Source organism: Amia ocellicauda, chromosome 5, assembly GCF_036373705.1.
Source record: "Amia ocellicauda isolate fAmiCal2 chromosome 5, fAmiCal2.hap1, whole genome shotgun sequence".
Classification (NCBI taxonomy): Eukaryota; Metazoa; Chordata; class Actinopteri; order Amiiformes; family Amiidae; genus Amia; species Amia ocellicauda.
The window spans coordinates 377,501-502,500 of record NC_089854.1 but is presented as its reverse complement, the minus strand read 5'-3'; the positions used below and the strand labels follow the sequence as shown (position 1 = coordinate 502,500).

The 125,000-nt window shown below is 51.2% G+C and overlaps 11 protein-coding genes across 22 annotated transcripts in view; 6 read left to right on the top strand and 5 right to left on the bottom strand.

The window, feature by feature from the left end:
- pth4 (parathyroid hormone 4) overlaps positions 1-1,135 on the bottom strand; it is a 4,170-nt gene extending 3,035 nt beyond the window's left edge. Inside the window, exons 1-2 of one of the 2 annotated variants that reach the window (XM_066703058.1) lie at positions 748-1,135; positions 86-187 (exon numbers count right to left, since the gene is read on the bottom strand). In XM_066703058.1, the coding sequence (XP_066559155.1) occupies positions 86-165 (80 nt within the window). In that variant the 5' untranslated portion in view covers positions 166-187; positions 748-1,135. Of the gene's footprint in view, positions 1-85; positions 376-747 lie in introns of those variants that run through there. The other variant, XM_066703057.1, reaches the window with a different exon arrangement.
- Positions 1,136-4,123: 2,988 nt separating this feature from the next.
- On the top strand, positions 4,124-10,429 carry srsf3b (serine and arginine rich splicing factor 3b). 2 transcript variants are annotated; one of them, XM_066703055.1, is made up of 7 exons: positions 4,124-4,207; positions 6,070-6,102; positions 6,566-6,776; positions 6,882-7,016; positions 9,175-9,213; positions 9,320-9,406; positions 9,606-10,429. In XM_066703055.1, exons 2-7 carry the CDS (start codon positions 6,096-6,098, stop codon positions 9,631-9,633), a joined length of 507 nt encoding a protein of 168 aa, XP_066559152.1. In that variant the 5' UTR covers positions 4,124-4,207; positions 6,070-6,095; the 3' UTR covers positions 9,634-10,429. The 2 variants fall into 2 exon arrangements, with proteins under 2 accessions (XP_066559152.1, XP_066559153.1); XM_066703056.1 differs by lacking the exon at positions 6,070-6,102.
- A 7,043-nt stretch (positions 10,430-17,472) lies between these two features.
- cdkn1a (cyclin dependent kinase inhibitor 1A) lies at positions 17,473-22,049 on the top strand. Of its 3 annotated transcripts, none has more exons than XM_066703053.1 (3): positions 17,473-17,659; positions 20,515-20,944; positions 21,193-22,049. In XM_066703053.1, exons 2-3 carry the CDS (start codon positions 20,524-20,526, stop codon positions 21,246-21,248), a joined length of 477 nt encoding a protein of 158 aa, XP_066559150.1. In that variant the 5' UTR covers positions 17,473-17,659; positions 20,515-20,523; the 3' UTR covers positions 21,249-22,049. The 3 variants fall into 3 exon arrangements, with proteins under 3 accessions (XP_066559150.1, XP_066559149.1, XP_066559151.1); XM_066703052.1 differs by lacking the exon at positions 17,473-17,659 and adding an exon at positions 19,515-19,972; XM_066703054.1 differs by lacking the exon at positions 17,473-17,659 and adding an exon at positions 19,982-20,112.
- An 8,032-nt stretch (positions 22,050-30,081) lies between these two features.
- Positions 30,082-61,424, top strand: LOC136749100 (uncharacterized). 3 transcript variants are annotated; one of them, XM_066703051.1, is made up of 17 exons: positions 30,082-30,197; positions 33,246-37,856; positions 37,997-38,108; positions 38,553-38,694; positions 39,360-39,506; positions 40,004-40,094; positions 40,473-40,568; positions 40,668-40,855; positions 41,177-41,225; positions 42,494-42,570; positions 42,760-42,926; positions 53,553-53,690; positions 53,837-53,918; positions 54,178-54,292; positions 54,412-54,513; positions 60,789-60,865; positions 61,059-61,424. In XM_066703051.1, exons 2-17 carry the CDS (start codon positions 33,267-33,269, stop codon positions 61,141-61,143), a joined length of 6,258 nt encoding a protein of 2,085 aa, XP_066559148.1. In that variant the 5' UTR covers positions 30,082-30,197; positions 33,246-33,266; the 3' UTR covers positions 61,144-61,424. The 3 variants fall into 3 exon arrangements, with proteins under 3 accessions (XP_066559148.1, XP_066559147.1, XP_066559146.1); XM_066703050.1 differs by having other exon boundaries at positions 42,757-42,926; XM_066703049.1 differs by lacking the exons at positions 30,082-30,197; positions 33,246-37,856; positions 37,997-38,108; ... (6 more) ...; positions 42,494-42,570; positions 42,760-42,926 and having other exon boundaries at positions 43,905-53,690.
- A 1,434-nt stretch (positions 61,425-62,858) lies between these two features.
- Positions 62,859-69,483, top strand: LOC136749099 (leukocyte surface antigen CD53). Of its 2 annotated transcripts, none has more exons than XM_066703048.1 (8): positions 62,859-63,013; positions 64,684-64,767; positions 65,269-65,457; positions 65,935-66,009; positions 66,440-66,529; positions 66,924-67,040; positions 67,568-67,651; positions 67,885-69,483. In XM_066703048.1, exons 2-8 carry the CDS (start codon positions 64,705-64,707, stop codon positions 67,951-67,953), a joined length of 687 nt encoding a protein of 228 aa, XP_066559145.1. In that variant the 5' UTR covers positions 62,859-63,013; positions 64,684-64,704; the 3' UTR covers positions 67,954-69,483. The 2 variants fall into 2 exon arrangements, with proteins under 2 accessions (XP_066559145.1, XP_066559143.1); XM_066703046.1 differs by lacking the exon at positions 62,859-63,013 and adding an exon at positions 64,169-64,306.
- An 884-nt stretch (positions 69,484-70,367) lies between these two features.
- Positions 70,368-83,188, bottom strand: LOC136749098 (ankyrin repeat and BTB/POZ domain-containing protein 2). Its single transcript, XM_066703045.1, has 18 exons — positions 82,670-83,188; positions 80,899-81,832; positions 78,634-78,780; positions 77,271-77,475; positions 76,481-76,633; positions 75,548-75,713; positions 75,282-75,371; positions 75,049-75,150; positions 74,385-74,472; positions 73,963-74,098; positions 73,597-73,808; positions 73,285-73,463; positions 72,945-73,050; positions 72,528-72,630; positions 72,090-72,165; positions 71,860-71,928; positions 71,622-71,735; positions 70,368-71,496 (listed from the first exon to the last, which is right to left on the bottom strand). The coding sequence occupies exons 2-18, from the start codon at positions 81,779-81,781 to the stop codon at positions 71,287-71,289; spliced, it is 3,039 nt and encodes a 1,012-aa protein (XP_066559142.1). The 5' UTR covers positions 81,782-81,832; positions 82,670-83,188; the 3' UTR covers positions 70,368-71,286.
- An 8,166-nt stretch (positions 83,189-91,354) lies between these two features.
- LOC136750519 (CMRF35-like molecule 8) lies at positions 91,355-93,476 on the bottom strand. Of its 2 annotated transcripts, none has more exons than XM_066705677.1 (4): positions 93,184-93,476; positions 92,535-92,630; positions 91,997-92,016; positions 91,355-91,754 (listed from the first exon to the last, which is right to left on the bottom strand). In XM_066705677.1, exons 1-4 carry the CDS (start codon positions 93,446-93,448, stop codon positions 91,668-91,670), a joined length of 468 nt encoding a protein of 155 aa, XP_066561774.1. In that variant the 5' UTR covers positions 93,449-93,476; the 3' UTR covers positions 91,355-91,667. The 2 variants fall into 2 exon arrangements, with proteins under 2 accessions (XP_066561774.1, XP_066561775.1); XM_066705678.1 differs by having other exon boundaries at positions 91,679-91,766.
- A 619-nt stretch (positions 93,477-94,095) lies between these two features.
- LOC136749096 (CMRF35-like molecule 6) lies at positions 94,096-98,256 on the bottom strand. 2 transcript variants are annotated; one of them, XM_066703043.1, is made up of 5 exons: positions 97,891-98,253; positions 96,386-96,679; positions 95,740-95,835; positions 94,741-94,760; positions 94,096-94,495 (listed from the first exon to the last, which is right to left on the bottom strand). In XM_066703043.1, the coding sequence occupies exons 1-5, from the start codon at positions 97,934-97,936 to the stop codon at positions 94,409-94,411; spliced, it is 543 nt and encodes a 180-aa protein (XP_066559140.1). In that variant the 5' UTR covers positions 97,937-98,253; the 3' UTR covers positions 94,096-94,408. The 2 variants fall into 2 exon arrangements, with proteins under 2 accessions (XP_066559140.1, XP_066559141.1); XM_066703044.1 differs by having other exon boundaries at positions 94,420-94,507; positions 97,891-98,256.
- A 527-nt stretch (positions 98,257-98,783) lies between these two features.
- LOC136749095 (CMRF35-like molecule 8) lies at positions 98,784-101,685 on the bottom strand. 3 transcript variants are annotated; one of them, XM_066703040.1, is made up of 6 exons: positions 101,177-101,685; positions 100,586-100,912; positions 100,160-100,178; positions 99,860-100,005; positions 99,482-99,549; positions 98,784-99,026 (listed from the first exon to the last, which is right to left on the bottom strand). In XM_066703040.1, exons 1-6 carry the CDS (start codon positions 101,262-101,264, stop codon positions 98,877-98,879), a joined length of 798 nt encoding a protein of 265 aa, XP_066559137.1. In that variant the 5' UTR covers positions 101,265-101,685; the 3' UTR covers positions 98,784-98,876. The 3 variants fall into 3 exon arrangements, with proteins under 3 accessions (XP_066559137.1, XP_066559139.1, XP_066559138.1); XM_066703042.1 differs by having other exon boundaries at positions 99,860-99,978; positions 101,177-101,683; XM_066703041.1 differs by having other exon boundaries at positions 99,860-99,981; positions 101,177-101,678.
- Positions 101,686-104,517: 2,832 nt separating this feature from the next.
- On the top strand, positions 104,518-112,530 carry sars1 (seryl-tRNA synthetase 1). Its single transcript, XM_066703039.1, has 11 exons — positions 104,518-104,769; positions 105,878-105,948; positions 106,626-106,706; positions 107,512-107,670; positions 107,799-107,942; positions 108,196-108,351; positions 108,589-108,810; positions 108,942-109,071; positions 109,362-109,519; positions 109,635-109,764; positions 112,210-112,530. The coding sequence occupies exons 1-11, from the start codon at positions 104,634-104,636 to the stop codon at positions 112,368-112,370; spliced, it is 1,548 nt and encodes a 515-aa protein (XP_066559136.1). The 5' UTR covers positions 104,518-104,633; the 3' UTR covers positions 112,371-112,530.
- A 1,870-nt stretch (positions 112,531-114,400) lies between these two features.
- celsr2 (cadherin, EGF LAG seven-pass G-type receptor 2) overlaps positions 114,401-125,000 on the top strand; it is a 48,668-nt gene continuing 38,068 nt past the window's right edge. Inside the window, exon 1 of the mRNA XM_066703037.1 lies at positions 114,401-118,628. Within this exon, the coding sequence (XP_066559134.1) occupies positions 114,629-118,628 (4,000 nt within the window). The 5' untranslated portion in view covers positions 114,401-114,628. The remainder of the gene's footprint in view (positions 118,629-125,000) is intronic.

Here is a 125,000-nt window from a genome sequence, read left to right as displayed (position 1 = left end):
TCGGTCGTCCACGTCTTCAGCTCCTGGGCTCATTGTGTCAGTCCGTTTGTGTGGGCACGGTGGCCCCCGAGAGCCCCGCTCTCACCTCTCACTGTCCTGGGAGTCCGCCGCGGCCAAGAGGATGCCGATCACCACGGCCAGCACCAGGACCTGTCTCTGGGTCATCGCCTGGGGGGTGCGGGGCAGCCTGCGAGCGACACGGGAGAAGCGGCGGTCAGAAACATCCCGGGAGCCGCTGCTGGACACGCCGTCCCTGCGGGCTGCGGGCGGGAGTGTTCGCATCGCCGGACCCCAGAGGAGCACACATCTCACACCATCAGAGCTGTCAGAGCTGCGACCACAGGGACCTAAACCGGCTCATTGAACTTTACATGCATACATAAAAATACGTGAAAAAAGCTCAAACAAAATACTAAACCTCACAGTGCAATACTTGTATTGAAAAATACACAATTGTACTAAAGACAGACAGACAGGCAGGCAGACAGACACCTAGAATATCTACACACACATTATTGCACACACATTCATGTCATGCATTCTCTCCAGTGTCATAACTGCTGTCTAATCTCTATTAAAGCACAGTTCTTGTAACTTTTTGGTTGAATTGCTCTCTGTCTCTGGACTGTATGGAAGTGTATCAGCCTCCTGCACTCTCACCACTCTACGCAGCAGCGGACCCTGACCCATGACCCCGGAGTGGACGCAGGCAGAGAGTCCCTGCGTGTGTCGGACTCATGTACTCACGCGTGCAGAGCAGGTGCAGGGCAGTGCGTGGGGTCCTCACAGCTGGGCACAGAGAGCAGCGTAGGCAGGCAGGTCCTCTGAGCAGCTGGCGGCTGGTCCCCTGGGCTGTGGGCTTTGACTTTTGTGGAGACAGACTCCCCACTGGAGTTTTATACCCGGCGGCAAGTGGAGGGACGGTGACTGATAACCACCCCCCCATCACCTCACTTGAGCACCTGTCTCTGCACCTGACGAGCCCCTTGTTCTTCCTTTGTTTGCCCCTAATCTCTCTGTGGGCTCAGGAGCATCTCCGCAGCGCCGAGGGGAGCTGGGAGACGAGACAAAGGCTGCTGCCACCCGCTGATTGTCTTCCATTCCCCCTCCATCGCAATGCTGTGGCGTCACAGGCCACATTGTCAAGTGCTGCACCCCCCCCCCCATACACACTTAGGCACTCAAACGGTCATACAATGACACACACACACTCCCTCTACCACACCTTCCGTTACACACACTCACGTCCTAGGATAATCCGTCAGCAGAAAATAAACAAACGAACAAATGGAAGTGTTTAGCACAGCGCCCCGATCGCTGTCGCTCTCCCCTGCCGGGTCTGAGCCGAGACTACGCAGATTCATAAGAGGATTTCTGAGAGGATCTTCTTACACTTTTCAATTAGGCTTCTCTTTGGGAGAAATGGGAAACAGATTTGAAAAAGAAAAGGTTGAGTCAGTAGTTTATTTGTACTGTTGATATAAACACACACACACACTGCACATCTTGAGGTACAGAGAGAGCAAGAGAGAGGGATTACACTGAAATACTATCTCCTCTTTCTCAACTGTTCCTCAGCCCTTTCAAATGTAAATCATCCCACTTAACTATTGTGAAGCACACTGCCCCCCCACTCCTGTGTAAACTCTCACAACCTTGATCTTCGGTGACAAACGCTTCACTTAAAAAAATCAGAAGTTTAATCCGTTTATTGCTTTACGTGTGACGCTTCCCAGAATCCTGTGGCACAGTGGCCGGGTCGGGTAGCACATGGCTGTCTGCCAGGCCGGGTCCGACTCGTGTCCGGGATCACAGCACAGAATAAACATCCCCAGTTTGTTACTCCCATATTGAGTGAAGATTTGGATGTTTAAGTGATTCAAAGAAAACTGAAAATACAAAAGTAGGATAGGGCACAGGGTTACATTTGTGTGGTTTGGAGAGCATTAAGTTGTGTAATTTTGCTACATTTTGCATTTGAGTTAAGTGATGGAATGAGGGTTAGGGTTCGAGCCCCCAGTGAACCCAGGCTGTCGTTCGGGTTAAATGACCCAGGTGTACGTGTGCAGGGGCCAAGCTGTTGGGTCTTAAAATGGGGCAGACCCTCTGATGTCACACACTGGCCCAACCTGAACAGAGAGGTGACTTACTGGGTGTGAGTTGCTGGGCAGCTGCCCCCCCACAGCCTTAAACGCCTCTTCAGCTCAGTCACACACCAGCGGCCTGAAGGCACAATGAGGTGAAGACATAGAAGAGATGGAAGAGATGTTTTTTCTTCTCTTCACTGTTTGGAAAAGGAACAGAGAAACGGCAGGCCTGCTCTGTGTGCGCACTCTGCCTGTGCCCCTGTGATCGGCGGCCATGTGCCCCTGTGATCCGTGTGCCCCTGTGATCGGCGGCCATGTGCCCCTGTGAACCGTGTGCCCCTGTGATCCGTGCCCCTGTGATCCGTGTGCCCCTGTGATCGGCGCTGCCGCAGCTGCCCCTTGGCACGTTTCCATGGAGCTGCAGACAAGCTCCCGAGCCGCCCTGAGCCCGAGCTCCCTGCCTGGCAACCGCGCCGCGCTAATGGACTCGGTTTCCCACCAACAGGCATCCGCGGCTGTGGAGAGCACCAACTGTCCTCTCTCTCTCTCACACACACACACACACACACACACACACACACACACACTTACACACACACACACGCACTCACTCTCTTTCTCACACACACACACTCAAACACACTGAAGACTAAACAAGTTTCAAATCAGTCACTGCGGCCGAGAAACAGACAGGTCCCCCCAGGGGAAAAGTGCGTCTGTAAAGCAGTACTGCTGCCCCACAGCACACCCCGTCTCCCAGTACAACCAGCCTGCCGAGCCCCGCTGTCTCCTCCCGCCACAGACAATGGGAACCTGAAGGATTCCTGCCAGCTCTCTCTGCCTGGCTGGCAACCAGGGGGCGGTCAATACACCCCATTCGCAGGTCCATTGCAGCAGCAATTAGGGTGGCCAGAAAACAAATGGCTTTTAAATTTACTTTAACCTATTTTTCTCATTTTATAAAAGACACCTAGAACCAAAAGCATCATTAGTGCCAAGACGTGTGGAGTGCTGACCCCTACTGCCCCCCCCACCACCTCCGCATTCTCTCATTCAGGTTTAATTGCCCCCTACCTGCCTCCGCATTCTCTCATTCAGGTTTAATTGCCACACTAAGAAAAAGAGAAAAATAATTAAAGGAGGAGTCTCTGCCACATTCATACAGCTCCTCTTTACATTCTTCTTTAGTGACAGTGTTTGTTTGTTTCACTCGATTTTAGAGAGAGAGAGAGAGAGAGAGAGAGAGAGAGAGAGAGAGAGAGAGAGAGAGAGAGAGAGAGAGAGAGAGAGCAGAGGCTGGCAGAGTCGAGCCCTGCTGTGTGTGTCCTGTGAGTTCAGGGTTTAACCATCTCCTCTTGTTTATTGACGAAACACAGTCGGGTTAGTTTTTATTTTGTTAATTTGCAATAACAAGGCTGATTACAAAGTTGAAACTAACATATTCCATGTATACAATAGTACACAGATCCCAATGCCACACACACACACACACACCACAGAGGAATGCATGAGACTGAGGATGGGCAGAGCCTCCAGGTGGAAGGAGTGTGTGTGCCATTGGAAACGGGATCTACCAGAAAGGGCCGCAGGCAGACAGGTTTTTATTCGGCAAGCCGTGGAATTCAGTTTAAATGATCGAGATCTGTACATTGCCCTGTCAAAGGCTGGTCAAAACATGATATTAACACTGCATGCTTTTTCTAGCACCCACTGTGTCTTCAGGGCAACAATCAAGTAACCTAATCATACACCATGTAATTAGTTTGATTTTAAAGTACAGAAAAGGCTACTGCAAGTACAGAAGTGGCCTCCAATGTTTACCATTACATGTGGAAGAGAGCTTTAATAACCTCTGTGCTGTATCTTAGAATTAACGTCAATTTATTTCTCGCCCAGCTCTATAAAGCAACCAGACCAGTTTCCCCAATTAATCAATGAAGCGTGGCAACAACCACCAAGAAACTACACGCGTACGTGCAGGACGTAGCGCGATGACGCAATGCACCGCATAAAAGCGGATTTCCGGCCGGCCGCCATTTCGTGCTTCCCGTGAGTAGAGCAGCGCAGACGAGCGGGAGGCAGAGCAGCGCGCAGCGGAGCACACGTCTTCAACGACATCGGTAAGAAACGGCGCTTTTCTAACTCCACACAGCGCGCTTCGATCGGCGGGCCGGCCGGGGAGTCTTCCCCAGCACAGTGCAGGGTCTCGCCGGTGTTATTCTCCGATTAAAGCGGCAGTTCGGTGGCCCGGTGTAGGAGGAGGAGGAGGCGGCTGGCGCATTGTTGTAGGATCGTGGCGGCCATCTTTTATCCGCTGCATGCGAGGTCGCCACTAAAAGCTTTGTTTTAAGTCGCTGTTAATCCACGACTACAACCCCTCTCTATCTCTCTGTCTCTCTCTCTCTCTCTCTCTCTCTCTCGACTCACCCGGCGTCCCCCGCAGGCTGGCCCGGCCCGGCGGCGCGGATAGGCGGCGGCCTGTGTCTGTGGTGTCGTGCGCAGCGGGCGCCATTTTAATGACGAACAAAGGCGCCGTCCTCAGCGCAGGGGTGTGAGGCCGAGTGCCCCCGAGACTCGTGTGCGATGTTTGTGGGGAGGCAACTCCTTTTCTCATTTGTTTTAAGTTATTACTGCATTGTATTTTAAACTGTCCTAGTTGAAGATAAAATTACCCGGATGTCGCAACTGACAAGCTTCCCTATTCGCGCGCACACGCCACGCACTTGTAACCGCCGTCTCCGGGCTTGTGCGGGTTTAAACCGCCGTCTCCGGGCTTGTGCGGGTTTAAACCGCCGTCTCCGGGCTTGTGCACGGTTGCATTATTGCCGAGGCGCCGGGCGGGAAGCCTGTTCCCCCCTCCTGCACGTAGCGCTAGACTGAATGTGCCCCGAGGCCGCATTGTACTCAACATGTACCGGTTAGAAGTGCACACCCGTCTGTGAAACTGTACACTAACTTTGGTCACTGATGCATGCATTGTAAATGTTCTTGCAAGTCTTCTGATGTGCATGTGTAATCCTCGCCCCCCCCCCCCGCTCTGCTTCCTTGTGCACTTGCAGAGTGGGGGGGCGGGTGTTGGGATTGTAGGGCCTTAGTGCTGGGGGGGGGGGGGGGGGGTCTAGACCTGGTCCTGCAGAGCTGCCATCGCTCTGGATCTACAGGTCATGTTCAGCATCGTGTGAGGAGGAGGAGGGGCTCATCTGGAGAGCCAGATGCCCTGACCGGGTCCCATCGAGGGGCTGCCTCCTGTATTCCAGATAACCAGAAGTGTCCGGGCCGATCCTGGCGAAGCTGCTGCTGTGCCCTCTCCCCACACTGGGGCTTCAGCTCTCCTCTCCTCCTCCCCCGCACTCCCAGTGCTTCCATCGGGTGGTGCTCAGGGCTGTGCCAGGCTGGGTGCCCTGGGGATTTTACAGCTTGCTCTGCTAATGTTGGCACCGCCAGGCATGCTGGAGTCCCACAGCCCTGTCCCCTGGCTTTCCCTCTAGCTTGAGAGCAGCCTGGAGCTCCTCTGACTGCTAAGCAATGGGGGTCTACCTATCCTGGTCCAGTCCTGAGACCCCTGCTGCTTCCTGTTACGGGTGTAGGGGGGTGGGAGGTAACCCATGGAAACCTATATATGCATTTCCATGTGCTGCGCATTTCCTCATGAGACATCTGCCTGAACACACGGGCCACTTTGTGGAGTTGCTAATGGTAATATTAAATTTTTTTAAAAAATCTGCTTTTAATCTGTTTGCTCTCCAGATTGCTCCTGGCTTTGTGTGCAAAATGTAGACTGAACAAAAGCATAAGTGTGAAAGAGGTTGACCGCTGTGACTTCGCAGGACCGCGCTGCCTCTGTATCCGTCAGTGGAATCTGTTTGCTTTTCTCCTTTAACGCACTTTTCTTGTTATAACCATTTTCTTTAAGTTCAGCAATGTTGTAATGTGATGGAAATGTGTGATACATGAAAATTAAACTAGACAATTCTTCTTGCAGTGGTTAGAGAATTGAGGCCAGTTGAAATGGGAGGTAATTACAAGGCTTTATTTATACCTTGCATGCTGCAGACTTTTTCTTTATCAATGTGCCCCTTAGACTAAACTAGTTTGCTTTGAAGTAAATGCTTAGTCATGTGCCCACAGTCCTGGCCTGGACCTGCTTGCTGTAGCTCTTTCAGGCTGTTCTGCAGTGGGAAAAGCAGCTCTTGCCATACTGGGAATTAGATGGGATCTCCTGGTGCTCTTCCTGGCACAGTTGCATGTTTTTGAAACATTTTAAAGGGTTAAAATGCTGCTTATCTCCCCCCCCCCCCCAACCTTATGCTTAGACACATTAAATTATGCCCCTTTCTCAACATTAGATATAAAGCTTTGAAGAATACTGTAAACGTTATAATCCCACCCCCTTTGTAACTAACTAGCTGAAGCTCTCGTGTGCTTAATGTGTTGAGTCTGCTTTGGCCCAAAACGCACTGACCCGGCATCTCTTGCAGACCCCGCCATGCACAGAGACTGTCCGCTCGACTGCAAGGTCTACGTCGGGAACCTGGGCAACAATGGCAACAAGACTGAGCTGGAGCGCGCCTTCGGCTACTACGGGCCCCTGCGCAGCGTGTGGGTCGCCCGCAACCCACCCGGCTTCGCCTTTGTGGAGTTCGAGGACCCCCGCGATGCCGCTGACGCCGTCAGGGAGCTGGACGGGAGGTGAGGCCTCTTTCGTCAGCCCAAAACTCTCCCTCTGTAATTGTTTGCTCCCGATAGTTCTCTGGGCTTATTTTGTGGTGTAATGAGTGAAACGCGCCCCCACAGGAATCTGTGCGCATGCCGCGTGCGTGTAGAGCTGTCCAACGGGGAGAAGCGCACCCGCAACCGAGGGCCCCCGCCATCCTGGAGCCGCCGCCCCCGGGACGACTACAGACGCCGCAGCCCGCCGCCCCGGCGCAGGTACGAACCCTTTAGACAGCGGGGCTTCGGCCTCTAGTGGGGGAAACTAACTTCAGCTAGGAGAGTGTCAACTCCACCCAGTTTTACTGAAAAGTTTTGAGTCTGATTTACAGATTTATTCCCCCCCCCCCCTCCATTTCAGATTCCTAGTTCCTCCAGCTTCCTGTTTTGTCTTCATACGAAAGCTAAGCCCATGAATACATTGACTCGGGTAGCCTGTAGTGTTTTGGGTTGAGGGAGTTGTCGGCCCCTCTCTCTGAGGCGCTGACCGCTGGGGCATGCGATGACCAACTGTCTTAATCTAGTCTCATCTTCATTGTCATCTGTTAGTCTAACATTGCAGCCAGGTTTGTTAGAGGGGTGAGGTGGGGTTCAGGGCTTGGGTTCGGGTGGGGGGGGGCGGATACTGTACTCTGTTTAAAGTGGGTGCAGTCTAGGGCAGTAAATAGGGCTGGGCTCTGTGATGCTCTGAACTGATGTGCTGGATGTAACGGTCGCTGCAAATTTGAAGCTGATTAATGTACCCAAACCCCAAACCTGGTCCAGCTGTCCGACGACTTGACGCTGGTCTGGTGATCAGCTGGGTCATCGGCCCAGTTGTGCTTAGTGTCCCGGTGAGAGCCCAGTCCTATTTCTAGTTGAGTTGCAGAAGATTTAAAATACATTTTAGTTAAAAAGTGATGCTAGATTTGGTTGTAATAGCCTTTTATTTTTTTGAAGGTTGCTTACTTTTGTTTTTACCATCTCTATATTAATAAAAATGAACCCCCGTTGCAGAGTCACCATCATGCCTCTTCTCACCACCCTCTGAGTCAGTCAACTAGCCCTCTTTCAGCGTCATGTGACCACTGACCAGCGTGCCCCACTCAGCTTGGCTGGGGTCGTATCACATGACCCAGGCATGGCCGGTCGTCAGGTTGCACCGCCCTTTGGTTCCTGAGCATGCTGTGTTCTCTCAGCCTCCTCTCCAACCTAAACCCAATCAGCAGCGGCCTACCTCACATCCCTGACCAATCAGCTGTTTACTTTTCCAAATGTCTACACAACAACCTACAGCAACAGGCCCTCGGCTAAGCCATAAAAGCAGGAAAAATCCACAAGCAGCCCCCATCCGCCAACCAGCTAAACAGCTCGCAACTTCTGGCAAATCCTATTCAGCAAATTCTGCCTTCTCCTGCCCACCAGTCTGGCATCCCTCGCCATTTCTAGCTTGTTGAAAACCAAAAGACTAGTAAGTTTTTCCTGCTTAATACAGTTTACTGCTGGTTACAGTTTAAACGAGTAAGCTGCTTCATTTTAGACCTTTTCTTTTATCGTTTTTTATTGAATTTTTATTTTAAAAAATTCAATGGTTGGCTTTTTTAATTTGACTAAGATTGTCCGTTGTCTTGCAGGGTTAGCCTAGTCTCATGTAGACCAAGTAGTTTAATGAGTTTATCTTGGGGATGGGTGGGTTGGGGTGGGGGGGGGGGGGGTTTGAAGTGCCCTGGTGTGTTCTGGAGAGGTCACCTTTTTAACCGAAGGACAAATTTAAACCCCACGGGGAAGAAAAAATGAGCTTCCCTAGAGTATTTGCCTCTTAACTTCTCGCAGTGTGGCTTTGAATTGCTTCAGTCTGAGGCTGCAGTTAAACCTGCAGTGTCTTGGTCTCCTGGAAGCGGTGCTGTCTGTTGACTTCCTGGTTGAGTAGCTGGAGTTTGTAGTTCACTCCTGGATGTGGTGTGACAGACCTGAGTAGAGCATGGTCTTTATAAGCGACCCCCCCCAGTGGCAGAGGCGAGGGCGGGGTTTTTAGACGCTCTTTGGGTCAGTGCTCTAGTGGGCGCTCAGTTCATGGGACAGATTCCCTGACCCTGCAATAGTCCCCCCGTTCCCATCTAGTGCCCTGGTTAAGAGACGGTAATTGCCCTCGTCCCTCTGATTGATCCTACCCTCCCTATGTAGGGGTTGTGGTGCCCGAGCAGCACAGTGGAGGCCTTGGTGGCACTGCCCCCGCGCTCACGCCTTGTCGGTGTTTAGGGGGCCGTAGCAGGGAGGCCCCATCGTTGCTGTGCTAGGGGCAGGTGTTGAGGGGCCCGGGCGAGTGTGCAGTGTGGGGTTGGTGCAGTGGCCAGGCTGCGCATGGGCCTCAATGTGACGCTGCGTTTCTCGTTTCCAGATCGCCACGCAGGAGGAGCTTCAGTCGCAGCCGCAGCAGGTGAGATGCTGGTGGTTTTTACAAACGTTCGTGTGTGTGTGTGTGAGGTGCAGGTGGTGAAGGAAACTGCCAGACTGCCTGCTAAACACTCCTTCTCCCCCTACAGATCTCTGTCCAGAGACCGAAGAAGGGAGAGGTCCCTCTCCCGTGACAGGACCCGTAAGCCTTCGCGTTCCTTCTCCAGATCTCGCAGGTAGGCGTGGCCCCGGCCCCCTGGGGTACTGCTCTATCCAGTCCCTTCAGTCGCTGTCCTTGTTCTGATCTGAAACTACCTTTGAGGCTGTGGACCTGTATCTCGGTGAAATTGGAGTAATGAGGACTTGGTCTTCTCTCCAGCAGGTAAAGGCCAGCCTGTCAGTCTGATTTCTCTCTCTCTCTCTCTCTCTCCCCAGCCGTTCCAGGTCAAATGAACGGAAGTGAAGTGATGCTACAGTGGAGGAGAGATGTGGAGAAAGTTCAACCCCTGAAAGCCCACCCTTCCCCTGGTAGCATCCCCTTAAGGACTATGAGCTCTGTAGAGATGTGCTATTCTTTTCCATTTTTTTTTTTTTTTTTTATATATAAATTCTACGTTTTAGCGGTTATGCCTTTATTTCCCTCCCCCCCCTTTTTTTTTTTTTTTTTAAATCTGTGTGAAATGCAAGATTAACAGTTGGTGTATAGTAGATCTGTATATACGAGTGGCTGTGTGCAGGAGAGGGCCGTCCTGCCCGGGTCCCTCCGGCAGTGCCACGCTCACCGTCGCACAATTAAACTTGATCCTTTTCCAAAGCGTTTGTGCGTTGTTCTGAACCCGAGTGCTGCCCTGCGCTCGGCCGGTGGGGGGGGCGGGTGGCTGGGGCTCTTCAGTTGGGTTTGAGCTGGGTGGGTCTGTGGCTTCAGTCCATTTAAGCATCCAAATTCTGCCCTTGCAGGGGTGGGAGTAGTGGCTCAATGGGCCGGGGGCTGTGCAGGCAGTTTTGGCAAGTTCTGGTTCTGTCCCGGCCGGTCTGTTCCAAGGGAGGCCTCTCTGGCATCTTGTGCCGCAAATCAAGTTTATTTTCGCCCCCCTGTATGTTTGTGTATAAAGGCCTTTCGAGAGCTTGGGAAGGGTGTCTGAAGAGTCCTGTGAGTAATGAAGAAATCTTTGTAACAATCTAGTCCTTTTATTTTAAACTTTTGTTTTGGCTGTTTGTAAGATTTGTAATGTTCTCTGAATTAAACTTTGGTTATGGAACGGTCGAGTCTGGTCTCGGGTCCCTGGCTGCTCCAGTTAGCAGGTTTTTAATCCTGGGGTGCGGGGGGGACTGTAGTCAAATATTCCCAGGGAGCATCTCTCCAGAGCCATGGTCCTGTCTTGGGTCTATGATGCTCTCCTTCTGCCACAGGGGTGTGCCATTTCCACAGGCCTTCACGGACCCTGCTTGGTGGTTGGAGTGCAGGAGTGTTTAATCACACAGGCAGTCCGAGCCCCTAGGGTCTCCTTCACTAGGTTTAGACCAGCCTTTCACAGGCTTCTACACTTGCAGAAAAGTGGGTCCCTGTCAGCAACATGAACACAGATTTAGTCTACATTCTGCTTTGTGTTCAGTCCTGTGTCTGGGACCGGAATAGTAATCCCAGATCCCAAGGTGCCAGTGTGGAATAAGTGATCGCTGTGGGCGGTGAGTCTGAGGAGCTCTTGGATTGTGTTGGTTAAGCAGAGACCCCAGCCATCCTGAACTGATCAGTTTAAAGTAAAACCTTATCATGGGAAAGACTTGGTGTCTGTGTTTTCAGGAGAAATCCCTCCAGTTTCAGGGCTTCCCTCTGCTTACCCAATGAACTTGAATGGCATGGTCATGTGGGCACAGGGGTGGGCAGGTGTCCAGTGTGGGGAACATCTTCATTTAATGCTTTTCATTACCTCTACTCCTCTGGCAGGGCAGTTTGCAGCTCTGCTGCATATATAGATTATCAACCTTTCAGTGCAGTGTGACATTCCTCATATGGACACTAATTGGAAAACCAGTCTAATGTCCTGTGGTTAGTCTTGGGGGTATGTTGTGAAGCCTCCCACCACGGTGGTGGAATCCACTAGGAGCCTGCTCCCTCACATGACTGTCCTCTGTCAATAATGTCAGTGAGAACCCAGACAGGCAGAGTCTTTATCTAAGGATTACAACCTTAAGACCCGCAGGAGCCTCTTCAACTGTCCATACACTTTAAGAATGTGTGAAATGCCTACTTGGATACCGGCATGCGCTGGTCTAAGGCCCTGTACCTTGTCCTCTGTCCCACCAGCTGAATTTACACCCTGAGCTGGAGGTGTTACAGTAATCACATTAATGACATCAGAGTGCAGTGGAAACGAACACTGACCAGCCAGTCAGGTTCAGAAGCATGGATTTGCACAGGCTTTATTCACCAGCCCAGCCCTGCTCTCTCCATTCACCATCAGAGCCCTGCAGGGAGAGGAGGTCACGCCTTGAAGCCACGGAAACTCCAGGAGCGGTTGTGTGTGTGTGTGTGTGTGTGAGAGAGAGAGAGAGAATCGGGGTGTGTGTGTGTGTGTGTGTCAGTGTGTGTTCATTGTGGATGTGCTGTCAGACTTGGACCTCACAATTCCAGAACACCTGGGGATTTCTGTCGGAAGCAGCTCTTGAATCACCCAGCTGAAGACACGCACACGCACTGCCCGTCACAGGGAACTGTGAACATGACGGGTTCACATCTGTGTCTCTGTCTCGTTAACCCTGCCTGCTGCTGCCCACAGCTGTGTGTATCCAGTAGGCGCCCCCCCGCGTCTCTCCTTCCATGGGACATAGCCAGGCCCCTGCCACCAGTGTCCGTGCTCAGGGGAGAGCCACAGCCCAGCAGCTGTTCTAGACAGAAGGCCAGATCCCCGATTAAACCTCATGTCACAGTCAGTCAATATAGCACCCTTCACAGGGTGTATAGGTGCAGCACAGCACTGAGCCCTTAGGCTGGAAGAGGAGAGAAATCCTCAGACTCCCAAGACACTGAATCAAGCTCCGGGGGTCTGAGTTTGGCCCCCAGGCCCCCCTGACTGAGCTGTGGTGTGGCGTGTTTTAAAAAGTTTGCACCCTGTGCAGAACAGCAAAATTGACACCCTTTACTATTCATTTATTATTGATTATTATTAGTATTAGAACATGAGAAAGTTTACAATCGAGAGGAGGCCATTCGATCCATCATGCTCATTTGGTTTCCATTAATAACTAAGTGATCTATAACTTAGACTAAGTGATATTATTGGTCTTCCAAGAGATTATATTTTTGTCCTCATTTATTAATTGATTAATTGACTTTCCCCTGTGTGGATGCCCGGCCCTGCCCGAGGTGCAGGTTCAGCAGAAAGAGAAGACAACAGGCTCCACTCCTCTTCCTCTCCCACCCCACTCGGAGTGACTCACCGGCCCCCGGTTACAGCCAGGCGGGAGGATATTGAGTGTTTATTATTCGGTTTAGATTCCCTGCATTCCTGTGAACTCTGCCCAACACCAGAGTGTCTGACACACTGTTACATAACAGCCTGGGAGGTGATGACACGGCAGTAGTAGTAATAGTAGTAGTAGTAGTACTGTAGTAGTATTTTATTATGAATTAATTGTTTACATTTTAGAACATTATATACATATGAGTTCAAGTCAAACAGTCCCAGAGTGGAGAGGAGTGGAGTGAGCAGGAGTGAAGTGTGAATGAAATGGAGTGGGGTGAGCAGTGAAGTGCAGTGGGGGTGCAGTGTGTCTCCTGCTGTTCTGCTCCCGAGTTGCTGCAGTAGCAGATGACCCCCCACCCTCCCCTTGAACCCCCCCACATCAGCTGCTCTCCAGCCAGCCAATAACAGAGCCCCTGCCCTGACCCCACCCCACTCCGACTCCATGTGCTCCACGTGTGTGAGAAACTCAAACCAGTGCGTGGGTTTCCCCTCCTCTACTCAGCGCTGATTACATCACTGGGCATGACTCAGGGTCTCCACTCACCCAGCCTATAGAATACACAGACACACACATGCACACACACACACGCACACACACACTGACACAGACACACACTGACACGGACACACAAGCACTCACACGCACGCAGGGTGATGTAACACATGAGGGTTCGCTCACTGTAGGCGCTGTCTGGCAGCGGGGCCCTGCGTCTGTCCTTCCTATAGCGTGAGGCAACACGAGAGGGAGGGAGAGAGAGATATTTAATTTATTTACTTATATATAAACATATATATTCTTGTTGTTTGTATCACCTATATCATACATCATATACACATCTTCAACTCCCTCTTTCTTTCCCTCTCCCTCTCCATCCCTCTCATTCTTTCTTCAACTTCCTCTCTGTCTCCCTCTTCAACTCCCTCCCTCTCTCTAACTCCCTCTCTTTCTCTCTCCATCCCTCTCCCTCTCTCCCTCCATTTTGTGTTAGTAGTAGTAGTTGGTCAGGTCAGGAGCAGTGTGCATCAGTGATAGCGTGTGATGGTGTAGTGCAGTATAATAGCAGGCAGGTTAGTTAGTGTGATGATGGTCTAGAAGTGTGAAATGTACAGTGTGTGAAATGGACACTGTGTGATATGGACAGTGTTTGATATAAACACTGTGAAATGTACAGTGTGTGAAATAGACACTGTGTGATATGGACACTGTGTGAAATGTACAATGTGTGATATGTACAGTGTGTGAAATGGACACTGTGTGATATGGACACTGTGTGAAATGTACAGTGTGTAAAATGGACACTGTGTGATATGGACACTGTGTTAAATGTATAATGTGTGATAAGTACAGTGTGTGAAATGGACACTGTGTGATATGGACAGTGTGTGAAATGGACACTGTGTGATATGGACACTGTGTGAAATGTACAGTGTGTAAAATGGACACTGTGTGATATGGACACTGTGTTAAATGTATAATGTGTGATAAGTACAGTGTGTGAAATGGACACTGTGTGATATGGACAGTGTGTGATATAAACACTGTGAAATGTACTGTGTGTGAAATGGACACTGTGATATGTACAGTGTTTAATATACAGTATACAGTAAACCCCCCACCCACCCGCGTCTGGGATAGAGGAAACTGAGACGAAATTAGTCACCATCATTATTCCTGTCACTGCGCCACACCAGTGTGTAATGCATGGGATATGATTTAACACATTTATTATTAATAATAATATGTACAATAATAATAATATACACTATATTTTCTCCAGCCAGCACTGATGCACAGCTGGCCTCTGTGCACACACTCAACACTGTGAGAATCGATTAATTAAACCCACTCGGGGACAAAGCAAGGGGGTCTCCTGGCACAGACCACAAACCTTCGCATTCACGACTCAGAGAGAGAGAGAGAGAGAGAGAGAGAGAGAGAGAGAGAGAGAGAGAGAGAGAGAGAGAGAGAGAGAGAGAGAGAGAGAGAGAGAGAGAGAGAGAGAGAGCCGCCCCGCCTCCCCTCACATAAACATGGCGCTCTGCCAACATGTGGCTGGGTGGAGCCGTGGTTTCGGCGCGCTCTTTGGAAAGGGGGCGTGGGGGGCACTGCAGCGTGCTCGAACAACACGTGTCCGCAGAGCAGACGGGGGCAGGACTGTTATTGCACTTGGCCTTGACTCTCTCCCCCCCACCACTTTCACACACTTCATCAAGGACATGTAGCACAAAAACAACTCAGCCCAGTCCAAACCGCAGCAGGGCTGGACCAGCGGGTCTGGAGCACCAGAACACAATCAGACTGGGCCTGGGGGAGCCAGGCTGAGCGTGGATGGGTCGGCTTACACACTGACCTCTCAGATAGAGAGTGTGCCCTCCAGTGCCCAGAGAGAGCAGAGCCCAGGGAGCAGTGTGACTACTGTCAACAACAACAACAACAACAACAATACAGTACATAGTATTAATACTGCTATTAGTAATAATAATAATAATAATAATAATAACAGCAGGCTGGAAGACCAGGTTATATCTCACATAATATAGGTCAGGGACTCAGTGAGTGAGGAGACACTGCTGACCTACTTACAGACTCCTCAAAAGTCACTGGGGGAGGGGTTACTGAAAGTCTCTTACTGCTCTACAAACACAGTACAACAAGTGTGACTGTGTGTGAGAGTGTGTGTGTGTGTGTCTGAGTGTATGTGTATGTGAAAGTGTGTGTCTGTGTGTATGTGTATGTGAAAGTGTGTGTGTGTGTGTGTGTGTGAGTGTGTGTCTGTGTGTGTATGTGTGTGTGTGAGAGAGAGTGGTTTGTGTGAGAGAGTGTGTCTGTGTGTCTGAGTGTGTGTATGTAAAAAGTGTGTGTGTATGTGTGTGAGTGTGAGTGTGTGAGAGTATGCGTGTGTGTGTGAGAGAGTGTGTGTGAGAGTGTGAGTGTGTGTGTCTGAGTGTATGTGTATGTGAAAGTGTGAGTGTATGTGTGTGAAAGAGAGAGTGTGTGTGTGTTTGTGAGAGTGTGAGTGTGTGTCTGTGTGTGTGTGTGTGTGAGAGAGTGTGTCTGTGTGTATGTGTGTGTGTGAGAGAGAGTGTGTCTGTGTGTGTGAGAGAGTGTGTGAGAGAGTGTATGTGTGTATGTGTGTGAGAGAGAGAGTGTGTTTGTGTGAGAGTGTGTCTGTGTGTCTGAGTGTGTGTATGTGAAAGTGTGTGTGTGTGTGAGTGTATGTGTGTGTGACAAGTGTGTGTGACAAGTGAAAGTGAGAGTGTATGTGTCTGAGTGTGAGTGTGTGAGAGTATGAGTGTGTGTGAGAGTGTGTGAGTGTGTGTGTGTGTCTGAGTGTATGTGTATGTGAAAGTGTGTGTGTGTGAGTGTATGTGTGTGTGACAAAGAGTGTGAGTGTGAGTGTGTGAGAGTATGAGTGTGTCTGTGTGTATGTGTGTGAGAGAGTGTGTTTGTGTGAGAGAGTGTGTCTGTGTGTCTGAGTGTGTGTATGTGAAAGTGTGTGAGTGTATGTGTGTGAAAGTGAGAGTGTATGTGTCTGAGTGTCTGTGTGTGTGACAGAGAGTGTGAGTGTGTGAGAGTATGAGTGTGTGTGTGAGTGTGTGTGTGTGTGAGAGAGTGTGAATGTGTGTGAGTGTATGTGTATGTGAAAGTGTGTGTGTGTGAGAGTGTGTGTGTGAGAGTGTGAATGTGTGTGTGTCTGAGTGTATGTGTATGTGAAAGTGTCTGTGTGTGTGACAGAGAGTGTGAGAGTATGAGTGTGTGTGTGTGTCTGAGTGTATGTGTATGTGAAAGTGTGTGTGTGTGTGAGTGTATGTGTGTGTGACAAAGTGTGTGAGAGTATGAGTGTGTGTGTGTGAGAGAGAGTGTGTCTGTGTGTCTGTGTGTGAGAGAGTGTGTCTGTGTGTATGTGTGTGAGAGAGAGAGTGTGTGTGTGAGAGTATGAGTGTGTGTGTCTGAGTGTATGTGTATGTGAAAGTGTGTGTGTGAGAGTGTGAGTGTGTGTCTGTGTGTGTGTGAGAGAGAGTGTGAGTGTGTGTGTGTGAGAGAGTGTGTCTGAGTGAATGTGTGTGTGTGAGTGTATGTTTATGTGAAAGTGTGTGTGTGTGTGTGTGTGAAAGTGAGAGTGTATGTGTCTGAGTGTCTGTGTGTGACAGAGAGTGTGAGTGTGTGAGAGTATGAGTGTGTTTGTGTGTATGTGTGTGTGTGAGAGAGAGTGTGAGTGTGTGTGTGTGTGTGAGTGTGTTTGTGTGTATGTGTGTGTGTGAGAGAGAGTGTGAGTGTGTGTGTGTGTTGTTGTGGAATGCCTTTACAACAAAGAAAACAGACATCAGAACGAATTAATGCATTTATTTGACAATCTTTTTACTAAACACAATATGTCATATATCCTCACAGACAAAATTATATTATACGTCTATAAACAAATGTTTAGCATTAAAACACAATAAAGTCAAATAACGTATTTCCAATGTGGTCCAGAACAGCGGTTTACTGCAGAGCACAGTGTTGCAGTGTGTTTACTCTGGGGTCAGTATTTTATAGGTGACATTCTCTCTGCGCATTGTCCTGCTCTTCTGCACTGGAGGGGATGCAGTGGCGCTGCGGGTAGAGTCCTCACAGCCAGCGTGCAGCCACGGCGGTGCTGGTGGGACGAGCTGGGAGCGCTCATGGACAGGGACAGGGACAGGTTCAGGCTCAGGGACAGGGACAGGGACACGGCGCTGCCCTCGCTGTGCTGTCCCGGAAGCGTCTCACGTGTGTCTGTGTGTTTATGGCCGTGGAAACACGTGCCTGCGCCCGCCCCCCGGCCCGGCCCGCCCCCCGGATATTACAGCCCGCAGCGGCCCGGCTGCGCACACGCTGCTATCGCTGTGTTATAACGCAGGAAGACTCAGAGTTACACACTGCGGTGTTACTACTGAGAGCACAGGCAGAGGAAGTGCGTGTTTCCTCTCCACCATCGCCGACACGTCCATTCATTCTCACTGCAGCCCTGCGGAGCTACTACAGACTTCATCCTCCACCCTGTGAGTACCGTGTGCGTAGTGCCGGGGCAGATCCACGCCCTGCGGACCTGGCTGGGCATTTCCCCACCGGAGCTGTTGTGTGTGGAGGCTGGAGTGGGTTTGCCGTGGCGTGCGGTGCTGTGGATTGACATTGGGCTGGTGTGGTCTCTTGTGTGTTGCAATAGGATTATTACAGTCTGGGAGGGACACGATTCAGGGTCTGTTTATATCTCTGAGTGGATATGGTTGGATTTGCCTTTGACTAACTGGTGTGTAACGCCTTCGTGTACCGTGTCTGTTGAGTTAGTAACTGTATTGTGGTGATGATCAAGTTTTTAGTGTATCAAATGTGTCGCTTTTTAAAAGACTTTAAAAGCTATCTCGGGTGGCAGCGGGGTTGCTGTGCTTCACCCCTGTCTGTCCTGTTGTCCGGGCCGGGTCACACGGGTCCGCTCCTCACGTGTAGCCCCGCGAAAGGGGCGTGGGCAGCACGATTGTGACGTCAGCGCGACGTGCTCCAATCACAGCCCGCCTGCCTCTCCCGCCGCGCGGTTCAACTTTCCCCCCACACTCGGAGAGGCGGTGACGTCACGCTCGTTATCGCGGGCACGATTGGGAAACTGCCAAACAAGAGGCGGAATAACTGCAGCCCTTAACCCATGCACTGCACATGCTGATAGACACGTGTGTTTAACTGGAAATGCTTTTCCACAGTGGCCTGGAACATGTTAGTAATGTTGAGCTGTAGTACAGTGCAGTTCCCTGTAGTATTGTTTACTGTATATTCCATACACTTGTGTAAGTTGGAATGGCACTGCATTATTGCACTTTGTTTTGCTCTTATATTTGGATAATTGCGTCTGCTAAGAAATAAATAATAGTAGTACAGAACAGTGTAGTTTACTGTATAGTGTGCTGCAGTGTCATGTTATGCGTGCTGGGAAGGAGGAAGCAGTTCATTGGGCTGTCTCTCTCTGGGTCCCTCTCTCTGGGTCTGTGTGTCTGTAAAACACGCCAGGCCACTGGTTCTGGTGGACCAGCCCCAGAGAGCGCAGGGTACTGATCAGACCGTGAGAATCACATCCCACCCACAGCCCTGGGCCACCGCTGGCTCTGCCACGCTGTGATTCCTGTACACAAACCCTGAGCCCGACATGGCCTCAGACACGCAGACATGCCCCAGACTGCACCCCCCAGCTGCCGAGTCACCCTTGCTCAGGGCGGGGCGGTGGTGAGTCGGCCCGGTGTAGTGTGTCTCCTACCTATCGCCGGCACGCCGCTCCCAGCGCCACAGGTATGACTGTGCGGAAAATGCGACGACAGCGCAATGCAGGCTGTCAATCACGAGAGGGATTGCAATTTGAGGAAAGGAAAGAAGTGTTAAGAGTGCCTGGTCATGTTCGGGATCTTTCCGCTCAGTCTGGGCTTGTTTCCTCAGCCGAGAATTGGTTTCATCCTGACTGCGGCCTCGGGGTCTTCCCTGGGAGATCTGTGCATTGTGGATGAACTGGTATTGGAGTTAACCTCCTAAAGGTCACTGGAGTTCCAGGGCACGCGTCCCCGAGAGACACTGTTCTTTACCAGAAAGGGGAACCACCGACTCAGAAGACTAATTTCTGTGTCTTGTTCCCCTCAAACAAGTGTCTTTATTCACTCCAGCCCTCGCCACTCAGACCACAGACGGGATCATTCTGCCAGAGAGACGCATCTCTCTCCCTCCGTCGACATTTTCTGCTGCTGTTTTTCACTGCAGTGAATTTCACAGCCGTGGGTGTGTGGGTGAGGTGGGGGGTTCTGCGGGGGACAGGGGCCCTGGCGGGGGTGTGATATTTCTTTGCTGGCTGTGGGTGTTGGTGTGCGTGTTTGTGTGCGTGTGTGAAAGGCGTTTGTCACTGTGGTGGCGTGTCAAGTGTTTGCAGAAACCCCCCCGGTGTGTCAAGCACAGCGCAGCCTTTTCACTTTCGTTTGGGCTAATATTATACTTGTATCACATCAAATACCACACTCTTTAAAACATCCCAGTGGGAGTCGGAAAAATAAGTCATTTCCTTTTAGAACAATCTGAATGCAAGTGGTCGGCCCCAGGTCCTGTCCAGGGTCTGTGGACATGCCTGCTGCGCTGTGTGGGCTTGTCCCTACATGTTGCTCTGGAATATCTGCCCAGACATGCAGCAGTTTGCTCACTGTGCTGTGATTGCACAACACTGAGTCCCACCCCACTGGGCGGTATATAAACAGCACTGTGAGCCAGCGCTGTTAAACGCTTCCACACTCTCACTGGGATTTACTCACAGCCCACTTCAGGACTGTGGCAAGAGAGAGACCGCTAGGATGGTAAGACAGACACTATCTTGTGTGCAGAGCAGTTTGTGTTTCTCAGATGGGGCTTCCATCAAGACAGGGAGTGGATTTCTTGAGCTGGTTTGGTTGTGACCTGTTTGTTGTTCAGGCAGGAGACTTCACAGATGTGATCGGTAGGTGTGTTAGGGGCTGGTGTGACGCTGTGCTGTTTTCGCCCCGGAAGAGTCATCCTTTTCATCACCCAAGGAAAAACTGATTGAGAGGATTGAGTTCCGACCTGCTACCTGTTGTATTTGTGTACATTTATCTTATTTTGTACTGATTGTGTTTTACTGGACTTTGTTATGCTTTGAATCTTGTTTCTTGAGAAAATGTGTGTGTGTGTGTGTGTGTATGTGTATGTGTGTATATATATATAATATATGAGACTGTAATTGTATTATGTATGTAAAGTGTTGTGAGCGGCCCAGAACATGAAAAGCACTTTTTAAATATTAACAATAATAATGTGTGTGTCAATATGTGTTCACTTAGAGTGGGGAGAGTGACCAGTCTCTTTTTGTTCCTCCTGGCAGTGTGGCAGCATGGCAATGCACAGGACCCCGACCCGAGCGGTGCGCCGGAGTCTGTTCGGACGGGCCGATCCGGCGCAGCTGCAGGCGGAGTGCGCGGCAGCGCTGCGGCAGGAGCTGGAGGCGTCGTCCCGGCGCTGGGGCTTTGACTTCCTGAACGAGACACCTCTGCAGGGGGGCCAGTTCCAGTGGGAGTGCGTGTCGGGAGCCAAGGTGCCCGCTCTGTACCGCTCCTGTATGCTGAGCTGCCGCGGCCAGGGGGCGCTGCCGAGGCCCGAACACGGCGCTGGCAAGGAGAACATGCCGCACACGCGCAAGAAGAACGCCACGCACCCTGTGCAGGAATCCACGCCGCAGAAGAGACTGGCCCCCAGCCTGGCCCCCTGCCAGGCCCCCAGCCAGGCACTGAAGAGGAAGCAGACGAACATCACAGGTGGGTGAGACGAGGGGATGGGGGGCACAGGGGTGAAGGGAGGGGTGGCAGTAAGGCATGAGGGTGTGTTCTGGCTTGTCCTGCTGGGAGCGAGATCTCACCAGTGACTAGCAGATGGCACTGAGCCCCAGTGCATGCTGGGAGACGGTGTCTGTGTGGAAGCCCTTTGATGATGATGTAATGCAGCAGTGGCGATGGAGTCGCTGTGCTCGGAGGTTAACCCTTTCATTCCTGTCTCCCCTCTGCAGACTTCTACCAGACCAAGAAGAGGGTGGTGGCGACACCGCGGAAGTCCGGGCAGTGAGCGGTGCATGCCGGGGAGATGGGGGGGGGGGGACACTTGGCACACTGCACCCCCCCCCCAGGCCCACAGCCACTCAGCTGTGCGTGATCAGAGACGCACAACCCCAGGACACACAGCGCTGCTTCACTATAAAGACTCTGTATGAAGATATAGGACTCCTCTTCTCCTCCTGAGCACTTTCCTGTCTTTGTTTATAAGCTTTTTTCTGGGGAGGGGGCACCAGCCCTCCACTACCCCCATACAGTAGCAGGAGTCGGGATCGTGCCTGGACCCGCTCCACCAGACCGCCGAGCTCGAAGCTGCTGGTCTGGGTAAGAAGTCATTAACGATTAACGCTCCCAGGGCAGCGTGTTGATCCTCGGACGTTCCTCTCCAGTGAATATTCCAGTGCCACACAACCTCATGAACAACCCGTGCAATAAGCCATGACAAAGTGAACCGCAGGAGCACAAGCCAAGGACCTTCGGTGTCACGGTGGTGTTTTGTCCATGTGCTGACGAGTGCATCTGTAGCCTCCGTGTTCACACCCACTCTGCAGGACAGAAACTGTTGTTAACGGTGTTACTGTTGGTCTCTGAAAGCTGTGTTCTCTGCCATTAACTGCTGGCTCTGTGCCTGAAGCTGCATTAATGACTGATGGGAGGCACACTGCGCTGGGCTGTTGTGTCTCCTGTAAACGGTTTAAAAAACACAAAACCTCAGACCTGGAGGACAATCAGGGGAAAAAAATGAGAATTTATTTATTACAAAATGTGGATTTTGTTTATTGTTATGTATTAAATAATAAATATTTGTATCATTCCTGTTTGGTCTCTGCTTCCTTCTTTCTTAGTACAATTTCAGCAGCGTGCTCGGAGCTCCATGTGTGTATAACCGCATTCGTTTTCATTGAGTACGGCGGCCGCAGAGAGGGCTGCTGGCCTAGTGCATGTGTGCCAGATGACCATAAAAATACTAAACATTTTCTCCAAAGATCGCCGAGGGCCACTGTGGGACCCCCCCTCCGTACAGATTATTTCCTCTGCCAGTAAACGCAGGGCTTTGCTCTCAGTGGACAGAGCAGCCCATGCAGCCTGAATAAGAAGTTTCCTGTGCCTAGAGTGCCACCTACTGGCAGACTGTTAGTGAAGCTCTCTCCTCCATCGAAGATCACTAACCTGGCTGCAGGCTCTCCTGTGCACCCCGCCATTCTCACAAGCGGTGACCGGAGTCTCGCTCTTAAAGGAGTATTTAAAATAATGAATAATAAAGGATTGCAGAACTTTACACCCAGTGGGGAAAACAGGATTTTGAAAGGGTGCTGGTTTCTGCCAGGGGCTGATTCAAGCCAGATGAAGCTCTCCGTGCCAGAGCTACAGTCTGTATGTGAAGGCCTCAGTGCTTTCCCAGAATCCAGTGCCAAGAGCGGGCGCTACAGCTGTGGCCCCAGCATTGGCAGAGCTGTTTGGCAACACGCAGCCTTGACCTGCTTCTCTATCCAGGATTGCTGCCCAAAGTGAAATATGAAACTGTCTGGAGGAAAGACAAGACATGCAACACAACACAGTCCACAGTTCAATGATTTTAATACATACCGACTTATGTAACAAGACAGAGCAACAAGAGGTCGTGCACCCACACTCACAGCTGCTCCATAAATACCCGCGCGTGGGTCATAATTCGGGTGGGATGAGCCCAGAGAAATGATCAGCAGGAACACAGTGCTGAATTAAATTGGAACAATATCTGTGGCAGAACCGATTATTCTGCCGATGGAAAATGAGTCTGTCTGGTTTAACCAAAAAAAAAAAAAAGTCTGATTCCAGCACCTCTCATGCTTCCCAGGGTCACAACTACCATCTTAAATCTTCTGGAGGACTTCCTTGGCTAATTTCCTGCTGTAGCTGTTAATCTTCCAGTGGCCGGGCATCCAGCCCAGCAGAAACCTGTACAAGTCGGTCCAGGCATAGGCGAACATCTCCCGCCACTCGCTCTCCAGCGCCGCGAAGTCCACCCTCCCGCTGACGGACGCTTTCAGCTCCTGGAAGTAGAAGTCCAGCAGCACTGGCACCAGCCTGTGGCACTGCTGCTCGTCCAGGCAGCTGTCCAGGAAGTACGCCACGTCTTTCATGCCGCAGCCACCTCCCACGTACTGGAAATCCAGCGCCGCCACATCGCAGCGGTGGGCCGAGAAGCAGAAGTTGGCCGGCTTGGCGTCGCCGTGGACGATGGTCTTGAACCGGCAGCCGCTCAGAGCGCTGTCGATCTTCCCGGCGGCCGCTTTCAGCATTTTGTCCCCCATGGCCTCCAGTTCCTCGGGGCGGGTCTCCAGGTGCCAGTAGGTGCCTGTCTGCCACAGCCCCACTGGCTCCACCCCCAGGAAGCGGCCGTGGAAGTTGGCCAGCCAGCTGAGACACGCCTTCACTCCGGCCTGGTTCACGCTGTCCTTGCGCAGGTCGAAGCCGGCCCGGTCCAGGTCCTCCAGGACGATTAGCTGCTCGTTCCCGAAGCTGCCGGCCGCCACGCACTGCGGGATCCGGCAGCCGGCATCGGTGGCGTAGTTCTGGTACCAGTACGTCTCCACCTGGTACGACCTGACCTTGCGCTGGTGGGACAGGCCGGGGCCGCGGCCCCCCGCCTGCTCGGGCTGCTGGGGGAAGACGACGTGCTTGACGATGACGGAGGCGTGGGGGCAGCCATGCAGGTGGACTCGCACGATCTGCCCGTAGCCGCTCCACAGAGTCTGCACGGTGGCGCCCGGTGTCAGGCTTCGGGCTCCAGTGGCTTTTAGGATGAGATCCTGGTATTCCTCCTTCATCTTGCTCTGATGCATTCAGTCAGTCATTCGCGTGTTTCTTTAAACAACCCTGGCCCAACTGGCATGTCTAAGAGACGATCTTTTTACACCAGTTAATTCATGCATGGGTTTATTGGTACTGCTTTAAATGACCGACACGTCGTACCTGCGTGTTCCTGTGCAACGCTAACAACACCCGAGGTGCCAGCGCTGCGCACAGACCCCTGTCTTCCGCACTCACGCTGCGGCCCGTCAGTGCTCCCGGGCTCGGTCCGGACCGGAGCTGCGTCCCGGCGCGCCTGCGCAGAGCTCCTCAATGGAGAGTGGCACAGGAAGTTGGAAAGACTGGAGCAGGAAGTACAGCCACTTCCGTATGCAGCACAGTCGCCGCTGCGCGGTTTCTAGAGGGAGACGGCGAGGTGTGTTGGTCCAGGTCTCTCTGTGCTTCGGCCGAGGCAGAAGGACGCGGGTCTTGCTGTATCACTGCGACACGCCACGAGTCCGGGCCATAGCTATACAACCGAAATAGAGCCTATCCGTCTGTCTTTACTGTGCAGCCGAGCGGGCGTTTCCGTCCGCCATCTTGGGTGAGACTAGAACCCCACTCTCTTGCACGGCAGCTGCGCAGTAACACGCCTCGACACAGGCGGCGCTGCGGAGTCGGACGCCTGCACAGTGAGCGGCCCGTGCAGGCAGCTCGATGTGTCCGGATTGGTTTGGTGATGGTTATGTAACTTTGCATTTTGACTCGCTATAGGCTGCTAAGCGAAACTGAACCTACTTGAATGTTTTGTTGTTTAAAAGAAGTGCAACCCAGGCGCGTATTTTCAACACTACATTGAACGTAAATATGAAAGTAACGAATTTCCCCTAATTGTGCTATGTTTCTGTCTTCATGTTAGACGAGAGTTGCAACATCCAGAACTACGTTATCTATAGCATGTGCCTGTCTGTCGGTGTACTGCGCATGTCCAGGACCAGGGCTGCAGACTCGGTGATGGTGGCGATGGTTAAATAAAGAAACATTACATACAAAAACGAGAAGGAACTGTAAAAGGCAGGGGCTCATGGGAAATAAAAGTAGTGTTTGTGCAGTGGTGGGACTGGAGGGGACAAAGGTGTTCAGGGGGCACAGTTGTCTCCTAGAAGTAAAATACTGTTTATTAGGTTTAGTATTTTTACATTTCTTAAAATAGAACAATTTCAATTTTAATACTTGTGATTAAAATCATTTAGAATATCAATTCTTAAAATCACTTAAAATTTTTAAAATCTTGTGATTTTTTTAACAAAACTAAAACAATTAACTTTAAAATAAACGTGCTCAAATCAAATAAACAAAACGTGATAAAAGCAAAAACTGCACACCAACAAAAGAGTCAAATACATTGAAAATAACAGAAAATGCATTAGACAAAATAAAGAAACAATTAAAAGGAAAAAATAAAAAACAAACAAAAAAAGTCTAATGCATTTTAAATTAAACCCAAAAACGGTCAATGTATTTGACAACAAAATATAACAAAACTATACCTAAAAAACCCTAAACAGTGTGATTTAAAAACAACTTAATCTTTAAAAACAATTAAGAATCATTATTTAAAATCTTCTTTTAAAACCAATCATTCATAAAATCTTTAAAAGATCTTGGACTCGGGCTCCAGCAGGGGGAACTAACCGTCCCCGGAGGTGGGTCCCATCACGGGATCCTGAGCTCCCCCAGATCTTGTATGCGCCAGTTCTTAAAGGCTTCCTCCTTGCCCCTCTGATGGACCTCCAGATTGACGTAGTCTTTCACAAACACCATGCCCCTCCGCGCGATGACGATCGGGTCCAGCTCCTGCTAATTAAACAAACAGATGTTCCGTCCCTCCCACAGTGCCTGCTTCACTGCGCAGACGACACGCCACCAGCACCTCAAGGTAGATGTAGAGATTCCCTTGGCTGGACCGTATAGGATCTGCTGGGCGGTCGCCCGCGCAGGAACGGCGAACCTGTGGAGGAACGGAGAAAACAGGAGCCAGACCCTGTGGGCGGAGGGGCACTCACTAAAGATGTGAGCCTCCGTCTCCTTCCCCAAGCAACCCTTATAGGGGCAGGTGTCATAAGGAGCTATGCCCCTTCTGTGCATAAACACTCGGGTGGGGAGACACCGACTCACAGCCATCCAGGAGACATCTTTCTGCGTATTCGTGAGGCAAACGTGCGTAGCGTTAGCCCAGATAAACCGGCAGGTTTCGGGAGGGAAATCTTCTATCCGGCTGGTCTCCTGGGCAGATCTCATCTGACTACAGATGGTCTTATAATCCCAGGAGGCCAGCACGACTTTATGGAGGCCTACTTCGAGCGCAAAGGCTCGGAGCGCCCTGTAGAACGGCGGGGGATCCCACGAGTGCGGCCTGGTGTTTTCCAGGTGTTCAGGGGGCACAGTTGTCTCCTAGAAGGAAAACACAAATAGTGTCCAAGGGGGACAAAACATGATAGAATATAATGCCCTAGGGAGAAAAAGTGTTAAAGAGGGACGACAAATTGGTCATGGGGGGTCAAATAAGGTCTTAAGGGGAGAGAAACACATTGTAAAATATGATGTGTTGTGAAGCATGGTAAAAATATGGTCAAGTATAGCATTCACCAGGGTTCGTACGGGTGCTTGAAATCCTTGAAAATGCTTGAATTTTAAGGAGGTATTTTCAAGGTTGTGAAAGTGCTTGAATTTTGAATAAAGTGCTTGAAAGTTCTGCAGTTTTGTGAATATATATTTAAAAATGTGCTAATCACTGTGATAATAAATCGGCAATCTGATTAAATGAATGAACTTCATGAATGAAGGGATATCACTGCAGTGGTTGCAGAGCCGGTTGATTTGCTTTATGCCGCCCACTGTGCAATGTGCCGCAATGCCGCCGTTTACAGAGAGGGGGCTCCATAACATTGAATATACACTGTGCTTAAAGCAAGGTCCACATTTGCGGACAGCATTGTAGGGTTTGCAAAAAAAAGATTCAAGTTTTCACTGTGTCGAGTTATGCCAAAGGTAAACTGCCGGGAATTGTCCATAATTTCTAGACGTGAATGGCCACTGTAGGCATGTGTTTGATGGTATGATGACAATACCTCTTTCTGTGCACATCCATGTATCTGCACATCAGCGTTATGTGTGTGCGTGCACTGTCGAGCATGAGTTTTGAGTTGCTTAACTTTTCTTTGTGTATTATTAAGACTTAAAGTATAGTGTATAGGTTTTCTACAAGTACATAATATAATAATTGTGCTTGTGTATTTAAATAATCAATGTACATTTGACAAAATAAACATATAAAAGTACTAGAATACGACAGAATAAGCCTTTATTTTTCAGACATGCACAGCAATAATCACAACCGCAACCAAGAGACAGAATAATAAGAATAACTGTTGCATATGTGTATTCAATTGATCATTCTACACAAAATATAGTCAATAAACATTGATTTAATTCGAATAAAATTTCTAGAAAGACAGATCGATAGAATATGCTTTTTCAAACTAGCAAAGCAATAATCATACCGGTAGAACAACCGCAACAAAACGAGAAAGAGACGCTGATACTTTCACAGGGGAGGAGTGTCGTTAAGCACTGGCACAGGACAAAACCAAACTAAACCGTTTCTAAAATTAGGCAATCGCTTAACCCTAGCAAAAACTAAATAATTTGTCCAGTACAAGGTATTTACAATATATATTGCCAGTATGTGCACATGTTGATGGTTTAGTATTCGTATTCAATTATTATAATGTGTAATTCCATTTAAAAATATAAAAAAGCAGAGACCAGCAGATACTAATGCAAAGTATTTATAGCTGAGGGAGATTAATAACATAAAGACCGTCACCGTTTACTAGGTTAAGGATAAGGGAACTTATACTTGGTTGTTTTGAAGAGAATAAACATGATGCTGTTTTGACAGTAAGTGAGCATATACACTGAATATACATGATTGACTCGTAGAACTTTGTTTTGCTCTATTTTACATTTGCTCGTTGAATGTACATGGAAGTTCAATAAAGAAAAGTATTGATGTAGTTTTGCATGTTAAAAACAATTGTCACTAAAGCTTTAATTCAAACTGAAGTTACTGTGTGCTGGTGTTCACTAATTTTGACTGATTGCAAGATTGATTTATATTGATTTAATATCAACCTGATTTAAGCCAGGTAACAACACAATGCCAAGTGTACATGAAGGCTCTCATGAAACATTTTTGGTGTTACAGCATAATAACATCTAATAGTGTGGTGAAATGATAATTGAATGTGCTTAGTTCAGTGCAGAAGAGTGTGCATTTTAGATGAGAAGGTTTAGTTCACCAAGGCTGCGAGGTGCTGGAAAAGCTTTGACCGTGCACATTGAAAGTACTTGAAAAGTGCTTGAATTTGACTTGAAAAGTTCTATGAACCCTGAATCACCCCAACACAAAGACCATGGGGGCCACTCTGTCCCCACAGCGGTCTGTCTCTTCCATGTGTCCCTCGGTCTGTATCCGAGTCATGTATGTCAATCATTATTGTAAAATAAATACTTTTCCAATCGTTCATTTTGTATCACTGCAGTTTGACTCAAGATGAACCCGTCCTTTCCTGAGCCCGCTCTTCTCTCTTCCCCCTGTCCTCCTGGACGTGAGCTCCACTGCAGCGCAGACGGCAGAGTGAAGCAATCGGGGGGGTGGAGAGATATGTCTCCCTGTCAGCACAGGTACCCCCAGTCACCCGGCCAGGCCACTCACCTGTGAGTGTTGCCGCTCCCCCCTGCTGACTGGCCTTTCTCTCCGGTGGCTGGGCTGCCCACCATACTGCCAGTCTGCTGGTCCCGTACCCTTGCAGCGAGACCTGGTGGGCTGGTCTTTAGAGCAGGGGTCTCAAACTCAGTTCCTGGAGGGCCGTGTGTTTTCATTCCAACTGAGTCCTCAATTACTTCATTAGTCTAATTAGCCTGGATTGGTGTTTAAATGTATCTAGCTAATTAAACAATTAGACCAATGAAGTCATTGATAACTCGGTTGGATTGAAAACCAGCATACAAACGGCTCTCCAGGAACTGAGTTTGAGACCCCTGCTTTAGAGGGTACAGCTGGAAGAACAGCCCAGAGCGCTGATGGGGAAGAAAAGCACATTAAATGTATCATTATTATTGTTGTGAAAGTATAAGCAACAGTGGAGATAATTCAGACTGTTCCTGTTTTGTCTGTGGTTTCTTGTTCCAGTGTAGAAAGCCACCTTCCTCTTCTGATGCAGGTCCTCTTCTCGCTGTGAAGGGTAACAGAGAGGCTGCCACCCTCCCCACCCCACCACAAATACACTGGGACCACACTCCTGCTGCCGGGGGCTTCCTGTCTTGGGGGTGGAGGACTGGCAGCTCCGGCCATACTGGGAGGGTGGAGGGGTGGATCAATGGGAGGCCTGTGATTGAGAAACGTGTCTTCTGTGTCGCATTGCGAAAATGTTACAGAAGATGGGAAAAATGAGGAAGAGGCTGAGCGAGATGGAAGCTGCTCAGATGCTCTTTGAATGCCCCTGGCTCGGTGAGTGTGTGTGTGTGTGTGTGTGTGTGCGTATGCGTGTGCATGTGTGTGTGTGTATAACACCCATGCGCTCCCACAGCACAGTGCAGCAAGTGTCAAGTGTCTTCTCATCGCAGCATCGTCTCTCTGCCTGGCCCTGCAGACAGATGTGTGAAAACCTGTCTCTGCAGCTTGCAGTGCTTCTCTGTGTTTATTGATGCAGTTACCGTTGTCTTTAAGTTTGTCTGCATCAAGTTTTGTAATCCAGCGATTGTTTGAGCAGCACCTCGCTGAGCTCAGTGTGAAGTTTGAATACAATAACATGCCCCTAAAACGAGGCCTGTAAAAGTCCCCCAGCAGCGGCATTCGCTCTCTTCTGTGTGTTTGTCATTTCATGTCCTTCCTCGCTGTGTGCTGTTGCCACTGCTGCTGGGTGGTAAGTCACACAGGAAGTCCTTCTCTGTTTCCATGGTTTCTTTTTAGAGGAAACCTCCCCCTTGGTTTAGAAAAAACACCCAATCATGCAGCAAGAGCAGAAGTCGTCACCCTGAGGTTGAGGACAGAGCAGCGATGGACTCCTCGAGCACATGCACACAACGCACCTGAGCTCCCAGGGGACACGAGGACAGGGCGCAGGTGAGGGGGCGGCTGCGTCTGCGGGGATTACTGCTGACGGTCTCTCTCTCTATTGGTCTCTCGGTCACTGTCTCTGTCTCTCAGTCTCTCGGTCTCTCTGTCTCTGTCTCTGTCTCCTTCTCTGTTGATCTGTCTCTTTCTGTCTCTCTCCCCTTTTGGTCTCTTGGTCTCTGTCTCTCTCTGTTGGTGTCTCAGTCTCTGTCTCTGTTTGTGAGTCTCTCCATCTATATCTCTGTCTCTTTTAGTCTGTTTCTCTGTCTCTGTCCCTCCCGGCTCAGTCTGGTCAGCTCTGCAGTGGGACTAGACACAACTGCTGGAAACTTGTGACACAGTTCGATTTTTGTGTCAAAGGGATGTTATTGGACAGTGTAGTGTCTCCCTGGGTTGGTGCAGGGAGAGAACGGCCACTCCAATTGAGCTGTAGGGACAGAGAGTGCACTGCTGGGGCAATTTCAGTGCATGTGATTGCGTGTGAGATTGTGTATGTTGTTGTGTGTGTGTGTGTGTGTGTGTGTGTGTATGTGAGATTGTGTATGTGGTTGAGAGTGTGAGTGTGTGAGATTGTGCATCCCCAAACACAGGGTCGAATATGTGATCCTTCTATATTTCTCATAATGCCAAAACCGGATGGCTTTTTGAACTGTATGGGATGTATTTAAAATCTTATTTTAGTCTGTAATCTATGTTTTATTTTATATGTTTGAGAGTATATTATTATTTTTACATTTCTTAGCAGATGCCCGTTTCCAGTGCGACTTACAATTGTTACAACATTTCACATGGTTTTTACATAGTTACATTGATGCAGCTGGGTTTGTACTGGAGCATTCTGGGTACAGTGCCTTAATCAAGAGTACAACTGCGGTGCCCCCCACCTCTGACTGAACCCACAACCCTCGGAGTCCAATGCCCTGACCGCTACACACACTGCGGCCTATTGTTAAAATTAACACAACCCATCGAGACGGTGCAACTCAACACCACTGTGTCGACACTGCGTCTGTTTGGCAATGTAGTGCTGGAAGTGTTGCTCTCCCCCGGCAGCTTCAATGGCTGTGGCCTAGCTGCCCTGAGAAGACACAACACAACACAGTACAATACAGTACAGTACAGTATAATACACTGCAGTGCACTTCAGTACAGAGGTGTGCAGCGTGTGTTTCAAAATGGGTTTATTATACGGGTGCAATGTTTGTCACAGGCTTGGCTGGTGCTCAGCTGGCATCTGCAGACGCAGTCCGTGGTTGTTGTCTGCCAGGCTGTGCCGAATCTTGCACAATGCAGGGCCTCGGAAGAGAAAAAAAAAAAAAAAAAAACTAGAGCGACTAGGCGTCCGTTTCTCTGCTTCTACTGTGGTTTGTTTTCTTATCTGAATAAAAAAAAAAAAAAAAAAAGTTTAAATTGACTAATTAGCTATTGCGTGTTACAAAATCTCGCTCTCAAATCTGTGTGTGTGGTGGGGGGGGGAGATCGGCCTCAGTGGAACAAACACGTCATCATGAGAGAAGCCTGGGACTGTAATACTGAAAGTTGTTTCTTTTTTTTAATCTGGTGGAAATGATGATGCCTGTGTTATTTGTGATTTGAGTGTTTGGTGACGCTGGTAAACACAGGGCAGCCACAGAGCTGCTTCCTCACCCCCCCACTCAGGCCACTTCCTGCTTCCTCCTGCCACTTCCACATGCCAGTGCCAGCTCTCTCTCTCTCTCTCTCTCTCTCTCTCTCTCTCTCTCTCTCTCTCTCTCTCTCTCTCTCTCTCTCTCTCTCTCTCTCTCTCTCTCTCTCTCTCTCTCTCTCTTCAGCCCCACCCACTGTTAGCTGGTTTATTGAACTGATTGTTTAATTGATCTATGGATTCTTTGTAAGACTGCACTGAAATACCTTCTTTGTTAAAGAACAAAAATTGTTGAAGTGTACCTGTAGTTAAAAACAGCAAGGTGCTGGACATTTTACCCAGATCGAATGATTACTTTTGATCGTGCTGGTATTGTCAACAAAGCACACATACCCCAATGGTTCAAGTTTCTTTGTCAGCTTTTCAAGTCAAGTAACACTCGAGTGCACCGCCATATTGCCATTTATTTACCCAGGTCAAAGGTCAATATGACGTATTGTAGTTGACAGCCCTCAGGCAGAATCTTCAGTGAACGATATGCATGCCTGGAGAGCTCCCCGAGATATCTGTAAAGTCTTATGAACTGTCCAGCTCATGCTTGTTTATGAAACAGTCCAGTGACTGAATATTCTTGTACATCAGTTCATGCTCTTTGCAGCAAATGCATTTTTGGTCAGTTTTTTGCTGTACACATTCCCACAAGTACACCGAATGTCTGGTGACTTCCTTGTTTAACCCTCCCATGTTAATGTCTGTGCCTGTAAACCTTCGACATCAAAATGAACCGAATCATCACTGTCACTCTCATTATTTCCAAAATTTGAATAGTCTGCCCTTAAAGGCTCATACAAGTATCCAGCTGTTGTATCTGAATGTATTTCTTCATCCATATTACACAAGATTTGTTTATTTTCTTACAATCTCAGTACTTGCCAGAACTTAGTTTCCATATACAGCATCTATATATGCATCAATGACATGATGTCACAGCACCAGTGCCATTTTAGAACTCCAGGGCAGCGAAGCTTAGCGAGCTTTAAGGACTTTGAACAGTTTAAACTACGCACTGTTAGTCAATAGAAGGCTGTTATTGGTTGAATATGTATCAGGGACACCCGATCTATTGAATTGTTATTGAATTAAGTCTGTTAAGGTGAGCCTCAGATGTTATTACACAGTTTTCACATTCTGCAACATGTAGATATTTCTGATTGTTTACAGACTGCTCCTCTTATGGGGTTTATAGGTCAACCAATCAGCAGAGACCTGGAAGGCATGATAATTAGTTCCAACTAATTGCAGCCATTAGGCCAATCAGAGCTCAGCTGACACCCTGACACCCCAGTGACTGTGCAGGAGCAGGACTACACTCTGTGTGAAAGTTTATGAAATACATTCTGCTCTCTTTCACTCTCTGTCTCCTTCTCCTCCAGGTGTTTGAAGCAGGGAACACTATGGCTGACCGCAGAAAGACGGGGAAAAGCCGGAGGATGGGCTCCAGGAGGGGCCCCCGCAGCCACAACAGCAACAACCTGGGCAACGAGAGGGACGAGGAGCACCTGGAGGGACTGAGGGAGGTGGAGAGGGGAGAGCAGGAGAGCGAAGAGAAAGAGAAGAAAGTTACAGGACATCTGGCTGTAGAGAGTGGCTCCACCCCTCTGTCAGGACTCCACCAATCAGAGAGCCCGGTGCCCACTTCAGAACCCCACCAACCACCGAGCACGGAATCTAAGGAATCTGTGCCTGCTGAGCAGCTCCACCAATCGGAGATCTGCTTCCACATTGATAGGGCAGAGAACGCCACGCCTCTTGCCCAGCTCCACCAATCAGAGGAAGAGGAGCATGGAATAGCCCACTTCACTGAGAGGAAGAGGAAGCTGGGCTCGACACGCCGGGGCCTGAGGGGCCGACACAGAGAGGCAGAGAGAGAGGAGGACCTGGAGCAGCTGGGGGAGGAGAGAGGAGAGGGAAGAGATAATGAGAGAGAGGAGGTGGGGCTTAGAGAAGAGGCGGGAGTAGGAATGCTAGGAAGAGAGATGGAGGAGAGCCAAGTGCTCGAGCCGTTGGGGGGAGAGACAGAGGTGATGGGAGGAGTGAAGGGAATGGGTGAAGAAGAGGATCTGGGGAAGATGGTAGAAGCGAGGGAAGAGAGAAAGGAGAGGGCAGGAGAGGCACTGAGTTCATCAGTAGAGGTCGGAAACATGGAGGGGCCGTTGGAGGGAGAGGGGGACTCCGCCCCTGCATCAGTGCTCAGCCAATCACAGCGCTATACTCTCCACGAGGCAGATGAACTCTCCGCCCCTTCTTTCACTCAGCCAGAGTCTGAGGTCACCGCCTACACCCTGGACTTCACCCAATCAGAGATCTCAGAACCCAGCCAGATCCACCAATCACAGGGCTCAGAGCTCCTACAGGAAACTGAGGGTTTGGGCCAGGCCCCTGAGCCCCCTGAGGAAGACTCACAAGGGGAGTCTGCCTTTAAAGAGAGGAAGAGGAAGTTGGGCTCCACACGCAAGGGCATGAAGGGTCGACAGAGAGAGAGAACGAAGGAGGAGGACCTGGAGCAGCTGGGGGAGGAGAGAGAGGGAGGAGGAGAAGGACGAGGGATGAAGGATGAGGGAGAAGGAGAGCCAGTGGGGGAGGCAGAGTGGAGTAGAGAGGCAGAGCTTGAGCCAACAGAGGGCGGCTCCACGTCTCTCCCTGTCCTCCTGCGATCAGAGAGCTCGCTGCACACTGGAGAGTCTGTGGATTTGACTGACAAGGTCCACCAATCGCAGGGCTCAGAGGAGACCGAAAGCCCCGCCCTCACTGTCCAGCTTCACCAACCTGAGAACTCAGAGCCTGTGGAGGAGCCGGCCCACAGTCCTGCTGTCCTCCAATCAGAGCCCTCTGTGGCTGCCGAAGAAATGAAAACCAACCAATCCCAGGACTTGGAGCTCTCAGAGGCGGCTGAGAACACCGCCCACGTTCACCACCTGGACCAATCAGAGAGCCCTGCCCCCAGTGATGCTGCAGGTGCGGCCCCCTGGTCTCTGGAGCTCCAGGCTGGTCTGATCTCAGCAGAGGTGCAGTGGGAGCCTATCCTCACACAGCTGCAGCCCAACCCAGACAGCCCTGTCCCCCAGGAGGCTGAGGACACCACTCCTCCAGCCCAGCCTTACCAATCAGAGGAGGAGAACGGAGCCGCCCACTTTGCCCAGAGGAAGAGGAAGCTGGGCTCGACACGCCGGGGCCTGAGGGGCCGACACAGAGAGGCAGAGAGAGAGGAGGACCTGGAGCAGCTGGGGGAGGAGAGAGGAGAGGGAAGAGATAATGAGAGAGAGGAGGTGGGGCTTAGAGAAGAGGCGGGAGTAGGAATGCTAGGAAGAGAGATGGAGGAGAGCCAAGTGCTCGAGCCGTTGGGGGGAGAGACAGAGGTGATGGGAGGAGTGAAGGGAATGGGTGAAGAAGAGGATCTGGGGAAGATGGTAGAAGCGAGGGAAGAGAGAAAGGAGAGGGCAGGAGAGGCACTGAGTTCATCAGTAGTGGTCGGAAACATGGAGGGGCCGTTGGAGGGAGAGGGGGACTCCGCCCCTGCATCAGTGCTCAGCCAATCACAGCGCTATACTCTCCACGAGGCAGATGAACTCTCCGCCCCTTCTTTCACTCAGCCAGAGTCTGAGGTCACCGCCTACACCCTGGACTTCACCCAATCAGAGATCTCAGAACCCAGCCAGATCCACCAATCACAGGGCTCAGAGCTCCTACAGGAAACTGAGGGTTTGGGCCAGGCCCCTGAGCCCCCTGAGGAAGACTCACAAGGGGAGTCTGCCTTCAAAGAGAGGAAGAGGAAGTTGGGCTCCACACGCAAGGGCATGAAGGGTCGACAGAGAGAGAGAACGAAGGAGGAGAACCTGGAGCAGCTGGGGGAGGAGAGAGAGGGAGGAGGAGAAGGACGAGGGATGAAGGATGAGGGAGAAGGAGAGCCAGTGGGGGAGGCAGAGTGGAGTAGAGAGGCAGAGCTTGAGCCAACAGAGGGCGGCTCCACGTCTCTCCCTGTCCTCCTGCGATCAGAGAGCTCGCTGCACACTGGAGAGTCTGTGGATTTGACTGACAAGGTCCACCAATCGCAGGGCTCAGAGGAGACCGAAAGCCCCGCCCTCACTGTCCAGCTTCACCAACCTGAGAACTCAGAGCCTGTGGAGGAGCCGGCCCACAGTCCTGCTGTCCTCCAATCAGAGCCCTCTGTGGCTGCCGAAGAAATGAAAACCAACCAATCCCAGGACTTGGAGCTCTCAGAGGCGGCTGAGAACACCGCCCACGTTCACCACCTGGACCAATCAGAGAGCCCTGCCCCCAGTGATGCTGCAGGTGCGGCCCCCTGGTCTCTGGAGCTCCAGGCTGGTCTGATCTCAGCAGAGGTGCAGTGGGAGCCTATCCTCACACAGCTGCAGCCCAACCCAGACAGCCCTGTCCCCCAGGAGGCTGAGGACACCACTCCTCCAGCCCAGCCTTACCAATCAGAGGAGGAGAACGGAGCCGCCCACTTTGCCCAGAGGAAGAGGAAGCTGGGCTCGACACGCCGGGGCCTGAGGGGCCGACACAGAGAGGCAGAGAGAGAGGAGGACCTGGAGCAGCTGGGGGAGGAGAGAGGAGAGGGAAGAGATAATGAGAGAGAGGAGGTGGGGCTTAGAGAAGAGGCGGGAGTAGGAATGCTAGGAAGAGAGATGGAGGAGAGCCAAGTGCTCGAGCCGTTGGGGGGAGAGACAGAGGTGATGGGAGGAGTGAAGGGAATGGGTGAAGAAGAGGATCTGGGGAAGATGGTAGAAGCGAGGGAAGAGAGAAAGGAGAGGGCAGGAGAGGCACTGAGTTCATCAGTAGTGGTCGGAAACATGGAGGGGCCGTTGGAGGGAGAGGGGGACTCCGCCCCTGCATCAGTGCTCAGCCAATCACAGCGCTATACTCTCCACGAGGCAGATGAACTCTCCGCCCCTTCTTTCACTCAGCCAGAGTCTGAGGTCACCGCCTACACCCTGGACTTCACCCAATCAGAGATCTCAGAACCCAGCCAGATCCACCAATCACAGGGCTCAGAGCTCCTACAGGAAACTGAGGGTTTGGGCCAGGCCCCTGAGCCCCCTGAGGAAGACTCACAAGGGGAGTCTGCCTTCAAAGAGAGGAAGAGGAAGTTGGGCTCCACACGCAAGGGCATGAAGGGTCGACAGAGAGAGAGAACGAAGGAGGAGGACCTGGAGCAGCTGGGGGAGGAGAGAGAGGGAGGAGGAGAAGGACGAGGGATGAAGGATGAGGGAGAAGTAGAGCCAGTGTGGGAGATAGAGGGGAGTAGAGAGGCGGCTGAGTACACCCGCCACGTTCACTTCCTGGACCAATCAGACAGCTCTGCCCCCCAGGAGGCCGAGGACACCACTCCTCTAGCCCAGCCCCACCAATCAGAGGAGGAGAGCGGAGCCGCCCACTTTGCCCAGAGGAAGAGGAAGCTGGGCTCGACACGCCGGGGCCTGAGGGGCCGACACAGAGAGGCAGAGAGAGAGGAGGACCTGGAGCAGCTGGGGGAGGAGAGAGGAGAGGGAGGAGGGGAAAGCGGGAATGAGAGAAAGGAGGGAGGGATGAGGGCAGAGGGTGAAGAAGAGCTAGGCAGAGGAAAGAGAGCGCAGGTCCTTGGGAAGCCAGTACTGGAGAGGGGAGAAGAACGAGGGCTGGAGGGAGAGAAGGAGGAGGAAGAGGAGAAGAGGCAGAAGGCAGAGATTTCCTCCCTCAGCTCCCTTCCCTCGGCTCAGGGTGACGTTCTCGGTGAAGTGCCACATTCAGCCCAGGAGGAGGCACATCAGCAGGAGCCCCCGGCCCCCACAGGCAGGCGGAAGAAGATGGGATCAAGCCGCCGGGGCCGTCTGGGAGGCGGCAGGGGGGGCAGGGGGCTGGGGCAGATCGGAGAGGTGAGGGGCGAGGGGCAGGCCGACATCTCAGACATCCTGCAGAGGATCCAGGAGGTCTTCCGCAGCTGGGACCACGAGGAGAAGGGCTTCATCACCCGGGAGGACATGCAGGTACGGCTCAGGGATCCCAGCCAAACTCTGGGATGTACGTGTACCAATTCGGATCAAGCAGGGTTCAGTGGGAAGAGATGTTTGTTGTTAGTTTTCTAATTGTCTCTGTATGTGTGTCTGTGTGTCTCTGTGTGTGTCAGGGGCTGGGTGGAGAGCTCGGCCTCAGTGCCGGGGAGCTGCAAATGGTGTTCGACGGGCTGGACAGAGACGGAGACGGACTGGTCACTCGGCAGGACTTCACCGTGGGCATGCGTGAGTCCCAGCTGAACCAAGCAGCCGGGTGCGGGGGTGGGGGATGGGGGGTTGGTCAGCCCAGGCCTCTGGAAGCCTCAGTCCTTTAAGTGTCTCGTGGACCTCTGGTAAATCTAGAATATGTAGTATTTGGCCCATTAAGTGAACAGAACAGAATCTGGGGCTGCGAGAATAAGGTCACAGAAGACAAACCACCAGACTGGTCTCCCCCATCTGTTGGCAGCCAGCTAAACAATCCCAGAATTCCTTGCGTCTGCTTTTGACGATTCAATTAAAGGGATTTGGGTTTTCCTAATTGGGTTTTACATGTAGAGCCTTGAGCAGAGATGAAATCTGGCCTTCGACCCTCACACTGCTCAGAGACGTCAGAACATAAAACATGCACTGTCCCTGCAGCTGTAACACTCGCCCTGCCTCCTCTTCCTCCTCCTCCTCATTCTGCAGGCAAGTTCCTGGGATCCCAGCAGACAAAGCCCAGTGTGTACCAATCACAGGGCTGCGTGGTGCCAGAGGACGTGGACGATGAAGAGAGGCAGCACTTCCTGATCATGATGGACAGCCTGGGGGCCCACAGCCTGCTGCAGGAGTGAGAGCTGGGCTGGGGAGGGGTGCCACGTGTGTGTGTGTGTGTGTGTGTGTGTGTGCGCTTGATTCAGGCAGATCGAAGAAGAGTTCAACTGGAGTTGTGATGCTGATATTGTAGCTGGAACAGAACCCCTGATACCTCCTGCAAAAGATCTGAGCTGGTGTAATGTTAACTACCCGAAACCACTGATCATATAATGCCGCGCCTGTACTGACATGACCCCATGAGTGAGCAAGAAACTATCAGAGCATAAGAACATCAGAACATAAGAAAGTGTCCAGTCGAGAGCAGGCCATTCGACCCATCGTGCTCGTTTGGTGTCCATTAATAAGTAAGTGATCCAAGGATCCTATCCAGTCTGTTTCTGAATGTTCCCAAATTGTCTCTTCAGCCACATCACTGGGGAGTTTGTTCAGATTGTGACGCCTTTCTGTGTGAAGAAGTGTCTCCTGTTTTCTGTCTTGAATGCCTTGAAGCCCAATTTCCATTTGTGTCCCCGGGTGCGTGTGTCCCTGCTGATCTGGAAAAGCTCCTCTGGTTTGATGTGGTCGATGGGTTACAGGTCACACCAGGGTCATAAGTGGATGACGGGTTTTGTTTGAAATTAAACCCCTTCCCTCCCAGCCCTACTCTGCTCATTCGCTTATCTCTCGCCCCCCCGCCAGCCAATCTGAGATCTGGAAGCTGTGGGCGGAGCTTCGGCAAAACGAGCCCCATCTCCTTGGCAACCTGGAAGAGTTTGTCTCCAAGGTGACGGACCAGATCCGAGCGGCGCAGCGGGAGAAGGAGACCCTGGAGCGGACGCTGCAAAAGTGGGTCCCGATTTACATGACTGACCTCACACCGACCTCACTCTGACCTCACTCTGACCCATGCTGCCCCACACTGCCCATCAGAACTTCACACCTGGGGGCAACAGCAGAACAGCAGCAGAACAACAGCTGGGGGCAACAGCAGAAGGTCCACTGACTTGCTTCAGGGTGAAACACAGCAGCCTCTCTCAGCGCCGGGTCTGGGTATCTCAGTGCTGTGCTGAAGTCATGGTTGTGCTCTGTGGGGCACAGTTCACCACACTGAAGCCGCCTGGGACAACTGTGTCCCCTACAGCAATTACTTTTGTGGGAAGGCCTGTCATCCTAACCCCTTTCTCTCTCTCGCGCTCTCTCTCTCTCCCTTTCAAATTCAAATTCAAATTCAAAGGAGCTTTATTGGCATGACTAACAGCAGTATTGCCAAAGCAGGTACAATATAACCAATTAAATAATTTGTATGTATTGTTTCTCTCTCTCTCTCTCCCTCTCTCTTCCAGGAGAATCCAGGACCATAACCAGGGGGTGCAACATCTGTACGAGGAGATGGAGCGACAGATCAGCAGCGAGAAGGAGAAAGTGCGCAGCGAGGTGCGGAGCGTTGTGTCTGTAGTCTGTTGTTGGGCCAATGAGATGCCATATCTGCAGAAACTGAAGACTTGGATGTTTTACGAGACTGTGTTGATAACAATCGAGGGACACAGATGAGGGCGGGTCTAATGGCCACACTGAGCTTCTTTGGATATCGTTATGTAGAGAGATATGGAAATGAAGTGATGAAATCAGGGCTTTGTTCTGGTCCGGTCTGGACACCGGGTTCAGAGTCCAGGCAGCCTGGGCGCTTGTGAAGGTTGTTTCTCCTTGGGCAGCTGGGTCGGGGGGGATTTTAATGGGTGTACAAATCTGTGGTGGCGGGTTGGGGGATGTCCCAGCGCAGTGGTCCGGGCTGACTGTGTCGTTCCCACTCAGAGCTTCAGGAAGAGCCACTCCCAGAGGGCCGAGCTGGAGAGAGCGCTGGACAAGAAGAACGCCGAGGTGCAGGGTCTCGTCATGGTGCAGAACGAGGTGAGTGGCAGGGACAGGGAGCGAGGTGTGTGAGTGTGTGCGTGCGTGTGTCAGTGTGTCAGGCGAGTGGGCCTGTGTTTACACTCTGTGTGTCTGCAGCTGGAGGACAGTGTGCTACAGCTGCGCAGTCAGCAGCGGCAGACGAGCTGTGAGAACGAGGAGCTGCGCAGGACGAACCGCGAGCTTGAGGCGCAGCTGGAGAGGATCAGAGCACAGCTGCAGGAGGCACAGAGCCGCATGCAGGACCTGCGCAGCACCATGATGGCCCGCAGACACGGACTGCCACAGTGAGACTCTGCAAAATGACCCGCCCCCACACAACACACACTGTAAACACAGACCAGCACTACACAGTAACACACTGCCCAGCACGAGCACTACACAACACACACTGCACACACAACACACACTGCCCAGCACCAGCACTACACTGAAACACAGTAACACACTGCACACACAGATGAGCACTACAAAACACACACTTACACACACACACACACACACACACAGTTCCATTAACAAGACAGTTACAATAGTAATAACCAGTCAGTAGTCTATGAAGACTGTGGATGTGCTGTGTGTGAAGATGTCCCCTCTGTCTCCCTCAGAGACGCAGGACCGGCCCCCAGGGACCCCGCAGACCCCTCCAGTGCAGAGGTGAGCTCAGGCAGGAGAGATTGTGTTGTTTCAGCTGCTGTCGCTACATTTCCAAAGTTTGCACGTCAGAGCTCCGGTGCTGTACTGTGCGGCGCTGCTGGATTAGTGGTGAAACAGCGCTACCTGGTGGTTAGAGAGAAGAACCGCATTCGTTAGATCTGTTGCTGCAGCTGCTGAGTCTGCAGGGACTGTGCTGATCTGCGGCGACATGCAAACACACTAATGTGCTAAAAACAAAAGATCACAGTTCACACAGCGCTAATTTAAGTGGCCAAGTCAGAAACTGTGTCAGTGTGCCACGTCTATTTATAATAAGCGACTGGTGCTGTGACGCTTCAGGAACCACAGGGTTATTTTTAAACCCAGCATCAGCCCACAGCGCTGAGCTCAGAGCGCAGGACACGGACTGTCATGCAGAGAACATAAGAAGATAAGAGTGTCCAATCGAGAGGAGCCCATTTGCCCCATTGTGCTCGTTTGTGTCCATTAATAACTAAGTGATCCAAGGATCCTATCCAGTCTGTTTTTAAATGTTCCCAAATTGTCTCTTCAGCCACATCGCTGGGGAATTTGTTCAGATTGTGACGCCTCTCTGTGTGAAGAAGTTTCTCCTGTTTTCTGTCTTGAATGCCTTGAAGCCCAATTTCCATTTGTGTCCCCGGGTGCGTGTGTCCCTGGAAAAGCTCCTCTGGTATAATGTGGTCGATGCCGATGATTTTGAAGACTTGGATCAAGTCCCCACGTAGTCTCCTCTGTTCCAGGGTGAAAAGGTTCAGGTCCTCAGTCTCTCAGTAGGACTTTCCCTTCAGACCTGGAATAAGTCTGGTTGCTCTCCTCTGAACTGCCTCTAGAGCAGCGATATCTTTCTTGAAGTGTGGAGCCCAGAACTGTCCACAGTATCCAGATGAGCTCTAACTAGTGCATTGTACAGTCTGAACATCACTGCCCTTGTTCTCAATTCTACACTTTTGACAATATACCCTAGCATTTTGTATTTTTTATTGCACTTGTGCTTCTTGTTCGGATATGGTCATTAATTATAGATTTATAATCTATTGAAAACACCACGAATCCCATTGACTAAACGGTAGAACGCTCACATCATCGCTGTATGATGGTTGGCCAATCAGCATTGAATCACACGTCCAATAGCCAATCAGCAGTTAGAATCTCCTGTTTCTCTGCCCATTGTTGTAACTTTGGAGAATATATTCTATGGTCCGTGTATGTCTTTCCCACATTGACCCTTCCTGTCTCTCGTTGTCCAGGGCTCTGCTCCTCAACGCAGAGGACAGCTTGCGACGCAGCCGGCCCCAGGGGAGCAGCCAGAGCAGCTGACAGAGGGGTCAGTACTGGGGGGTGTCTGCAGGGTCAGGGTGCAGACTGCACTGCACCGTGATGCTCTGATTGGGATCTTGTTCATAAAACTGTAAAATTATTTTCTTTCTGTCTTACTCTTCTCTCTTTCTCTCTCCCTCATTCTCTCTGTCTCTGTATTTCTCTCTCTCTCTCTGTCTGCCCCTCTCCCCAGCAGACCTCCTGTCATTAAAGACTTTGCGGAGTGGCGGCCAGGACCCCGGGCACGAGTGATCTCCATAGAGGAAGACCCCCTGCCTGACATCATCGCCCAGAGCCAGGCGGGCCAGCGACTCGAGGCGGAGGTGCTGTGGGAGGAAGAGGAGAAGCTGGCGAGGGAGCAGAGTAAGGAAGAGGGGAATGGAGCAAGAGAGGGAGAGGAGGAGGAGGAGGAGCAGCAGCAGAGAGGAGTGAGAGATGAAGAGGAGAGAGGAGAGAAAGCTACACAGGAGAGCAAGAGAGGAGAGAGAGAAGAGGAGGAGAAAGAGAGCCGAGAGAGGCGCCATGGGGAGAGAAGGGAGGGAGAAAGGGAGAGTGGAGTCCGAAGTGAGGGAGAAAGAAGAGAGAAACTCAGAGAGGATTGGGAGGAGGAGTGGGGAGTAGGAGACAAGGTGGGGATAAGAGAGCTAGACAGAGGGGAGGAGAGGGGAGAGTCAGAAGGGAACAGAGGGAAGGAAGAGGAGAAAAAGACAGCACGTCAGGAAGGGGAGAGAGAGGGACAGGAGGAAGAATTGCTCACTGTGAGGAATGAAAGAAAGGAAGATGAAGGGGAAGTGTGGGCAGAGCCAGGAGGAGAGGAGAAAGGAGGAGCAGAGAAAAGGGCAGGGGGAGGAGATGAAACAGAGAGTGGTGAGGTGAAGGCAGAAGCTGCACAACTGTTAGAGGCTACAGAGGACGATGTGGAAAGTTCAGAGGTCAAGGAAAGTGAGGGGTGGAAATTAGAGTTTGAAGGTGAGAGAGAAAGGTCAGATGATAAGGAAGGAGACATAGAAAGGTCAGAGGTCAGGGAAGGTGAGAGAGAAAGGTCAGAGGGCAGAGAGGAGGCAGAAGTGCCAAGTATGGAGATGACAGAAGGAGAGGCAGTCACCCCCACAGAACCAGACAGAGCACTGGGGAGGGACGAGGGAGAGGAGGAAGTGGAGATTGGGAGGGGGGATACTACAGGGAAGGAGGAGGGGGAGGAGCTGATGAGGGAGGACACTGCAGGGAGAGAGGAGGTAGGGGAGCCAGGGAGGGAGGAGGAAGAGGAGCTGGGGAGGGAGGAAGTTCAGCAGTGGGGAGTGAGGTCACTGTCAGAGGAGGAGGAGGACAGGTGGGGGGACGTAGAGCTCTGGACGGAAAGGGGCACAACAGGAGGGGGAGAGGGAGCTGATGTGGAGAATGAGGAGAGGGAATCTGGAGAGTCAATACCAGGGATGTGGGAAAGAGCAGGGGAGGGGGAGAAGCAGGCAGGCAAGGGAGCTGCAGGAGGAGGCGGGTTCGGGGACCGGGCATGGGAACGGGAGATGCTAGAGGAAGCAAAAGCATTCTGGCTGGAGGAAGAGGGGAGAGAGTGGTGGGAGGAAAGGGAGGTGTCTCCCGGGGAAGAAAGAGAAGGAGGAGGAGAAAGAGACAGTGAAGAGGAAGAGGAGAGAGAGCATGTGGGACTGAGAAGATGGGAGGACGGAGGAGACAGAGAAGGGGGCATCAGCTGGCGGAGCAACAGACTGTTACTGGAAAATGAAATCGCGAAGTTACTGAGACAGGACCTGTACCCCATTTTGGAGGAAGGAGAATCAGATGAAGAGACAGATGAAGAGGAAGATGAGGAAGAAGAAGAGGGAGCAGTGGGAGAGCACAGGACGGGGGATGACCAGGAGACTGGGACAGCAGAGGAGGCACGGCAGGGAGAGGAAGACGTAGAGAGGGAGAATGAACTGGCTGATACAGACAAGACCCAAGTCCAGAGGACACCAAAAGAGGAAGAGGAGAACAGAGAAAGGGCAGAGGGAAAGCCGGGAGAAGATATTAAGGACATTGAACCACTAATGGAGGGAGGAGGAGGAGGAGATGAAGAGAAAAGCTCAAATGAAGACACTCAAAGAGGAAGGGAAGAGGAACGAGAATGGGGAGAGAAGGAGGAGGCAGAAAGGAAAAAGCAAGAAAAAAATATGCATGAAGAAATGGGAGCAAGAGAAGAAAGAGTAGTGACTGAAGAAGAACATAAACATGCTGGTGTGGAAGAGAAGAAGAGCGATGCTCTCCGAGTGGAGGATAGTGATGTTCAGTCCCAGATACTGATAAAGGCAGAGGAGGAAGAGGAGGAGGAGGGGAAGGTGATAGAAGACCAGCAGAGAGGAGAGGATGGCGTAGTGGAGGGAATCTCAGAAAACCTTCCAGAAGAGGAAATGTCACTGGAGCAACCTGGATGCAGGGAGGTCAGTGAGGAGATGGAGCTGATCCAGGAAGTGAAACCCAAGGAGGAGGAAGAGCAAATACTCACACATGTTAAGATGGAAACTGAGACAGCAAGGCAAGAAGGGAGAGAGATAGAAGAGGTAACAGATCCAGAGGGAAAAGGAATACAAGGATCAGGAGAAGAACACAGAGAGGAAGAGGAAGAGAAAGAGCAGGAAGGAGTGGAAGCTGCACATGAGATGACAGATAAAGACATAACAGGAGAGGAAGAGAGAGAGATAGAAGAAAAAACAGAACAAAAGACAGAGGGAGGAGAAGAAGAGAAATACACTGATTTGAATGTAATCCCTGGAGAGGAAGAGGATAAGAAGATGGTCCGAGAGAAGGGAGATGAGGAAGGAAGTGGACACGGGGGAGTGGAGGACACAAAAGTGAAAGAGGAGGAGGAGGAGGAGAAAAGAGAGATAGAAACTCTGCAGGATGGAGGAGGATATCTGGGAGAGGGACCAAGACAAACAGAGCAGGGAGAAGCAGAAGAAGCTACAGGAAGAGAGGAGGGACATGGAGAAGGGAGGGGACAAGGGGGAGTGGATGACACCATAGTGAGAGAAGAGGAGAATGAAGAGGAGAGAAACACAAGAACAAAGCAGGAGAGGAGGGACACAGAGCAGGAAGAGGAGGAAACCACTGGAGAGGAGAGGGAGGGGGAGGGAAGGAAATCTGAAGAAGAACAAGAGGAGGATAAAGAAGAGGGACTTAGAGAGAGTGCCCAGGTACAGGAAGTGGAGACACTGGAGGAGGAAGTCACAGAATATAAACAGGAAGTAGAATACCTGGGTGCTGAAGCAACATCAGAGCAAATACGTGATTTAGGCCAGGCAGTGTTATCTGTCACTGAGGAAGAACAGTCAGCAACACAGGCGGAGAAAATGTCAGGAGAGGAAGAGAGGAGGCAGATAACAGAAGAGGAACAGGAGAAACTGAGAGATGAAAAGAAGGAGAAGGTGACAGCAAGAGAGGAAGATAGAGAGATGGGAGAAGGAACAGAACTAGAACTAGATGAGAGAGGAGAGGAAGCAGAAGAGAAGGAGCAGGAAGGAGAAGACCTGAAAGTGATGGATGAAACAGGAGAGGAGGAGAAAGAGACAGAGGGAAATGTGAAAAAAGAGGGGGAGGAAGGAGAGGAGAAAGAACAGGATGGAGCGGAAGACGTGAGAGCTACAGTTGAGATGGGAGAGGGTGAGAAAGAAACTAAAGCAGTAGCTGAACTAGAAATGAAGAAAGACGTAGAGTGGGAGGGACAAGAGGAGGATGAAAAAGAGCTAGGAAAAGAAGTACAACAGATAAACGCTGAAGAGGAAGAAGCTACAGGAAGAGAGGAGGGACATGTAGAAGGGATGGGACAAGGGGGAGTGGATGACAACATAGTGAGAGAAGAGGAGGAGGAAGAGGAGAAAGAGCTCTCCTCCATCCCACTGCATTCCAGTCTGAGAGAGGGATCAAGGGACACAAAACAGGGTCAGGAGGAACCCCAGAGAGAGGAGAGTGCTGGAGAAGAGAAGGAGGGAGAGGGAAGGAAATCTGAAGAAGAGCAAGATGGGGGTAAAGAAGAGAAGGGATTTGGAGAGAGTGCTCAGGTACAGGAAGTAGAAACACCAGAGCAGGAAGTCACAGAGGATAAACAGGAAGCAGAGTGCCTGGATGCTGAAGCAGCAGCAGAGGGGACATTTGATTTAGGCCAGGAAATGTTATCTCTTGGTGAGGAAGAAAAACAGACAACACGGGAGGAGAAAATGTCAGGAGAGAAAGAGAGGAAGCATCTAACAGAGGAGGAAGAGCAGGAACTGAGAGATGAGGATAGGGAAAAGGAGACAGCAAGAGGGGAAGAGAGGGAGATGGGAAATGGAACAGAACAAGAAGTAGAAGAGAGAGGAGAGGAAGGGGAGGAGAAGCAGCAGGAAGGAGCAGATGACATGAGAATTATGGATGAGACGGGAGAGGAGAAAGAAACAAAAGCAGTAGCAGAACTAGACGAGGGACTTCACAAGAGTGCCCAGGTACAGGAAGTGGAGACACTGGAGCAGGAAGTCACAGAATATAAACAGGAAGTAGAATACCTGGGTGCTGAAGCAACATCAGAGCAAATACGTGATTTAGGCCAGGCAGTGTTATCTGTCACTGAGGAAGAACAGCCAGCAACACAGGAGGAGAAAATGGCAGGAGAGGAAGAGAGGAGGCAGATAACAGAAGAGGACATGCTGCAAGAGAATAAGATAAGAAAAAAGAGAGAGACAGGAGAGGTAACAGAACTCAAAGGGAAAGGAGCAGGAGCAAAGGAAGAGATGGAACAGGAAGCAGAAGAAGACCTGAAAGTAATAGATGAGACAGGAGAGGAGGAGAAAGAGGTAGATGGAAATGTAGAAGAGGGGGAGGAAGGAGAGGAGAAAGAGCAGGATGGAGCGGAAGACGTGAGAGCTACAGATGAGATGGGAGAGGGTGAGAAAGAAACTAAAGCAGTAGCTGAACTAGAAATGAAGAAAGACCAAGAGTGGGAGGGACAAGAGGAGGATGAAAAAGAGCTAGGAAAAGAAGTACAACAGATAAACGCTGAAGAGGAAGAAGCTACAGGAAGAGAGGAGGGACATGTAGAAGGGATGGGACAAGGGGGAGTGGATGACAACATAGTGAGAGAAGAGGAGGAGGAAGAAGAGAAAGAGCTCTCCTCCATCCCACTGCATTCCAGTCTGAGAGAGGGATCAAGGGACACAAAACAGGGTCAGGAGGAACCCCAGAGAGAGGAGAGTGCTGGAGAAGAGAAGGAGGGAGAGGGAAGGAAATCTGAAGAAGAGCAAGATGGGGATAAAGAAGAGAAGGGATTTGGAGAGAGTGCTCAGGTACAGGAAGTAGAAACACCAGAGCAGGAAGTCACAGAGGATAAACAGGAAGCAGAGTGCCTGGATGCTGAAGCAGCAGCAGAGGGGACATTTGATTTAGGCCAGGAAATGTTATCTCTTGGTGAGGAAGAAAAACAGACAACACGGGAGGAGAAAATGTCAGGAGAGAAAGAGAGGAAGCATCTAACAGAAGAGGAAGAGCAGGAACTGAGAGATGAGGATAGGGAAAAGGAGACAGCAAGAGGGGAAGAGAGGGAGATGGGAAATGGAACAGAACAAGAAGTAGAAGAGAGAGGAGAGGAAGGGGAGGAGAAGCAGCAGGAAGGAGCAGATGACATGAGAATTATGGATGAGACGGGAGAGGAGAAAGAAACAAAAGCAGTAGCAGAACTAGACGAGGGACTTCACAAGAGTGCCCAGGTACAGGAAGTGGAGACACTGGAGCAGGAAGTCACAGAATATAAACAGGAAGTAGAATACCTGGGTGCTGAAGCAACATCAGAGCAAATACGTGATTTAGGCCAGGCAGTGTTATCTGTCACTGAGGAAGAACAGTCAGCAACACAGGCGGAGAAAATGTCAGGAGAGGAAGAGAGGAGGCAGATAACAGAGGAGGAAGAGGAGGAACTGAGAGATGAAAAGAAGGAGAAGGTGACAGCAAGAGAGGAAGATGGAGAGATGGGAGAAGGAACAGAACTAGAACTAGATGAGAGAGGAGAGGAAGCAGAAGAGAAGGAGCAGGAAGGAGAAGACCTGAAAGTGATGGATGAAACAGGAGAGGAGGAGAAAGAGACGGAGGGAAATGTGAAAAAAGAGGGGGAGGAAGGAGAGGAGAAAGAACAGGATGGAGCGGAAGACGTGAGAGCTACAGATGAGATGGGAGAGGGTGAGAAAGAAACTAAAGCAGTAGCTGAACTAGAAATGAAGAAAGACCAAGAGTGGGAGGGACAAGAGGAGGATGAAAAAGAGCTAGGAAAAGAAGTACAACAGATAAACGCTGAAGAGGAAGAAGCTACAGGAAGAGAGGATGGACATGTAGAAGGGATGGGACAAGGGGGAGTGGATGACAACATAGTCAGAGAAGAGGAGGAGGAAGAGGAGAAAGAGCTCTCCTCCATCCCACTGCATTCCAGTCTGAGAGAGGGATCAAGGGACACAAAACAGGGTCAGGAGGAACCCCAGAGAGAGGAGAGTGCTGGAGAAGAGAAGGAGGGAGAGGGAAGGAAATCTGAAGAAGAGCAAGATGGGGGTAAAGAAGAGAAGGGATTTGGAGAGAGTGCTCAGGTACAGGAAGTAGAAACACCAGAGCAGGAAGTCACAGAGGATAAACAGGAAGCAGAGTGCCTGGATGCTGAAGCAGCAGCAGAGGGGACATTTGATTTAGGCCAGGAAATGTTATCGCTTGGTGAGGAAGAAAAACAGACAACACGGGAGGAGAAAATGTCAGGAGAGAAAGAGAGGAAACATCTAACAGAAGAGGAAGAGCAGGAACTGAGAGATGAGGATAGGGAAAAGGAGACAGCAAGAGGGGAAGAGAGGGAGATGGGAAATGGAACAGAACAAGAAGTAGAAGAGAGAGGAGAGGAAGGGGAGGAGAAGCAGCAGGAAGGAGCAGATGACATGAGAATTATGGATGAGACGGGAGAGGAGAAAGAAACAAAAGCAGTAGCAGAACTAGACGAGGGACTTCACAAGAGTGCCCAGGTACAGGAAGTGGAGACACTGGAGCAGGAAGTCACAGAATATAAACAGGAAGTAGAATACCTGGGTGCTGAAGCAACATCAGAGCAAATACGTGATTTAGGCCAGGCAGTGTTATCTGTCACTGAGGAAGAACAGTCAGCAACACAGGCGGAGAAAATGTCAGGAGAGGAAGAGAGGAGGCAGATAACAGAAGAGGACATGCTGCAAGAGAATAAGATAAGAAAAAAGAGAGAGACAGGAGAGGTAACAGAACTCAAAGGGAAAGGAGCAGGAGCAAAGGAAGAGATGGAACAGGAAGCAGAAGAAGACCTGAAAGCAATAGATGAGACAGGAGAGGAGGAGAAAGAGGTAGATGGAAATGTGGAAGAGGGGGAGGAAGGAGAGGAGAAAGAGCAGGATGGAGCAGAAGACGTGAGAGCTACAGATGAGATGGGAGAGGGTGAGAAAGAAACTAAAGCAGTAGCTGAACTAGAAATGAAGAAAGACCAAGAGTGGGAGGGACAAGAGGAGGATGAAAAAGAGCTAGGAAAAGAAGTACAACAGATAAACGCTGAAGAGGAAGAAGCTACAGGAAGAGAGGAGGGACATGTAGAAGGGATGGGACAAGGGGGAGTGGATGACAACATAGTGAGAGAAGAGGAGGAGGAAGAGGAGAAAGAGCTCTCCTCCATCCCACTGCATTCCAGTCTGAGAGAGGGATCAAGGGACACAAAACAGGGTCAGGAGGAACCCCAGAGAGAGGAGAGTGCTGGAGAAGAGAAGGAGGGAGAGGGAAGGAAATCTGAAGAAGAGCAAGATGGGGATAAAGAAGAGAAGGGATTTGGAGAGAGTGCTCAGGTACAGGAAGTAGAAACACCAGAGCAGGAAGTCACAGAGGATAAACAGGAAGCAGAGTGCCTGGATGCTGAAGCAGCAGCAGAGGGGACATTTGATTTAGGCCAGGAAATGTTATCTCTTGGTGAGGAAGAAAAACAGACAACACGGGAGGAGAAAATGTCAGGAGAGAAAGAGAGGAAGCATCTAACAGAAGAGGAAGAGCAGGAACTGAGAGATGAGGATAGGGAAAAGGAGACAGCAAGAGGGGAAGAGAGGGAGATGGGAAATGGAACAGAACAAGAAATAGAAGAGAGAGGAGAGGAAGGGGAGGAGAAGCAGCAGGAAGGAGCAGATGACATGAGAATTATGGATGAGACGGGAGAGGAGAAAGAAACAAAAGCAGTAGCAGAACTAGACGAGGGACTTCACAAGAGTGCCCAGGTACAGGAAGTGGAGACACTGGAGCAGGAAGTCACAGAATATAAACAGGAAGTAGAATACCTGGGTGCTGAAGCAACATCAGAGCAAATACGTGATTTAGGCCAGGCAGTGTTATCTGTCACTGAGGAAGAACAGTCAGCAACACAGGCGGAGAAAATATCAGGAGAGGAAGAGAGGAGGCAGATAACAGAGGAGGAAGAGGAGGAACTGAGAGATGAAAAGAAGGATAAGGTGACAGCAAGAGAGGAAGATAGAGAGATGGGAGAAGGAACAGAACTAGAACTGGATGAGAGAGCAGAGGAAGCAGAAGAGAAGGAGCAGGAAGGAGAAGACCTGAAAGTGATGGATGAAACAGGAGAGGAGGAGAAAGAGATGGAGGGACATGTGAAAGAGTGGGAGGAAGGAGAGGAGAAAGAACAGGATGGAGCGAAAGACGTGAGAGCTACAGATGAGATGGGAGAGGGTGAGAAAGAAACTAAAGCAGTAGCTGAACTAGAAATGAAGAAAGACCAAGAGTGGGAGGGACAAGAGGAGGATGAAAAAGAGCTAGGAAAAGAAGTACAACAGATAAAAGCAGAAGAGGAAGAAGCTACAGGAAGAGAGGATGGACATGTAGAAGGGAGGGGACAAGGGGGAGTGGATGTCACCATAGTGAGAGAAGAGGAGAATGAAGAGGAGAGAAACACCAGAACAAAGCAGGAGAGGAAGGACACAGAGCAGGGAGGGGAGGAAACCACTGGAGAGGAGAGGGAGGGGGAGGGAAGGAAATCTGAAGAAGAACAAGAGGAGGATAAAGAACAGGGACTTAGAGAGAGTGCCCAGGTACAGGAAGTGGAGACACTGGAGCAGGAAGTCATAAAATATAAACAGGATGTAGAATACCTGGGTGCTGAAACAACATCAGAGCAAATACGTGATTTAGGCCAGGCAGTGTTATCTGTCACTGAGGAAGAACAGCCAGCAACACAGGAGGAGAAAATGTCAGGAGAGGAAGAGAGGAGGCAGATAACAGAAGAGGAAGAGGAGGAACTGAGAGATGAAAAGAAGGAGAAGGTGACAGCAAGAGAGGAAGATAGAATGTTGGGAGAAGGAACAGAACTAGAACTAGACAAGAGAGGAAAGGAAGCAGAAGAGAAGGAGCAGGAAGGAGAAGACCTGAAAGTGATGGATGAGACAGGAGAGGCAGATAAAGAGATGGAGGGACATGTGAAAGAGTGGGAGGAAGGAGAGGAGAAAGGGAGAGTGGAGGACACCAAAATGAGTGAAGTGGAGGAGGAAGAGGAGAAAGAGACCAGAATACAGTGGGATGGAGAAAAGCTGAGAGAGGGAGGAGTGGACACAAATCAGGGCTGGGAGGAGCCCCAGAGAGACATGAGTGCTGGAGAAGAGAAGGAGGGAGAGGGAAGGAAATCTGAAGAAGAGCAAGAGGAGGATAAAGAAGAAGAGGGACTTCCCAAGAGTGCCCAGTTACAGGAAGTGGAGTCACTGGACCAGGAAGTCACAGAGGATAAACAGGAAGCAGAATACCTGGGTGCTGAAGCAGTAGTGGAGCAAATACATGATTTAGGCCAGGCAGTGTTATCTGTAGTTGGGCAAGAACAGCCAGCAACACAGGAAGAGAAAATGGCAGGAGAGGAAGAGAGGAGGCAGCTAACAGAGGCGGAAGAGGAGGAACTGAGATATGAGGAGAGGGAGGAGGAGATGACAAGAATGAAAGAGAGAGAAATGGGAGAGGCAACAGAACTTGAAGGGAAAGGAGGAGCAGGACCAGGGGAAGAAAGAGGAGGGAGAACGGAGGAGAAAACAGCAGGTGAGGAAGGGACAGAAGAGGTGAGAAAGGAGAGATGTGAGGATGCTGATGTTCAGAGAGGAGAAGAGACACCGGACAGACAGGGGCATATGTCAGCACAGCACAGCCTGGGGGACGGCCCAGTGGAAGAAACATTCAGAGCAGCAGTCACTCAAGAGACACGGAGACAAGGGGAGTGGGGCCTGCAAGAAGCTGGAACTTTGGGACCAAAGGCGCCATTTACTGCAGAGGAGCCAGCTGGAGGCAAGGCGCAGAACCCTGAGGTCCTGGGACAGCAGGAGAGACATGTGGAGTTAATAGTGAGGGCAGCAACAGAGACACTACGCCAAGAGGGGACCTGGGCCAGGGGCGTCCTGAGAGGTAGAGGGACAGGGCAGGGACATGGCAAGGAGATCAGGTGGAAGGACGGGGACAGGGCAGCGGGGCTGGATGAAGCAGGAGGAGAATTGGGTGATAACAGAGAGGTGGAAACAGGGGGGGAGAGGGAGACCGCAGAAAGGGAGACGGTGTTGGAGAGAGACGAGGAGACGGAGTTTCAGGGAGGAGAAGGACAGAGCCAGCAGGAGCAGCAGCTCACAGAGGCAGAGGTGGGGGGCTGGAAGAAGGAGGGATCTGTCAGTGAGGAAGAGAGAGAGGCTGATCTGATGGCGGAGGAGGGAGTGAAGGGAGATCTGAGGAGAAATGGGCAGGGAGGGAAGGGTCAGGTAAAGAGAGAGGGAGGAGAAGAGGCTTGGGTATGGAGAAAGAGAGATGCCGAAGGAGAGAGAGAGGGAGAGGGACAGGAAGAATGGGAGGGTGTGAGAGGACGTGTGATAGAGGGAGAGCGTGAAGCAGAGGGAGAGGGGCGGGGGGGGCGTCCCTCGGCCCCGAAGAGTGGCGGGCCCCGTGACCTTCCCTGTCTCCCACCAGACCCGTGGACACCCCCGCTCCGCAGCCGGGAGCGCCTGTACAACGTGGTGCTGGTGGGGAGCAGCAGCGTTGGCAAGACATCCTTCCTGCGGAGGTTCCAGAGTGGGGTGTTCAGCGCTGACCATGGGGCCACCATCGGTGAGTCAACACACACACACACATGCACACATACACGCATACACACACACACACATACACGCACACACACACATCAATGCCTTCTGTTACATGAGCATTGAAGAAACGGTCCTGTGCTGATTGTGTGTCTTTGTGTGTGTCTGCAGGGCTGGACAGCTGTATCCAGACTCTCACTCTGGGTGGGGGTCAGGTGCTCCTTCAGCTGTGGGACACCGCTGGACAAGAAAGGTGAATGGCGTTACAGTTTATTTAATACCCTCAAGTGTTTCTGGAGCCGCCAGTTGCTGACACACCCTGGTCAGCACAGCAACCCCTGTCCCAGCACAGGGGAGAACAGAGCGCAGGCCACTCTCATCAAACTCACGTGTTTCTTTGCTGTTGTGTATTATCAGCTATTAACTGTCCATCTCAACATGAAACAGTGTACTAGCCCAGCACTAGCAGTAACCCTGTCTCCCCGTCTCTCCTGTCTCCCTCGCCTCTTCAGGTTCCACAGCATCACTAAACAGGTCCTGCGCAAGGCTGACGGACTGGTGGTCATGTACGATGTTGGCTCCGCCCACTCCTTTGCTGAGGTCCGCTATTGGGTCACCTGTATCCAGGTAGGGTCTGATTGGCCGATCGCTCACAGTCCCATGCAGAGGGATGGTGTGGCACTAGACTGAGCCGTCGAGAAATGTCCACAGTGGTGTTTTCATGGTCACAGTGTGGTGTCTTGCAGGAAGGAACCTCCGATGATGTCGTAATTCTGTTGCTGGGCAACAAGAGTGACAGCACCACTAAACGGGAAGTCCCGCCCGAGGAAGGGGAGCGGCTTGCCAGGGTAAGATAACATCACTGTGCCATTGTTGTGCTTTATACATCCACCACAACATGCAGGATTATTTACAAAAGCTTCTGATTACGAATCCAGACAGCTGCTCTTCCTGTTGGATCTGGATCTCTAAAGGAACCCAGTTAAACCAGTTCAAACCTGTGCAACATTAGAGTGGACAGCAAACCTCAGCCCTGACCTGACGTGGCACTGCCGTTTACAGTGCTGTAGCGTAAGGTACACTTATAAATTTCAGTTAAAGAAGTGAATTTAAGTATCACCTTATCAAGAATCTTAGAATCTTGTAGAACTCAATCTCTGCAATAATTGGACACAGACACCATTTCAAAGATATAAATTCTCAAATTTATTAAAAACAAACATAAAATGCAGCACTACACTAGTTATACAAAAAGGGGAAAACTAATTAAAATTCACTCAAGATCAACCAATCAAAGACAAATCACTTCCATGACCAAATCAAAGACCATGGAATCGCATGATAACATACAAAACGTTACACAATAATTACAAACACATTGACTACAATACCGGTTAGTAAGACGAAGGTGAGTCTCTCATTAGTATTGTTAGTCGGACATTAAATAACTAATGCAGGTTAGTATTTAAGTCAAATAACTTTTCGTTATATATACACTCACCTAAAGGATTATTAGGAACACCTGTTCAATTTCTCATTAATGTAATTATCTAACCAACCAATCACATGGCAGTTGCTTCAATGCATTTAGGGGTGTGGTCCTGGTCAAGACAATCTCCTGAACTCCAAACTGAATGTCTGAATGGGAAAGAAAGGTGATTTAAGCAATTTTGAGCGTGGCATGGTTGTTGGTGCCAGACGGGCCGGTCTGAGTGTTTCACAATCTGCTCAGTTACTGGGATTTTCACGCACAACCATTTCCAGGGTTTACAAAGAATGGTGTGAAAAGGGAAAAACATCCAGTATGCGGCAGTCCTGTGGGCGAAAATGCCTTGTTGATGCTAGAGGTCAGAGGAGAATGGGCCGACTGATTCAAGCTGATAGAAGAGCAACTTTGACTGAAATAACCACTCGTTACAACAGAGGTATGCAGCAAAACATTTGTGAAGCCACAACACGTACAACCTTGAGGCGGATGGGCTACAACAGCAGAAGACCCCACCGGGTACCACTCATCTCCACTACAAATAGGAAAAAGAAGCTACAATTTGCACAAGCTCACCAAAATTGGACAGTTGAAGACTGGAAAAATGTTGCCTGGTCTGATGAGTCTCGATTTCTGTTGAGACATTCAGATGGTAGAGTCAGAATTTGGCGTAAACAGAATGAGAACATGGATCCATCATGCCTTGTTACCACTGTGCAGGCTGGTGGTGGTGGTGTAATGGTGTGGGGGATGTTTTCTTGGCACACTTTAGGCCCCTTAGTGCCAATTGGGCATCGTTTAAATGCCACGGCCTACCTGAGCATTGTTTCTGACCATGTCCATCCCTTTATGACCACCATGTACCCATCCTCTGATGGCTACTTCCAGCAGGATAATGCACCATGTCACAAAGGTCGAATCATTTCAAATTGGTTTCTTGAACATGACAATGAGTTCACTGTACTAAACTGGCCCCCACAGTCACCAGATCTCAACCCAATAGAGCATCTTTGGGATGTGGTGGAACGGGAGCTTCATGCCCTGGATGTGCATCCCACAAATCTCCATCAACTGCAAGATGCTATCCTATCGATATGGGCCAACATTTCTAAAGAATGCTTTCAGCACCTTGTTGAATCAATACCACGTAGAATTAAGGTAGTTCTGAAGGCGAAAGGGGGTCAAACACAGTATTAGTATGGTGTTCCTAATAATCCTTTAGGTGAGTGTATATCAGTCTCATTTACGTTTGGGTGCCGAGAAAAATTCTATCATTTCTTGTTACCACAATTCTCCCTAATTGATTACTGTTCAATGATTAAGGATAGGCAGGGCCACCAATAATCTGGTGTCTATTAACTTGTGTTAATAAGAGTAAACAGTTAAACAGGAATGAGAAGATATTTCTTGGCGTTGACAGGTTTTATTTCTAAAATTGTCAAACATGCAGCACTCATTTATATTTAAGAAAATACTAAATGATATTACACATTCTAAAGTTTATGACTCACAGAATAACATTTCTAATTGATTTCTCCAATGTCTTGAATGATAAACTCCAAACTGTTAAACTTATCTGATCTTCATCGCAGAGAGGCCTCTCTGTCTTCGGGCTCAAATAAAACACACGGCACGAGGTCCGTGTGGTTTGGAACAAAGGCAGTCCGGTTCGGCTTTGTCCAAGAACTTCCACTCAGTCGATGCACCTGGAAGTTGGGGTTTCGCGAAAGTAGAGTCTTTTCCAAACAGGTTGTGCACAGGATGTCTTCTTTACAAGCAGGATTTCCACCGTAGTTACTTGAAGGCTGTTATAATGGGGGTTTCAATTTCCCAAACTTAGACTGGGAAAGCCCAGTGGGGACTACAGAAGCAGAAATAGAAATGGTTGAGATGGTAAATAACTGCTTTCTAACTCAATTTGTCAAGGAACCAACCAGGGAGAGCGCATGTATTGACTTGATCTTTTCAAATGACCAAGATATAGTCAGAGGGACACTAGTTAGAGAACCAATGGCAAACTGTGATCACAACATGGTTAGCTTTGAGGCATTCTTTAAAAAAAAAAAGGTCCAAGTCTAAAACAATGGTCTACAATTTTAGAAAAGCAAACCTTGAAGGTATGAGACGGCACTTAGAAGAGGTAGACTGGAGCACATTGGATACAGAGTCAGTTGAAAATGGATGGGTATATTTTAAGAATATACTACTTGAGGCTCAGGAGCAATTTGTACCAAAACTTAGCAAATTGAGGACCAAAAAACACTGGCCAAAATGGTTTAATAGAGGTATGCAAAAAAATTGGATGGTGACGAAACAAAATACATAGAATATGTTGAGCTGCAAAGAGATCTTAAGAAAGGGATCAGGAAAGCAAAGAGGGAAATAGAAAGAAACATAGCTCTTGGAGCTAAAACCAATGCAAAGAGCTTTTTTCAATATTACAACATCAAGAGGTCAATAAAGGAGGAGGTGAAACAGATAAAGGGCAAAAATTGAGGTATCTTGGAAAACGAACAAGATGTGGCAAATATTCTAAATGAGTATTTCACAGGTTTTCACAAAAGAAAAGACAGATGACATGCCACAGGTTGACAATCAGTCCAGTCAAACCCTAAGAGAGATCAGGATAAATGAGGAGGAGGTTGTGACGTCCTCTAGGACCAAAGGAAAGGATCCAAGTGCAGGCTTTTAGAGTTGAAGCAGATAATCCAATAAGGGCAAAACGAGAGAGCATAAACAGGGACAGTCCAGGTCAAACGATCAAGCGAACAGGCTAGTAGGGAGATCCGAAAGGGGTAAACGAGAGAAGGAAGCAAGAGGTCAAAAATACACAGGAAGGCAATCAAGAAACAAGGCTTAGAAATGATCCAGAAGAGCAGGAACTAGGAGGACAGGAGCAGGACCAATAAGAACAAAGGACAGGAGTAGAAGTGCACAAGGGTGAGGTGGAATGTTAATTGATAGAAAAAAGGAAAGCAGTGAAGGGAGCAGGAAAAGGCAAGAGAACATTGGCGGCCTCTAGTGGAGGAAGAGGGTCAGGGCTAGGGAACTGTGACAGAGGTACTAAAGGGACTAGCAGAGTTAAAAACAAACAAATCATCTGGGCCAGATGGGATATTTCCAACAGTACTTAAAGAAATGAGGGAAATTATTTATAGGCCGCTAACTCAATTATTCCAAATAACACTTAGAACAGGGGATGTGCCAACTGACTGGAAGACAGCAAATGTCATACCAATCCACAAGAAAGGGGACAAAACTGAGCCAGGAAATTACAGACCAATCAGTCTCGCCTGCATCACCTGTAAAATGTTGGAAAAAATTATTAGACAGAAAATAGAGGAGCATCTTAATGAAAACCATATTCTTGGAGATAGTCAACATGGGTTTAGATGAGGCAGATCATGTCTTACTAATTTATTAGAATTTTTTTAACACACAACTGCAGCTGTAGATCACGTGAAAGCATATGATATGATATACTTAGATTTCCAAAAATCTTTTGATACGGTTCCACACCAAAGACTGATCCTCAAATTGGAAGCTGTAGGCATTCAGGGTAATGTAAGTAGATGGATTATGAACTGGTTGATGTCTAGGAAACAGAGGGTGTCGATTAGAGGAGTCGCTTCTAACTGGAGTGAGGTTGTTAGTGGAGTTCCACAGGGATCAGTACTAGGGCCTTTGCTTTTTCTAATCTATATTAATGATCTGGACTCTGGGATAGTTAGCAAACTTGTCAAATTTGCCGATGATACTAAAATAGGTGGCTCAGCAGATACAATCTTGGCAGCACAGGCTATTCAAAGGGACTCAGATAATATTCAGTTGTGGCCGACACCTGGCAGATGAAATTCAATGTGGACAAGTGCAAGATAATACATGCAGGTAACAAAAATGTCCACTATAATTACACTATGGGAGGAATAGAACTAGATGAAGTATCGCATGAGAAAGACCTAGGAGTCTACGTGGACTCCTCACTTTCTCCATCCAAACAATGTGGGGAAGCAATAAAAAAGGCAAACACAATGCTAGGGTATATTGGCAAAAGTGTAGAATTGAGAACAAGGGCAGTGATGTTCAGACTGTACAATGCACGAGTTAGACCTCATCTGGATACTGTGAACAGTTCTGGGCTCCACACTTCAAGAAAGATATCGCTGCTCTAGAGGCAGTTCAGAGGAGAGCAACCAGACTTATTCCAGGTCTGAAGGGAATGTCCTACTGAGAGACTGAGGACCTGAACCTTTTCACCCTGGAACAGAGGAGACTATGTCTGCGTCCTGCGGACCTGCGTCCTGGTCCAAGTCTTCAAAATCATGAAAGGCATCGACCACATCAAACCAGAGGAGCTTTTCCAGATCAGCAGGGACACACGCACCCGGGGACACAAATGGAAATTGGGCTTCAAGGCATTCAAAGCGGAAAACAGGAGACACTTCTTTACACAGAGAGGCGTCACAATCTGGAATAAACTACCCAGCGATGTGGTAGCAGCTGAAAGTTTGGGAACATTTAAAAATAGACTGGATAGGATCCTTGGATCACTTAGATATTAATGGACACCAAACAAGCACGATGGGGCGAATGGCCCCCTCTCGTTTGTAAAATTCTTATGTTCTTAAGACAAAGTCTTTGAGGAAAGCAGGGCCCTGTTTGTTCCAAGGGTCAAGTTTTTTAAGACTCAAATAGCTATTTAAATGACTGAACACTTTCGTATTGCAGTCGACTTAGTCAATGGTCCAGCTGTAAAACTCCACTGATCAGATGGGCACAGGCGGGCATGCGCAGGTTCTAAAGTTCTTTAACAGAAAAAAGTTCTTTAAAGAATTCTTCATAAGACTCAATCTCCTTCTCCCAGTTTAACTCTGTTGCCGGCAAAGACTTAGTTGGTTCCTGGTTCCGGTTCAGGCAACAGAGCTACAGGTTGAGCTGTGGCAGCGAATTACTAGTTCAGGTGAGAGAGAGAGAGAGAGTGAGAGAGATGCCGTGCGCTACCCTTTATACGCCTGTCAGATCAATAGATGATTGGTTCTTGAGTTTGTGAGATTGGATTTCGCTTTCAGCCCCCAGTGTCCTATTGGAGGGGGGCTTGATTTATGACTGATGTCAATCCATGTCATCTTTTGGAAATGCCGTTTGGCCCAGGTTCGTAGCTCTGTGTCTGGATTTCGGCTCTCGCCTGCTTCAAAGGGTTTTATTACCTACAGGCCCTATTCCCCAGACATTTCACAGCAGGGATTCCAAGCCATTTGGCCCATTCTTGGTGCCATCCTCCCAAGACTGCCACTTTGATATAGAACAGTTCATGTGCAGATGAGCTCAGGAAATCTGATAACTTTGGGGGAGAGGTCTTCTTTAGATCAGAGCTTCAGCTAAGGCTCTGAATGCTCTCATCAAAATACACCCCCACTTAACGATACAGCGCTGTGAATGAGTGTGTGCGCAGACTGAGCTCTCCTCTGGGCTGGTCTGTGTGGTACACAATTACACAGGCACAGAGGTGCACATACATACATACATACATACATACATATCACAGTCTACCACACACCTGCTCTCCCACTCCCGCCCAACCCGAGTCCTGCAGCCCCGGCCTGACCAGCGCTGTCTGTCTGTTTCCGTGTGACGCAGGAGTACAGGGTGCAGTTCCTGGAGTGCAGCGCGGCGTCGGGACACAACGTGACTGAAGCCATGACCGTCCTGGCCAGGTGAGCCTGCAGCACTGCCCCCGCGCGGCAGCGGCTTCCTGTTTCAGGAGCCTTTACTGCATGCCAGTTTGTGCCTCCTTGAGCAGCTGAGGTGTGTGTGCGATCGTGTGTGTGTGTGTGATTGTGTCTCTGAGTGAGTGTGTGTTTGAGTGTGTAGCAGTGTGTGAGTGACCAGTCTGTCCTTCGGTCTCAGGATGTTGTGCGACCGGGAGGAGGCAGGACACGATGACATGGTGACGCTGAAGGAGCCACCAAGGAAGAAGAAGGGCTGCTGTTAGCGCTCCACACGGTCCTGCAGCGGACAGACGGACGAGCTCCTGAACGCCTCAGGAGTGACACAGAGTGACCGGCCACCGCTCCTCTATGACACTCGTGATGCCCCCCCGCAGAGACGCACTGCGGCTGTGTGTCTCACTGCTGAGCGTTGGCAGGTCCTCACACACAGAGCTGTGCAGAAAACCCCATTACTTTATTACAGATACAGTATATATGTGTGCTCATCTTTTCTCTGCTTGCCCTCGAGCTCTTGTTTATAAAGCAAATAAAGATAATAATGTTCCTGCATGTGTAATGTGTCGAACAATTTAGAGAGGCCATATCACACAGGGGTGGGTGGGGGTCAAAGGTCAAAGGTCACAGGTGTCACACGGCTCCCACGGGCATTTCGAGCAGAGTGAAGTGAGCGGGGTGTTACAGTCGCCCTGGCAGTGACATCATCGAGACAGCGGCCAGAACAACATCCCCTGCGTCTGTCTTGGCTGAGTTCACCGGGACTATGCACCCCCCGCCACAGCCTGCGTGAGAGAACAACGCTTCAGCAGAGCAGAGGTGTCTGAGAAACACTCAGCACCCCCCCATGCATACACACACACAGAGGAAGGAAATGGGTTCTTTTCTTTCTCAGTGCTCTTTACTGGAAAGAGGAACTCAAGCACTTCTCCTTGAGCCTTTTAATAACCTGAAGATATATCTGACCCTTGACTACAAACACCAAGAACAGAGCCATCTCAGCATCTGTGCAGCTGTGGAAGATAAACACACAGAGCTCTCGATATACAAGGACATGAATAAAACACAGACACACAGCAGCCTCTCTCTCTCTGTACATGAATAAAACCTAAACACAGACCTGTCAATAAATATGGACATCAATAAAGCACAAACACACAGAGAGCTGCCGATATACAAGGACATAAACAAAACCTAAACACACACACAGCTCTCGATCTATGCACAGTCATATATAAAAATCAGATTAGCCTTAACGGGCCGCTGCTGCTGCTCCTGTAATTGGGAAGCACTTTAATGGATTCACTCGTTAACTCAGGTCTGTTTGTCCCCTTTGAGACCTGACACGCCACTCTTCGCAGTGAACAGGGAGGAGTCCACTCTCTCTATCTGCTTTTGTTTGTGGGTGTTTGAAACCGCGTGATCGGGGCATGTTGGTCTGTGTCTCTAATCTATTATTGTTCTTGAGGTGTTGGCCGCTGTGCGTTTCATGAATCATGATCAGTCACTGCGCAACCAAGAAAAAAACCCAAACAGGCCTACATCTTGCCCTCTCGGCATGAGACCTGCAGGCAGCGCGAGGGGGAGCTGCGGTTGGTCACGACGCCCCGGCTTTGTGCAACGCTGCTGTTTACAGTTCGAGTTTCCCTTTCGAAACTGCAGGCAGGGGGCCCGACCAATCTGAGTGATGGGGGCCTCACTGCGCCGAGCTGAACTCAACTGAGTGTGGCTTTGTGGTGCCTCTGTTGTTGTTGTTCTAGACACCTGTGTTCTCAGTGCCGCTCTCTCACACACACACACACACACACACACACACACACACACACACACACACACACACACACACATACTGGAAGAGTGCCTGTAGCCCTTGTGAGAGCAGTGAAAATGACAGGGGCCCAAAAGGGAGTGTTGTGCGACCACATCCACATCATTAGCCCAGCCCCTCTGCAGCCTGGGAGCCGCCCCATGACACAACTATCAGGCAGCACTGAGCCACATCCTGTCGCTCAGCCGCCCTGCTCTGACACACTGTGGACCCACAGCACACAACACACAACACAGCGCACAACACACAACACAGCGCTCACAGCACCGACTGCCGAGGCTCAGACACCAGAGAGACGTCGCGCTGTCCAGGTAAGGGACTTTGTTTGGGTGTTGTTTTACACAGAGCATGTGGACAGCCACACTACTCACCCCACCCCAGTGCGCTGCTGCTCTGTTCACTTTGACATTGTCTCGTGTGTGTGTGAGTGTGTCAGTGTGTTTCTTTTTAAGAGTATTATTATTGTTTTTCCTTCCGATTTGATCTGTCTTTCCGTCTCTGTGCTGCAGGTATCCCCTCTCTCTCCATCTCTCTGTCTCTCTCCCCCTCTCCGTCTCTCTCTCTCTCTCTGTGTCTGTGTTGGGGACGGGTGTAGCACAGGACCACTGGGGTCTGCGGGGGGGCTCTGAGGGGCCCATATCTGGCAGCTGCAGAGTAGTGGTGTGAGAAACAGTCAGCAGAGAGTGACTACAGTTCTGCTTCGTTTTGTTATCAATATCAAGACAGCAGCTCCATGTCTGGGGCCGACTGGGAATTCTGTTCCGTTTTCAAATGAAGAAAATAAAAACAACACAGGAAACACAAGAGAACTGCCCTGTTTCAGTTCAGTAACTGCCCCATCGCAGTGCCCCGGGTTTGGCAGTAGGAGGATCCGGCCGGGCTGCCCTGCCCCTGTAGCAGCGATCAGAGGCGAGGTTTCTGCCCACATAAGCAGTGGTGCGGACGCAGTTCCTCAGAGCTCAGCGTTGCGACACTGCGGATCCTCCTGTGAAATCCGCAGGCAGGACGCAGATTTCACTGTGGCCTCGGCCCCGAGTTACACACTGAATATCTGCACCTGAGAACTCGGAGCGGAGATCGGTGCCTGGGCCACGAGGAGGCCCCACAGCAGTACTAAGAGACAGAGACGCAATGTCGGAGACACTGTTGGACTCGTACTGTGAACGACGAGAGAAGGGGGCAACAGCGCTCGAGAGATGGCCCAGATGTGCCTGGAGTGCGCAGGGACCCTGAGAGGACAACGAAGGGAGGGCCAGTCACTCTGGAGTCATTGTGGAGTCGCTCAGGCCAGTAGCTCTGGAAACCTGAGGAGGAGGCTGCTGTTCTTGTTCGGTTTAGTTTGAAGTTTTCTTATGAACTCACATGACCCGGGCCTTCCCTCTAACAGAGAGCGATATTTCTGTTTCATTTTTTTTTTTTTAGAAAATCCATCCCCCCAGAAACCCACCCCCAATGCGAAGACTTCACTAAACCTCACTGACTCACCGAGTCATAAATAGTCTTAATAGACTAGTCTGGAAAACTTCAGAAAAACCCAGATCTGTAAAGGGCAGGGCAGGGGACACGTTCCCTCTGATCTTCACGGCACCAACCCCTTCATCATGGTGGGTGGGTTTTGCAATCCGACAGTGAGACAGACAGTGAGACCGCCTGGGACAGTGAGACTATATTAAACAAGCTGCCAGATAATTTTTATTTTTCTCCTATTTTCTTGCATGATCTTAAAATGGCAACTAAAGGCTGACTCTGAACCGACAGAGACTCAGCGCTGTGGGTGTTGTAACTGCAGGAGATTCAGAGAATGGCAGAGGGACAGACAGAGGGACAGACAGTGTGACAGACTGAGAGACAGACTGAGGGACAGACTGAGGGACAGACAGAGAGACAGACAGGCTCGGAGAGAGGGCTGAATGCAGTGTTGAATGTGGGCACCAGAAGACCCCCTGTGCTTTGCTGATTTGACCTCCTTTTCTCCTCGCAGGGAGAGAACCACACTGTCACAATGTCCCAGACCTGCCTGAACTGCCTGAAGTACACGCTGTGTGTCTTCAACTTCATCTGCTGGGTAGGTGCCTGTTCGCGGCTAAAAATACAGATATATACCAGTTCAAATATAAAAGTTCATAACAAAGCCGAACCAGTAAAGCCGCACACTCCTCTGGCGGTTTTGCTGTGGGTGCACACCACGCGTGCCCTGAGTGTTCAGTGCCTTTGATCTGCAGAGCAGGGTGGTTCAGCGTCCCACTCTCAGCTCAACCCTGGCTTTCCCACGGGTCCCCCCCGCCTCACTCTCGTCCGGGCCCCTCAGGGGACGGCTGACTCCGCATTGCGGTTCTGATCGCTGCACACAATGGGCCAGGGAAACTCCTTCAGCATGGCTGCCCTGTGTCTGGACTGTGGACAGGAGAACCACAGTAGAAGTGTGACTAAGGAAGACATGTTCCAGGTGCTCAGGTCCTGTGGTGAATTCATACCAGGCAGAGTGGCACAGGAGCTGGATCAGTGTACCTCTCAATAACCTCCTTGTCTCTGTGTGTCCCTGTGCGTGTGCGTGTGTGTGTTCCAGCTGTGTGGCGTCTGTGTGATGGGGTTCGCCATCTACCTCATGACAACCTCCACGTATGCGTCTCTGGTACCCTCGTTGTCCTCCCTTAACGTGGCCAACGTGCTGATCATCGCTGGCACCATCGTCACCTGCGTGTCCTTCCTGGGCTTCCTGGGCGCCCTCCGGGAGAACCGCTGCCTGCTGATCTCGGTGAGTCCGGCGCTGGGGTTTACGGCATGCTTTTACACAGCTTTCATTCTCCCAGAGTGCCATGGTGGTTTCCTGTGTCTTTCATGGGCAGGGCTGCCCTGGTTAACGTATAGCAGACTTATAATTGGTCAAATCACAGTAAATGAATTTTTGAGTTGGGGTTAAAAATACAACCTTATAAAGCGCCTGAATTCTCGACCCCCTGTAAGTGAAACACTCCTAAAAGTCAATTAGAGCAGGTAATTAGCTCAATTAGGGTCGCAATAAAGGGACTGAAAGCAGAACAGCGCCAACGGGACCTGGCCTGGGACCCGCAGTCCCAGCTGCACAGAGCCGCTGCAGGAGTCTGCCCAAGGTGCCAGAATGCAATGCCGTGTGTGTCTTTCTCTCTGTTCTGCTGGCATGTTTTTCCAGGGCAGTGCAGTCTTGGGTGAGAGCAGTGGTCTGAGTCAAGCCCCTGTGTTCTTCTGTCTGCAGTTCTTCATCCTCCTCTTCCTCGTGATGCTGTTGCAGCTCGCCATGGCCATCCTCCTGCTGATCTACGAGAGAGATGTGAGCAGGGGGCTTCACTATGCATGTGTGTGTCGGTGTGTCACTGTATCAGTGTTGTGATATGTCAGTGCATCAGTGCGTCGTTGTGATGTGTCATATGTGTAAGTGTGTCGGTGCATCAGTGCATTATTTGTTATTTAGTTGTGCTCTTATCCAGGGCAACTTACATTTATACAGCTGGGCATTTTACTGGAGCAAACTAAGTGAAGTACCTGCTCAAGGGTACAACAGCACTGCCACCCAGTATTTGAACCCACAACCTTCCAGTTATGAGTCCAGTGCCCTAACCACTACTCCACAGTGCTGCATCAGTGTTGTGATGTGTCATTGTGTTGTTGTGTGTCAGTGTGTCAGTGTTGTGATGTGTCAGCGTGTCTTTGTTCCTATTTGCTCCAAAGTTTTAACACAACCCGCTGGTGTCCCTGTGCAGATCGACCTGTTCCTTGAGAAGGAACTGAAGCAGAGCCTTAACCAGGCAAAGCACAACGCCACCAGCGACTGGGACAACGTCCAGCGCCTGGTGAGTTGGGGGGGTTACTGTTTAACAGACACAGACGCATGCCTGGAGGGGTGGGTCTGCTGCCCACTCCTTTTGTGATGCTGGTGAGAGGGCGGGGCCTGTATTACATTCACCAAGCCCTTCAGAGAAGTCAATGAACATAAAGCAACACCTACACACAGGAACCTTGACCCATTTGCCAGGTTCCAAACTCCACTGCCACCCCGCGGAGCCCCAGGGCAGCAGACTGTAAGGGGCACCTATTCACTCCTCCGGTTTGTCACCAACCTAGAAGAATTTAGTACGGCATCTGCACTGCAGGGTGGTGTTTTGGGTCAGGGTGTGTGACTGCGGGCTGACCGAGTGTCCAGTGTGGGGTGTGTGACCACTGTCTCTCTGTCTCTCTCTTCTACAGCTCCATTGCTGTGGCATCCATAATAGTTCTGACTGGAGAAATAATTCCCGACTCCACTTCCCCAATTCCTGCTGCAAAAATGACTGCACTAGCAACCCTCCGGACATCTGGCCAGAGGTAAGGTGGACAGACGCTTTCTGCTGAACTCTCTGACCTGCTCTAGTGATGCCCAGAGTGGGTGCTGGGGCCAAGAGCAGCAGTGACCCAAGAGTTGCGTGGTCCTGAGCTGCCCCTGACCCGGACACATCTCTGCACTGGTTACAGGACCACCAGTGTGGGGCAGCGAGAGGGAGCAGCATGTCCGAGTGGGATGTGCTGACCCCTGTGCTGGCATGGTAACTGTACTGGTCTGGTTTAAAACTGTGAGAACACCCTGGAAATGACAGTGGACAGTGAAGGGCGCTACATCAAATTTAAATTGATTGATTGATAGACTGAATAGGCCAGGCCTTCTGCTGCGTCCTGTGTCTTCTCACTGTGTCCAGTCTGCCCTCGTGTCCCAGGCAGTGTGGTGCTGATGGTACCTTATGGCAGCATGAGCAGAATGCGGAGCACCAGGGGGCTCCCGAGGTAACGCAACACAGGGCACAGCACAGTCCCGTGGCCCCTTGACCTCTCTCTTCCTGTCCCCACCTCCTCCCCAGGGCTGCTACACCAAGCTGAAGGACTGGTTTGAGAAGAACTTCCTGAACGTGGGTGTGGGCGTGATCATCCTGTGCATCATTGAGGTACAGCACCGGCACGCAATGGCATTCCCACACTTTACATTCTGTTGTACCTTCCAACCCATCCCAACACATCCCAACACATGCCAACCAAACTCAACTCAACCCATCCCAACCAAACCCAATCCATCCAAATCCATCCCAATCTATCCCAAAACCCAATACATTCCAAACATTTTAAATAAACTCATCCCATTGCAAGCAGGTAACTCTGGCTGCACTTCCTGTCCCTGCAGGTCCTGGGAATGTGCTTCAGCATGACCCTGTTCTGCCACATCAGCCGCTCCGGCCTGGGCTTCAAATGAGAAGGAAGGAGGCTCTGACACAGCTGACGCTCAGGATACCCCAGACCCTCTGAGATGCACTGAGAACTCAGCCCGGCCCCAGTGTGTGTGTGGAGCTCAGCCCAAGAGTGTGCATGTGTGTACGTGAGTGTGAGTGTGTGCGTGTGCATGTGTGTGTGCATGAGTGTGCGTGTGTGTGTTCGTGAGTGTGTGTGCGTGCGCGTGTGTATGCATGTGTGTGTGCGTGCGTGTGTGTGTGCATGTGTGCGCATGTGTGTGCATGTGTGTGTGCATGAGTGTGAGTTTGTGCATGCGTGTGTCTCTGGATGCACTGCTCTCTTCCCACAGGGTGAAAGGGGAAGTGGTTGTGTGTGCAGAGACCCTGAAAACGACTTATAAAAAAATCCAGAAGCAGCATTATTAATGCAAGATTATTGTGTCTGTTTGTTTTTCACATGATCTCGTGTGTCAGATGTGACTGTATGTGTACAGATATTTTATTTTCTCTCTGGTTATTTATCTGCTGGAAATGTTCTGAGATGCCGGTGCGCCCATGCTCTCTGCCAGTGCCTGTGAGATCACTGGTTTGTCATGAAGGGCAACGCGGTGTCATGTGACTGGGGGAATCGCTGTGTTTGACACTTGAGCACAATGCAGCCAGTCCAAACAGACTCCTGGCAGACTGGCGCTGAACCCGGGCAACCTCCACAGGGCATGTGGCACAGATATGCAGTCAGTCAGGGAACTCACTCGGTCAGTGCCCCCTGATAGTGCGAACGCATTCGAAACGTGTGCTGAGCTGTTACTCTTTTGTACAAGGGGGGCGTCCCCTCCGACAGCCTGTACTTGTCCTTAGCATTATATATAGAGATATAAGATATATATATGCGTGTCTTGGAGGTGAAGATGTTGAAGTGGCGATGAGGCCGGACATATTGGGGAAGGACGAGTCGGACACAGGCTACAGACGCTGTGCAAGGGATCCTAATGGACAAGTGACCAGGAGGAAGAGCATGGGAGAGAGGGAGCAACACTGACTGATGACGATGATCTATCTATCGATCTATCTATCTATATTCATTGATGTGAATTGGCATGTAACACATGCAACATGTAACATGTATATACAGGCAAACCAAACTGACTTGTGTTAGCACTAATACTGATTATACAACAGCAACTCCTATTATTAAATCAAAAGCTATTCATTCATTAAGCACATGAATGCAGAACAGGAGGCGGAGAGAAGGAGCGAGTGAGACGGGGCGCCTCCCAGCACACAGAACCAGAACTCTCTGGGCTCCATGTAGAACCAAGACCAGACCCCAGGGGACAGGGAAGGGCAGGTCAGCACAGACCTGATCCTGGGAGGGTCACAGCCTCAGAGCAGACTATGCGGTGTTGGGGGGGTTTAAGACTGGTGGAAGTAAATCTATTTATTGTAGTTCTGCAGCAAATGAGCGAAACTTGTGAATCTGTACAGCTGTCACGCTAGCGTCCATTCTGCTTTAAAACTGTTCCACATTAAAGAGATTGATATCTAATCACAAATATGAGTTCTTCTCCTTGTGATTTGATTTGACCTGCAGGGTGGGGTCGCTCCGGCTCATCCGCTGACGGCTGGCCAGTGACGGTGGGGGTGGCTCTCACTGTGACAAGGGGCTCACGAGCCTCACCAGTGCGGGCAGGGCGGGGCTTTGTGCACGGGCCAGGTAGGTGATTGGGGTATATACGGGCCTGGAGCAGCGCCGAGGAGTAACAGAAACAACCGCACAACCCCCGTCCACTCGCTGAAGCCCCCCCACGACCCTCCAACTCCCATCATCTCTGAGTCGGATTGTGGAACACGACGGTGTTCTAGAACAGAGCGGGCCGCCGAGGTGGGCAGCCTGAGAGAGAGAGAGAGAGAGGAGCCTGCGCATACTGCAGGAGGGGCTGCGTCAGAGAAAAGGGAAGTGGGTTGTTTGTCTCCTTGGCTGCAGATTAAGCAATGGCCCTGTTCTGCTGCAAGGCGTTTCTCAGTAACCGCCTCCTGCTCCGGCGGCGAGTTCCAGGAAGCAGTGTTGTCACGGGCTCGGGGCTTTCCACACACACACAGCAGGAAAGAGGAGGAGCCTCCACTGCATCCGAGACCGCTGTTTTTGTTTTGTTTTATTTAAAGCACCCTTTTGACACAGTTCTGAGCGCCACAGCAGCCCACAGCATGGCCGAGCTGCAGCAGCTCAAAGTGCGTCGGATTGGGAAGTGATCGCTGAGTTGGCGCTTGTGGTCTGAATGATATCCCTGGTCGCTGGGTTGCGCTAGGCCCTGGCAGACTGGAGAGACTGGGCCAGCGTCGCTTTATTCAGTTCCATCTGAATCCGATTCTGACCCGGGTCCGCAAGCAGGGAATGAAAGAGGCTTGACCCTTTTTAAATAAAGCACAGGCACGGGACTCCAGCATAGAGGCGACTTTTATTTTATAATCATTTGTTATTATATAACTTTAGATTTCTGTACAAACATAAAAAAATTACCTTAAATAAAACGAAAGCCTCCATAAAATAAAATAAAATAAAATATAATAAAACTTTCCTGAAGCTGTAAAGGAAGGGAAATGTTGAATTCACAGTATTGCACGTCAGTTTCGTAATGCGGACACGGGGCAGGGGGGTGCAGACACAACTCAACAGAGGGGTCCCCCACAGGGGAAAAACACACCCCTATCTGGAGGACAGTCCCTGCAATGAAAAGCCGCTCAGACGGCCCCTGACTCCGCGCTCCGGCCTGAGAGGGGGCAGGAAGTGTTCAAACGGTCCCGTGCCCCACCGAACTGTCCTGCTTGTGTGGGCGTCCAAGTGTCCAGGTGCCGGCTCAGGGCAGTGCGGTCTTATCGGGGAAGATCTTGTCCAGGGGGCGCCTGCTGCCTGTGTCGCTGCTTGTGTTGTGTTTTGTCGTTCATGCGCAGCGTTGGCATTCCTTGGCTTGACAGGCGCTTAAATGAAAGATTATTGCTTGGCAGATTGATCAGTTGCGGGGGGCTGGAGCTTCAGGGAGCCCAACACCAGGGGGTGCCCACAGCTGCCGTCACAGCATTATTATTATATTGTATTGTTTCTTCTTCACATTGTTTAAACCCCAGTTAAGAACAGGAACGTCATAAAATCTGTGCTCCTGTTATTTCAAAGAATAGATATAAAAGCACAAATTCAAACACAGCCGAGGCAGGAGGTGGCGCTGGTGTGTGGGCCGATGTGGACCGGCGCCGGCGCTGACCGTCAGACAACGCATGACATAAACAAGATCGAATCAACTCAAAGGACATCCTGGTATGATCCGTGCCAGCTTGGCCCGGCGGAGCCCTGCCCTCACGCTCTACACCATGGTCTCCTTGGCCAGGGGCTGGTGGATGGCGTTCATCCTGGAGGACAGAGTGCGCAGGAGGTCGTGACCCAGGCCCTCGTCGGCTGCGGCACCGTCTCCCGCCAGCAGGAGGCGCCGGAAGGAGCCAACCTCCAGCAGCACCGGCAGGTTCTTCAGGAAGTAGCCCTCACAGAACGCCTTGAGATCCCGGGCCTGGCACAGCTGCACCGGAGAGAGAGCGTGAGAGAGAGCTTTGGCAATAATGTAACCTAGTCGTTTGAAAAAGTGACACTGTGACATCAGGTCATAAAGACTGACAGACAGACGCACTCGGCCCGGCCACTCACCTGGGCCTGCTGGTAGAAGGTGGCGGCGTCGCTGGGGTGCAGGTATTTGGAGCAGAGCATCTCACAGTGCTTCTTCAGGGGCCGCAGACAGAGCGAGTGGGCAGCCTGGAGGACCTGGGAGAGACGAGCTGGAGATTAGGGACACATGGGAGTTACAGTGCAGTGCAGGAGGAGGCACGAACACACAGCAGACACTTCCGGAGACGGGGGGGGCGGGCTGGGAGGGGCCGCTCTGTACCTGCAGGACGTCCTGTCTGCCAATGTGGATTGCCTCGCTGCCGCCCTGGTACAGGTACTGCATCACCAGCTGCAAGAGAGGAGAGCGTTTTCACTGCTACTCACACACACATACACACTCACACACAGGGGGGAGAGAGAGGGTGGCAGGGTGACACAGTAGTAGAGTGTTATAGAGTTGCGCAGCTCTATCTGTGTACAGGAGGGCAGGGGGCCAGGGGCCACTCGTACCTGGAAGGTGCTGTACTTGATATCCGGGATCTCCACCTGGGCAGAGGGAGTGGCCTTAGAGACGAGCTTCTGCAGGCTGTGAGAGGACAGAAGGGAGAGAGAGAGAGTGATCCCAACCTGGCCGACAGCAGCAGCACAGTCACAGTCACAGGGCTGCAGGGGGTCTCCAGAGCGCTGCCCCCACAGAGGAGCTGCATCAGGAGCGCAGAGGTGGCCAGACCCAGACAGACGCATTACAGAGGAACAGACTCACACCGTCGCCTTCATCTCCAACTTCCTGCCCCCACGCCCCGTCGCACTCAGACGGCCCTGCAGCTCAGACACGCCCCCTCACTGTGGGCTGCTGTTCATGTTCTGTGTCAGCGTGTTCAGGTAAAGTCTCTCGCAATCCCCGATCCCCCATCCTCGTGGCCAAGGACGTGGCGAAGCTCTGCTCACCTGGGAGACGCCGAGGTCACAACCTCCCTGTGTGCGTAGAAAGGCTTCCCCTCCACCAGGAAGGTGAGGTCTGCGGTCTCTCTGCTGTTCACGAGGGCGGGGTCTGTAACACAGGGCACTCAGGGGTCAGGGGTCAGAGGTCACACTGTGAGTGTAGGTTGATCCCAGTTAATCCCACCCAAATAATAAAACACATAGTAAGAGACACAGATACATAAATAACTGGAATCTGAATCTGTTTTCTATTGAATTACACATCTGTTTCTCATGAATGTGTCTCAGTGGGTTTAATGCTGTAAACAAGCATCAGCTGATCTGATCATCTGAGACATGTTTCCACAGCCGGACACTAGGTGTCACTGCTGCCCCAGAGTTACACTGAGCAGGAACTGTGCGCGGTGCCTAGGGGTGTCGTACCGAGTCGTGCGTGCCGTGGGGGGGCACTGTCGTGCACTGTTGGGGGGGGGTAGGGGCCGTAGCAGCAGGACAGGATAGACGCCAGGTGCTGCACGGTGGACTCACTCTGAAATAGACAGACAGACAGTTAGAGCCGCAGCACCGGGAACAATTCCCACACGTGTTTGAACATGCAGAGTCTTCACCGCATTACACTGCTAACGCCCTTCATTGCGAAACTGAGGAGATCTTAGTGACACTCAGCAGCACAGTCCTGACAGTACAGGGTGAGATCCTGGGACTGTGGTGCCCTCCCCAGTGTCACCCCACCTGCCCCACCCACCCCAGCCCCGCGCAGTACCTGGCAGGAGAGCAGGATGTCGAAGAGCAGAGGCAGCCCTTCGTTCAGCATCTCCTCACTGTACACTTCCTTCAGCGACGAAAAATCTCCCAGCAGGCTGTGCGTCACGTCCCAGCGGCGCTGGCAAAAGGAGGTTCTCACACACTGCAGCCAGCTATGCAGCGTCCAGGGCACTGACTCTGCAGAGGATCACAGCACACCCCGAGTCAACCCTGAGCACGACCCGAATCAACCCCAAATAAACCCCGAATACAGCCTGATCACTCCCTGATCACACCCTGACACTCACGGGTGCACACGCCTGCCCCTCACCTTGCTGCCGCAGCTCCAGGGCGATGTCCAGGTAGCCGTGCTCAGCGCTCAGGTATAGCGCCTCTTGCAGGGCCCTCCGACGCGCGCGGCCACTGCGGCTCTGCCCCCCCGCCTTGCCCGCCTCGCCCGCCTCGGCCGCCCCCTCCGCCAGCATGTCCTCCAGCGTCAGGATGTCATTTTCCGGCTGGGACAGCAGTTTCCGCAGCACGTCCCTGACACACGGACACACGGACACACGGGGACACAGTCAGGGATTGATGTTATTCACTCTGCCTGCACACACCTCCCTCCAAGACTGGCAATGTTCACAAGAGAGCACTGTTATACAGGAACGACCGTACAGCGCACCACTGCTGGAGAGATCACCTGTGCCCGTGCGCTGCTGCCAGGGAGAAGGCGCTGGAGGTGCCCCGCAGTGAGGTGGCACCCACTGTCTTACTGGAGGTTCCAGAGAGAGGGTCGGCGCCGTGCTCCAGCAGCAGGGAGACCAGCTCCTCGTGACCTGCAGAGGGGGAGAGAGAGAAAGAGAGAGGGGGGAGTGTAAGACCTTCAGAGCAGTGGAGCCCCAGACAGGGACATTGTTCAGGGTGGGGGGGGTGTGAAGTGGCGACAGTTTGACTGAAGCAACTCCACCCCAGCAGGTGAGACGGGTGGAGTGGGTGAGACTGGACGGGTGAAACTGGACAGGTGAGATGGGTGGAGTGGGTGAGACTGGACGGGTGAGCCTGGACAGGTGAGACGGGTGGAGTGAGAGGGGCGGAGTGAGACTGGCCAGGTGGGACACTGACCTGCGGCGGCCGCCAGCTGTAGAGGCGTCTCGACCGGCTCCCCCTCACTGCCCCCTCCGTCCACATCGGCCCCAGACTCCAGCAGCAGCTGAAACACACAGAGCAGTCAGAACATGAACACGCACACGCTCAGCACATCTGTCAGGGTAGTTGTGGTGTGGATGTGCGTGTGAGAGTGTGTCGGTGTGGTGTGGTTGTACGTGTGAGAGTGTGTCGGTGCGGTGTGAGAGTGTGTCGGTGCGGTGTGGTTGTGCGTGTGAGAGTGTGTCGGTGCAGTGTGGTTGTACGTGAGAGTGTGTCAGTGTGGTGTGGTTGTACGTGTGAGAGTGTGTCGGTGCGGTGTGGTTGTGCGTGTGAGAGTGTGCCGGTGTGGTGTGGTTGTGCGTGTGAGAGTGTGTCGGTGTGGTTGTGCGTGTGAGTGTGTCAGTGCAGTGTGGTTGTGCGTGTGAGAGTGTGCCGGTATGGTGTGGATGTGCGTGTGAGAGTGTGTCGGTGCGGTGTGGTTGTACGTGAGAGTGTGTCAGTGTGGTGTGGTTGTACGTGTGAGAGTGTGTCGGTGCGGTGTGAGAGTGTGTCGGTGCGGTGTGGTTGTGCGTGTGAGAGTGTGTCGGTGCAGTGTGGTTGTGTGTGTGAGAGTGTGCCGGTGTGGTGTGGTTGTGCGTACCTGGGCGATACTGGAGTGACCGAAGGCAGTGGCGAAGGCGAGGGCCGTCCAGCGCCGCGTCTCAGGGTGAGCGCAGGGGGCTCGCTCTACCAGGCCCGGCACCTGGGGGAGGGACAGGCGTTATACACACACAAACACCCACAAATACACACATTCACATACACACACTGCCACTCGGGCACACACTCTCACAGCCTCTCCTCGGACTCTCTCTCGGGCGACTGTTGTGGTACCTGGAGGTCGACAGCGGCCCCGGAGTCCAGCAGCACCTGAACCATCGCCTCGTCTCCATTGGCACAGGAGTACATGAGCGGGGACATCCCCTGAGGGAGGGAGAGAGGGAGAGTCAGAGAGGGACAGAGAGGGAGTGAGCGAGAGGGAGGGAGTGTGAGAGAGGGAGAGGGAGAGAGAGTCAGAGAGGGAGAGAGAGAGTGTGTGAGAGAGAGAAAGAGGGAGTGTGAAAGAGGGAGAGGGAGAGAGGGGGGGTGTGAGTGAGCACCTGGTCGTTGATTGAGTCGATGCCCTGTGGCCCCAGCAGGCTCTGGGCTGGGGCCACCAGGTCGGCGCGGCCGCAGCTCAGCATGCGGAAGGCCAGGTTCCAGCGCAGCGCACGCTCGGCCACCGCAGAGTCCAGCCGCCGCGACGCATACAGACAGCACTCCACCCTGAGAGAGAGTGAGAGAGGGAGAGAGGGAGAGGGCGAGGGAGAGAGAGAGGGGCAGTGAGAGGGAGAGGGGGAGAGAGGGGGAAGGAAAGGCAGAAGGAAAGAGAAAGAGAGAGAGAGTTACTAAACACAGTTCCCTTTGAGAAAACACCGCTCCACTTTCAGGTTCCCAAAAACAGATTCACAGTGAGTGTGTGAGTGTCAGTGTGTGTGTGTGTGTGTGTGTGTGTCTGAGTGTTTGTCAGTGTAATTATGTGAGTTAGACATCATGTGACTCACTGACCAGTATCATCACCAACAACGTGGCCTCCTGACACACACACACACACACATCACTCATCCCATGATCCCCTGTCTGTCTGGGGAATCTCCAGACCTTTCCTGTAGATGGCTCACCTGAAACTACATGCACATACATACATACATAATCAGACGCCTGGTTTTCTTCGGGACTTACTAAAGTTGCGTGGAAATGTTCTCAGAGTTTGTCTCCGCTATGAAGCCTCTCTCTCTTTCTCTCTCTTCCTCCCCCTCACTCTCTCTCTGTCTTTCTTTCTCTCTGTCTGTATGTCTCTTTCTTTCATATAAATGTACCCAGTATGCCTGAACGCATACAAACATAAATAAATAAGAAAATAAGAAACAATTAAACCTCTCAGGTCTCCAAAATCTCTAGATAAAACTTGTTGGGCACAGAAACACAAATTCAATTAAACATAAAAAGAAATGAAAGAAGGCAATCAATCAATCACCACAGACAGGTGGTACCTGAGTGGGCGAGGCGGGCAGTCGGCGCCGGGCAGCAGCAGCCGGGCAGCCTGTGTGACGTCAGCGCTGTCCACCGTGGGGCTGAAGCGGTGCTCCGCCAGCGCCACACACACGCGCAGCCACTCAGCCAGGGGCGGTTGCGTGACCTCTGACCTGCGGGGGGAGGGGAGAGAAGAGAGGAGGAGGGAGAGAGAGAGAGAGCAGCTGTGATCAATGGAGAGGGTCATTGTGTATTTCTGGATGTCAGTTCCAGCTCCTATGACTCAGTACACCCATGACACTGAACACGCATGTCTGACCACCCGACAGGGAAACCCCCGACACTCAGACCCTGGGCTTCCCAGCACAGAGCCCTCAGAGCTGCACACCCAGGAATCCCCCTGCTGCTGCTGGAATGTGCTTCTAAAATATCTCCCAAACACACACACAAACACACGAACACACAGACACACACTGTAACACACGGACACAGACACACATGCACAAAGACACACACGCACACACGAACACAGAGACACATACGAACACACGGACACACACACACACACATACACACACACAGACATACATAGACGGACACACACTCACACTGAAACCCACGGACACACAGACACACAGGAATACAAACAGCCCCAGTACCAGCGACACTCGTGTCTAAGCTCTCGACTGCGTGTTGTGTATCTCGGGTAGAGCGAGTCCAGCTGCGCCGTGCTGCTGCTTCTCTCCTCCTCACTCTCCCTCTCTCTCTCCCTCTCCATCTGTCTCTCCCTCCCTCCCACCCCTCGCTCACCTCTCGCCGCCGAGCCGGATGCTGGGGGGCTCTGAGAGCGGACCGTCCCACGTGGCCCCTGAGCCGTGAGTGTAGTAGAAGAGGCAGTGAAGGGCCTCGGGCTCCCAGGACAGCACCCCCTCTCTGAAGTGCAGCTGGAAGGTCCCGGCGGCGCCGTGTGAGCCCAGCCGCTGCAGAGCGTACATAGAGTTCACCACCAGGGCGCCTGCAGCAGAGAGAGGGAGGGAGAGAGGGATGAAGAAGTACTTTTATGCATGAACAAGCCAGAAGAAATCTTTCAGGGCTGTTTTACTTAGAGAGAGGGAGACAGAAGAGAAAGTATGAGAGCGAGAGAGAGAGAGGGAGGGGGTTGAGCTGAGAGGGAGAAAGCAAGGGGATGAAAGAGAGAGAGAGGGGGAGTTTTACTGCCTGACAATAGACTGTGAAAAACTACTGTGATCAGTGGATTTTTCAAAAACCTCAGAGAGGAAAAACAGCTGAGAGAGAGAAAGAGAAAGAGAGAGGAAGAGGTGGGCGTGCAAAAGAGCATCCTCTCTCTCTCACCTGATCAGACACTCAGTGAACCTGAAACTGTGCAGACTGTGAACACACACACACACACACACACACACACGCACACACACAGACACACACACACACACACACACGCGCACACACACACACACACACACACACGCGCACACACACACAGACACACATACACACACACACACACACACACACACATGCGCACACACACACACAGACACACGCACACAGACACGCGCACACACACACAGACACACATACACACGCGCACACACACACAGACACACATACACACACACACACACACACACACGCGCACACACACGCGCACACACACACACACACACAGACACGCGCACACACACACAGACACACACACACACACACACACACACACACACACACATGCGCACACACACACAGACACACGCACACACACACACACACACACACACAGACACGCATACCTACACACAGACACGCGCCCACACACACACACACGCGCACACACACACACAGACACACGCACACACACACACACACACACACACAGACACGCATACCTACACACACACACACACACAGAGCGGATGCCATTCTCTCTGCATTGTTGTGCTCTAAGGTCTGGCTGCGGAGAAGCGCTGACTGCGGCCGTTCAGACAAAGAGCAGAGCCGTTAGGCTCACGGACACACAGGGGGCTTCACTCACCCGGGGGACAGAGACACAGGACAACTCACACGCACACATAAACACACACTCACACACTGTCCCTTTCCCTCCCTGCCTCTCCCCTGCTCCCTCCCTCCATCCCGCTCTTCGCAGCGCTGTACTCACTCAGCTCGGCCACGCTGTCCACGGAGCAGGTCAGCAGGCTGTGCTCCAGGTTCTGCAGCTCGGAGGGCCGCAGGGGGGGTGCGCGGGGGGGGCGGCCCAGGGACCCGCAAGGGTACGCAGCGAGGTACGAGGGCAGGACTGGCACACCTGGACGGAGAGGGAGAGGGAGAGGGGGAGAGAGCGGGAAAAGAGAGATTAATTGTAGTATTTTTTTTCCTGTCAGTTGGGACGGTCCAGGTTTATATAACAGTGAAGCACAGGACATACCAGCCCTGTGAGTGTGTGTGTAAAAGAGAGAGGGAGGGAGGAGGGATGGAGAGAGGGAGAGGGAGATTGAGAGAGGGAGAGAGATCAGAGAGAGTCTCTGTACGTTTGTGAGTGATCATAAGTGTGTGTGTGTGTGTGTGTGTATGTGTTTGTGGTGCAGAGGAGATGTGATTCACCTCAGATATTTCCAGTTCAGATTATTTAAAAGGCTTGTTTTAAATATGGAGGTTTTCCTCAGAGCCCCAGGAGACGGGCTGAGGAGCACGAGACGCAGAGAGAGGGAGGGGAGAGAGAGAGTGAGGGAGGGAGGAGAGAGAGTGAGGGAGGGAGGGGAGAGAGAGTGCAGCAGTTTCCACCTGCAGTAAAGCAGCAGCTAAAAATAGCAGCAAGGAGGCGTGGCGTGGGGGGGCACGTGCTTGAGCTTCCTGTGTCGTGGAGCAGAACCCCCTCCAGCCCCTCTGCCCCTCCTCCCCTTTGCGGAACGCCAAGTTTCTGAGCAGAGTCTGTTACCCCCGCCCCCCCGCAGGTGCCCGGCACAACACCGAGAGAGCAGCGGTTCAGACGCGGCTTTACTGGCACGGCCGAGCGACAGCGGTGTTGCCAAAGCACCGACAGAGCGGCCAGCGTCCGGGCACGATCGATACACTGATTATAGGAATCTAAGAGCTTTCCCGATATCGACAGCCTAAAGTATATTCACATCGCCTGGATATTGGTGGTTGTGTATCAGTCTCTCTCTCTCTTTCGCTCCCTCCCTCTGGATGGGCGGTCCTGTCCTCCGCAGTCACTGTGAATAATTCTGATTAATCCCTTTCTGCTGTGAGTGGGAGCAGGGCTGGACTGAGCCATGCGCCTGGGGTCAGCTCCCTCTCTCTATGCTTCCCTGTCTTTGCCTCTCCCCCGTCTCTCCTCTCTCTCACTTCCTCTGTCTCTATCCCTCCTTCTCTCTCTCTCTCTCTCTCTTCTCCTTCTTTCTCTCTGCTTCTCCCTCCTCTATCCTTTCTACTCTTTCTTTCCCTCTCTCTCGAACAACACCTCTATTGTTCCTCTCTCGCTCGGCTTAGCTGAGCTGCTCTCGAATCACCTCTGACCTCTCTGCCCTGGTTTTTGAACCTCATTACAATACTGCACCCTCACCCTCCCTCTCTCCTCTTCCCCTCTCCCCCTCTCTCTCTGCGCACTTCTCTTCCCCTCTCCCCCTGCCTGTCTCTCTCTCTCTCGCTCTGTCTCTCCTGGTCCGGGGCCCCACAACAGGTTAGTGCAGAAAGTATCAGTAATCTGTTGATCCCAGTTCCCACGGGGAGGCTTTGAGCGGAAATTGAGCTGCGGTTTAGGCCAGGGAGACGGTGTCTCATCCCTGTGTTATGTAACAACAGCAGACTTGAGACGAGAGAGAGATAGAGAGAGAGAGAGAGTGCACTCGCTGCTGGGAACGCGATAGAGGAAATCTCATCCCAGACTGCCATCCCCTCAGCCGTCCACAAGCTGCATTATTGATTGATTTATTGATTTGAAAAGCGTAGGGCTCAATGTGCAGGGCCCCCACACAGGCAGCACATTCACTTTTAAAGATTTAAAGTTTTACACTTTCCTGTCCAAATTCCTGCAAACAAATACACAAAGTGGCTGAGTAACCACGGCCAACCGAGCCCAGGCACAGGGAAACCACGACGCCCTCTCCCTCCCCCTGCCCCGAGCGGCCGGACCGCTGCTCTGAGGAACAGAAAGCAGTGATGTGTCAGAGAGGGAGACAGAGTGTCAGGTGAAGAGTCCACTTCCCCCCCATGACTGTGCCTCAGACCTCTGAGACACAGCATCACAGACATGATTACTCCACCCCCCAGTCCCCAGAACCAGGCCAGGCCCCCACACAGCCTGTGTCTGATTAACTACAGCTGCAGCTTGGAGGTCCAGTTTAGGACACCTTCAGGAAGCTAGTCCTCTCTCCCTCCTCTCCTCCCTCCCTCTCTCCTCTCCACTAGGGCAGGCTCTCCTTACCGTAGGCCGTCTTGCCGCACAGCAGGTGCTGGTAGGGCTGGCACAGGCCCCACAGCTCAGGGTCACTTCTCAGCAGCTGCTCCAGGGCCGCGGCCTCGTTGTCCCCGGGCGGCCCCTGCCGGTCCAGCCTCTCGCACAGCTCTTCCAGCAGCGCCTGCAGCCCAGCAGCCATGTCCAGCGCCGCCTCCTCCTGCACGCGGGGCGCCACGCGGGCCTCCACCAACCAACGGAACAGCCGGCCGGCGGGCAGCACCAGGCCGGCCCTCGCGCTCAGCCCCCGGGCGTGTGGCTCGTCCACGCTCATCTCCCGCGCAGACAGAGCCCGGCGCCCTGCCGCCACCCAGGCCTCGGACAGCGTCCAGGACAGCAGCAGCTTGGCGGCCGTGCGCACCTCATGCTGTGAGCACTGGCCACACTGCAGGCTCAGCCGCCGGGCCTCCTGGCATAGCCGCCACAGCACCCGGCCCAGGCACCGGGACAGGCGCACCAGCAGCGGCCCGGACACAGCCCAGCGGGGCAGGCACCGGCGCACCACGGCACCCACCAACTCCTCCGCCCACGGCAGGCTGTCCAGCGGGGGCAGCTTGGGCCAGGTCCCTTCTAGGCCCTCGGGGTGCCCCTCTACACACTGGTGGCACCCCACGCCGCCGGCCAGCCCCTCCCTGAAGGGCCCGTCCCCTGGCAGAGTCCACAGCCCGCTGTCGGGCCCGGGGGGGGCGTCCAGGTGGGAGGGGGACAGCGACAGCACCGAGGAGCGGCAGGAGCCGGCCATGCCGCCATACCCAGAGTCCAGGGTCAGGTCCTCGAAGTGCTTGGCCGGGGAGCCGCGCCGCAGCTCCATCAGAGAGCCCAGTCGCCCCGCTCTGCAGGGGCCTGATGACATCACGGTGCCAACTCGCCCCTCTGGGACTGTGGGTCGGATCCGCTGTGTGTCCTGGAGGGGGGGTGAGAGAGGTTAATACTCTGTTTGCCCTGCAGGACACTGTCCCCACTGCGCTGCACCTCAGATGGGCGGTGGGGGGGCCTGATCTGGGTGGAGCTCAGTTGCTGTAAATATCAGCACCTTCAGCTGTGTTACTGCCCGCCATCATAACAAGAACAACAAGAACATTATTACTATTATTATTACTATCATAATCATTTATTTCTTAGCAGACGCCCTTATCCAATAATAAATACTGGCTTCATCTCAATACTGGGAAAGTGTAAAGACTCAAAGTTCAAGTGGAGAAAAAAATAGACAGAGACAGACAGAGAAAGAGAGAGAGAGAGAGAGAGAGAGAGAGAGAGAGAGACGGTTTGTCAGCACATATCCACTTCTTTCTGGGGCAGGCAAGTCCCTGCATGTGCGACTTTTTAGGAGCGTCAGTGTCTCTCTTTACAATTCGGGTTTCTTTTCTTCTCGTGTATTTCTCTCTCTCTCTCTCTCTCTCATAACTGCGGAACTCGGTTGTCTTTCTAAATGGAGGGGGGCGGGGAGTGTAATCTGGCCGCCCGTGTGCGAGCTGCGAGCCCCGCACAGAGGCAGTGACTGTGCCCGGGGGTCCCGTCAATGTGGGACAGGTTGGTATCCGTCTCTGAGTTATTATTGAAGTGCTGTAAGTGCCCCCACCCCCCGGGCGTCTCTGTTCCTCTCCCCCCTGTGAAACATGAATGATTTACAGAGCAAAAACAACCATTAAACCAACTACAGCAACGGAGGCGTCGATCATTAAACAGTGTTAACAGATTAAACAATCGAATGAATAAACCAGAGGATCCTGTCCCTCACCTCTGTGGATCTATTCCGCACACATCCTGTGCGACTGGCTGTCAGATAAAGTCCAGCGCCAGGGAAGTCAGTTCTGCCCGTTTGTCGTCTCGCTGGCGCTCCGGCCGCGTCCTGCGCGTTTCTCTCTCCGTGCGGCTCCACCGGCGCGTCGGCGTGTTTCTCAGCGGCCCCGCAGCCGTCTGTCCTGCGTCTGTCCTGCGTGTCTGTCCTGCGTCTGTCCTGCGATGCAGATGTGTCTCGCTGGCCGATGCGGTGCAGCGCCAGCCTCGCGTTTCACTCAGAAGGACGGAGCAGAGCCGGTCTGACTGGCTCCGCAGGCTGTGCAGCGCTGCTATTCACAGGCACGAAGTTGGGGATTTTGATTTGTTTGTTTAAGAAAAGTGCTGGCCGACGTCACGCACTGACACACTGCTGTGTCACTTCTCTGCACTCCCCGCGCGGCTGTGGGGGGGTCTGTGTGAGTGACAGGATGCTGCGGTACCTGCACGCTCCGAGCCGCCTGTGACGCGTTTCTGTGCCGAGCTGCTGCGGGCTGTGCGGAGAGAGCAGCGACTGAGCCTGCGTGCATCGGCCCCGCAACACGCACACACACACACACACACACTCCCTCACACACACAAACACACACACACACACACACTGACACACTCCCTCACACACACACACACTGACACACTCCCTCACACACACACACACACACACACACACACACACACACTGACACACTCCCTCACACACACACACACACACACACACACACACAGACCCTGACACACACACAGTGACACACATATAGACTATACACAGAACACACACACACACACACACACTGACACACTCCCTCACACACACACAGTGACACACATATAGACTATACACAAAACACACACACACACACACACTGACACACTCCCTCACACACACACAGTGACACACATATAGACTATACACAGAACACACACACACACACTGACACACTCCCTCTCACACACACACACACACACACACACACACTGACACACTCCCTCACACACACACACACACACACACACACACACACAGACCCTGACACACACACAGTGACACACATATAGACTATACACAGAACACACACACACACACACACACTGACACACTCCCTCACACACACACAGTGACACACATATAGACTATACACAGAACACACACACACACACACACACTGACACACTCCCTCACACACACACAGTGACACACATATAGACTATACACAGAACACACACACACACACTGACACACTCCCTCACACACACACAGTGACACACATATAGACTATACACAGAACACACACACACACACTGACACACTCCCTCTCACACACACACACACTGACACACTCCCTCACACACACACACACACACACTGACACATACAGACACGCACACACACACACACACACAGAGACCCTGACACACACACAGTGACACACATATAGACTATACACAGAACACACACACACTGACACACTCCCTCACACACACACAGTGACACACATATAGACTATACACAGAACACACACACACACACTGACACACTCCCTCACACACACACACACACTGACACACTCCCTCACACACACACACACACACACTGACACATACAGACACGCACACACACACACACACAGAGACCCTGACACACACACAGTGACACACATATAGACTATACACAGAACACACACACACTGACACACTCCCTCACACACACACAGTGACACACATATAGACTATACACAGAACACACACACACACACTGACACACTCCCTCACACACACACAGTGACACACATATAGACTATACACAGAACACACACACACACACTGACACACTCCCTCTCACACACACACACACTGACACACTCCCTCACACACACACACACACACACTGACACATACAGACACGCACACACACACACACACAGAGACCCTGACACACACACAGTGACACACATATAGACTATACACAGAACACACACACACAGTGACACACATATAGACTATACACAGAACACACACACACACACACAGTGACACACATATAGACTATACACAGAACACACACACACACACACACTGACACACTCCCTCACACACACACAGTGACACACATATAGACTATACACAGAACACACACACACACACACTGACACACTCCCTCACACACACACAGTGACACACATATAGACTATACACAGAACACACACACACAAGGGGAGCAGCGCCAGCAGAAACCGCAAATCGCTGACAGCACTGTGAAAACCCGTCCTGATTAGTGTGCTGATAAAACACCCGACACTAAAGCATACGGATGATGAATAAAAAGAACAAGGTTATGATTTGTGTATGTATTTATAGATTGGAAGACGCTCTTATCCAGAGGTTACACGTCTCTACATATCAGTATGAATGTGTTTGTTGGTTTGCTTATTAGTTTCCCATCTCTACCTCCAGACCAAAGCCTCAGCTGAACTTCGACGAGCAGCAACTGCTACAGCCAGTCTCAGTGTAACACCGTGTAACAGAGCCCCCCCGCGGCCAGGGCCGGGGCTCACGCCGCTTCATTCATCTCCGTTAATTGCCCTTGACGCCCCCCCCGGGGCTCCGGGTCGAGCAGAGCGCAGGCCCGGTGTGCCGCTGCGTCTCTGGGGGCTGTGAGGGCTCCCCGCTCCCTGGGACACCCCGAGCCAGACCCCCATCAATTGGAAAGGCGGGGGTGAGCCAAGCAGCACAGAGAGTTAAAGTAATAAACAGCCCGAGCCCGGAGGACGAGCAGCGCACATGGTAGTCCTCTGCTTCCTTAATGGGTCAATTGTTAATAACAGTCACGACTCCCGGGCCCAGCCCCGGGTCTCTGCTCCGGGGGGTGATTATCCAGGACCCCCCTGCGGGCCTGTCTGGACTGGAGCCAAAGCACAGATATCCTGCCAGGGAAATACCACTACACAAAAATCCACATGTTGACACACCAGGACTGTGCTGGACTCAACACGGCGACCCAGTGCGCGTCTCCCTCCCGTGTTAACCAGACCCCCCGTCTATTGCATTGGACAGGTTGGTATAATCTGGTGATTGAAATCGTTGGTCAAACAATTATGTTGTTTTTGGACAGTTATGTGCTATTGGTTGTTTCGTGTAGCCCACCTGTTGCAGGAGTCCCTGCCAGGGTCACACAGGACATGCACTTACAGGACTTACGCACAGCAACATTAGGGCATCTCTTCTTGTGCCAGCTGCTCCATAAAACACACGCACAATAATACACAAATGTTGCTGATGTTATTATTAATGATATAATAGCCTACATCATATAATAGTAATTATAATAATAATTTGGGCGATTTCACATAGGCTTGCAGCAAAGAGGATTGCAGAAGCGTCTCTCTATTCATTGTCACTGAAGGCTGCGACACATCAGGGGCTGGCAAGAGGCAGGAAATGATTGAGGACAAAATGAGGAAATCTTCTGTCAACTGAAATGAAAACGGGCGTGTCGTGCGGACAGATAGGTAACTACTGGCCAAATGCGGAAAAGTCTTCCTGAGTGAAATAACGGCATCTTACGGCATGACACACAGGTAGGGGTTGTGGTGTGTATGTGCGTGTGTGTGTATTTGTGTGTGTATGTGTTTGTGTGTCTGTGTGTGTGTGTGTGTGTGTGTGTGTGCGTGTGTGTGTGTGTGTATGTGTGTGTGTGTGTGTGTGTGTGCGTGTGTGTGTGTGTGTGCGTGTGTGTATTTGTGTGGGCGTGTGTGTGTTTGTGTGTGCGTGGGCGGATTTATGTGGTTTACGAGGTTACAACTGGTAATTACAAGGTTATTATGCTATAAATGTGGTTTATGAGGACACTGCTAATGTCCTCATAATTGAAATATTTTAAAAAACATACTAAATTATGTTTTATTGAAAATGTAAAAATGCAGAAAGTTTGTTATTAGGGTTAGGGGATAGAATCTATAGTTTATACAGTATAAAAGTAATTATGTCTATGGAGAGTCCCATAATGATAGTGTCACCAACATGTGTGTGTGTGTGCGTGTGTGTGTGTGTGTGTGTGTGAGAGAGTGAGTGTGTGTGTGTGTGTGTGTGTGTGAGTGAGTGTGTGTGCGTGTGTGTGTGTGTGTGTGTGAGAGAGAGTGTGTGTGTGTGTGTGAGTAAGTAAGTGGGGGCGGGTGGCTCTGCTCTGTACCAGACCCGGTCGCATCATTAACTCTGGGGATTTTCTGAATGAATGAGCAAATGCTGACTAACCCCAGACCGCTGTCCAGAGCAGTGTAGCGGTGAACCATCAGGCAGTCAGATTACAGTACACAACTGCGGTAAAGGACAATAAAACCACAACGATGCAGTGTGCTGCAGTATAGGACACTATAATGTGTCCACACTGGTGTAGTAAAGGACAGGGTGCTGTGCTGCAGTGAAATGCCATTCGGACAGCAGCAGCACACCACTGTCATCGGGGGGGAGCAACGAATCTGAGTCATTCTTCTCCACACCGGCTGATGGACATTGCTGCACGCTGGTTTAGAGGTTGTGCCTCTTTTCTCATTCGTTTTTTTTTTTATATTCACTTCCTGATTATATCCACTAGTAGTAGCTAGGTAACGTTAGCAGGCTAGGTTAGGCTAGTGCCTTAATCACTAATCGTCTCTGTCACACACAAACATAAAAAACAAAACAATCATTTCATTCGCAGATTCATTTTTATTACTGTTTCACAATTGGATAACCCCATATAAACACACACATCACCACAGCTTCCAAGGACAGTGGGCGTGAACTACAGGAGAAGTGGGAATGGGGTGAGGGCGGGTCGCATCAGATTGCTGCCATAGGTGGCTGCCTAATCTTGCCTTATGAGAGGGCCGGCACTGCGGACAGTAATAATCCCAAATCCATCCAGACTCCAACAGAATACTTCCCAAGAGTTTCCTAAGAATTGTGCTTCCTGTGTGCACTCCTGACTCCTCACTCCTAAATTGCCTGAAAAACAATCAACGCATTCGGGTTGACCAAAAAACACTGTCAGCATCCACCCCCCACTAACGCCCTGAAGAATTCCAAAGTCCCCCTATAAGTGTAATTCGAGATATGCCCCTGCTCCTGACTCTTGACTCCTCACTCTTGACTCCTCACTCCTGGCTGTCACTGCGCTGTGCTGCAGGGCCACCATGTCGGGACATGCCTGGGTTTGTTATTCTTTCAGTGTGTCGTCCCAGGACGCGTTCCCACAGGGCAGGGCAGCACCTGTGTGTGTCTGTGCCATGGAACGGCACTCTGGAACTGTGACAGAGACGCTGTAACTACACTACACTGCACTGCAGCTACACTACACTGCACTGCACTACACTACACTGCAGCTACACTACACTACACTGCAATACACTACACTGCAGCTACACTACACTACACTGCAATACACTGCACTGCACTGCACTACACTGCAACTACACTACACTAAAGTACACTGCACTACACTGCACAACATTACACTACACTGCACTACACTACACTACACTGCAGCTACACTGCACTGCACTACACTGGACTGCACTGCACTACACTGCAACTACACTACACTACACTACACTGCACTGCACTGCACTACACTAAAGTACACTGCACTACACTGCAGCTACACTACACTACACTGCACTACACTACACTGCAACTACACTGCACTACACTACACTACGCTACACTGCACTACACTGCACTATACTACACTGCAGCTACACTGCACTGCACTACACTGCACTGCACTGCACCACACTGCAACTACACTACACTAAAGTACACTGCACTACACTGCACAACATTACACTACACTGCACTACACTACACTACACTGCAGCTACACTGCACTGCACTACACTGGACTGCACTGCACTACACTGCAACTACACTACACTACACTGCACTGCACTGCACTACACTAAAGTACACTGCACTACACTGCACTACATTACACTACACTGCACTACACTGCACTACATTACACTACACTACACTGCACTACACTACACTACACTGCAACTACACTACACTACACTGCACTGCACTGCACTACACTACACTACTCTACAGTACACTGCACTACACTGCAGCTACACTACAGTACACTGCACTACACTACACTGCAACTACACTACACTACACTACACTGCACTGCACTACACTACACTACTCTACAGTACACTGCACTACACTACACTACACTGAAGCTACACTACAGTACACTGCACTACACTACACTGCAACTACACTACACTACACTGCACTACATTACACTACACTGCACTACACTACACTACTCTACAGTACACTGCAGTACACTGCACTACACTGCAGCTACACTACAGTACACTGCACTACACTACACTACTCTAAAGTACACTGCACTACACTACACTACACTGCAGCTACACTACAGTACACTGCACTACACTACACTGCAACTACACTACACTACACTGCACTACATTACACTACACTGCACTACACTGCAGCTACACTACACTATACTACACTGCACTGCACTGCACTACACTACACTGCACTACACTACACTGCAACTACACTACACTGCACTGCACTACACTACTCTACAGTACACTGCACTACACTACACTACACTACACTGCAGCTACACTACAGTACACTGCACTACACTACACTGCAACTACACTACACTGCACTACACTACACTGCAACTATACTACACTGCAACTACACTGCACTACACTACAGTACACTGCACTACACTACACTACACTGCACTACACTGCAGCTACACTACACTATACTACACTGCACTACACTGCACTACAGTACACTGCACTACACTACACTGCAGCTACACTACACTACACTGCACTACACTACACTGCACTACACTGCAGCTACACTACACTATACTACACTGCACTACACTGCACTACAGTACACTGCACTACACTACAGTACACTGCACTACACTACAGTACACTGCACTACACTACACTGCAACTACACTACACTACACTGCACTACACTACACTGCAACTACACTGCACTACACTGCACTACACTGCAGCTACACTGCAACTATACTACACTGCACTGCACTACATTACACTGCACTACACCACACTACACTGTAGAAAACTGCACTGCACTACACTACACTACACTACACTACACTATACTACACTGCACTGCACTACAGTACACTGCACTACACTACACTACACTGCAGCTACACTACACTACACTGCACTACACTACATTGCAACTACACTACACTAAACTGCACTACACTACACTGCAGCTACACTACACTGCACTGCACTACACTACACTGCACTGCACTGCAACTACACTACACTACACTACACTACACTATACTACACTACACTGCACTGCACTGCACTACAGTACACTGCACTACACTACACTGCAGCTACACTACACTACACTGCACTACACTACACTGCACTGCACTACATTACACTGCACTACACTACACTGCAACTACACTACACTGCACTACACTGTAGAAAACTGCACTGCACTACACTACACTGCAGCTACACTACACTGCACTGCACTACACTACACTGCACTACACTACACTACACTACACTACACTGCACTGCACTGCACTACAGTACATTGCACTATACTACACTGCAGCTACACTGCACTACACTGCACTACACTACACTGCAGCTACACTACACTAAACTGCACTACACTACACTGCAACTGCACTACACTGCACTGCACTACACTGCAGCTACACTACATTGCACTGCACTACATTACACTGCACTACACTACACTGCAACTACACTACACTGCACTACACTGTAGAAAACTGCACTGCACTACACTACACTGCACTGCACTGCACTACACTACACTACACTACAACTACACTACACTACACTACACTACACTACACTGCACTGCACTACACTACACTACACTACACTGCACTGCACTACACTACACTACACTACACTACACTACAACTACACTACACTACACTGCACTGCACTGCACTACACTACACTACAACTACACTACACTACACTACACTGCACTATACTACACTGCAGCTACACTACACTACACTACACTGTAGAAAACTGCACTGCACTACACTACACTACACTACACTACAACTACACTACACTACACTACACTGCACTGCACCAGGAGCCCAGGCCGTAGTGCAGGTGTGTCCAGCTGTGCTGCACTGCTTCTCCCATTGCTGTGGCTGTGGCAAGGCCTGTGTCAGTGTGAGTCACGCAGCGGACGTTACCTCACCCTCCCTGGCTCCAGTTGTTCAACAGAGGAAGCGGCTGCTGCACACCTGCTCCTTGACGGTGTGTCCCGGGTCTCTCCGAATCAGCGCCCCCTGACAGGGCACCGGTCCGAGGGGTCCGGGGGTCCAGGGGCACTGAGTCTATGGGTCGCACACAGTGGCAGCAACCTCCCACGCCCCACCCCAGGAAATGCAGGTCATATTATTTGTATTTTTATTGTTATTATTATTATTATTATTATTATTATTATTATTATTATTATTATTATTATTATTATCATCACATTCAGCCAAACACTGCACAGTCACAGTTAAGGCAGGGAGACAATCACCACTAGAGACCAGAAATCAGGTGTTTATTGGATTATTGTTACATGAAACAGTATTAAATGTATTTAAAATCAAACACAACAGCGTATATATTCATCTTGAAACAGAAGCGGAAACGTGAGGCTCCGGGACGGTGTGGTACAATAGCCCTCAGCGCCCTTCACTGCAGATGCTTAAGCGTGGCGTTGGCTCCCTCTAGTGGACTGAACCCACACTCACTCATCTGCCACTCCTGTTATCTATCGATCTAGCTGTAAACAAATTACCACCATTCGTTAAAAATGTATATAAAATATAAAATGTAAAAAAGTTGTGGGGAACTCTAGTACATGTCCACGCGCTGTCTCCGGCTGCTGTGTTTCTGCGGGGGGGTCATGCGGAAGCCATCATCCGGGTCCCAGCTCTCCGCCTGAAATTATGACTGTTTTTATTATTATTATTATTATTATTATTATTATTATTATTATTATTATTCATTATTATGATTTATTATAAATGTGTTGTTATTATTACTGTTCATTATTAATAGTAGTTGTATTATGTATTTATTGGCAGGCGCCCTTATCCAGATTATTGTTAAGATCTGTCCCTACTAAAGGTAATACAAATATAATGACTTTGGAATTGATTTAAAATAAAATAAGAATTTACCTTTTCTTTGCCAGAATTGCCTGGAAAAACAACAACAACAACTGATCAAGGACTGTCCCACACGAGCCCAGGCTCCAGGGCATGAGAATCAGTGCAGTCGGGTGTGAGTTAGTGTGTGTAAGGTGTGCCGTGTGGTGTATGATGTGTGTGGTGTGTGTAAGTGTGCAGTGTGTGTAAGTGTGCGGTTTGTGTATAGTGTGTGTAAGTGTGCAGTGTGTGTATAGTGTGTGTGTAGTGTGCAGTGTGTGTATAGTGTGTAAGTGTGCAGTGTGTGTATAGTGTGTGTAAGTGTGCAGTGTGTGTATAGTGTGTGTGTAAGTGTGCAGTGTGTGTATAGTGTGTGTGTAGTGTGTAGTGTGCGGTGTGTGTGTGGTGTGTGTATTGTGTATAGTGTGTGTAAGTGTGCAGTGTGTGTATAGTGTGTGTGTAAGTGTGCAGTGTGTGTATAGTGTGTGTGTAGTGTGTGTATAGTGTGCAGTGTGTGTGTGGTGTGTGTATTGTGTATAGGGTGTGTAATTGTGCGGTGCGGGTTGCTCACAGTGAGAGTACAGGCAGCTGACGATCACGCTGAGCAGCAGCAGCAGGAAGATCAGCCAGCGCCCGATTCTCCAGGCCATCTCCAGGGGCGACAGTGCTGCGGGACACAATGACATCACAGCTCCCTGACATCACGGCTCACTGACATCACGGCTCCCTGACATCACGGCTCACTGACATCACCACCGCTACACAACCCTGCTGCTTGACCAAATCAGTGATAGCAACAATTCTACTTCTGATATCAAAAATTCTATTTCAGATATCAAAAATGTGTTGAACATATTTTGATATCAGTGCTTGTAGGCCTATTCTTGATAACAGTTCAATGTTTGGATAAGGGCATCTGCTAAGAAATAAATCAATAAATAATAATAATAATAATAATAATAATAATAATAATAATAATAATAATAATAATAATAATAATAATATTTGATATCAACATTGGTGTGCAAAAGGCTGTCTGTCTGACTGGTCACTCAGCTGACGCTTCCCTCAACACGTCACTCAACATCCTATCCACTGCATCTGCAGTTTGTTGTGTTTTGTTAGATGTGTGAGATATTGCTGCACAACTGTGTGTCTCAATGCCTGGTGGTTTGGCTGATTGTTGTCAGTAAAGAGTGGCCCGGGGGACCCGCACTCACAGGTGGAGAAGGTCTGCTCCCGCAGCTTGATGATGGTGTTGTTGGGCTGCAGGACGCCGCACCAGTACACGCCCGGGCCCTCGGGCAGGTGGGTCACACTCACGGTGAAGCTGAGCCGCTCGGGCTGCACACGGATCACCACCTGGCCCTCGTGGAGGCTCTCCTCCAGGTTGGCCGTGGCGAAGCCGGAGCAGCACAGGCTGGAGTTCTGCTTGCACCACACCTTGGGCAGCGTGGCGTGGCCCTGCTCGTAGCTGCACTCCATCTCCTGGGGGTGCAGCGCCACACACACGCCTGGGACTACACTACACTGCACTGCACTGCACTACACTACACTACACTACACTACACTACACTGCACTATACTACACTGCAGCTACACTACACTACACTACACTGTAGAAAACTGCACTGCACTACACTACACTACACTACACTACAACTACACTACACTACACTACACTGCACTGCACCAGGAGCCCAGGCCGTAGTGCAGGTGTGTCCAGCTGTGCTGCACTGCTTCTCCCGTTGCTGTGGCTGTGGCAAGGCCTGTGTCAGTGTGAGTCACGCAGCGGACGTTACCTCACCCTCCCTGGCTCCAGTTGTTCAACAGAGGAAGCGGCTGCTGCACACCTGCTCCTTGACGGTGTGTCCCGGGTCTCCCCGAATCAGCGCCCCCTGACAGGGCACCGGTCCGAGGGGTCCGGGGGTCCAGGGGCACTGAGTCTATGGGTCGCACACAGTGGCAGCAACCTCCCATGCCCCACCCCAGGAAATACAGGTCATATTATTTGTATTATTATTGTTATTATTATTATTATTATTATTATTATTATTATTATTATTATTATCATCACATTCAGCCAAACACTGCACAGTCACAGTTAAGGCAGGGAGACAATCACCACTAGAGACCAGAAATCAGGTGTTTATTGGATTATTGTTACATGAAACAGTATTAAATGTATTTAAAATCAAACACAACAGCGTATATATTCATCTTGAAACAGAAGCGGAAACGTGAGGCTCCGGGACGGTGTGGTACAATAGCCCTCAGCGCCCTTCACTGCAGATGCTTAAGCGTGGCGTTGGCTCCCTCTAGTGGACTGAACCCACACTCACTCATCTGCCACTCCTGTTATCTATCGATCTAGCTGTAAACAAATTACCACCATTCGTTAAAAATGTATATAAAATATAAAATGTAAAAAAGTTGTGGGGAACTCTAGTACATGTCCACGCGCTGTCTCCGGCTGCTGTGTTTCTGCGGGGGGGTCATGCGGAAGCCATCATCCGGGTCCCAGCTCTCCGCCTGAAATTATGACTGTTTTTATTATTATTATTATTATTATTATTATTATTATTATTATTATTATTATTCATTATTATGATTTATTATAAATGTGTTGTTATTATTACTGTTCATTATTAATAGTAGTTGTATTATGTATTTATTGGCAGGCGCCCTTATCCAGATTATTGTTAAGATCTGTCCCTACTAAAGGTAATACAAATATGATGACTTTGGAATTGATTTAAAATAAAATAAGAATTTACCTTTTCTTTGCCAGAATTGCCTGGAAAAACAACAACAACAACTAATCAAGGACTGTCCCACACGAGCCCAGGCTCCAGGGCATGAGAATCAGTGCAGTCGGCTGTGAGTTAGTGTGTGTAAGGTGTGCCGTGTGGTGTATGATGTGTGTGGTGTGTGTAAGTGTGCAGTGTGTGTAAGTGTGCGGTTTGTGTATAGTGTGTGTAAGTGTGCAGTGTGTGTATAGTGTGTGTGTAGTGTGCAGTGTGTGTATAGTGTGTAAGTGTGCAGTGTGTGTATAGTGTGTGTAAGTGTGCAGTGTGTGTATAGTGTGTGTGTAAGTGTGCAGTGTGTGTATAGTGTGTGTGTAGTGTGTAGTGTGCGGTGTGTGTGTGGTGTGTGTATTGTGTATAGTGTGTGTAAGTGTGCAGTGTGTGTATAGTGTGTGTGTAGTGTGCAGTGTGTGTATAGTGTGTAAGTGTGCAGTGTGTGTATAGTGTGTGTAAGTGTGCAGTGTGTGTATAGTGTGTGTGTAAGTGTGCAGTGTGTGTGTAGTGTGTAGTGTGCGGTGTGTGTGTGGTGTGTGTATTGTGTATAGTGTGTGTAAGTGTGCAGTGTGTGTATAGTGTGTGTGTAGTGTGTAGTGTGCGGTGTGTGTGTGGTGTGTGTATTGTGTATAGTGTGTGTAAGTGTGCAGTGTGTGTATAGTGTGTGTGTAGTGTGCAGTGTGTGTATAGTGTGTAAGTGTGCAGTGTGTGTATAGTGTGTGTAAGTGTGCAGTGTGTGTATAGTGTGTGTGTAAGTGTGCAGTGTGTGTATAGTGTGTGTGTAGTGTGTAGTGTGCGGTGTGTGTGTGGTGTGTGTATTGTGTATAGTGTGTGTAAGTGTGCAGTGTGTGTATAGTGTGTGTGTAAGTGTGCAGTGTGTGTATAGTGTGTGTGTAGTGTGTGTATAGTGTGCAGTGTGTGTGTGGTGTGTGTATTGTGTATAGGGTGTGTAATTGTGCGGTGCGGGTTGCTCACAGTGAGAGTACAGGCAGGTGACGATCACGCTGAGCAGCAGCAGCAGGAAGATCAGCCAGCGCCCGATTCTCCAGGCCATCTCCAGGGGCGACAGTGCTGCGGGACACAATGACATCACAGCTCCCTGACATCACGGCTCACTGACATCACGGCTCCCTGACATCACGGCTCACTGACATCACCACCGCTACACAACCCTGCTGCTTGACCAAATCAGTGATAGCAACAATTCTACTTCTGATATCAAAAATTCTATTTCAGATATCAAAAATGTGTTGAACATATTTTGATATCAGTGCTTGTAGGCCTATTCTTGATAACAGTTCAATGTTTGGATAAGGGCATCTGCTAAGAAATAAATCAATAAATAATAATAATAATAATAATAATAATAATAATAATAATAATAATAATAATAATAATAATAATATTTGATATCAACATTGGTGTGCAAAAGGCTGTCTGTCTGACTGGTCACTCAGCTGACGCTTCCCTCAACACGTCACTCAACATCCTATCCACTGCATCTGCAGTTTGTTGTGTTTTGTTAGATGTGTGAGATATTGCTGCACAACTGTGTGCCTCAATGCCTGGTGGTTTGGCTGATTGTTGTCAGTAAAGAGTGGCCCGGGGGACCCGCACTCACAGGTGGAGAAGGTCTGCTCCCGCAGCTTGATGATGGTGTTGTTGGGCTGCAGGACGCCGCACCAGTACACGCCCGGGCCCTCGGGCAGGTGGGTCACACTCACGGTGAAGCTGAGCCGCTCGGGCTGCACACGGATCACCACCTGGCCCTCGTGGAGGCTCTCCTCCAGGTTGGCCGTGGCGAAGCCGGAGCAGCACAGGCTGGAGTTCTGCTTGCACCACACCTTGGGCAGCGTGGCGTGGCCCTGCTCGTAGCTGCACTCCATCTCCTGGGGGTGCAGCGCCACACACACGCCTGGGACAGGGGTGCCAAGGAGGGATATTGTTAAACATATACATTTTATTAGGGGGGCATTTTATGAGACACGGGGACCTGGACAGCTGAGCGGACATTTTCAATCAATCAAACTTTATTTATAAAGCACTTTAAAACAACCAAAGTAGACCAAAGTGCTGTACAGAAATATAAATACACATAAAATAGACCAAAATAAACATAATAAATAAACAAAATATCAATGTCAATTGTCAAAGGCCAATGAAAAGGTTTTAAGAAATGTTTTAAAAAAAGACAATGATGGGGACTGTCTGATAAACAAAGGCAAATCATTCCACAGTTCTCTGAGCTTACGCTTTGTTTTTGGGCACAATCAGGAGCAATTGATCAGCTGACCTGAGAGAACGGGCGGGTATATAATGTATTGTCAAAAGTTTAATGACCTGCAAGACCGCAAATAAACACCGAATTGTTTAATCGAGTGATTGACTGAGTAGCACATGATTTACAATTAACGGCCTGCTCTCCGCGCGTATTAAAATGATTGTAGTTGCCTCTTCCTTATCGACATCACTCGTCAAAACGGCAAAGACTAAAACACCCAAACTGTGCAAATATAGCAACGAGACCGTTTTCAATATATAATGTGTACGACTGCCGCTAACACTAATTACTACTAATACTGCTAATAATAATAATAATAATAATAATAATAATAATAATAATAATAATAACAGAAAACGAAATATAAATGTTTTTGCTTTTCTTTAATGTGTGTGAAATACAGGATGAATTACTAAACACTACTGAATTTGAAATAAATGTTAAAAAAATCCCAGCATGAAAAATAACATTAGAAAAACTTTTTCTGTAAGGACGGTAAATACATGTGTCTCAAAACTTTTTCAAGACAATTTTTACGTATTTAATAAACGCACACGGCGTCGTGCTGTTTGCTGCTGTGAACTGCGATGCCTGTAAACACTCCTCAGCTGCATACAGTGTGACTGTTTTAGGAATTGTGTTAGTTTGAAAAACACAGTTTCAATTCTTTTTAAATATGTATGATTATAATGTATGATTATTATTACATATGATTGTGATTAAATATCGTTGTTATTATTATTATTATTATTATTATTATTATTATTATTATTATTATTATTATGACAAAAACAACGCGTGTCGCCCTGCTGTTAGGCTGCTGTTGGTCTCAGTGTGGACGGTACCTGCCACGGCGAGCAGCAGCGACAGGCTCCGCTGGATCCGGCTCATCCCTCGGGCTGGACTGTGTCCCGGCCGGACTGGACTGCTGAGCGCTGGACTGTGTCCCGGCCGGACTGGACTGCTGAGCGCTGGACTGTGTCCCGGCCGGACTGGACTGCTGAGCGCTGGACTGTGTCCCGGCCGGACTGGACTGCTGAGCGCTGGACTGTGTCCCGGCCGGACTGGACTGCTGAGCGCTGGACTGTGTTCCGGCCGGACTGGACTGCTATGGGCTGTGTGTTGCGCTGCGGGTCGGAGCTGCTGCAGGAAGCGCCCGCAGCTCAGAATAGCAAACTGCGCGGCTCTCTTTCTCTCTCTCTCTCTCTCTCTCTCTCTCTCTCTCTCTCTCTCTATATATATATATATATATATATATATATATATATATATATATATATAGGGGCTGGAGAGAAACTTCAACCGCAACTTCTCTAACAGGAGGGGGCGGATCTTTCTCTTAAATTAAAACTGAGACGCGACTATAGCGTTTAATCCACACCTGTTACACTGACCCCCCACACACGATACCGGGACACTGGGGGGTGTCAGAGATAGTTTCCCTTGCCTCTTTCTGCTCCTCTCCTCTCCCTCGCTGCGTACACACTGTGTAACTACACTATCACTCTATCACACTGCGGGCCAACTCAAGAGCAACTCACAGTGTGTGGTGATAGAGATAGATTGTGTGAGACTGAAAGAGTGTGGGTGATTTGCGATTTCTTTAGACTCACTGCGTACTGTGTTTGCGCATAGTGCGTTTTGTAGACATTTCCCTGTTTTAGTTGTGTCTGCCTCTCTGAAACCTTAAGACTAGGGGAGTAAAATGAAATTCATTCATTCAAATTTCAAACAACACTTTAAGAAACAGGTGTTTATTAGTAGCTGTGGTAGTAATAGCATTTACATCTCCTTTAAAGACTGTAACACGGGGGTAGGGGGTCTCTCGTCACTACAGCAGCTGGATGTCGCTGTAGTGCAGTTGTGTGTTGTCCGGCCCGTCCGGTTCCCTGGCGGATGGGGGTCGTCCTGGGGACAGAGAGGTCAACTGCACCCCCTTCACCTCGGCATACGTCACACCGCCGTCCGGCTCCACGCCCGCCTGCGTACGGACACACGGGGAGAGGATTGGCTGCGTGTGTGTTCAGTGTGTGTGTGCTCTTTGTATTTTGTTGCTCTGTGTGTCAGTGTGTGTGTTGTGGCTCTGCGTGTGTGTGGTGTTTGGTGGGGAGTGGATAGTGATCTGTCTTGCTCAACATTTCATAAAATGCCCCCTCTGTCAGCAACCACCTCACACACAGCAGCACGATAACAACCAAAGAGGGTTGACATGCACGCACACACACACACACACCGTCTCACGTACACACTCACAAACTGACAAACACACTGACACAATTTCGTAACCGGTGAAGAAGGGAAGACACGATTGCAACCAAGGAGTTAGAGCATGTTGTGCAATTGCAGTCCCTGCAGGAAAAGCCCGTGTTGGTGTGCGAGCCCCGGCCCTGCCGGCTGCTGTGAGACGCTGTTTACAGGCAGTGTGGACGAACTCACTCTCACACAGCCCTCTGTGACGCAGTCCGTCCTCTGAGCAGAGTGTCCCTCCTTCCGACAGCACCCACCTGGGGACAACAGGAGCACGGTCAGCCAGAGAGTGCATGTGTGTGATAGTTTGAGAGTGTGTGAGAGTGTGAGTGTGTGTGTGTGTGTATGTGAGTGTGAGTGTGTGTGTATTTGTGCATGTGTGAGAGTGTGTGAGAGTGTGTGTAATAGTGAGAGAGTGTGTGTGCGAGAGTGTGGATGGTGGCACTGTGTGTGTGACAGTGTGTGAGAGAGTGTGAGAGTGTGTGTGATAGTGAGAGAGTGTGTGTGAGAGTGTGCAGGGTGGCACTGTGTGCCCCTGGCGCAGTATGGCATGGGACACTGTCTCACCCGTGTCTGCAGTCCTCCTGCGCCGGCACAGCGCCCTGCCCAGCAGCACCAACGGCACTAGGACGACCAGCAGCCCCAGCAAGCTGAACGGCACGATGTAGTGCACAGGGGGCTTCACCCTGCTGGACGACAGCCCCCCACAGGGCCTGAGTCATCACACAGGGACAGTTTTTGTTCGTCCAGGAGAGACCCTCTCATTACTTTTCTCTCTCCCCTCTCTCTCACTCCCCTCTTTCACTCTGTCCTTAATGGATCAATTGACTGACAGGGGGATGCATAATGTAAAAAAAAAGTGTTTACCTGTCCTGGGGTGCAGAACCTACACAAGCAGCAACAGACAAGAGACACGACACACGACACACGAGACAGGAACAGAAACAGCAACACGTTAAATAGCAGTCTGTCAGCAAGGAAGGCGTGAAAATGGTCGGGTCTCAAAGTGGCATTTTGTCCTCTCAGGGGATAGGAGCAGCGCTCGGGGATCATGAGTTTCAGTTACATTTCTTTCACTTGGCCGGGTCAGTCTGACACTATCTGCGCTGTGACCACGGCTCGAATAATAATGAAAACAATTCACCCACAAAACAATAGTAATGCACCACTCAACTCCCACCGTCCCCGTGCTGCCAGTCTGGCTCTCCCACAGAGACCCAGTGAGGGGTTTGTGTCACCGGTGCCGAACAGGCTGGCGAGTGGCGGGCGCAGTCAGGCTGCTGGGGGTCCTACCTTGCATGACCTCCACTCGGGTGTACGTCATGACGTCCAGCAGGGCGGTCTTCTCGATGCCACACCAGTAGTCGCCGGCGTCGGAGAGCTGGGGCTTCTTAATGGTGACGGTGATGCTGCCTGTCTGCTTGTTGTCCTCTACTATGACGTTCCTGCCCTCAACCGCATCCCCTGCGTAGGCCCGGATGTTGCAGTGCAGCTTGTAGTAGCCCTGGCACCAGTACTTTTTGTGAGTGAAGTAGTAATTCCTGTTGTAGGTGTAGTTTATCTTGTAGTCTGATTGGGTGTACATTGTCACCTTAGCCGGACCGCTGAGGGATGAGACGCCTGAGAGGAGAGGAGAGAGGGAGAGGAGAGGAGAGAGGGAGAAGAGAGGAGAGGAGAGGAGAGGAGACAGGGAATGCAGCAAGGGAGAGGAGAGGAGAGGCGAGGAGAGGAGCAGAAAGAGGCAAGGGAAACAACAGCAAAATAACAGTGACAAACAGTGATGTTGTTAAATTATATTGCTAAATCTGTTTGAATACTAAGTGTAGTAACAGTAGTAGTAGTGGCTGCAGACTGAGGTCCCAGCAGACTCGTCTTTAGTCTCACCTGTGAGTAGATTGAGCAGCAGTAGCAGAGCTGGTAGTGCCCTCATGGTGAAGAGAGATGGACACGGAGACTCGGACTGGTCGCCCATCTCAGCCCAGCTCAGCTCCAGAGAAACGGATACGGAGAGTGACTGACCGTCCAGCCCAGCTCAGCTCCTTAGAGACGGACACAGAGATTGACTGACCGTCCAGCCCAGCTCGACTCCAGAGAGACAGACACGGAGATTGACTCCAGTCACACGCTGCAGTGCTCAGTGTCTTCCTGCTGTGGGACAGACAGACAGACAGACAGCACGGAGTCTGTTGACTCACAATAGATAGCTTACTAATCAGAACATTTCCTCACTTCCCTACTGACAGCAGCAGCATGACTTTCATTCGACTCTGCAATAATGACAACAGCTGCCATCTGACACATCTGTTAATAATGAAAATCACGTGGCAGATTTTGCGCATTGATTTTGGATTGATTTAATTCATTTCATATTTTGAGAAGTCGAACACACCTCTCAGTTTGGAACAGACACTAACAGACACACACTACACTGCCGTGACGTACACAGAGCCGGGCAGGAAGCCTTATCTTCATCACTCTAAATATAGCAGAGGGGAGAGGGAAGCCTGCGGTCGGGACTGTGAAAGTAGAAGTGCCAGTAATTTGTGTGAGAGAGCGATGGAGTGGGGGAGAGAGGGAGAGAGAGGGAGAAGAGCAGATACACAGTGGGACAGACAGTAATTAAGCAAGAGCAGGAGGAGTGTCTGTGTCTCGTCCTCTCCCAGCTCACAGTGACGCACACTCAGACCCAGGTTAAGAAAGTTGGCTTTACTGTAAAATAAATAATGCACCCCCCTCCCCACATGTTACATCCACAGCCACCATCACTCTCCCACTCTTGCTGTCCTTCTCACATATTTTAAATGTATATCTGAGCTCAAATTACAGTTTTATTCAATTGCTAACATGCATTGGTCAAAACTAAAGTTGTCAAAACTCTTCACACAGTCAGCGAAACAGAAGTGTACAGTGAGGGGAAAAAAGTATTTGATCCCCTGCTGATTTTGTACGTTTGCCCACTGACAAAGAAATGATCAGTCTATAATTTTAATGGTAGGTGTATTTTAACAGTGAGAGACAGAATAACAACAAAAAAATCCAGAAAAACGCATTTCAAAAAAGTTATACATTGATTTGCATGTTAATGAGGGAAATAAGTATTTGATCCCCTATCAATCAGCAAGATGTCTGGCTCCCAGGTGTCTTTTATACAGGTAACGAGCTGAGACTCTCTTAAAGGGAGTGCTCCTAATCTCAGCTCGTTACCTGTATAAAAGACACCTGTCCACAGAAGCAATCAATCAATCAGATTCCAAACTCTCCACCATGGCCAAGACCAAAGAGCTGTCCAAGGATGTCAGGGACAAGATTGTAGACCTACACAAGGCTGGAATGGGCTACAAGACCATCGCCAAGCAGCTTGGTGAGAAGGTGACAACAGTTGGTGCGATTATTCGCAAATGGAAGAAACACAAAATAACTGTCAGTCTCCCTCGGTCTGGGGCTCCATGCAAGATCTCACCTCGTGGAGTTTCAATGATCATGAGAACGGTGAGGAATCAGCCCAGAACTACACGGGAGGATCTTGTTAATGATCTCAAGGCAGCTGGGACCATAGTCGCCAAGAAAACAATTGGTAACACACTACGCCGTGAAGGACTGAAATCCTGCAGCGCCCGCAAGGTCCCCCTGCTCAAGAAAGCACATGTACAGGCCCGTCTGAAGTTTGCCAATGACCATCTGAATGATTCAGAGGAGAACTGGGTGAAAGTGTTGTGGTCAGATGAGACCAAATCAAGCTCTTTGGCATCAACTCAACTCACTGTGTTTGGAGGAGGAAGAATGACCCCAAGAACACCATCCCCACCTTCAAACATGGAGGTGGAAACATTATGCTTTGGGGGTGTTTTTCTGCTAAGGGGACAGGACAACTGCACCGCATCAAAGGGACGATGGACGGGGCCATGTACCGTCAAATCTTGGGTGAGAACCTCCTTTCCTCAGCCAGGGCATTGAAAATGGGTCGTGGATGGGTATTCCAGCATGACAATGACCCAAAACACACAACAAAGGAGTGGCTCAAGAAGAAGCACATTAAGGTCCTGGAGTGGCCTAGCCAGTCTCCAGACATTAATCCAATAGAAAATCTGTGGAGGGAGCTGAAGGTTCAAGTTGCCAAACCTCAGCCTCGAAACCTTAATGACTTGGAGAGGATCTGCAAAGAGGAGTGGGACAAAATCCCTCCTGAGATGTGTGCAAACCTGGTGGCCAACTACAAGAAACGTCTGACCTCTGCGATTGCCAACAAGGGTTTTGCCACCAAGGACTAAGTCGAAGGGGTCAAATACTTATTTCCCTCATTAACATGCAAATCAATTGATAAATTTTTTGAAATGCGTTTTTCTGGATTTTTTTGCTGTTATTCTGTCTCTCACTGTTAAAATACACCTACCATTAAAATTATAGACTGATAATTTCTTTGTCAGTGGGAAAATGTACAAAATCAGCAGGGGATCAAATACTTTTTTCCCCTCATTGTTCATTGCTTTCACACAAAATGCATTCAATGACCACATTCTCCGAAACCCATGAACTCTTTTCTCATTCATACTCCACCACCTGCAGCACGTTTTCAAATGCTAACACACTGTTCCCAAAACTGTTACAGTTTTTCTCGATTGTTTGAGCACATTTGTCCAAACAGAATTCACCTTTTCAAAACAATGAACACACAGCCCCAAACTGAAACATGTGTGCCAAAATGACACATTTAATTTGCAAAAGATTCTCAAAACATTAAATACTTGATACAAAATCAACTACCTCCATCAAAACACACAACCTGTTATTAATGAAAACGTATTTCAATCATTTGTTACATAATAGACCAGTAAATAATGTTAACCCACTTTGACATGTCTGTGCCATTTGTTTATACTATAATTACATGATGTACCATAAAACAACCATTCGTTGTTGTCGATCAGGCCACACGTTTTCATCAAAATCAGTGCTTATTGCCAATTGCCAGTGCCAGTGCTTAGTCGAACGAGCTTATTTTGAGACATGTATGAAGTGTTTTGGTGGTTTGAGTGAGTTTTGAAGGTGAGATTAGCTGTTTGGCCAGGAAGCATGTTGGTAATGCAGACTGTATGAAGAGTTTTGAAACTGTCTTCAGTATTGAAAAAACGAATAGAGGCGCGACTCCGCACAGGCAGCCCCAGTCCTCCCCGCTGGGCGGCGCTGAGCGGCTGTCCCCGCAGTGCAGCGCCGCTCTAGGTCGAGCTGCAGTCTGTGGTCAGTCCCTCTCCGGCGGCTGCTGTCAGGCGTGGACCCCCAGCCCTCCGTCCACTCGCTCATTTCTCTCCCACAGGAACCGGCAAGAGCAACCGCGGCGGGCAGCATGGTGCTGGATCTGGACCTGTTTCGCACCGACAAGGGCGGCGACCCGGCCATCGTGCGGGAGACGCAGGCGAAGCGCTTCAAAGACGTGACGTTGGTGGATAAGCTGGTGCAGTCGGACACGGAGTGGAGGAAATGTGAGTCAAACAGATCCTGAACCCGTCTCTCCTGTGCGTGTGAAACATCCATGTAACCGCGCCTCGAAACGGCCTGCCTGTGTTTAACATGATGATGATGATGATGATGATGATGGCGGCGGCGGCGGCGCCGCCGCTGCTGCAGCGCTGACCGCACCTGTGTGGCCCCTGATGCGCTGCGGTTGCGTCACCCTTATTCCGAGGGGGTAGTGGGGATGTTGACAGCTGTCTGTCTGTGTGTCTGTCTGTCTGTCGCACACACATGGCTGCTCTGGCCATGAAAATCTTCCACACCAGCCGCGCTCGGAGTCGGGGCACTATTTGGCAGGAAGTGGTGCGCATGTTGCTGCTATGGTCCCGCAGGCAGAGCAGTCTGATGCAATCCTGCTGCAACATAGTGGCCGCCGGTGTGAGCCCCGGTCCGCAGTGTTGGCAGTGCCCCTGCACCCCACGCAACAACACCGAGTGTATTTTGGCCACATTTGTAGATAACGTGTTTATTTCATCGATGCTAATTCTCAGCAGCTGTCTGTTAGATATACAGTGCTGGGTTTAAACATGAGCTCCGTGTGTGTATTTTGTGAGAAGATGCTTTTCCGCAGTGGATAGTGGGCGCTGTGTGGCGATGCAGGGCAATATTGTTAGTTTAGTGAAGACAGGTGAGACGTATTTACAGTTATTGATAAGTATTGATCTGTATTGCTCGTCTGTGCACGTACTTTCAGTTTCCACGCAGGGCCGGGCTGTGAGTGTGAGTCACGTCACCAGCAGACTGCCACTGTGGGCCAAGTCGCCACCTCTCTCATTCAAATGGTGCTTTATGTATGTGACAAACATTTGTAGTTTTGCCAAAGCAATTACATATAGACACAACTCTGCCTCTCTCTCTCTGTTGACACAGACCAGTCTTCACATTGCCTTGACACCCTGGAGTTAACGGTCGTGCGTCCCTATTTAAGCGAGTGTAGGCAGAAACAGAAGTGAAACTGCAGGCAGAGCGGCGTGCAGCCGGGCCTCAACCCCACAGCTGCAGCTCTCCGTTACGGGGGTCCTGCCTGTGCTCTTGTGCTGCCTGCAGCAGGAGACTCACCTTGTCTCTCCCCCCCAGGCCGGTTCCGCGCAGACAACCTGAACAAGATGAAGAACCTGTGCAGCAAGACCATCGGAGAGAAGATGAAGGTCCGACTGGGGCGCTCTGTCTGTGTCTGTCTGTCTGCCTGTCTCTCTGACTCTGTGTGTGTCTCTCTCTCTCTCTCTCTCTCTCTCTCTCTCTCTCTCTCTGTCACTCAATTCAATGCAAGATTTATTGGCATGACATTTGTATACAAGTATTGCCAAAGCATGTGATAGAATTGATACATATAAACAGGAAAATATAGATTTATAGAAAATAAAGTAAAACAAAAAATAGAATAAGAATACATAGATTACACATTCAAATAATTAAATTAATAGAAAGAAAATAATTGAAAATGGTATGATTAGGTACATTCCAATACATAAAACTAATATATATCATAGTAAATAATCGTAATAATATTTGAGAAATAACAAGACATTGATAAAACGTTCCTTATTCCCAGTAAAGTCCCCCCCACCTTAGAAAGCAGCTCTAACACTGCCCCCCCTCTGATGCACTGATCCTATACCAGACTATGGGCTGTGTGGCTGCCCCCACTCCCTGTAGCAGTGGGCCCGTGCGGTTGCAGGCTGTCCATCCACTGTCCACACTGTCCCTACATTGTCCCCACATTGTCTCTCTTTCTGTGTTTCTCTCTGACTCTCTCTCTGTGCCTCTCTCTCTCTCTCTCTCTCTCTCTCTCTCTCTCTCTCTCTCTCTCTCTCTCTCTCTGCAGAAGAAGGAGCCGGTGGGTGATGACGACTCTCTGCCTGCGGAGGTGCAGAGTCTGGAGGGGCTGACGGCCGAGGTGCTGGCGGTGAGTGTGAGAGCGACAGGGGCAGGAGAACACACGGCCCCCTGCCCAATCCACATGACACTGTGTCCGTTGTGGTGAAAGTCCTTTCAGAAGCTCGGTTTATGTGTGTGTTTGTTTTGCTTTGTGCGAGTGCTGAATGGCATCTGTGTGTCTTTGGACACTTTCATGTAGAGCAGGTGCAGTGAGATTGGTGAGACTCTGCAGATCTGCGCACAGCTGCGGGTATCTGCGCAACATGAACCCTATCTCTCTCTTGCGCTTGTTTGCTGGTGTGTTTAATGCTGTGCGAGTCTGGATAGATTCTAGCGATTGTTTGTAATCAATACGTGTTTGTTGTCTGTATTGTGTTTACAGTAAGCATGTAAATTCATGTAAGCACAGTTATTATTATATTCTCTCCTGGTTGCACTTGTTGTGTGGGTCAGAAAGACAGAAACTGGAGATCTGTTTCTAGTGTTATTGTCATCTACAATTGCTAATGTAAAAACATATGAGCACAGTTATGATTAGATACTAATCTACACATATGTGCTTGTAGATACATTGTAAACTGAATGTCTGAGTTAAGCACCTATAAAAACTCAATCTGGCCGGTTCAGAGAAACGACGTGATTCTCTCGATCGCAAGGCGCATCTGACTGTAACACAGATTCTAGTATTGAACAGTTTTGTTTCTTAGTCTCGATTTGCGATGTCCTGTGCAGCACTAGTGCAGTCACTGTGGACAGTGCGCCCCTCTGTGCTCCACACCCTGGGCCCGGCGCAGTGCGTTGTGTTGACTCACTTGCGTGTTGCTCGCCCCCAGGCTCTGAGTGTGACGCAGATCAAGCGTGTGCGTGTGCTGGTGGATGAGGCCATCGCAGAGGGGGACGCGGAGCGGCTGTGCCTGGAGGGGCAGAGGTTCGAGTTCCTGCGTGAGATCGGAAACCTGCTGCACCCGAGCGTGCCCATCAGCAATGACGAGGTGGGGGGGCACTGTGTCACATTACTGCGTTCCCTTTAGTGAGGATAGAGATGAAGGTCTGACCCTCTCTCCCTCCCCCCCCCTCCCCTCTCTCTCTCTCTCTCTCTCTCTCTCTCTCTCTCACTCAGGACAATGACAACAAGGTGGAGCGCACCTGGGGTGACTGCTCAGTGCAGAAGAAGTACTCCCACGTGGACCTGGTGGTGATGGTGGACGGTTACGAGGGCGAGAAGGGGGCCGTGGTGGCGGGCAGCCGGGGCTACTTCCTCAAGGCAAGACCCCTGCTTCAGCCTCGGCCTACATACCACTGACGGGCACACGGACACAAACTACACACATCTCCACACAAACTCTCTCTCACACACACACAGTAGTGTTGTTATGATGTCTTTGTTGTGTGTGTATGTGTGTGTGTGTTGGTGTGAGGGTTTCAGATTCTCAGTCTCGTTAGATTTCCAGTTGGGTTCGCGTTCCTGCAGGGTTACTCAGTGGTGCCTGGTTGTCATTGTGTGTGTTGTGCTGCAGGGGGCGCTGGTGTTCCTGGAGCAGGCGCTGATCAACTACGCGCTGCAGATGCTGCACGGCAAGGGCTACACACCCCTCTACACACCCTTCTTCATGAGGAAGGAGGTCATGCAGGAGGTCGCCCAGCTCAGCCAGTTCGACGAGGAGCTGTACAAGGTGCCAGAGACGCACTGGGCACACCCACTGATGATACACGGACACACTGACTGACTGACAAGCTCACTCACTGACGGACTCACACCCTCACTGACGGACTGAAACCCTCAGATTCTCACTGACTGACGGACTCACTGACTGACTGACTGACGGACTCACTGACTGACTGACTGACGGACTCACTGACTGACTGACGGACTCACGCCCTGACGGACTGACTGACGCTCTGCCCCACAGGTGATCGGGAAGGGCAGCGAGCGGGCCGAGGACGCCACTGTGGACGAGAAGTACCTGATCGCCACGTCGGAGCAGCCGATCGCCGCCTTCCTGCGGGATGAGTGGCTGCGGCCCGAGGACCTGCCCCTGCGCTACGCCGGCCTGTCCACCTGCTTCCGCCAGGAGGTGGGCTCCCACGGGCGCGACACGCGCGGAATCTTCAGGGTGCACCAGTTCGAGAAGGTGCGTCTGTGTGACTGTTCTCCTCCTTCCACGGCTGATCTCTCACTGTAGCCCCTCCTCTCAGTGGAAGTGGCGTTGACTGCCTTCCCGATTGGCCTGGCTGTGTCTGATTGGTTGGTTGTGTTGATCAGATCGAGCAGTTTGTTTACGCCTCTCCGCACGACAACAAGTCCTGGGAGATGATGGACGAGATGATCGGCACAGCGGAGGAGTTCTACCAGTCGCTGGGCATCCCCTACCGCATCGTCAACATCGTCTCAGGTGGGCCTGCCTGCCTGCCTGCCTGCCTGCCTGCCTGCCTGCTGTGTTGCTTTATCTGTTGCTTTATCTGTTGCTTTATCTGTGTTGCTTTATCTGTGTTGCTTTATCTGTGTTGCTTTATCTGTGTGTATCAGTGGTGTGCATCTGTGTGAAGTGTTGTAGTGTGTAATAGTGCGTATCAGTGTGTAGTGTTGCTGTGTGTATCAGTGTGTTGTGTTGTATAGTAATGTGTTGCTGTGTCAGTGTGTTGTATAGCATTGTGTGTATCAGTGTATCAGTTGTGTGCGCAGGCTCTCTGAACCACGCTGCCAGTAAGAAGCTGGACCTGGAGGCCTGGTTCCCCGGGTCGGGGGCGTTTCGTGAGCTCGTCTCCTGCTCCAACTGCACCGACTACCAGGCTCGGCGCCTGCGCATCCGCTATGGCCAGACCAAGAAGATGATGGACAAGGTGAGACCAGGGCAGGACAGGGCAGCCTGGGGCAAAACTGACTGACTGAGACCCTGACTGACTGACACACTGACTGACTGACTGACACACTGGGTGAAATGCTGTCTGTCCCCAGGCGGAGTTTGTCCACATGCTGAATGCCACCATGTGTGCCACCACGCGTGTGATCTGTGCCATCCTGGAGAACTACCAGACAGAGGAGGGTGTGGTCATCCCCGAGAAACTGCGCTGCTTCATGCCCCCAGGTGAGCGGTGTGTGAGTGAGAGTTGGAACAGACTTCAGTACCATCAATTAAAGTTGACAGTCTGCACTTTAACCCTGGCCACAGTCATTATATTTTCAGATCTAAAACCCCATTCACAACGAAACAATTGCCAGCAATTTGGTGGCATTTTGTTGCCGGGAAGGTCTGTGTAAATGGGTCATTGCTGGCAAATTGTTGCCTGCAATTTTCCGGCAAGGGTCCTAGTCTAATTGCAACGTGTCTGTGTGAATGAAGCAGGAAAATGATTGCCGGCAAATTCAGCGTCATGCCAAGTGCGTCAGCTGACTGACGTAACCAATCAGAATAGGGGCGCATTTATGTGACCACAACACGACAAGGTTACGCCCTTTGACTGGGTCGTTAGAAATGGCGGAGGTTGAGAATAATATAATATCGCAGCAATTGTTATTGATGAACAGGTTGGCATATGTAATGCTAACTGTTGTCACACATGTCAGATGATATATTTTGCATGATTTATTGGTATACAGCATCTCTGTACCGGCAAACGTGTTGCGCTTCACACTGGGCTCGTCTCAAGTGACATTGGTTCGGTCCATTTCTGTGAAACAGTGTATCAGCGTGCTGGCTGTTCACACTCGTCTGGACTCGTTTGGAAACTTCTGTGTTTTCTCAGGACTCGAGTCACTTGTGTTCATATTGCAATAATCGGGGAGCTTGGTTCGTTTTGTATTAATAAAACATTTACATTTGACATGATTAGTGCATAAGAAATGGCAGCATAAGATAGCATACAATAACAAACACGCGTGACGGCAATAAAGTTACTACATGCAGAAGTCTAACGTGTGACAGTCTACCTCTGATAGAACCGAGTAATGCACGGGTGCGTTCAGGTGCAGGATGTGCGCAGATGTGAGCGGCAAAGCAATTCAGTTTCACGATCTGTGACGACTGTATCATGAGCGCACCAATATTTAAACACACTGTACACAATTACTGAACACAACAATAGCTGCTATATGTGTGGATATTATAATCAGCATTGCGCTGCTGAATGGGGATTGTTTGCCTATATAGAAATATACAATAACAGTGTGACGTCCCCTAAATATCCAGCTGGAGGATGTTACTGCTGCTGCCATACCTTTAAACAGAGTGCTACTTTACACAGTGCATGAATGAAGGGTTTTTACAGCAGTTACTTCTTACACAAACAAAAGTACAAATAAGCCCCACAATAAGTACAATAACATTGTACGCACTGATGTATACATGTTAACTTTAATTTGCATTATTTTCCATTTAGAAAACAATGAGAGAGCTTTGTATCAGCCTTGGTGGATGTAATGAGCCCAGTGCCCAGTTGCTGTCAGATCTCTGATGTTACCGTTAACAGGAATACAAACGCGCGTGCTATCTGCACTGCTGCTGTGCAGTCAGAACTACACGCCATCGGGTGAAATGTGGAGTTCGGTTTCTTTCTGAAAAAGAACCGAGACCCTCCAGTGTCATGTTCATGTTTCTCAAGCGAACCGAACTCGGTTCTTTTGCCAGACGGACCGAGACCAGCTCTTTCGTTGTCTCAGTTCGGTTCGTTTGCCAATCGCAACATGTTGTTCGCACTCTGCTCCAAAAGAACCAAACCGCACTGAATACGAAGCGAAGCTCTCATGTGAACGAGCCTTTAGGCTGCATGACAGGGACACTGACGGTGGTTTGTTACGAGTTTAAGGCAGTAATGTCAAACTTTAAAAAATGAAAAGTAAAATAAGTTGTTTTGAGTAATCAGTCCATTTCCGATCTGCACACCCAGACTTTGGGACATATAGATACGCACAGTCATGTCATGCTTTTCTCATGTATCTAGTTGATGTGCTGCAGTTTGTCAAGACCCACACCACGCCTCTCGTCACGCGACCACGAGAGAGCCGAGTCTCACACTGGGCTCACTGGTTCTGTGGTCCTGGACTGACGCATCGTTTGTGTGTCCCTTCTGACTAGTTCTTGGTAGTGAGTGCGAACCGAACCGGCGTCCTGAACTGGCAAAACGGGGAAATGATGGAACTACAGACACGTGCAGAGTGCCGGTTCGGGTCTGCTCTCCGGACCCACCGGCTTCTGCAGCGTCTCGCTCCCATGGCCACAGCGCTCTTGCCGGATCTCTGTCTTTTGTGTGAACGGATCCTCGCCGGCAATTGTCCGGCATTCATAGCCAGCGTGAATGGGGGCATCAGGAAAAAAGATGGCAGGCGTTACCTGCAGTTCTCCAGCATTTCAGTGCCAGTGGAGCTTAGAGTTCTGGAATACAGAGTCAAAAGGCCAGAACTCGTGTTCGCTGTGAAACAGTGCGTCAGTGTGCAGCCGTTCAAAATTCAAAATCCCTGATCCCCATGTCTTTGTAAGTGAGGGCCCAGGGCCCCTGTGTCTCAGTGTGTGAGGCCCCTGTCTCTCCGCCCACAGGCCTGACAGAGATGATCCGGTTCGTGAAGCCGGCGCCCATCGATCAGGAGCTGTCCAAGAAGCAGAAGAAGCAGCAGGATGGAGGCAAGAAGAAACAGCAGGGCTTGGTGGACCCGGGCCTCCAGAACCAAGTGGAGAACATGTCCGTCAACGACTCCTAGACACACGCACATTGATTCCAGGACCTACCTGTCTGTCCGCCTGTCCGTCTGTCCGTCCGTCTGTCCGGGTGTTCCTGGGTGTTGGGGAATCAAATCTTGTCTCTGCTTCTCTTTGTGTCGGATGTTCAGTGTAGCAGCATAAATAAACAGTTCCAACAGACACGAGCCGCTCCTGCCTGAGTGTGTGCGTGTGCACGTGCTTGTGTGTGTCTGCGTGTCTGCCTGTTTGTTGTGTGTTGTATTAACTGATGATTTCCTGGGTTCAGCTGCAGGTGCGTGGGCAGCGGCGGTGAGGAGCCCTGGGCGGTGTTGTGTGTTGTGTGTTGATTGAGTTACAGGATATTGTTTCAGAAGTGGAGTGCTGTGCGTCTCACTGTCCGTTGGATTTGATTGTGTTCACATTTCTGTCTCTATGACCCTTGACGTGGAAACGAAAAGAAAACTCCTTTCCGTGGGTTCTGCCTCTGAAGTGTCGAGGAGATCGGCGGTCCATTGGCAGGGGTGTGTTCTGTCTCCTGTCCTGCTGTCAGACCCGTCTGACCCAACAGGAGCTTCACAACATTCTGACCAAACTATGGCGTGCGGGATTGAACCCTGTCATATGTGACCGAGCAACGTCATACAGGAGCACGAGAAAGTCATGCGAGACAGAAACGTGTCGTATGGCAGCAGAACACGTCATATGGGAGCAAAGCGTGTCGTAAGTGTGCGGCCCTGGGGCGTGTGTGTGGCACAGCAGAGCAGTCTCCAGCCCGTGTGTGTGTGTGTGTGTGTTGTACTGGACCAGATTTGTACCATGCTGGTCCACACCACTATCATATTTGACCATGTTTGACTGTGGTACACTGTACGTTACCTTGGTTGTACCACAATGTAGGACCAATAATAATTACTTAGACTGACAGTAACTGACACACCATCCTGAACACGAACACACCTGCTGTGTCTGACCTGACCTACTGACACGCTTGCTGTGACGCCGGCGCTGCTCACTCTCTCACCCTATCGATTTATTCATTCACTGGTTCAGTCTCCGTCTGCCGCTAGATGGCGCCGCTGCACCGCTCTTCTGTCCTGTCTCCCGCGGGACATCGCAGACAGCGCACCTGTCTGTCAGAGCGCCTTTCCACAACACACACATACACACACTAACACACTGTCACACACTGACATACACACACTAACACACTGTCACACACTGACACACACACACTAACACACTGTCACACACACACTCAAGCCGAAAAATGTGCGACAGTCGAGTCCCCAGGGAACCCTCTAGAACCTGCGCTGCTTTGTGTCACATTGTGTATATTTACGCCCGATAATATATACGACTTATTATTATTATTATTATTATTATTATTAATCAGTAGTGAAACTAATAATAATTCAATGATTAACCACTATTATGGTGAGTTGCGGACGGCTCTTAGCACAATGCTCGTGTGTGTTGCGGGTTGTGTTGTGCTCTGGATTTGAACACAGAAACTGAGCCGCTCCTGACCCGGGAGATCATTATGATGATGATGATGATGATGATTATGGGGCGCTAATGGCTTTAACCCTTTCGACGCCTCGAACCCGTTTCCCCTTTAAGCCGAGACCCGGCCGCTGCTGAGCCCGAGTCGCTCTCCTGGGGGAGGCTGAGTGTGGGATCAGACACCCAACAGGACAGCGCGACTCTCTCTCTCACACACACACACACACACACTATCTCTCACACACAAAACACACACACACAGACACACACACACACTATCTCTCACACACAAAAAACACACACACACACTATCACAAACACACACACACTATCTCTCACACACAAAAAACACACACACACACTATCACAAACACACACACACTATCTCTCACACACTATCTCTCACACACAAAAAACACACACACACTATCTCTCACACACAAAAAACACACACACTATCTCACACACAAAAAACACACTATCACAAACACACACACACTATCTCTCTCTCACACACAAAAAACACACACACACTATCTCTCACACACACACACACACACACACACCTATCTCACTCACACACAAAAACACACTCTATCTCTCTCTCTCACACAAAAAACTCACACACACTATCTCTCTCTCTGTCTCTCTCTCTGTCTGTCTGTCTGTCTGTCTGTCTGTCTGTGTGACGCTCTGGGTCGAGGCATCTCCCAGCCCTGGGACAGACACCGCAGCTCTCCGCGGCGCGGTTGCCCTTTTAAGAGCCCCCGGGGGGATGCAGCTCCGGGGCCGGTCCTGTCTGTCGTCTCCTGTGTCTCCTCTCCTCCGCCGTCAGGAGCGCTTTATGGTAATCAGCCGCTCGCAGGCGCAGGCAGCAGCAGCAGCGGCGGCGGCGCGGAGCCATTTTGAGGAGAACAATCGAGAGGAGAGACGCGGAGCCGCCGAGCGGCGGATAAAGACGCCGACAGACAGACGCGTCCGTTCGCGTCCCGCAGCTCCTTCCAGGTTTTCCGGGTTTTCCAGGTTTTCCAGGTTTCCTTTGTTTTTGTGTTGTTTTGTCCCTGCCGTGGCAGCATGGGGACGGCGCCGCAGCGCAGGAGACCGGCTCGGAGGAAAGTTTGAGCGGCGTCTGCGGAAAACAGCTACGATAACCTCCAGAGCCAGAGAGAGAGCCAGAGCCGGAGACGGACAGAGGGACCGGGCGATGGGGCGACCCTCCAAGGGGACCATGCGGGTCCCGCACTGGGCTCTGCTCTGCACCTGCGTGCTGGCGCTCTCCGCGCTGTCCGACTGCTACCGCGTCCACCTCGGCGAGGGCGCCGCACCCGGGACGCTGCTGGCCAGCCTGGGACCGGGCAGCACCTGCCGGCTGGATCAGGTGATCGGCCCCCGATTCACAGACGCGCTGCTGGAGACGGACGCGGCGGCCGGCACGGTGTCCCTCTCCCAGGCGCTGCGCTGCGCCCGGCTGCCCCTAAACCCCTTCACCCTGTACACCGCCGCTCACTGCCCCGGCGCGCCGGGCTTCAGCCACTTCGTCGCCAGCCGCTACGAGGTGCATCTCCACGGCAGGAGCTGCTTCTCCAAGCACCGGAGGAAAGCCACCCGCGACGTGGATGTAATCAGCCTGCTGCCCCTGCACAGCCCCCAGCCACAGTGCTACCAGCCCGGGGCTCTGCTGTTCGGCGTCGGCGAGCTCCTGCCAGGCTGGCTGGCCCCCTGCGGCTTCCCCTGCAGGGTGGCGGGTGACCCCGGAGTGCACTTCTCCGACAGCGGGCTGTTCGCCTCCCGCCGCCTGTGTCTGCAGCGCAGCTCCCTGCTGGCCCTGGACATGCAGTGCGACAGGTGCGTGGGGGAGGGGCCCGGGGCCCAGGGCCCTGTGTCGGTGCTGTGGCGGATCGGACTGGGCTCCTTCAGGCAGCAGCACCTGCACCGGCTGCTGCGCCTGGCCGCGCACTCCCCCGCTGGGCTGGTCAGCAGGAGGAAGAGGAACGTCAACTCCAGCCCGCAGTTCCAGCCGCCCATGTACCAGGTGGCGGTGCCAGAGAACCAGCCGGCAGGCACGGCCGTGGTGCTGCTGCGGGCGGTGGACACGGACGAGGGTGAGGCGGGGCGGCTGGAGTACTCGATGGATGCGCTGTTTGACAGCCGTTCCAACAGCCTGTTCAGCCTGGACCCACAGACGGGCGCGGTCAGCACCGCCCAGCCTCTGGACCGTGAGACCAAGGACACGCACGTGTTCCGGGTCACGGCTGTCGACCACGGCTCCCCGCGCCGCACCGCCATGGCGACGCTCACCGTGTCGGTCAGCGACACCAATGACCACGACCCCACCTTCGAGCAACAGGACTACCGGGAGAGCGTGCGCGAGAACCTGGAGGTGGGCTATGAGGTGCTGACGGTCCGGGCCACCGACGGGGACGCCCCGGCCAACGCCAACATCCTGTACCGCCTCCTGAACGGCAATGGCTCCAACAGCGTGTTCGAGATCGACCCGCGCTCCGGAGTGATCCGCACGCGCGGCACGGTGGACCGGGAGGCGGTGGAGGCTTACATGCTGCTGGTGGAGGCCAATGACCAGGGCCGTGACCCTGGGCCACGCAGCGCCACCGCCACTGTCTCCATCACGGTGGAGGACGACAACGACAATGCGCCGCAGTTCAGCGAGAAGCGCTACGTGGTGCAGGTGCCTGAGGATGTGGCGCCTGGCACAGAGGTCCTGCAGGTCAGTGCCAGCGACCGTGATCGTGGCAGCAACGCCGTGGTCCACTTCAGCATCATGAGCGGCAACACGCGGGGCCAGTTCTACATCGACGCCCAGACCGGCAAGGTGGACGCGGTCAGCCAGCTGGACTATGAGGCCAACAAGGAGTACACGCTCCGCATCCGTGCTCAGGACGGCGGCCGCCCCCCCCTGTCCAACATCAGCGGGCTGGTGACGGTGCAGGTGCTGGACATCAACGACAACGCACCCATCTTCGTCAGCACGCCCTTCCAGGCCACCGTGCTGGAGAACGTGCCGCTGGGCTACTCTGTCCTCCACATCCAGGCCATCGACGCCGACTCGGGCGATAACGCGCGGCTGGAGTACCGGCTGCTGGACGTGTCGCCCGGCTTCCCCTTTGCCATCAACAACAGCACGGGCTGGATCGTGGTGGCGGCCGAGCTGGACCGTGAGACCGTGGACTTCTACAGCTTCGGCGTGGAGGCGCGCGACCAGGGCAGCCCGGCTATGTCCTCCTCCGCCAGTGTCAGCATGACCATCTTGGATGTGAATGACAACAACCCCGAGTTCACACAGAAGTCCTACAGCGTGCGGTTGAACGAGGACGCGGCGGTGGGCAGCAGCGTGGTGACGGTGTCGGCGGTGGACCGCGACGTCAACAGCGTGGTGACCTACCAGATTGCCAGCGGCAACACACGCAACCGCTTCTCCATCACCAGCCAGAGTGGCGGCGGCCTGGTCACGCTCGCCCTGCCGCTAGACTACAAGCTGGAGCGGCAGTACGCGCTGAGCATCACCGCCTCCGACGGAACCCGCTCCGACACGGCACAGGTCTTTGTCAACGTCACGGATGCCAACACACACCGGCCCGTGTTCCAGAGCTCGCACTACACAGTCAACATCAACGAGGACCGGCCCGTGGGCACCACCGTGGTGGTCATCAGCGCCACGGACGAGGACACGGGCGAGAACTCCCGCATCACCTACTTCATGGAGGACAGCATCCCGCAGTTCAGCATCGACCCCGACTCGGGCGCCGTCACCACGCAGACGGAGCTGGACTACGAGGACCAGGTGTCCTACACTCTGGCCATCACCGCCCGCGACAACGGCATCCCGCAGAAGTCCGACACCACTTATCTGGAGATCCTGGTGAATGACGTGAACGACAACGCGCCCCAGTTCCTGCGTGACCGCTACCAGGGCTCGGTGCTGGAGGACGTGCCGGCCTTCACCAGCGTGGTGCAGGTGTCCGCCAGTGACCGCGACTCGGGGCTCAACGGCCGCGTCTTCTACACCTTTCTGGGCGGCGACGATGGCGACGGCGACTTCATCATTGAGTCGACCTCGGGCATCGTGCGCACGCTGCGCCGGCTGGACCGCGAGAACGTGCCCGTGTACGAGCTGCGTGCCTTTGCTGTGGACAAGGGCGTGCCGGCGCTGAAGACACCCGTGGACATCCAGGTGTCGATCCTGGATGTCAACGACAACCCGCCCGTATTCGAGAAGGACGAGTTCGACATCCTGGTGGAGGAGAACAGCCCCATCGGCCTGGTGGTGGCGCGGGTCACGGCCTCGGACCCCGACGAGGGCAGCAACGCACAGATCATGTACCAGATTGTGGAGGGCAACATCCCTGAGGTCTTCCAGCTGGACATCTTCTCCGGGGAGCTGACCGCCCTGGTGGACCTGGACTACGAGAGCAAGGCGGAGTACGTGATCGTGGTGCAGGCCACCTCCGCGCCGCTGGTCAGCCGCGCCACCGTGCACATCAAGCTGGTGGACCAGAACGACAACCTGCCGGTGCTCAAGAACTTCCTCATCATCTTCAACAACTACGTCACCAACAAGTCTAGCAGCTTCCCCACCGGTGTGATTGGCCGCGTCCCTGCCCACGACCCCGACGTCTCAGACACGCTGCGCTACACCTTCGAGCATGGCAACGAGCTGGACCTGGTCATCCTCAACAGCAGCACCGGGGAGATCCGGCTCAGCAGCGCGCTGGACAACAACCGGCCCCTGGAGGCCACCATGACAGTGTCTGTCTCCGGTAAGAGCCGGGCTTCTCTCTCCCTGCTGCGGGGTGTGTGTGTGTGTGTGTGTGAGTGAGCGTGTCTGTCTGAGTGTGTGTGTGTGTGTGTGTATGTGTATGTGTGTGTGTGTGTGTTGTTGTCTGTGTATAAGTGTGTTTTTCAATTGTTCTTCCCCTTCACACAGTTAACCCTATTGCCTGGCAGCAGCCTGAACTTTCCCCGAGTCCCTGTCCTTCTGGGGTGACACGTGTGTGTGGGCTCTTGTTTTCGCTGCTATTGCGGGGGTCGCAGTCTGTGTGCTGCGCTGGCATGACACAGGGACACAGGCTGCTGACATGGCATCACCGTATTGATCTGTTCAGCCCTAATGAGTGCTGCCAAGCGGGCCAGCGTGGCGGTAGTCCCTGCACTCATGGCGTGTTACTCTGAGGAGCCGGTGGGGCACGTGTGGTTGTGTGTTGCTGTGTGTGGATGCCTGTGTGTTTTTTTTCTATGGTAACGAAGCGATGCCGAGGGACCCTGGATTTTTGAGGAAGCCTCGTTGAGTTATAATTAGGAAGTTTGTTGGCTCGGGCTGTGCTGGGCCCATGTCTGTGTGCGTTGTGTGGTCCTGTGTTCCTCAGACCAGTGTCTCAGTCCTGGCCTTGGCGACCCCTGTCCTGAGCACGGAATCCAGCTGAGCTCTCAACTACTTCGTTACTAGTAGGGGACTTAATTTAACTAATTGTTTGCCTAATCTGAGCTCTTAAATGATGCTAGACAGCTGTAGAGTTCATGTTGGGTGTGAAACTGGGTGTGCAGCTTGAAATCTAAACTTTGTATAAGTGACACAATGTAAAAAGTCAAATGAAGCACATTAGTTCAATCAAGTAATTGAGAGCTCGGTTGGAAGAAAAACCATGGGGGCAGGGCGTCCCCAGGGCCAGGACTGAGACCCAGTGCCTCAGACTGAGACCCCTGTCCCACTGTCTGTGTGGCTCCCCACTCTGGGTCCCTCTTACACTGTCTCTGTACGTCCCTGATGTCAGAACTGCTCCTCTTACCCAGCTGCTGGACCCCTGCCATGCTGGGACATGTCTGTGCGTGTGACTGTGCTCTCACACCCGGCACAGGGGTGTGCTGTGTCGCTAGTGTGTGATATCTGTTGGCAGTGCTGTACAGCAGGTGTGTGTTGATGTTTATTTCTTGCCGAATCATGGGAAATGACATCATCATCATCATCATCATCATCATTATTATTGCCTGATCATTGTGAGTGTCTGACCGCTGTGTTATACTGTGTCAATGAGGATTGTATTTTTATTGAAATTGGAAAGCCTGGGCTTTTAAACCGGACTGAGTTCTCCACAGCGGGACGGTGCTGTGGGAGTGGACAGGGCTCTCGGCTCGGTAGTGGGGGACAGATGTGAGTGTCCTGTCTCGGGGCGGAAGGGGGACAATGAGGGGGCGATCGATACAGGTCGGCTCAGGCTGGGGGGCTCAGCTGTCTCTGTGCCCCCACAATCAGGAGCCTGCGGTGAGCGTGGCCTGTCACACCTGAACCAGAGGAGCGTGGGAGCGTGTGTGGGATGGAGTGATGAAGTGGGAGAGAGTGTGCGTAACAGAGAGTGGGAGAGAGAAGCAGGGACACGAGAGCGGAATGAAGAGAGAGAAAAAGATGGGCAGAGAGAGGGAGGAGGAGGAGGGCGAGCCAGAGAGCAGTTGCAGAAATCAGAAAATCGGGAATTATCCAGGATGATCTGCACTAAACCCTGCGAACACACAGACACACACAGACGCTCTGATCCGCCAGCCTGCGCCAGCGGGAGCCCAGAGACGCCTGTCTGTGGGGGGGTAGATCCTGCACTTCTCTGGCCTGTGAGCGCGGGGGAGGGCATCTTCACTCACTCAGAAGACTGCTTCTCTATCTCTCTTCCCCTCTTTCTCTCCTTCTCTTCTCCTCTCTCCCTCTCCCTCTCTCCCCCCAGCGGGTCAATAGGCAGTGAGCACAGCCGAGCAGAAAGAGACGCTCTTGACATAACGGATTTAGACTGTGGCTCTATTGTCCACTGTGGTGACAGGAGCTGAACATGCCAGAGCCCTGATCCCCCCCCCCCACACACACACGCACACGCACATGCACAGACACTCACACAGGCACACACACTCTCACACAGACACGATTTCCTCATCTGAACTCCTGACGGGAAACTCGGTGTGATTTTACAAATTGCCAGTGAAAGGAGCTGCAGTGAGCGGCCCGGCCTGGGGCGGCACACGCGGTGCTACTGTGTGTTTCAGAGCCAGTGCACCTGTGTGTGTGTCAGTAAGTGTGTGAGAGTATGAGTGTGAGTGTGGAGGCCTGAGCTCAGCAGGGTGCTGGCTTGGTTATGGTAATGCGGAGCGGGGGGATTGTGTGTGTGTGTGTGTGTGTGTGTTTACAGCTTGGGCCTGATGGGGGCCGGGAGCAGGGCTGGGGGAGGGGAGGGACAGAGCCAGCGTGGGCAACAAAGACCCCGACCCGGGCTGCTGTGCTGCGGTGTTACGCTGTTGGTTGAGCTGGGTGGGACAGCGAGGGGCTGGTGTGTGAGCCACCAGCGGGGGGGGTGGAAGGGAGCAGCAGGGGGGGGGGGGGGGTGGAGGAGAGCGCTGGCATCCCGACATGTCTGGGCAGCCGTGCAGAGACGGGGTCGTCGCAATTCACTCGGTCATCGTTGATGCTTTAATTGCGGGGTAGTTCTGAGAGGGAGCGGGCGTTACCCAAAATGCTGCGGGGGAGAGAGGCCCCGACTCTGCAATTACCACTGCCAACCGCGCTGGTGTTCGGCAGGTTCAGGATTCCCGGCTATATTGGTATTTATGTATAATTTGTTTTTTTGCATCGTGTGAGAATTACATCCTTTCACTAATAAGCTGCTTTGGTGGGCGATGGGAGATTAGTCACCAACTACGCAAAAGTGTGGGTGAGCATCTCAGACGGCAAACAGACAGCGGCTAATCCACTTTCACCAATCCTATTACGGGTGACATGGTGTCTCACTGCGAGCCAGCAAAGCCCGGACCCAGACCAAGACCCAGACCCAGACCCAGACCTATCTCCGTCCCGGGCACCAGCCACTATTTGTTACCTTTTCTCTGTAATGTGCTTTGAGATGCCTTTCTAACATTAATAACATTATTAACAAACCTCAGTCCCAGCAGGGCTACAGGGCCACAGTCAGCTGCTCCTGACTTACCCGATCAATTACTGATTGATTAATTGATTGAAAAAAAGGTCTCATTTGTTTGATCGTTTACAGCCTTTATTAACTTGTGTTCTCGTGGGGGGGGCGCAGAGCTGCAGGGTGTGTAGGTCTCTGTAACCCCCCCTGTCTGCACACAGCCTGGACACCCTGCTGGACTGGACTGCGTCGATTGAGGGAATAAACGGTTAAATTAGGTAATTGACAGCTCAGCTGGGATAATCCGACCCGTCCTGCGCTCTGCTCAGCTATAGTGCGGTAGTGTAGTGTAGTGCTGTGTTTTGCCTGCTGTCCGCCTCACCCCCTCCTGGGACTCCTCTCCTCCCGTGAGCTGTGTGCCGCCACAGCCGCAGGGCCGAGCGATCGATCAGGGCTATTGATCTCTCCTCACTGCCCCCAGGGCTGGACTGGAGTGCAGGAGCAGTGATTGGGTATCAAATCAGCCCAGTAGCCAGCGGACTTATCTGAGCCACAGATAAGAGCATTGTATAGAGAGAGAGAGAGAGAGAGCGAGAGAGCGTGAGGGAGAGGGTAAATATAGAGAGAGAGGGAAAGTGAGCAGTCTGAGGCACAGATGAGAAGGGGATGAAGGAGAAAGAGAAGGATGAGGGAGCAGGAAGGAGACAGAGAGAGAGAGAGAGAGAGTGTGTGTCTCACTCCAGCCCATATTCCCTCCAACAGGGAATCGGGGAAAAGCAATCCCCCCGTCCCTACAGGGTGTTATTTGTGTGACAGGAGGGTGTGTCAGGGGTGTCGGTACCTGACAGCCGGCAGCACGGTGATGACAGTGGAGGAGTGTTGGGGGGGGGGTAATTAAACAGACCGGTGCTGACGAGCCGAGCGCAGAGCCGGGGGCCGGATCCCCTGCTAATGAGATAATCGGGCACATCCTTCCCCATGCATTGTTAATGCCTTCCTTCAGGAGTGTGAGCTGCACAGGCCGGGAACACCAGAGCTCACCTGTGTGTGTGTGTGTGTGTGAGTGAGTGTGTCAGTCTGTAAGTGTGTCACTCAGTGAGTGAGTGTGTCAGTCTGTAAGTGTGTCAGTCAGTGAGTCCTCACCAGTGCAGGCTGGATCAATACTCAGAGGGCTGAAGATGTGAATTCATCTCTCTCTCTCTCTTCTCTCTCTCTTCTCAGCCTCAGAGGGTGGGGGGAGGGGTGGGGGGGCACACAGGAGCTTTGAGGGGATGATTTACAGCCCAGATTAACTACAGTCACTTTAATGGAGAGAAAGAGAAAGGAGTGGGGGAGGGTGGGGTGGGTGAGTGGGACAAGGGAAAAGGTTGTGTGAGTGTGTAAGAGTGTGTCTCAGTGAGTGAGTTTGTGTGGTGTGTTTTGTGTGTGTTGTTTGTGTGAGAGTCGGGGGGCGGCCCTCCCCAGCCCTGTGTCTTTCTGTGTTGAGTGTGTGTGTGTGTGTGTGTGTGTGTGTGTGTGTGAGTTTGTGTGTGTCTCTTTGTGTATGTATCTGTGTGTGTGTGTGAGTGTGTGTGTGTCTCAGTGTGTGTGTGAGAGTCGGGGGGCCGGCCCTCCCCAGCCCTGTGTGTCTCCGCACAGCCGCAGCCCCTCTTTGTGTGTGGATTTGAATGAGAAAGCCCCCCCTGGCCGGGTCAGTGCTCAGAGAAGGGGTTTTGTCTCGGAGCCGCTTTATGACAAGCCGGGGTCTCTGTGAGAAAACGTTGATTTTTCCTTTTCCTTTCTTTCTTTCTTTCTTTCTTTCTCCGTCTCTTGCCGCGCCACCGAGTCACTGAGCTGAGATTCCAGCCCCGGTCACTGAGCTATAGAAAGCCTGTTTAGGAGCGTAACAACATCTCTCCCTCTCCCTCCTGCTCTCCCTCCCTCCCTCCCTCTCTCTCCAATTCAAATTCAAGATGAGCTTTATTGGGCTGACAAGTTGACACCAGTGTTGCCAAAGTGTTTACAGATACAGTGAGGAGAACAAACATAGGGGCAAAATCAAAGTTTAGTTCAATCGCTTTACAGACTCTCTCTCTCTCTCTCTCCCTCCCTGTAGCTGCACCAATGTCAAACTCTGTGTGTTTACGGGTGAAATAAAAACAAAAACACCGCTACTGTCCTCCCTATTAACTCTGCAGTGTCCGGGAGCGCTCCCCCCTGTCCCCAATCGCTGGCAGTGTGTATGACCTCTCCCAGGACTGGCAGGGGGGTGTCTCCCAGTTAATGATTCATCTGGGTGAACCGGCCCGAGGGGGTCAGGCATTATGCTGGTGGGGGCGCTTGGAGATGGATGACACAAATCCCTAGTGAGCTCCTCCCACAGGCGCTCTGAGGCAGCCATGTGTGAGAGCTCTTACACTGACCATCAGGGTGTGGACGACAGAATAAAATAGGCAGAGAGAGACGACCGACTGACACGCTGACTGACTGTTGACTGCAGTGTGTTGAGGTGCGTCGTAGAAGTGCGCAGGCTGTGGCACGGGCCCCTCTGACACCAGGGCCAGTGTCGTGGCTCGGTTCTGTAGCCTCAGCTGGGCCACGTTTCTCTTTTATCTTTTAATTGATTTTGTTTTCAAACCTGGGCCTTTGAAGTAGTTCCTGCAAACCTGCTTTCAGCAGCACTCTGTTGTGAACCCCCCTTCCCTCCCTCTCTCTCTCTCTCTCTCTCGCTCTCTTTCCCTCTCACCCTCTCTCCCATGCACACGCCAGCTCCATCCTGCGGCCCCCAGTAACGGAGCCCCCGGAGGGCTGGTAATCCAGGCCTTTGAGATGCTAATTGCGCTGCCCCCCCCACCCCCTCGTTGTGCTGCCGGACTGGGGGGCTTGTTTACCCTCAACACCTTCCTTTTCTTTTTTGCATTTTAAACAAATTCCAATTAGCGAACTGCCACTAACGAAGTGGAGGCTGGGGGACTGTGGGAGAAGCGACCAGGCAGGGGGGACGGAGGGGCTCTGAGCACAGCGAGAGAGGGACAGCTGATGTGTGTGTGTGTGTGTGTTCAAGTGTGTCAGTGAGTGTGTGAGGGCAGGAAGGCTTGTGTGTCGGCCTGTTCCAGCTCTTATTATCATTGTTATCATCATTATTAGGGTTCTGTTGCACGATGACCTCTGCACGGAGAGCCGGGCGCGTCCTGTCCGTCAGGAATTACTTATTTTTCTGGTTTCTGCGCTGCTCGGATGATGGCAGCGCTGCAGTGAAGGATGCAGCTT

Coding starts and splice junctions, on each gene's coding strand:
- srsf3b (XM_066703055.1), top strand. Junction 6,777..6,881: donor GTCAGGGAGCTGGACGGGAG/GTGAGGCCTCTT, acceptor GCGCCCCCACAG/GAATCTGTGCGCATGCCGCG. Junction 9,214..9,319: donor TTCAGTCGCAGCCGCAGCAG/GTGAGATGCTGG, acceptor CTCCCCCTACAG/ATCTCTGTCCAGAGACCGAA.
- cdkn1a (XM_066703052.1), top strand. Junction 20,945..21,192: donor GAAGCAGACGAACATCACAG/GTGGGTGAGACG, acceptor TCCCCTCTGCAG/ACTTCTACCAGACCAAGAAG.
- LOC136749100 (XM_066703049.1), top strand. CDS start 43,997: ATGTGGGAAAGAGCAGGGGAGGGGGAGAAGCAGGCAGGCAAGGGAGCT. Junction 53,919..54,177: donor GACACCGCTGGACAAGAAAG/GTGAATGGCGTT, acceptor TCGCCTCTTCAG/GTTCCACAGCATCACTAAAC. Junction 54,514..60,788: donor AAGGGGAGCGGCTTGCCAGG/GTAAGATAACAT, acceptor CGTGTGACGCAG/GAGTACAGGGTGCAGTTCCT.
- LOC136749099 (XM_066703046.1), top strand. Junction 66,530..66,923: donor GGGACAACGTCCAGCGCCTG/GTGAGTTGGGGG, acceptor TCTCTTCTACAG/CTCCATTGCTGTGGCATCCA. Junction 67,041..67,567: donor CTCCGGACATCTGGCCAGAG/GTAAGGTGGACA, acceptor CCTCCTCCCCAG/GGCTGCTACACCAAGCTGAA.
- LOC136749098 (XM_066703045.1), bottom strand. CDS start 81,781: ATGTCATCAGGCCCCTGCAGAGCGGGGCGACTGGGCTCTCTGATGGAG. Junction 78,781..80,898: donor GTGCGGCAAGACGGCCTACG/GTAAGGAGAGCC, acceptor CTCTCCGTCCAG/GTGTGCCAGTCCTGCCCTCG. Junction 71,929..72,089: donor TCAAGTACAGCACCTTCCAG/GTACGAGTGGCC, acceptor CCTCTCTTGCAG/CTGGTGATGCAGTACCTGTA.
- LOC136750519 (XM_066705677.1), bottom strand. CDS start 93,448: ATGGAGTGCAGCTACGAGCAGGGCCACGCCACGCTGCCCAAGGTGTGG. Junction 92,631..93,183: donor GGAGCAGACCTTCTCCACCT/GTGAGTGCGGGT, acceptor TGTGTCCCGCAG/CACTGTCGCCCCTGGAGATG. Junction 92,017..92,534: donor CAGCTGCCTGTACTCTCACT/GTGAGCAACCCG, acceptor TTGTTTTTCCAG/GCAATTCTGGCAAAGAAAAG.
- LOC136749096 (XM_066703043.1), bottom strand. CDS start 97,936: ATGAGCCGGATCCAGCGGAGCCTGTCGCTGCTGCTCGCCGTGGCAG. Junction 96,680..97,890: donor GCTGCTGCTCGCCGTGGCAG/GTACCGTCCACA, acceptor CCCCTGTCCCAG/GCGTGTGTGTGGCGCTGCAC. Junction 95,836..96,385: donor GGAGCAGACCTTCTCCACCT/GTGAGTGCGGGT, acceptor TGTGTCCCGCAG/CACTGTCGCCCCTGGAGATG.
- LOC136749095 (XM_066703040.1), bottom strand. CDS start 101,264: ATGGGCGACCAGTCCGAGTCTCCGTGTCCATCTCTCTTCACCATGAGG. Junction 100,913..101,176: donor GCTGCTCAATCTACTCACAG/GTGAGACTAAAG, acceptor CTCTCCTCTCAG/GCGTCTCATCCCTCAGCGGT. Junction 99,027..99,481: donor TCACAGAGGGCTGTGTGAGA/GTGAGTTCGTCC, acceptor GTCCGTACGCAG/GCGGGCGTGGAGCCGGACGG.
- sars1 (XM_066703039.1), top strand. CDS start 104,634: ATGGTGCTGGATCTGGACCTGTTTCGCACCGACAAGGGCGGCGACCCG. Junction 107,671..107,798: donor TGCCCATCAGCAATGACGAG/GTGGGGGGGCAC, acceptor TCTCTCACTCAG/GACAATGACAACAAGGTGGA. Junction 108,352..108,588: donor TCGACGAGGAGCTGTACAAG/GTGCCAGAGACG, acceptor TCTGCCCCACAG/GTGATCGGGAAGGGCAGCGA.